Here is a 144,179-nt window from a genome sequence, read left to right as displayed (position 1 = left end):
GTGTGTGTGTGTGTGTGTGTGTGTGTGTGTGTGTGTGTGTGTGTGTGTGTGCGCGCGTGAGAGAGAGAGAGAGAGTGTGTGTGAGAGTGTGTGTGCGATCGAGCGTTGCGGCGGCACGACGGCGGCGAGGCGGTTGAGCGCGGCGTAGTGGCGTCTCCCTCTTCTTCGCGGCACGGGAATCCTTCATTCGCAACTACGCAAGAGGGTGAGTGACACACCATTCTTCCTTGTGAGCTTGTCTGTTGTATGACTGTGTGTTAGGAGCCTTTGTGGCTCGCACACGGCGCGTAGCAAGTCCCTAGCCGTGACAGTCCAATACTAGATGTGTGGCACAAAAGAAAAAATATAGGACAAGGTTATGTTGATGATGAAACCCAAATATGTGTCATCGCACACTCATGCATTGAGAAGATGGGTCTTACAGTGACTGGGGTGTCAGGTTTTCAGATCAGATTGGCAAACCATCAAAAAGTAAAATGTTTGGGTGTTGTAAATAGCTTAGAAGTGGAGGCGTATGGTGCAAAGGTGGTGGTTGATTTTCATGTGATGCCAGCGGGGTTGGGAGCATATCCTATTATATTGGGCAAACCATGGTTATGTGCAGTGGGAGCTGTTCAAGATTGGCGACGTGGTACGATTAGTCTCTATGGAAAGACAGGTGCCAAGAAGCTATATAATATGGACACAAGGAAAGTATTGGAAGAGCTTTATGAAGATGAAGATGAGTCTAGTGATGAAGACTATTCCACAGTGACTAATGAGGACAATGATAGTACTACCAACAGTGATAAGGATGTTGATGTTGCATTTCTTCTGATGGACAAAGAAATCCAAGAGTCTGGTTTAGTTGCATTTGCAAATGAGATTGAAGATGAAAGTGAAGGGCCTTATGAAGTGATTGAAGGGCTGATGCAAATCAAGGTTGAATTGTCAAAGAAGCAAAAATTGATGACACAAATGATCAGTGGTGGAGACCTCTCAACTACGGAGAAGGAGATATATTTGCACATGCTGGCTAGTTTTCCTGATTTGTTCATTACTTCATATGAAGAGATTAGAGGGTTCAAAGGAGAAGAGATGCATATAGAGCTGAAAGAAGGTGCTAAGCTAGTGGGACAAAGGCTAAGAAGGATGGATCAAGAGCAAATGGAAGCCTTGCGGGAAGAGGTGGACAAGTTATTGAAGGCAGGGTTCATAGTCCCAGTGGAGACCACAGAATGGGTGAGTCCAGTAGTAGTCAGTCCAAAAAAGGATGGAAAGTGGAGGATTTGTGTAGATTTTAAGCCCTTAAATGCAACCACTAAGAAGAACCCATACCCTCTTCCATTCATCGATCAGATCTTGGATTCAGTGGGTAGGTTATGAGAGGTACAATGTGTGTGATGGTTTTTTAGGCTATTTTCAATTGAAAATTGCTCTTAAAGACCGAACAAAGACAACTTTCATTACGCCATGGGGTTGTTATTGCTACATGGTATTTCCATTTGGGTTGTCAAATGGACCATCTTTCTATCAAGAGAGAGCAAATTGGGTATTGGAACCATTCATTGGTAGTTGTGTTAAAGCTTTTATGGACGACTTCTGTGTCTACAGCAGTAGGGCTGAACACCATGAGAAGGTGCAAATGGTATTGGCTCGATATGATGAATGTGGAGGACAACTAAATCCAAATAAATATCATCTAGCACAACCAAGGGTGAAGTTATTGGGCCATATGGTGTCAGAAAATGGCATTGAGACTGATCAGACAAGGTTAAGTCTATTATTCTTCTTCCATGACCTACGAGTATAAAGCAATTGACAACCTTTATACACAAAGTGAAGTACATGGCACGGTTTATTCCATTGTCATCACAGCTCCTTTATCCATTACAACAAGTGGCAAAGCATGATCCATTGCAATGGGATGACAAGTGTGAAGCAGTGTTTCAAGAGGTGAAAGAGGTGTTAGGGGGGTTGTCAGCTATGCAGGTTCCTGATTGGGAGCAAGTGTTTTATGTAAATCCATCCGTAGGGGATGATGCCATTGGAGCCATGCTATTGCAAAAGGGGAAGGGAAGTCATTATATGAGGCCAGTGTATTGTGCAAGCCGAGTGAAGTTGGTAGCAGAGAGAAAATTCTCGAAAGTAGAGCTAGTGATGGCCAGTGTAATATTTTCATGTCGATGATTTCGTCATTACTTGCTACATGACCTTTTGTTTTCTTAACGAGTTACACCTTTTTGCCACAATTAATTAATGGCACTAACATGTCAAATGTGGTCAAGAAATGGGTAATTGAACTGCAAGAGTTTGAGTTCTCTTTTTTAGTGGAAGACAGTACAAGAGCTACCCTAGCTGATTTGTTGACTTACAAGGAGAATCCCCTTCTTGTTAAGGAAGAGGTGGTGATAAGGGTAGTTGAAGAAGTGCCACAGATCAACAATGCACATGTGTTGTTCTTTGATGGCTCATACAAGAAGAGCCATGATGCGGCTTCAGGGGGTATAGCACTTTATGATCCAGAGGGGAAGCTAGTATGCAAGAGGGGGTTCAAATTGGATGCACATAGTAACAATGAGGCTGAATATGCTACTTTGGAAGCCGAATTACACATTTATTTGAAGCATGGGATTAGAAGGTTGAGCATAAAAGGTGATGCCTTGTTGGTTGTGAAGCAAGTGTTGGGTGTGTGGAAGAGCAAGAACACCTCATTGAAGGAAATGTGTTTCAGAATTAAAGGCCTGTTAAAAAAGTTCAAAGCATGGAGCATCAAACACATTGAACATGCTCTAAATGGAGAGGCACATGAAGCAGCTAAAAGCATGATTGGGAGCTATTTGTGTTGAGGACCAATTTACCTCTTTATCATGGCCGGTAAAGTTTGGCTCAAGAAGAGGAGTTTTTGCTAGCAGGAATCATTCCAAAGGACATTCAGAAGTCTAAGAAGTATGGTTTTGTGTGTAGAGCATACATGTACAAATTGATTGGTGATGTCTTATACATGGAAGGGGTTGATCTCGTGTTGAGACATGTACCTTGGCGGTAGGAGCTTTATAGAGTGTTGGAAGAGAATCATGAAGGCGCATGTGGCGGACATTTTGCTCTTAAAATCACCTTGCATAAGATCTTGGAAGAGGGGTATGTATGGCCTAGTTTGCACAAGGATGTTCACCACTAGTGTAGGTCTTGCAATAGCTGGTGTCAAGCATTTGGGAAGAGAGTGTTGAAGCCAGAGCTATGAAAAACCATTATGGCGTTTGATGTGTTTGAAAAGTGGGGGATTGATGCAATAGGCCCGTTACCTATCACAAGCAGGGGCAAAAGCTATACTTTTTGACTGTTGTGGACTATCTCTCTAGATGGGCAGAGGCTATAGTAGTAAAACAAATCAATGCAAAGGATGTGACAAAATTTGTGTACGATGAGATATGTTTCAAGTTTGGGGTGCCACTGGAGCTACTTTCGGATAAGGGGCCAGGATTTAGAGCTAAACTGCTAGACTTTTTATGTGCGAAGATGAAGATTAGGCCCCATCATACCACTTCTTATTATCCACAATGTAATGGCTTAAATAAAAGATTCAATGGTGAGTTGGTACAAATTCTTTCGAAAGTGACAGAGCACCAAGGAAAGAATTGGGATTTGGAATTGCCTAGTGCATTATGGGCTTATCATACTTCGGTGAAGACAGGAACATGATTTACTCCATTTCATTTGGTATATGGAAAGAAAGCACTATTGCCTGTGGAAGTAGAGTTGCCTGCGGTCAAGATGTTAGAAAAGTTGCTTGGGCAGTCCAGTGATGCATTCAAAGAGAGGCTCTTACAATTACAAGAGGTTCAGTTGGATAGGATGAGCGCATTGGAACATTATGGACAGATGCAAGATAAAGCTTTAGCAAAGATAAATGAAAAGGTCAAAAGTAAGGGTATCAAGAAACATGACTTGGTTTTGTGCTACAACAGTAAGCTGGACAAGACATTCCAAAAGAAGTTTCAAATAAAGTGGGAAGGCCCTTTCAAGGTAGTGGAGTGTTTTCCGAATGGTACATATCAGCTGGCTAACTTGGATGGGATTCTACATAAGTCAAGGGTAAATGGATTGCGTCTTAAATTGTATCATGCTAGATTGATGATGGTGGAGCAAGATGAGCTATCTGCAGAACAAGTAATGTATGTGAGGGATGAGGAGACCTGTGACGCGGCGAGTCTCATATCTCTTTTTGTTGCTACTGATCATGAATGATCTAGCAGGCTAGGGGATGGGCAAATTATGTTAGGAGTTTTTTGGAAGAAGTGATTGCACATATGTACATACACATGCATAGTGCATCAAATAAAGGATTGCCCATTTTCCAGAGCCAGGTGGTTACGTGGGGCCCACATGTGTACAAGTAGGACAACATGTACATAGTGCATCGATTTTCAATATCACTAGTACCAATGTGTTTTTTCTATAATAATGAGGAGTTGGTAGCACATAAAACTTATTGAGAAATCTATCCGCGGGCCGATGATATGAGGTAGGCAGGTGCGTCAGATGGCATCTAGTGGCGTCAAGAGGTCGAATGGGGTCAATACTTGCAGTGGGTAAGCGAGGATACAACGTGGGTGTTTTCTTGTGATGATTATGCAGAAAGGTCATCATGAGGACTATATTTGGGAGCCACTTCACATGGTTTCAAGATGCATTATTAAAAAAAAGTTGAGTGCCAGGTGAGCGGATGGATGTAGAAGGGTGACAAAAATGCACTGTGTGGCCAGTTTTTGACATGTTCGGGGTCCGTTTGAGGTCAACTAAAAGGCCAAAGGTGCCCAAGGGATAAAGTGAAGTGTGGACACTGAAAAACCTGAGAAAAATACCAGAAAAACTTGGAGAGAAGAGGAGGAACAACTGCAACTCAATTTTTGTTGTTTTTGGAGTCTGTTTTGGCCATAAACTGCTCATCCGAGGTCAGATTTGAGCACTTTGATATTGTTGACTGGGGTTTTTGGCCACTCCGGACGCAATGGTGTTGTCCATTTTGCCAAATTTCTCACTTTTTTCTACGAATTTGGTTGTGTAAGTTTCTCTTGTGAGCGAAGTCTCTGCTCCAATTTGTGATTGTATTTGGCATATTTCATCCATATTGTGTGAACTATTTGCCCCATTGGTGTTGGCACAAGCTCAATTGTATCTAATCATAAAAAATCTTCCTCTTTTGAGCTGAGGTTTTTAAGTATGTGTGTGTGCCTCTGTGTTGAGTGGGCAAATGAATAGTCTCTCTCCTCTCACTCCATCGGTGTGTTCCCTGTTGTAGACATGTAGTAGTGTTAGTGTGTATACGCGCTTCACCAGGGGCACTTTTCTCCCACTGGGTTTTTCCCCCTGGACATCTGGTGTGAAAGGACACCTTATCTCTTAGGGTTTCATATAAGCTTTGTAGCTCTGAGTTTGTACACACAATTATTATTCCAATACAGAGAGAGAGAGACTACAGAGATCTCGTACACAAGCTCTGTGTCTTCTCCTTCTCCATCTTCTTCCTACTCTGAGTTGCTGTCTTCCTTCTGTTTCCTGTTTCATCATCTTCAACAATTGGTATCAGAGCAAGGTGATTTCCAGAGCCTCTACTTGCGTTTTCGCGTCCGCGCGCGCAATCGCAGTTTTCAGGCAGTTTTCGGAAAATTTGTTCGTGGGAGCATCCTCGACGTTCCGGGAGTATTCTGACCAGGCGACCTGGGGTTTTACCCCCCTTTCGAAGCCGTTCGAGCCCTCAGAATTTCGTTCTGAGCAGCGTAGCAGAAGTTACTTTTCCGAGGCGTTTAGATCAAGAGGGTGTGCTTTTTGACAGATTTTCTTCAGGTAAACAGTTCTTTTGGGAAGCAGCTTGTCTTAGCTTTGTGCTGAGATTTTGTGTAGAGTTTTGCTTGGATTGGAGAAGAGATTTGTGAATCTCTTGGAGGTTCTTTTGCTCTCTTGTGTGCATCTACAGTATGGCTCAATCTACGGAGAAAGAGATTTTTGGTGCGTTTACATCCGAAGACAAATTGGATGGTACCAACTATTCTCTTTGGTCTTTTATGGCCAAAAATGTTTTGGTTGGTAAAGGATTGTGGGATTATGTATCTGGAGATGAAGTTCGTCCAGGTAGCATTGCACCTGCCACGCCTGGTCGTGGTGCAGCTGTTGGTGCAGGACCCTCACAAGTCACTCCAGAGCAAAAGAGATGGGATACTAAAGATGCACAGGCTATGGCTGTGATTGCCTTAACCATAAAGAGGACAATCACACCACATATCAGATCTTGCAGAACTTCTGAGGATGCTTGGAACACTCTGCAAGCTATGTTTGGAGGAAGAAACGCTGCCAGAATAGAGTTTTTGAAGAAACAACTTGACAAAATACAGATGGACGAAGGTGACGATATTGTCGAGCATCTTACAAAAATCAGGGATCTTAAAGAGCAATTGCTTAGCATTGATGAAGTGATTCCAGAGAAGGACTTGGTTTCCAAAACACTCAATTCACTACCACCATCTTATTTGACTTTTCAGACTTCTTTGACTCTGTCTTTGCGAGCTAATCCTGACCCTCTTCATTTTGAAGAGTTAGTGGCTTTGCTATTGCAGGAGGATCAATCACGTAAGAACAAGTCTTTACAGGTGGATGGTATGGATCATGCTCTTGTTGTACAGAACAAAAACAGGGGTAAAGAGAGTGCTCATCACTCCAAGTCTAGTGCAGGACAATCTTCAGAGAAGTCTAAAGGTGATTCCGACAAGTCCAAGAAGAAAGGTAAATGTCACTACTGCAAGAAACCTGGTCACTACATTAGTGAGTGTAAAAAGCGAATTGCTAAAGAAAAGAAGAAAGAGTCAAGTTTGGTTGTTTCAGCTTCTGGTGATTCTTCTACAGCTAAAGAAGAGTCTGCAAACTTTGTGCAGGATTCTTATGCTTTTGTAGTATGTTCAAATTTTTCTGCTTACAGTATTGACAAGACACAAATGATTTGGTACTTTGATAGTGGTGCATCCAGGCATATTACTTCAAGGAAGGATTTGTTTTGTTCATTGGATGCAACTCCAGCAGGAAAGAAGGTGACATGTGCAAATAATGCTTCTTATCCAATCAAAGGCGTTGGTAAGATTTTGATTACCATTTCAGATGGTTCAGATTTATGCTTGCCAGATGTCTTATATGTTCCAGGGATCAAGAAGAATTTGTTGTATGTATCCTCTCTTGCAAAAAATGGTCTTCGGGTCATTTTTGAGGATGACAGATGTGTTGTACGAGATCGAGAGAATGGTTATTCTCTTATCACTACAGGTACGCTGGAAAATGGACTATTTGTGCTAGATCGTTATGAAAAGCAGATTCAGGTATGTATTGCAGAAACAAAGACTCAGGCCATGCAGGATGCTGAGTTGTGGCATGCTAGATTTGGGCATGTTAGTTATGGCAGTTTGATGACTTTACAACGTCATAATATGGTGCATGATTTGTCCTTATTGGAGATGCCACCAAGACATGTATGTGAAGGTTGCGTTCTTGGAAAGATGCACAGATTTGCATTTTCGCAGGATGGTTCAGTTAGAGCGACACGAAAGTTGCAGCTTGTACACAGTGATGTATGTGGTCCTATGAGGACGCCATCTATAGGAAACAGCCTTTATTTTGTGACCTTCATTGATGACTTTTCCAGGTTTTGTTGGGTGTATCCACTCAAAGCAAAGTCAGATGTGTTTGCAGTTTTTCAACATTATGTCGCCATGGTTGAAAATGAAACAGGTTGCAAAGTACAGACTCTTCGTACCGATCGAGGAGGTGAATACATGTCAGGTGCATTTAAGGATTTTTTGGGAAAGAAAGGCATTAAACACCAATGCACTATGCCATACACACCACAACAGAATGGTGTTGCAGAAAGGAAGAACAGGTCTTTAATGGAGACAGCTAGATGTATGCTCAAGGCTAAGAGTTTGCCTCATAAGCTATGGATGGAGGCAATTGCTTGTGCAGCACATGTTTTGAACAGGTGTCCTACTCGTGCCTTGAAGACCATTACTGCATATGAAGCTTGGTATGACAAAAAACCTTCAGTCAGTTATCTTCGTGTTTTTGGTTGTCTTGCTTATGCTCACATCCCTCAGCAGTTACGTGGGAAGCTTGATGATAAGGCAATCAAATGTATATTTGTGGGGTACAGTAGTGGAAGTAAAGGTTATAGACTTTACAATCCTGCTACAAACAAGATTTTTGAAAGTCGTGATGTAATTTTTGCAGAAACTACTGCTCAACCTATGGTTGCTTTTGATGTACCTCATATGCAGACACATGATGTATTTGAAGGTTTGCTTCCTTCTTTTGTGGAGAATCAAGAATCACAACAGGTTGATAATCTTGATCAATCTTTTGATCAGCATGTGACACCTCATGATGTAGAGGAAATTGTGCGTGAAGAGCAAGAAGTTCTCAGGGAAGAAAGAACCTTGCCTAAATGGGTTCAGAAAACTTTGCAGGATAGCAAGTTGGATGCACCGTTGCCACGAAAAACACGTGTTGGTACTACTTTTGGCAGAGAGCAAGTAGATTTGGCTTGCTTTAGTACTCTTTGTGATGCAGATGAGCCTGATTCATTTGAACAAGCTTTAGAGTGTGTTCAGTGGAAAGATGCTATGCAGCAAGAAATTGATTCTATTCATAAGAATCATACATGGGATCTAGTGGACTTGCCTACAGGTAAAAAGCCTATTGGTACAAAGTGGGTTTTTAAGGTAAAAAGGAAACAAGATGGTACTGTTGACAGGTACAAAGCAAGGCTTGTGGCAAAAGGCTATGCGCAACAGAAAGGCATAGATTATGATGAAACCTTTGCTCCTACTTCTCGTGCGTCCACAGTTAGATCACTAGTTGCAATTGCTGCTCATCATGGTTGGAAAGTGCATCAGTTGGATATCAAAACTGCTTTTTTGAATGGTGATTTGCAGGAAGAAGTTTATGTAAGTCAACCAAGTGGTTTTGTTGTAAAAGGTCAAGAGCAAACGGTATGTAGATTGCGTAAAGCTTTGTATGGTCTCAAACAGGCTCCAAGAGCATGGTATGAGAAGATACATACTTATTTGATTGGCCAGGGATTTCAGAATAGTCCAACAGAAAGTACTTTGTATGTCAAAAAGAGAGATGGAGTTCTCATTATGCTAACACTTTATGTGGATGATATGCTTCTTACAGGCAATACTGCAGATGAAATTGAAGCGTTTAAAGATGCTTTGAGAAAAACCTTTGAGATGTCTGATCTTGGTTTGCTACATTATTACTTGGGTATTCAGTTTGTGCAATCAGAGGATGGCATATACATGTTGCAGGAAAAATATTTGCATAAAATTTTGGACAAGTTTGGTATGCAAAATTGTAAGCCAATCTCTACACCCGTAGAAACTGGATCAAAGTTGAGCATGCATGATGCTGGAGAAACTTTTGATGTACATACTTATGCAGCAGCGGTTGGTTGCTTGATATATTTGGTAGGCAACACTCGTCCAGACATTCAATTTGGGGTTTCACAAGCAAGCAGATTTATGCACAGCCCAGGTATGCATCATTGGCAGGCTGTGAAGCGCATACTTCGTTACCTTTCAGGTACCCCTAATCTTGCCATGTTCTTTCCAAGGGGGGATATGTATGGAAAGCACAGTTCTATGCAGCTTCTTGGTTACAGCGATTCAGATTGGGCTGGTGATTTTGACACACGACATTCCACAAGTGGCAATTGTTTTTTCTTGGGAAATGCATGTATATCTTGGCTAAGCAAGAAGCAACCCACAGTGGCTACATCAACTTGTGAAGCTGAGTACAGGGCAGCTTTCACGGCAACAGTTGATTGTGTATGGATACGCAGGTTATTGGCAGGTCTTTGTGAGTGTCAACAGGCACCCACTACCATTTTCACTGACAGTCAGAGTGCTATTGCAGTTGCAAGGAATCCAGTATTTCATGCAAGAACAAAGCACATAGAGGTTCACTACCACTATGTCAGGGAAAGGCTACATGCAGGGGAGATCACACTAACTTACTGTCCTACACAGGATAACATTGCAGATCTATTTACGAAGGCGTTATCACGAGAAAAGTTTGAAGCTTTCCGAAAAGCTTTGGGCTTACTCTCATACACATGATGATCTGCTACCTTGTACGGATTCACACTATCACTACAGGGGGGATTTGTAGACATGTAGTAGTGTTAGTGTGTATACGCGCTTCACCAGGGGCACTTTTCTCCCACTGGGTTTTTCCCCCTGGACATCTGGTGTGAAAGGACACCTTATCTCTTAGGGTTTCATATAAGCTTTGTAGCTCTGAGTTTGTACACACAATTATTATTCCAATACAGAGAGAGAGAGACTACAGAGATCTCGTACACAAGCTCTGTGTCTTCTCCTTCTCCATCTTCTTCCTACTCTGAGTTGCTGTCTTCCTTCTGTTTCCTGTTTCATCATCTTCAACACCTGTCTCGGCCAGGTGGGTTGAGTAAGCCGAGTGGTGCCCTATAGTGTGTGTGTGTATCATCCCACGAGTGTGTGTCAAGTGATTATAGAGGCGTTGTGTGTGTTTTCATCCCGCTCACACCATTCTTCTTAGTTAAGTCATGTAGTGGTCCTGCTATTTGAGAGAATTTTGCTATGAAGCGTCTATAGTATGCGCACATACCAATAAAGCTTCTTAGCTCATGTAGATTCCTTGGATTAGGCCATGCTTTTATTACCTTTGACTTTGATGGATCCATACGAATACCATCTTGAGAGATAATGTGACCTAAGTATTGAATCTCTTGGAGGAAAAATTCGCTTTTCTTTTGGTTGAGAAAAAGCTTGTTCTCCCTCAATGCTTGAAAAATCATTGGAGATGTTGCTTGTGTTCCTCCAAAGACTTGGAGTAGATGATGATATCATCAAAGAACACTCTAGTGAATTTGCGGTAAGGTCTAAAATTTTTCTCCATTAGACGAACGTAGCTGGTGCATTAGTCAAGCCAGAAGGCATGACTAGATATTCATAAATACAAAATGTTGTGTGAAACACGATCTTTAGGATATCTGCATCCACTATCCTTATTTGATGGTAGCCACTTTTAAGGTCAATCCTATTGAAGTAGATAGAGCCTTGTAGCTTATCAAAAAGATCTTCTACCCGAGGCAGGGGAAATCTGTTTTTGATAGTGATATGGTTTAGTGCTCGATAGTCCACACATATACGGTATGTACCATCTTCCTTTGGCACTAAAAGGACCGGAGAACAAAAGGGAGAGGAACTAGGCCTCACCATCCCTTTGTCTACCAATTCTTGTACTTGCCTCATGATCTCCTCTTGTAGAGCTTGAGAGACTCGATAAGGAGGCTTGTTAGGCGGTGAGCTTCCTGGAAGGAGCTCAATGTGATGGTCATCATCCCCTCATTTTGGAGGTAAGTGCATAGGGATACCATCAATAAACACATCTTGGAATCCTTTTTGAAAATTAGACAAGTCTAACTCTTCTTGATTCCTATTATTTACATTTGATGAAACATTAGGATCTTTTAGAGACTCTTTGACAAAAATCATGTACGCAGAAACTAAGCTCTTCATTGATTTATCAAAAGCAGAAGGATTTACAAGTGGAATAGAGCGACCATGCTCACTAGCATCTATATACATGTTCTTTCCCCTGTAGGTGAAGTAGATTCTCATTTCAGGGAACTTCATATTGGCAGCCATGCGATCAAACCATGGCGCCCCTAGGATAGCATCCTCATGTTGGAGGGGAGAGATGAAAATGTCTTCTTTGTTGACATAGCTTTGGATATGAAGCCTCAACTTCCCAATCAAGGGAGTAACGGAGGCTTGCTGTCCCTTGAAAGCTGTGTCAGCCATTACCATATTTCCCATCTCAAAAGCTTGAATGCCCAACTTGGTGGCCAACTCCGTTGATATGAAGTTGTGAGTAGAGCCAGGGTCAAACAAGATGAAGGCATCATGCTCTCTTACCTTTCCCCAAGCATAGGAAAGTGATGATCCTTTGCAATGAACATCCTCTTTTGGAGCTTTGATGGTGGAAGCCCTAGGAGTCTCATTGCGAGCATTCTTCTTGGGGCAAGAACGATAGCCATGTCCTTGCTCCCCACAATTGAAACACTTATGATCCTTGTGAAAAGCTTCAAGCTCTTCAGGAGAGAGTTTATTTTTGCCTTTGTAAACTCCCTTCTCCTCGAACCGATTGTTGTTGTTGTTGTTGGTAGTGCCTTGGGAGGAATTTTGAGCATTGGTTTTCCCCTTTGCATCATTTTTGTCTTTGTTTTCCATGGGCTTGACATTCCGTCTAGCCCCTTGATGGAAATTGATGCGTGAAGAAACCATGGTGTGATGGATTACTTTGGTGATAGAGCCAGGCCATTGAGAGTTGATGTATTCGGCCATCTCTTCAGGTAATCCCGCATAGAATTGCTGCTTTTTCTCAACAAAGTCTATCTTTTGAAAGACAGTAGCCTTGAGATGTAAATCCCAAAACTTGTCTACATACTTGTGGATAGACTCATGAGAGAGAAGCTTCAAGCTGCGCCATTCGGTAAGCACGTTGTCCTTTGCATCACTTGTAAGGAATTGCTTCATGATGGAAACTCGTAGAGTTTTCCATGTCTTTGGGGCTTCACCGTTGCCACGAAGGCTAGCCCACCATTGATGAGCTGATTTTTGGAAGTGCATAGCTACATGGCGTAGCTTGGAGGACTTCGTGAAGCCCTTGTATCCAAAGGCCGCATCAAATTGTTGGATGAAGGCCAACACTTTGTCGGTAGCACCAAAGGTGCCATCATAGATGAGAAAAGAGATACTCTTTCCTCCCTCTTTGAACTCCTTTAGCTTTTGTGACCTTAACCATGTAGGGTATGATTTACGATGTCCTCCCCTCTTGTATTCTCTAGAAGAATAGCCATAGCTTTCATCGGAAGAGGAAGAAGGTGAAGAAGAAGGAGAAGAGGGTGGCCTCTTTTTAGGCCTTTTTTTTCCTTTGTTTCCTCTCTTCCCTTTTGGAATGACGAGGAGAAGGACTATGTGTTCATCTTTTCCTCTTGGGAGGAGTGGGCGATCGTCTAGACCGCCGTCTTCGTGGAGCCACATCTTCAGAGGAACTTAAAGTTTCATTGCTTTCTTGCTCTTTAAATTCGTCCTATCGTAATAGAGAGAGTCTTCTTTTGGGGGTCTTTTCAAGAGGCCTTCTAAGCTCTCTCTCCTCTTGGAGAGGAAGGGAAATCCCATAAGCGCAAAGTTGTTGTGTACTTCAGCTTGCAAAGCAGGGTTGCCCATAGCAAGCTGTAACCTAGTAACGAGATAATTGACAAACATGGGGGCATCATCATTAGCACCTTCATTTGCAAAATCAAAGCTATCAAACGGTTCATTCTACTCTCTTGGTTATTGTCATCCATGTTAACAAAATTTGTGTACGTACTTAGTGTATGCTTTGGCAATTCAAAACCTTAGTTGCCACTCCTCTTAGCCTTTGCAAATTAGCTCTTAAGTATCTACACCCACAGCTCGAAGTGGTTAGCTATAGAGAGTAGTGGAGTAGGTCTAACATAGCAGAGCTGCCGAGGGTTAGCTCCTTTCGGACTTCTTATGGCTCAATAATGGTAAAGCCGTAGGCAAGTCTAAAAAGACTCCATTACTAAGTCCAAAGCTCCCGAGGTGTGCACCATATCCCACATAGTGGGCTCAACAAAACCGATAATAGATCCGAGCTCCACTTATACTACTAAAATTAACAAAATCAACCATTTATAGGCTACTTAAGGACCTCTCTTCTTAAGCAAGAAAAGAGAAACCAAATGCTCTGTTACCAATGTAATGGAATTGGCCTATTAACTTGAGAGTAGCGGAAATTAATGAGAGTACTTTTGAGAAATTACTTTGTGAGCATAGCGGGTGAACATAGTGGAAGATAACAACATAGGCATAGAAATTAGTTAACTTGGCATGAACAATACTTTTGCAAGAGAGAGAATTTAGAGAACGTGACAACAATTGAGGAATGGATTTATGTGGAGCCGATCCCCCCTCCAATAGGCATTTGTATTATGATTTCTCCCATTAAGAGAGTCTTGTTACAATACAATCTTTGTGTTCCTTGTGACCTAAGTGATGCAATGAAGATGGAAAGATTCATGCATCACAAGCATAACATAAACTTTGTGGAAAACTTTAACTATCCCAAGCCTCAGTCCCAAGACCTCAAACACCTTCGAAGGTGGAGAGAGCTAGCAGGGAATTAGGGTAGGGAAGAGGAAGAAGAAACATTTTAGAGGAGAGAGATTTTATAAGTATGTCAATGAGATTTTATCTTTGTGATATACGAATTAGCTCCCATTGAAATCCCTCTATTATCGACCTAGCCTGTGGTGTATGAACCTTATGTCCACGATCACGTTGGATCGAGGAATTCCTCTCTTCAGTTGCTTATATCTCGTCTTCATGGAAACGGAGTAGGGTGTCGTCAACGAAACTTGAGAATAAAGGAAGGCCATCTATCAAGTCTCCCCAATCTTTCGGGGTTGGGGATCTCACAGAAGGTAAAGCCTATAAATGGTGGATGGTGCTCAAGGAGAATGGCATCATATTGCAAACATGGGCTACCTTTGAGGAGGTGTTTAGAAAAGATTTTTTTCCTATTAATGAAAAGGACAAATTTGAACTTCTTAGGATAAGTGTTTTATGCGTTAGCATAAGACACTGCTCGAATATGTCTCGCATTATAGAGATGTTAGCCTCAAGCTAGAGGGTATAGATGCCTTCTAGCGGATATGTGGGTCCATCACTGGGTTAACTCCTGAGCTTAAGAAGCATGTTAAGACCATGGATCCTAAGATGCTCGAGGAAGCCATAGCACTAGCTCATATTCATGATAATCCTGATGAAAAATCACATATATGCCGGACACTTTGAATGCAAATGCATCTCATAGCCAATGAGAGAAAATCTATGGTAGCGTCATCTGATGTGTCCAAGAAGCCCAAGGAGCCTAGAGACCATTTGTCAAGTGAGGAATTTAAAAAGGCAAAGAAGGTAAGCTATGTTTTAATTTCTTGGAAAATGGACATGGAAAAAAGTATTGTCCTAAGGAGAAATCTACTACACAAAGAGTAAGGAAAAAGTTGTGAACATCATGCAATTGCTTCCTATGGAGTCCTCTTTTCATTATTCCATGATGGAAATAACACATATCAAAGTGATTTATGAGTGATGTATTACAACATCTATGTGGCAATCAACTTTTGGCCCACACAAGCTTGTGCAAGAGTGCATGGTTCTATCCAAGGTCATAAAATAAGAATCCTGGTGGATGATGGATCCTTTTAACATCCTGCCAATGCTTAGACCCTTGTCTACGCATAAATTTGTTTACCTTGAGATGGAAAATTGAATATCCAGCTTCATATTGTATATATAAATTAGGCATCCACAATATCAGTCTAATAGAGAGTGATATCCGTAGGATCTCTAGCATTATGAAGACTCAATTTCAAACCTATTTCTATTGGAGTAGCAATAGGTTTGCATTCCTCAAGTCCAAACTTACATGGTAATGTCTCTATGTATCTTGCATGACACAAAGAAATATCTCCATCACATTGCTTACACGGTATGCCCAAGTGATAATGCAAAAACTCCAAAACTTTCACCTTGAAAGTGGCATTCTATTCTTGAATTCAACAATGTGTATCTTGTTCATATCAATAATGAGCAAATCATATGCATATAAAAGGACGATGAGATATACATCACCCTCGCTTTTGGCATACAAAGTGCTTTCAGCTGGACTATTATAATAGCTTTGTTTAACCACATGAGTGTTAGCTTACTCATACTGAACACAAGAAGATTACTTCAACCCATATAAAGGTTTCTTACTTCTGCACACTTTCTTTTCTTGTTCTTTTGTGACAAAATCGTGAGGCTCCATTACATATGCTTCCTCAAATATGTCACCATTCAAGGAAGCAGTAATAATGTTTGATTGATGTACATTCCATCCAAAGTGAGATGCAAATGCACATAGAAAATGAACAATAGTCATTTGACAAGTGGGAGAAAAAGTCTCTTCATAGTCAATGCCTTTTTTTATGCATAACCTTTTGCAACAATTCTAGCCTTTTAGCGATCAACTTCACCATTCGTATTATATTTCAACTTGTAAACGTAATTCGTACCAATGGGTTTTTTCCCAGAGGAAAATCACATAAATTCTAAGTTTTATTTTCTATAAATGCATCATATTCAAATTGCATTGCAGCCATCCAATTTTTTGAATTATGTGATTCATCAAAAAAAGAGGTTTCTCTTCATCACATGAACTAGAAACACACAAAGCATAACAATCTGATGTATATGATGCATAGTACGACTTGACATATGTGCCTCCAATTTACTGTCATGTAAAGTATATGCACCAGTGATTTTGGCATACCCCTAGCCTCTCCATTCTTGGCTCTTTCCAGATCAAGTACATGTAGATCAACATTAGTAATAAGCTGATATGTAACATTTTCAAAACCCCCATAGACTTTATATCTTGTAGGGATCTTTGTTGACTTTGAGGAACACCTCAACCTCAAGCACCTTAGTCAGCAAGCATGACAAAGGACCTCAAGCTTGGGTAGTGTTCCCACAAGCACCTCAAGCTCCCTAGTCAGCAAGCACGACAAGCACCTTAGTCATCAAGTACGACAATCACCTCAAGCTCAACCCTAGCTTACCTAAGGTCAAAGGACTTTTAACACTAACTTTTGGAGGTCTTTAATAAAGCTACCCTAAGGTATTTTAAGCTCCATTGGCTAGCCTTGCTCTTTGACAGACCATCTCTCATTTGGACCCCTTTACCATTGGCCCCGTGTTGTAAATAGATCTATAAGCACATGTCTATATTCCAACCCTTGTTCCCGTCTATTCTCCCACATTAAATGATCAATTTAATATAAGAAAATCATTTGGGTTGGTTAGATATTAGATTTTTATGACACTATCTGCATACACTGTCTCATCAAGACTACTCATCATGTACAGATGTGTCATCGTCAACACTCGGATGGCTACATCCCTCTCATCCATAGGTGGAACTGTGTGTCTTGGCATAAACTCATCAACCTCTAGCATGAGTGTATCAAAGAACTCCATGTCCTCATCTCTGCACGTGTCTCTAGGGGAGTAGACTCACTATACCTCTATCTGCACAAACTTTGATGACACATGTTGTGTCTCACTGGAGCAATCCCGCTACACCTCTACCTCTGCAAAGTCCACTGGCATATCTTGCACAGCTACATGCTCTGTCTCACAAACATACTGGAGCTCACTCGTGAATGAAACACATCTTGTCTCTCACATACCACATGTCAATGATGCAATCAAGACCAAACCGTATGAAACCTCATATACGTCTAATGGAGCGGAGAAGCCATATCTAGCTCCTCTTGCAATTATAAGTGATTCACAACACATTTGAAAAGAATGCTCTAGAATGGAGAGGATAAGTTGGTGTATCTTACTATGCATGGCCTTGGGTATATGTCTATGTCACCCAACCATTTTGCGGGATGCTTTGGTACCTTTGCTAGATAGCCGAGTGGAGCTTTTTAGTCCACTCTAGAGGTAGCACTTGGTGGAATTGAGGTCACAGGGAGTGTTGACAAGAGATCCAGAGGGACCCTTCGAGTCCAAAGAGCGTGATGGGGAAGACATCCCAGGTATTGAAGTGGGGGATGATGACAAGAGAGGGAGCTTAGGAACCGTGATGGGGCATCCCTTCCTACGCCCTAAGAACGAGCTAGTCCTTTACAATCTTTACATTTAATGTAAAATGTATAATTAGGGTACAATGTAACTCTCACAGTGTTTTGTAAGAGTTTCTTTACCTAGCATTTTTCCTTAGAAAATTGACTTGAAAAGTTGATCCTACAATGAAATAGGCCTTGAGGCTTGCACGACCCAGAGATGAGGGGCTTGCCAACGGGCAATGGGTGTAAACAGCCTCAAAGGCCCAAAGACTTTGAGATCTGGCAGCGCGTTGGAACGTTAGCACAGCCTTGGGAACTTCAAAGTCGGGAAAAGCGAGGAACGCGCGTGGGGGCCGGAAGTCCGAAGTGGGGAGAAGAAAAGGACCGTTTAAGGGTGTCAGCGGCGCCGCGTAAGAGTAGCTGGCATCCAAAGGTGGCTTGGCTTGCGCTTCCCTCCACGGAGGCCAATAAATAATACACATGACAAGCAGCTAATGTACGCCCCGGCCGGCCCTCAGCATCGCCCTACACTGTAATACTGTATGTGTGTTGTTGTTGGCTGGCAGTTTGTAGACCCTCCAGTCCGTCCCCCTCTCCCTCTCTTCAGCGCGCATTTGTGAGCACATCCGTGACCAGTCCCCCGTCTTCGTCGCTCGCTCTATTTCTGCATCAGGCCTAGATATTTGCCCCTCTCCTTTATATTTTTGTTTGCAGGCCTTCCTCCTCTGAGGCTCTGATCCCCTCTCAGGCTCAGCTCTCTCTCCTCCTTCCTAGCCTGCATTCTGCTCTTCGTCTCCCTGCAGAACATCGCCATGGCGGGGCGCTTGTCTCTGTGGGCTCTCGTCTCTGCTTTGATCGTCGCCTCTTCATCGCTTAGAGCGTCACCACAGCCTGCTGCAGCGCCCTCGGCTGGAGGCGGCGCCGGCCCCATCTTCGTGCCTCCGGCAGCTCCCTCTCCTGGTGCGTCCTCCTCTACTCCTCCTCCCGTCTCCGCCACGATCCCTCCCGTCGTCTCCACGCCCCCACCCACCACCTCTACCGTGCCGCCAACCACCTCTACCCCTCCCACAGCCGTGTCGGTTCCGCCTTCTGTGGCTCCCACAACCTCGGTGATACCGTCTCCACCAATTTCAGCGCCCGCGACCTCGGTGACGCCGCCTCCATCAGCCTCTACCCCGACAACCCCGGTGATACCGCCTCCGCCAACCTCTGGCCCTGTAACAATGGTGATGCCGCCTCCGCCAGCCTCTGCCCCTGTAACAATGGTGACGCCGCCTCCACCAGCCTCTACCCCGATAATCCCGGTGATACTGCCTCCGCCAACCTCTGCCCCCACAACAACAGTGACGCCGCCTCCGCCTTCGTTTGCTCCCACAATTACGGCTGCGCCTCCCACTGCCGTCACCCCGCCTGCTTTCAGCGTGACGCCACCCGCAGCGACTCCTACTGCTGTCTTCACTCCTACCTCAGCACCTCCGGCCGTGCCCACCATAGCTCCTGTTGCCTCCCCGCCCGCCTCCGTCGCAGCGCCAGCTACGCCCCCTTCTACTCCTCCAGTAGCTGCTCCGACGCCCGTGGTAAGCACACCGCCCCCTTCAGCTACGCCTGCGCCGATTGTGGCTCCCGTTAGCCCCCCGTCCGCGACTCCTGCTCCTTCTACACCCCCAGTTGCCACTCCTACTCCCTCGACGCCACCATCCCCTACTCCTGCTCCCTCGACGCCACCATTCCCTACTCCTGCGCCCGTCCCCGCTCCCTTTGCATCGCCCATCAGCAGCCCGCCAGCACCTCCCTTCGCTACTCCACTGTCTGGTCCTGCCGTTCCTCCCTTGGATGACGTAACTCTCTCTCTCTCTCTCTCTCTCCCTCTCTCTCTTTAAGTCATGTTTAAATATTAAATATTTTTATGTTTTATTTCGGAATTATGCAGAGTGCGGGGGCTCGATCAGTCCCAACTGCAGTGGCGAAATTGGTTCCTTCCTTCATGCTCGTCGCGCTGGTGGCCCTTCCTCTCTTGAAGTTCTGAAGAGAATGTGTATCCCATTCTTTCATTTATGGTTACGCGATTATTCTTTGATATCCATCCGACCTATCAGTGTCTCCATTCTTGCGCTCTGCGAGCCCGGAGAGAGAGAGAGAGAGAGAGAGAGAGAGAGAGAGAGCGCTTTGTAAATGATTTGTATTTATCCTGTTAGAACTTTGGAATAAATAAAATCACATTTTAATTTGCATGGCGAAATAAATTATGTACAGTGGTTGTGTTTAAAGTGAGGTCTCGACTGTCAACTCTAAAGAGAAAAGTGTCGGTGGCTGCCCAGCCTTTTGTTAAAACGTAGGGCATGGTCACATGGTGCATAATAGTTAGATCTATCATCAAGTAGAAAATGCCCACGTTCAAATATATAAGTGGGTCAAGCATTAAATTTTCAGATGCCACGTAGGCTCTATTCTTTTTATAATCATAATGACACACCTCAGAGCACGCGAACAGTATGTCTCAAATCCTGAATGCACGCAGTAACGCATTGCCACTTTTTCCGAACCCTTTAAAGGTTAAAAGGCTGCAGTTAGCTACCCTGCAACTGTACAAGCCGCAAGCGTCTCTGATCAAAAGTGCGTGTGAACCAATAATTCTATCCTCTTTTGAGAAAATTCCATTGTGCTTGAGTGAATTGGAAATTGTACCTCTTTAGAGACGAGTTCACTTGTTTCAGGTCTCCATGTATGTTCTCGCTTGTGGATTGGTGTTACCAAGTTTGTATGAGTCTGTCTAATATCATTCCGTTAGTTTTTAAAAACTCTTTATAAACCGGATGCTCAGTGAAGTGCCCTTGCATCACATGACGATTGCTATGATGGTAGCCTTTCTTGTAGGGAATAGTCAATGTAAGACTTGTCACGAGGAGTTTAATTATGAGAGAAAATAATGTGTTGATTGTCAGAATTATGCGTTTCCTACATTCAGGTGGCGTTGATTGATAGGTTGTAGCTTGTGAAGTGGGTTTTGACATTGCCTACGTTGGGCGTAGGTTGAGTTGAGCGAGGATGGCTAGCACTTCCAAGAGTTTACTAATCGGAAGCCCCCAATTTCTGTTCCATCACCATGAGCTCCACACCCTTGCAGCAATAGCTATTGAAGCCATATGAGCCCACTCTTGTTTTTGGTTTGTCAAAAAAACGAGTTTGGCACACAGCTTTTGCATGCACCAATGAGTCAATAATCTCAATTTCTACCCGACTCTTAGGTCTTGCTACCCATTCCCATCTTTCCCATTGGTAAGGGGTTGTGTCTTTCATGTTGCTTTTCCATAAAACCGGCTTGATAGGCTTCAAAAATGATATCCAATTAAATTTGGTCATTTTTAGCAATGACGATACAAATGAAATGTACAATATCATGAAAGTATTGATCTTCATGACTCTAATATGGAAGGGGAGGAGCACAAAATTCCATCTTCTCAGCCCCAACTTTTTGGACAGGAGAGACCGAGCGAAGCTCTACTTTGAAAGGGGGGGAGGGGGGGTGGATAGGGATTGAAGTTCGTGACAAACTACTTGCCCCTCAGTTGACTACCTTGAAGATGAACGAAACGACGGGAGAGCTATTGCACAAGCCTAAAACATGGCAACATAGGTTTTGGAGTGGGAGGAGATTACCATATACTTTCAGAACTGTATATAATTATGGTCCCCTTGGCTCTCTCAAGCAGTTGGGCTACTTTTGAACCCTTACTAAATGGAGATTGCTAGAAAGGTGAACAACAAAGGACTTCAGTGTCTTATCCACTTATGGAACAACATCAACCTGAAGTAACGAGAGTCATACGTGGTGGCTACCCAGTTTCACCTTAATGGGACAGAGAGACTCTTGATTAACGGGCGGGGCGGGGGGGGGGGGGGGGGGGGGGGGGGATTGAAGTTCATGACAAACTGCTTGTCCCTTAGTGGACTAGCTTGAAGATGAACGACACAACGGGAGAGCTGTTGCACAAGCTTGTAACACGGAAACATAGGATTTGGAGAGTGGGGGCAGATTACCAGATACTTCAGAACTCTATATCATTATGGTCCCCTTGGATCTCTCGGGAAGTTGGGCTACTTTTGAACCCTTACTAGAGGCAGATTGCTAGAAAGGTGAACAACAAAGGACTTCAGTGTCTTATCCACTTATGAAGCGACGTCAACCTGAACTGGAGAGAGGCAAACGTGGTGGCTACCCAGTTTCACCTTAATGGAATAGAGAGGCTCATGATTAATAGAGTATTGAATAGCTTGGAAATTCTATTAATTCCCATTAGCGCTCCTAACTTTGACCATTCAGAAGGGTCAAAGGAGTCTTTTTCAAATAGAGAAATCAAGATTGCACTTAGAACCAGATGGTGTGGTGAACATTTATACGACCTCCAAAGCCTTCCTCAACACCTTAAGAATGGACTTTAAGAACAATAGTGAGCCATCATCAAATAGTTTTGCCAAGAGTAGGCAGAGCCAGCCCTTGAATTTCCCCACTTGCAACACTTATCTCCAGCATGGTGACTAGGGGATGTGAACCGGTAGCTAGCAAACAATCATGGGGATATGCAACCTTGCTTGATTGATCTTTTAACCTCAAAGGCACCCACAATTTTGTTATTGAACATAAACTCTGAGTGCGTATTAGCTAACAGAGCCAAGACCAAAGACCAACATTTTCATGAGATCTTCAATGTATGACCAAACAATCAACTCGTACGCTTTGTTTGGGTCAAGCTGTGTACTCAATGTTGATCATTGCTACCATAATGTTATCATAAATTGACCTTCCTTTGTTAAAGCACTGTTGGTGGGAGGCAATAGCTTTGGCAATGATTTTTTATGTTATTCTCATCATAGTGATAGGGCACCAGTGTTCCACATGAGAGCAACAAGCGAACTTTGGGATATGTTTGATGAGACCTCTTTACACGCTTTTATCTAGCACCCCTCTTGCAAGAGCTTTGCTAGCCAATCATGTGAGGGGGGTCTTCAATCCCCCCCAGAATTCCTTGAAGAACTTGGTTCTCATGCCCTCCTAGTTTGTAGACTTCTCCTTGCCAATTGAATGCAACACAAGCGAGTAAAGGCCTTCTCCAGTAGGTTGGCTTCTAAGGGTGTCACATGTTAACAATGTTGAGAAGTGCAACTTTTGCATCATCCACTTCTTTGGATCGCACTTTTGGTTGTCCAACAATTTGCCTTAAGTATTTGAGCATTAGCTTAGCCATACCATCTGGATCTTTCACCACCTTCCCTTGATCGTCTATGGGTGTGATGATGGTTCCTTGACGTCTTTTAACTTTGAGTGCTCTGAAGAAATGTGCATGATTGACACCCTCAAGTTGAAGGTAGGTCTCTCTTGATAGTAATCTGATCTACCTCTTCCACAAGAGTTGATTTTGCTTTGCACCACCACATGGAGGCCGTCCCTCCACTTTTTTTTATGTTCAACATTTCTACTTCCTCTTTAGCTTGCTTATTGTTATCCTCACAAACCTTCTTCAGCCTTGGGCCATCTCTTTTAGACATTGTTTGTATGCTCTGAGCAAAGGCATCCCAAGCTTGAGGATTCTCCAATTCTATGTCTTTATCCAGCTTGTTCAATGCTTTTTCTGCTAGACTTTGGAAAAGTGGGTCGTTGGTATTCTGTGGTGATGAGGTTCCTCTTTGATGCTATGGGGAGGGGGGTGTCCCCCTTGGCTTTTCTATCTTAAATGGATAGAGGTAAGTGGTCTAAGAAGCTCTGTGATAACCTAGAGACAACAAGCACACTAGTGTTCTAAAACAAGGGTTAAGGCTTAAGCGGAGACCCAATGCCATGAGTCCTAGATCAAGGTTCCTCCATCATTGGATCCCCCTGCCGATAAACGAGCAATGAATTCAAGGTAAACTAGGGTTGTTCTATTTATCCTTAATTTAAACTAGGATCTAATGGCAAAGAGTCCTTGGGATCGGAGATGCCTAATCTCAATCATGGATCACCCCTCCAAGATCCTATAATAAACCCTCCCCTCCTCTTCTGTACCTTTTGCTCTCTATTACAATGTCATATGCCATTGTATTTGTGGCAAAATGAAGACCAAAAAAATAGATGTAAAAATAGCAAAATTTTTACATAGGGAGTAGGGAGATGACGAATGGAATAGGACTAACAAGAATAGGAGTTGCCATCTTGAAATTGAAAAGGACGTGCATGTTTCACTCGGGAAACTTGTAATTACTTTTGCTTTTTGTGACGGATGTGTCAATGACTGTCCTTTTTGTCTTTTTTTTTTTTTTAATAATAGCAATGATTCTTCAAGGTGTTAAATTGTTGGAAAATTCGAGCTTTTCCCACATTTGCTATAGTATTTCTACTTGCTATGGCCATTGGCATGTGGGCGGATGCTAGAGAGACAAAGAGAAGTTAGAAAAGGTGCATCTGTCAAGTATGCCAAGTGAAAGGTTCATTTGAGAATGATAGTTTCACTAAAGCAAAAGTAGTGTCACTGCCCTTTCATGTAATTGAAGTATTAGTCCTTTTCCTACTACTTTACTTCTTTCAAAATCAGACAGATTTACTTTGAATGCTATAGTCCCTAAGGCTTCTTATAAGTCTCTATCCACTAGGCAATTTGCCTTTGTAATTTAGGCCATCTTTCCCTTTATTAAATAGATTTGAAGGAGTAGGGAATGGGCTCCGGGAGGCTCATTCCACAGGTCACGTGACCGGCGGGAGTCGGGAGCGTGCTGTGGAATGGGCTGACCAGAGTCCATTCACGGCCATCACGCGTCGCAGCCCTATTGACACGTCAGCAGCGAGAATTAGGACAGCTTGTAATTGATGGCACGTCAACAGCGGAAAATTCCAAGCCGTGGCAGACTTGCAGCAGCCGGTGGCTGAGGTGAAATCAGTGCCCCAACGACCGTGATGGAGTAGATCCAATCACCCTTAAAAGGATTTTGCTGTGTGCTTGGTTGGTGTGGCCATTGTGCCAAAGAGAGCTACGGGGACGCTCATGCCAGGAGAAGAAAGAAGGGGAAAGGGTGGGCGGGCGGGGGGCGGGCGGTGTTGTATCTTACCTCTCTCCCCCCTCCATTAACACACAGACACAAAAAAAAAAACCCATTTTGTGCGTTTGTGTGAGATTTGTGCTATCAAGTGTCGTGTATCCTTTCTTTTGCAGTTAGCCACAAGAAGATTTAGAAATATTCTCATGTAGGAAAACGGATTCTTTTTCATTGTATTTCATACAATGCATAACATCACGAGCTTCTGCTCGAGAGGCACCACATACCTAGCTAGGTACGATTGGGGGCAAGGGAGCCTCCCTCACAGAAACTCATGATGTTGAGGTAAGTCACAATGTGGGAATTATTGTGAGAATTTGTCCAAAACTTCTTGTGAGCCCCTCGAGTGTGGGGGACTTGGAAGCTTATTGTCAACTAGACCGGAGCAGTCGTCACTTTTGGGCTGTAGTTGTTTGCCTAGATGGGTTTTGGAAAAAATGCTTTGGTTGAAAGTACTTTCTAGGGACTTTTTGTGTACATAAGCAAGGGCCCCTCATGTGGTTGATCAAAATTTTTATCCCTCCAAAATATTGGACAATTTATCTTTGTAGGCCGTAGACATGCCAATGTACCAGCAAGCACGATATTCACATCTAGGCAACGGCCATGACCACCATGGTGATGGCATCATGTTAGGACGCATCTCAAAGAGGACAAGGCAAGGCCCCATCCTCACCTCACTTGAGTCTTGTGGATTCAAGTCTAAGAGCAAGAGGCCTAGGCTAAAGACACAAAGTGAGCACAGGTGTCCCTTTCTTCATGAGAGAGACATCAAGGCTACGATGACACGACCAAATTGTTTCACACTTTCTTTTTGGTACTAGCCTATTTGGGTTTGTTTATTTTCACCTCTCTCTCTCTCTCTCTCTCTCTCTCCCTCCCTTCCATCAGTTTAAACTTTATGTAACTCTTAGGTAGAGAGTCTGCCATTCGAAAATTTATTATTTTCATGAGAGATTGGTCCTACCTTTTCATGTGAATGGCTGATTTTTTATTTTTTATTTTAGTTTGTCAATCAACGAATCTTTTCATTTCATGTGTACATGACATGACTTTTTTTTTCATATTATTTTTTACCATGTCAATATCAATTGATGCATTCAAGGATCTATGTCCAGTTTGGATGGAGTTCTTCAACCTTCCGTTGTGCCTCACGAACAAGCTAGCAGACTTGGTAGCATCACTCAACACCCCGTTGTTTGTGCCATTTAATAGAGCAGCAAGTATTGCAGCAAATAACATGTGCATATGGTGGGATCTTTGAAAACCCCAGCCCAAGAATCTTGTAGTGAATGTAGGGGCCAGTGTGAAGGTCATTCCACTAAACTTTGGCACCTTCTTTGGTGCATGCTTTAAGTGCAACAAATTCGAGCACTTTGTAAGTTCTTGTCTAGCTGCCTTGGTCATGGCAGTAGGCCCTATTGATGGGGAAAAAGACAAGCCATCGGCACCTTAGACGGCTACTGAAATAGAGACTCCACCTCTATACATAGCCTTCACTAGTCCGCTCCTCAAGTTAGCCAAATGCAAATGGAAAGAATTCTTGAAACCAATGAAAAGATTTTTATGGAAATATAACACCAAAGATTTAATGCCCTAGTAGTAGGCCAAATGGGAATTTGTCACTACACCAATGGAGCAAGGTGGTATCACTATTCTCAACCCAACTATCCATGCAGAGGCCCTGTATGCCAAATTTGTGGCCTCAATCACAAAGCAAGACTAGGCATGGGCTATTTTGACAAAGGACATGATTGACAAGGCGAAACTCTTCTCTCAAGGTGGCCAGTGGAAAGAGCTAGAGGTGCACAATAAACTACTAGCCCGTTGGTCGTCCAACCTCAAACTAAGTGGCACAATGGGCGAGCTAGTACGAAAGTATACTAGAGCAACGAAGACTTTGGAGTGCAAAGAGCTAAGGTATTTTAGAAACTCCACAACCCACTCATCCCCTTGGCTCTCTAAAGCATGAAGCATCTTATTGAACCCATTCTAGAGAGAAATTGCCAAAAAGGTCAATAACAAAGGACGCCGACAACTAGCCCTTTTTTGGGATAGCAACAACAGGAACTAGAAAGGAGTAGACCAACTGGCTACCGAGTTCCACCTCAAAAGTACTAAAAGACTACTGATTAATAGAGCTATAGGAATTGACAACCACTTGTTGCTTATGTGAGTCCCCAGTTCGAGTGGAAAGCCTGGCGGTGGCCCAAGAGTAGACATTTCTTTAAACTGCAAACCAAGGATTTCTACCACACTCTAATGAGCATGACTGATTGGTTATCCCCCCTCAACAAGAAGTGGGGAAAGCAATGGCCAAATCAAGATGGGTGTCAATAACAAATAACATATGGATTCCACAATGGCTACTTTCGATGATGAAGATGTATTTGTGGAAGGTACTTTGGGGTCTTTGCCTATAGATGTAAAGATACTAGCCAGAGGTGTTGGTTCATATAGATGTTCGGGGTGCAAAATGGCAAGTGAGGACCTCCCTCACTTATTCAAGGAGTGCTCAATGATATGTGGCTTGGCAAGAAAGATCTACAATGGATTCAAAAGATCTAGAAGATAGGGTTCTTCAAGAACGATCTATTCTTAGGAGGGAAGGTGATGAAAAGACAAGCGCTTCTAATATGTACTCAAAGTGTTAGCTTCACAGAGATTATTAAAGAAAGCAAGGAATTGATTATTGACATTGGTGAAAGAAAGAACTCGGACGAGTGGTTTAGGGTAGCTAGCACCGTATTGACTGCAACTCTCTAACGATGTGTATAGAATTATGGATAGTGGTTCGCCTCGGTCTTGGGCCTTGTAGCTTATCGATGTATCACATGATACCTCAAGGCTTGACACAAGCTTGAGGTTTCTCTGTACATTTCTTTTGGAGAATTTAAAACATCCACTCACAATTGTGCGTTTGGCAAAAAAATAAATCCCTTCTATAGAGTATGGGACAAAATACGCTACTAGTCGCTGTCACTAGAAAGGCAATACATTGAGATATAATAGAGATGGAGGAGTTTGTATCCCTCTTCCAATGATCGAAGACATCTCTATCCTATTTTAGAAAATGAAGGGTGTTAGAATTTGCAAGAAAGATGTTTTTTTGGAATAAGATAACGCCAAGGAAGCTACCTACTGGGTTATCCAAGAGCATCACCTAAATGTTACCAAATATGTGGAAGCATCATGATTTCTGAACCCCAATTCTGTAACGAAGCATCATAGCACGATTGTAATCGTTATTCACATGCGTATGAAATACAAATTTTCTTGCAAAAAAGGTATGAGCACAAATGTTTTTTTGAGTCCGACTCTACTTACCTTTACATTTATACACTAAATTGTCCAATTCAATACATCTGATTTGTAACTCTCATTTACAATAGTGGAGGAGATCCTTGCATGCTTGATTATCATGAATAGAATGTAAAGGCTTGCTCTAGGAAGGAATAGATTGAGAGTTAGCAGGGATAGAAGGTGAGTGACCAAGTGAATGAAAAGCCTCGGTAGCATGAGGGCCTGCAGATACCGGGTCATGCTCAGGGGACGGTGGAGAGGGGAAATGGGGGAACACACCCAGCAAACAACACACGGCCAATCGATATCTTAGGCCATTCGTAGCACCCATGTACTCTTGAAGAACACCTTCAAAATTTCACACTTCTATTGGCAGACCACCGTCCACACACACACTAGTGCACATACACGCTCGTCACTAGCAAATCACCCCACACTCACACTTGCCAAGATTAGATACCCACACACATTTCACAGTTCATTTCAAAACACACACCACTGCCGCACACAACACCTCTCTCTCACTTCCATTCCGCACACAAAATGGCTTTTGGAGCACACCTAATCACACACACCGGCACCACGACACAAAAGCTAAAGAAGTAGAGAAGGGGGCAAGGGAGAATGACACTCGAGAAATGGCTATGGAAGCTCGATCACACTAAACAAACACCATACATAGATCCTCTTACAACCAACGGTACCACCACATGGTTGCCGGACAAAAACCACACTCCTCAAGCTCTACGGGCACACACCTCTGTGCAAAAAGCCCCACAAAAAACACACTCCTACTCACTTGGCTCTCTGCAACATCAAATGGCTCAAAGACCTGGCAAAAAGCATTCAAAATTGATTAAAAACCTCTTTTATAAGGGTGCCCTGTTCATCTTTGGAATCCGCCTTTTGAAGCCCTTGGATCTCTCCTCTCTCAGCATTGTCTTTAAGCATGGTAACCAAAGGATGTGAGCCAATGGCAAAAGGCAATGGGGCTAGCGAGCAGCCTTGTTTGATTGATATTTTGTCTTCCTCCTTAGTAAAAGCCTTCTCAAGTAGATTAGATTCTGTTTGCAAGATCATCTTCTTGACACTCTTCAGAAGTCTCTCCCTTGCATCATCCACTTCAAGACAGTGGGCCTCTAGGTGGGCTATGATCTGGCATAAGTGATCAAGCATAAGTTTAGCCATTTCATCCTAGTCCCTCATTTCATGCCTTTCCCCATCTATGAGCGAGTGGATCTACCCTTGATCTCTCTTGATTTTTAAGGCTCTGTAGAAGTGCACATGATTCGTCGCCTCTGATTGCAGGAACGTTGCCTTGGATAGTAATCTAGCCTTCCTAACTATTCGAGTTGTTCGGTTGGGTCAGCTTTTTGCTTCTAGCCATCTTTTGTGCTCAGCTTCGAAGGAAGTCCCTTCATGCTTTTTGGTGATGAGCCGCTCTACTTCATCTTCTAGCTACTTTGGGTGCTCCTCCCGGGACTTCTTAAATCTAGGGCCTTTGGTTTTGATTGACTGCTTTTTGAATGCTCCTATGGCAAATGCATCCTTAGCTTTAGGCTGTTCTACATCAACATCTTTACAGAGTTTTCTCATAGATTTTTTGGCCAGGCTAATGAAAAGTGGGTCTTTAAATAAGTGAGTTGCAGTAGTGAGTAGGTTCTTAGACCCTTTAGGGTGTTGTTCTTCTCCTTTGTCTTTTCTAAGCTTGATGTAGAGTGGCAAGTGATTTGACATAGACTATGAGGTAACCACTTTCATTTCAAACAGTGATAGAATCCAATTGCTTCATGAGATCAATAGCACTTGTCAAGCCGGGAATCCGTCTGGACATACCGCAGGCTGGTGTTTGTGAAGCCAGGCATGCTGCTCCAGGGACCAATCTCCCATATGTCTACTAACGGCCACTTCTCACAAAGGCTTAGCCACATTTGGTTTTTTTAGAACCGGCTAGCATACTTGAAGATCTTGTTCCGTCCTTTCTCTTCTCCACCATATTAAAGTCTCCAACAAGGATCCATTCCCCTTCAATAGGGATGTCTTTCAGGTGTTCCCACATCTTGGTACGTTCGTTTGCAGAGCAGGATCCATACATGTTGATAATGGTAACATGCTGATAAAGCTCTCCTAGATAGATGATTGGACACCACCTTCGTTGGCTCTAGGTCCCTGTCCACATCAACGCCTTCTCCGTAGAAGATAAGATTCTTCCCCCCATTACTTGATTTCTTTTGCTAGCAGCATCTAGATGATGCTCTTGGATGGCCCAAAAGATGGAGCTCTTCTTTTGGGTTTTGAGCCCCTTCACGTTCCATGATTGGATAGCAATATCTTCCATTATTGAGAGAGAGGTACAAATTCCTCAACCTCAAGGAACTCTTCCTCCATGCGCTCTTTCCTATTGTCCTCCTCCATTGGTCCTTTCCCTTTTCCCATTGTCATGAGATTTTCAAGGTTGGCAAACTAAAGAACCTCAAAGAGAACCCTTTTGAGAAAAATTCAATGGGTAACACCTCTATGATCGTAGTTGAAGAATTGAAACAAGTTCTAAAGGGCTCTTTAAAATATCCCATGTCAACACATGCTACTATGGGGTGCCTTTTGAAGGAATATTTATTAGGTACCAAATTTTACCCTCACAAAACTTACTGTAGAATTGAGAATAAAATGGCTTTCAAGGGCTCTCTAAAGTGACTAGTGTTAACACGGCTACTTAATAGAGAACTCGCATAGTGTTATGCCCTTAAAGATTTCAACATAGGAATTCCAAGTAGCCTGTGCTAACACTAGCTATCACTAGCTTGTACTTTGGAAAGGTTTTCTTCAACAATAACTAGCTATCAGATCGGTGCCCCCTAAAAGGTCTCAAAATAGGACTTCCAAGCTCTTGTCAAGTTTTGCCCTAGAAGCTTGCATAAATAGTTTTTGAGCCAAATGGTATTTCCTCTTGCTCGTTTTTCTCATGTCTTGTTCACACTTGCTCATTTTTTGGGATACCTTTAGGGACAAAATGCATGCAATGAGGGCATTAGCACATCAAGTTCCTCTTAAAGTTGAGAAAGAAGACAAAGAGCCAAGGAATAAGAAGACCAAGCAGACTTTCCAAGAGCAGATCAAAGAGAAATTGGAGGTATGTAGAAAGAAAGTAGGACATGAAAGACAAGAGGAGAAAGTGAACAAAGCTATTGAAAAATATGTGCAAAGTGAAAGAGGAGGAAGAAGCAAAGCAAAAATACGAGGAAGCCTCAAGAGAGGAAACTCAATAGGAAGAATTGACAAGAATGCAGAGTGGATATACCCACTACTTTCTAACCCCAAGAAATGGTTTGAACATCTCAAAAAGAAAGAGAAAAGAAGAATCAAGGCTACACTAGAGCTATCAACTCAAGAAGAAAGGTACATAGCAACCTCACTGACATAAAGAGAGCATCCTTTCCTCGAATTTGGAGAACCTTGAAAGATTGAAATTTGGCTTAAAACTAGCAAAGCCCATTGCAATTTTTGGGACCCTTCAAACCACAAATCCTCTTCAAATGCTTTCACTTCAAATCTTTCATTGAGGTATTTGACACATCCCAACCTTTTGAGCTATTTAGATCACAAAAAGCTAGCGACACTAAGGGTTTGATCCCCATTTGACTTTTGACATCGAAGATGAATTTTGGACAGGTTTTGTTCATTTCATGTTGGAAGTGTGATTGTGCATTTGTTTACCTTGCATAATCACTTTAATATAATTTGGACTTTGAAACAAATAAACTTTGGGAGTGTTGTGGGCTCAAATAGGACATGTACGTGAGCCTTGATCTTGACTAGACACATTACTTGAAGATTGTGGGCAAAATTGCACACAATTGAAAGCTTAGAAATCACCCCAACATAGCATCAAACTAGGTGAAATTGCTTAAGGAAATTGGCTACAATCTATTTACACCCATTATTAAATTTTTAAAAAAATCATATAGTGGGTAAGGAGAACAATTATTTGTCTTTATAGCCCCAAACTTTATGATTTTCAGGTTTCTTCGTAGTGATATCTATAAGTCAAAGAAAATGTAAGAAATTACAAAGTTACACCATGAATTGATTACACTCCCTCTCTATTGACATAAAAGTGGTCCACAAGGGTTGAGAAAGCAAAGGGCAATGACATTTAAAAAATAGGGTCAACAAGTGCCCCAATCGTGACTTTTGGGCTCCTTCATAAGCAGGGTATTTTACCTTCCAGAGATCTAGTGCAAGGTTTGCACATATTGGTTTCAAATCGATTAGTAACATAAAAAAGTAATTTAAAATTACTTTCGATGGAATCCTTGTCTGTTGAGATAGCAGTTGTGAATTAGAGTCTTCAATTGAGATGGATGCCCAAGTAGCCACTTTATATTAGATTGTGAGGTTTAATAACTACTCAAGTGTGCTCTTGCTAGAGTCAAGCTGGACCTGTTTCGTAATAACTATGTTGAGGATTAACAACCTATCTAAGTAAAAGGTTCGGTTGTTTTAAAAGAAATTTTACAAATCAATGAACCTGAGGTCTAGTCAAGTAGTCAAGAAATTGGCTGCTCGTGTCAGAGAATCTATAAATAAGGCTTCATTGACTGATCAATGGGTTAATTAAGGCCCACAACTAGAGACAATCTATAAGAAAGTCTTTTGACTCTTATTCAGAGTCTTCCTAAGTATTGCTTCGAAAAGGACCAGGTTCTTAAGGAGAGGGATCTCTAGCATGAGGTTCAGCTATATCATAGAACATTTTACACAGAATGTGTCCATTCAACTAACCTTATTTGCGACTTTATCAGTTCTAGTGTTGGTGGTGTGCCTGGAATGTCTTAAGGATTCATCATCTTCGCCTACATATCTTAAGTGGAATTAACTAGATATTAGCTACCTTGATACAATGGCCTTCTCCATAGTCTTTGAACATTCCAAGCATACATAAAATGTGAACCATAAAAAAAGCTACACCATTAAAGTTGAGGGTATGCCAATTGAGGCTTCTCAGGTTTGATATCGCTTCCAACGCAAAGCCTTAGCAAACAAAAATTCTATGATCATAATGGACCTATAAAATTCTTTCTTGTTAATGTCTATCCACCTTTTAATCTAACCATACGAAATCAAAATCCAACTGATTTGATCCTCAGCATGAAAATCTGTTCCATCACTTTCAACTAGCACAATAGGCACACGATAAGAGGTCTTACTGAGATTATTTTAACCCAATCCAATTGAGAAAGTGCACACAATGATTCTTGAAACAACTCTTTCAAAGTAGGAAAATACTAGCTAAGTTAAGGGGTTTGAACACACTTACAAAATAAGTTTGTGCAATACATGATTGTTATTAAATGAAATGATGGTAACAAGGCAAAACAAAAGCACCTGACTTTTGGCAGGCTCCATATGAGAAAACTGTGTTCACATATTCCATGGTTGTGCTCACAAAGAACTGTGTTCTACAGAGAGCTAATCAACCTTGCATCTTCAAGTTTCTTCAATTTCAAAGTGATTACATGCCCTCTCCAGAGATTGTCACATTAGGAAGTAGCGCACACAAATAGCCCTGAATAAACTCACGCGTTGAATGCAATCAAAACTTTGCAAGTCTAAAAGCTTTTGCACGAAAGTCCCTTAATTCTGTGATGCGAGAATTTCTTATCCGAACCTTCATAACTGATATCTCTAGAGAAGGAAAAGAGATACAACCAACATAATTTTTAAAAATATATATATATTGGTCATTGAACTTGATAATAAAGAAAATCAATATATGTATCAGGCGAACTGACAATCCCTGCAAGAAAACTTGGGTCACTTGAAGAATTCATATTCTACACCACTGATGTCAATTGCTTTTTTGAAATTCAGAGGTGAATGTCATCCTCAAAACACTTCTTGATAAATGTGCTTATTTTCAAAGCTTGGAATTTCCTTAGATGTACATTGAGAACATCTGCAGGCACCAGCCGCAGGATTGGATGAGTTAAAGTACACTGATAGGCTTCAATCTACCAGGAAAGTGGTCACAACCCTCCCCAAAGAGACCATTGAACAGCAGCTCGAAGAGCCTGCAAAAGGAGAAAGGAACCAGCCTGTTCCAATGTAAAGGACCCACCTTCAGACACGTCGATCATTGTACAAGCCAACCTAAAGCATCATATGGCCAAGGTGGAAAGAAGATTTAGGAATGATCATCTCAGTGTGTTGGAGTAATTCTCTCTCGCTCTGAGATGAACCTAGGAGACCCTGTGCCTGAAGGACGTTTACTACATTTCACGCAATTGATCACAAATGCTTGCAACGGTCACATATGTACTAAAACCATCATACAAGACTACATTATAAAGCTCAACAACTTCAAACATGCACAGAATGCATGCACAAGCGTCAGTTTACTTGTCTGTGTACTTTTGAAGAAACAATTTGAAGCTTACCGAGGTTCGCTAGTACACATCATTTTTGTGTTGCAATAGTCTCACCACATGCTGTAAGTCCCCCACAACGATTTGCAACTGTATGCCCTTCTTGGCTGAAGAAATCAACTCATAATTGACCTCAGCTCTTCTGTTGCAGATAGCAGCTCTTGAGTAATGCCCTTCTCATACATGGAATGCCCTGCATCCATTACTAGAGCCAACCAACATCCAAAACAAAAAAGCTCAACCCAAGCAAACAGGGAAATCAACAAGGCACATTTTTTTTTTGAGGAAGTTTGAAAAAATACCAATACACAGCTTTGCTTCCGGCCAGGCCTGGTGAAGGTCAAAAGCATTCTGCACGGAATAGCATGGAACCAGTCAGTAAACAAGATAGTGAATAAAGCTTCTGAACCACCATGAGACTACCTTGACAGGGCAAACGAAATCATAGCGTCCATGAACTATCACGCACGGAATGTGGCGAATATTTGAAACACCCTTCAGAAGCTGACTCTCTTTGAGAAAACCTGCATTAAGCTGAAAGGTAAAAGTCTAAGGTAAATCACCATGCCAGAAATCTGCAAAACAATTGATAATTAGACAGATGGCGAGCAAGCATACAAAATAATGGCATTCTAAACGAGCCTGTGCAACAAGTGGCGTCATCTTTAAGACTGCCATATCATGGGCTGTGCCTGATTTAACACCTGTCAGCTTGAACAAGTAATAGCTGTTAGAAGAGAGCTTTGAAACGATTACAGCCAAAGCTTGTAAGAAAGTTCATGGTCTAACCATGAGTGCTGTCAGTCTTAGTCTCCTCCAGAGCCAAATCAACCGGTTTGCTGCTGTGTTCCTGAAGAAGAAATAGTAGACAACGATTAGAAGCATTACAATTTCACAGAAACTACCAGAGTATGGTAGGATGGCAAAGTGATCAACTAGAAAAAAGTGTCAATATTGCAGGCAGTGAAAGTAACCTGGGCATGAGACACATGCACCGAACAGCTTGTGTGGCCTTCTAACCAGTACACCATAGGATAAGTTCTGTGCTGGCTGCTGCTACTGCAAAGGACTGAAAGGGGGGGGGGGGGGGGGGGGGGGGGGGGGCGAGCTTGTGCTTTCAGTGCCCCCAGACTTCGCTATTGCTGTCCTTCACTATCATCAGCTTTTGGTTTCTTCAAAGTTTTGGCATGTTAATGAAGCAGGGGGCTTGCCTGGTTAAAACGGGCGTCTTGGTTTAATAAGCAAGGGGCCTGCTTAAATTGAGGCATGGAGCTCTCCCGTTCTCACTTTGCTCCTCATCCCGCTCGCCTTCCTCAGCTTGCCCTCCATGCCCAGGAGTGGCCTTGGACCTTGGTGCTACCATTCAGCTCCACTCAATGAAATCTCCGCATCCACACCATTTCAGTTATCTATAAGATCATTGGCACCGGAGGTTCGCAACCTCCTAGAGGCACACCTTTGCGAGGAGGTGAGGTAGATGGTTGATGTTCAGATTTTGGGATGTGGCTGCTATAAGCTCGAGTTTGAATCTCTCAAAATGGTTGGACAGCGCTTTACATGACTCCTAGTGCCCTACACACTGCTCATGCGTACCTTTGATGTCACAAACTGATGACATGGCGGGCTCCCCTGAAATGCGCCGACACCATGTGACTGCCTTTCAGACACTGAAAGAGAAATTGACTACTGGACCACTCTTGGCTTTGCCGGACTTGCAAAAGCCATTGAAGTATATTATAATCCTTGTGGTTGTAGTCTGGGAACGGTCTTAATGCAAGAAGGCCATGTGATTGTGTCACAAACTGCTGACGTGTCAAAGCCCTAGAGAATGGAGCCAACTTACAGAAGCCGGCCGAGGGGCCTAAACCCTAAGAGAACAAGTAATAGAAGAAGAAGTCCTACCAACTTATGGGGACCCCGTCCAATGGGGCCCCAATGACAAAGGATTAAAATAAAGCAGGACCCACACACACACAATAAAGGAAATTGCGTGAAACTGATGACGTGGCAGGTTTTTCTGAAAATTACGTTGATTGATGACGTGGCAGGCTGTACAGATTTCTGCATTTTATGAGAGAGAGCTTTTGGCGGTTATCCATGCTCTTACTCAGTGGCGACATTACCTACTCGGAGCCGATTTTACGGTCTTCATCAGAGTTTACACTACTGCTTCTCACAGAAGCAGCTTTCGGAAAAGCAGACGCGGTGGGCTAACATCTTGTCATAGTTTCACTTCCAGATTGTCCATGTTCAGGGACAAAAGAACTTGGTGGCAGATGCTTTGTCCTGGAAGCCGTTAGTCTTGGCTATTTCCGCGATTCATCATAGAAGCTTGGAGAACATGGGTGATCAGTACGCTGTGCACAGATCTAGATTTTTCTGATGTATTCACTCGAATACAGAATGGGGAGGTCGTAGCGGGATATTCCATACGGGATGGCTACCTGATGAAGAAAACGATGTTGTGCGTTACACAGCCGTTGAAGGTTTTGACTAAGTGCCATTGTCCACCTTTTACGGGTCACCGCGGCATCAACACCACCTTGAAAGGTGTGGAGCGTTATTTCTTTTGGCCGAGACTCAAGAAGGGTGTGAACGACTTTGTTCGCAATTGTTTAGTATGCTAGAAGGTCAAGTTTGACAGGCATAAGGCACAGGGATTACTCCAACCTTTACCCATTCCCACCCGCCCCTGGGAAAGTATTGCAATGGATTTCATTTTTATCTCCCGAAGACACATTGGGCATGATGGCCTTTCAACGGTCATCAACAGATTCAATAAAGAAGACAGTTAGGCCCGATCCTTTGGAAAAACTGTTTGAATATATTGCATGTCTAAGTCCATTGTTTTGGACAAAGATTCCCGATCTACTAGTTGTTTTGAACGGCAATCTGGGAGAACATTGGCACATGGTTGCAGTTCTTGTCCTCGTTCCACCCGCAGACAGATAGGCAATTTGGAAATAGCCAATTCAATGGTTTTGAATTTGTTGAAGTCTTCTTCTTTGGATCAGAAGACTAGATGGGAAAAGTATTTGCCCTTGGTGGAGTTTGCCTACAACGACACACGGGAAAGATGCCATTTGAAGTGTTCGAGGGTGCTAAGAAGCTTCTTAAATTTCTAAGCACCTAAGACAAGATTCTTTTGAAGAAGATTTTTGAAACAAAGTCTAGAAGGCATGGAAGGCAATCTAGCCGTTTAAAGGAGAAGAGGTCATCCTCTAAATTTGACAATGACCAGATCAACAAGAAAACCAAGGAGTTCAAGGAAGGGAGTCGGGCCAGGACACCCATCGAGCCCTTGAGTTGAACAACAGTTTGACGTCGCCTTCTCTGGAGCGTGGTTCTCAGAACATTCCAGGGAGCGAAAGGCGGTATCTTACTTGAAAAGAACAATGAATATGCAAGAGATGTTTATGCCCTAGCATCACTTGAAAATGACTGAGAAAGATACATTGGATGACTATTGCCAGAGATTTTGGGATACTTGTCGAAGATTCTTTTGAAAGACCAGATTGAGCGGTTTTGCTATGATTCGCTAAAGAGATTCAAGAATATGCTTTAAATCAGAAGTTTGACTCCATGGGTGGCTAAGCAACGATTGGAATGCATGCCGACTCATTGACTTATGCGACGGGCAGGAAAGTATAAAAAAGGCAAGAGTCTTCCAGTGAAGAGAATGAATCAAGGGAACTAGATGATAGCTCATCACAGGATTCTAGTGAATCAGAGGGTTCCGACGAACTAAAGAAACCAGATGCAAGTTCATCAAAGGATTCCAGAGATAGAGGAATCAGATGATAGTGCGTCTTAGGGTTTCGATGATTGACTCTGACGTGCCAATGGACAGGGAAGCGAAAGACGCTACCCGCAGGTCCCAAGGCACAAGGAAAGAAAAGAAAAGATAAAGAGAATCAACTGGTAGATCAAAACATTCCCCAGACCCAGGCTAAGATTTTTGAAGCCGACCAGTACACGAGGGACTTGGACACTGCTTTTGCCAAGGTCCGGGAGGCTTTAGAGAAATGTCAAGAAAGACATAAGAAGGCAGCAAATCGACATCGTCGCGATTTGAATGAAAGGAGCAGCTTTTTCCAAAGCTTGGCATGAGGTATTGTCACAAAGTGATGACGTGGTGGACAGCAGAAAATCTAATTTCTGCCAGAAACCCTAATTTTCGAAAATCGCGGAGGCTGAAAAAAATAAAAATAAAAATGATGAGCGACGCAAATTTTGCTTTTTCTCTACAATATGAGAAAGAGAGAGAGAATGCTTTTGCTTTCAAGTTTTGACTCTCTGTGAGAGAGAGAGAGAGAGAGAGAGAGAGAGAGAGAGAGAGAGAGAGAGAGAGAGAGAGAGAGAGAGAGAGAGCAATTGCTTTTGATTTGAAGCTTTTGGGGCTCTGCTTTTTGGGCATCCCTTGTAACCTTTAAATTAGTGGTGAGGGCCTTACTTCTCAGAGCATATGGACGCAGAGTCTGAGAGTGAAACCCTAGCCACTCTCCTCTACTTTGATCTGATTAATATAAAAAGAAATACCGAAAGGGGCGCCAGTCTTTGGGGCCAATATCTCTAGGCACGGAACTCCGTCGGGCCAATGCAAATCTATTGTGATCTGTGAATTGTTTTGAAGTGGTTATTTGGTGCTGTCGCGGTTGATTCTTGACTTGGAGTGTCCAAGTCTGTTACAATGGTATCAAAGCACGGACGATTTCTCTTCTACGGGAAATCCGATCCCCTTTTTTTTTTTCCGCGGCACCTATGGCTTTAGGCAATGATCAGTCGACTCCCTCTGCATCTAGAGATGCGGGCTGGGATCACAACGAAGATTCAGACAGAGAGTATGGCCCGCCTCGGCCTACTCAGGCGGAGCAACGACAGATGGAGCGTCGTCAATTGATTGGCGATGCAACAAAGATGATGCTCAATTTTGCCAAGGACCCGAAGATGGAAAAATATATGAACCAAACCTCTTTGGAAGAGGTATAGATGGAGTGGCAGAGAACCACAACACGGCTCCCGAAAACCGCTCTCAAGAAACCTTCTGCCTCCAAGAAAATATACGGAGAAGGAACTGGAGAACGTGGTTGATGCACGGATTGCTCAACTTTTTGACATGCAAAAGAAAGCCAAAAAGCACGGCAAAAAGCAGAAGAAAAGCATTGACTTTCCAGGTTATTTGGGTCATCAATCGACTTTTGACAAGGCAAAGAAACAGAAGAAGCGTGTTCGATTTGAAGGAATATCCAGTTCTTCTTTTTCTTCTTCTTTTGATAGTTCTTCTAGCTCCTCGGATTCGAGCGAAGAAGACAGAAAAGGTAAAAAGCGAAGCAAGAAACAAAGCTTCGGAAAGGGCAAGAAAAAGGCAAAGAAGGCTACATCTCGCCCAGAGACTAACAGTTCTACTGAGAACTCGTCTACAGACAGCTCAGATTCCGATGACGGAAAGTTTTATGCGAACAAGAATAATTTTTACAAAGCTAACCAGTATGACTTTCTCGATAAAAGCAAGAAAATCCGAGAGTTTAAGGAAGGTGGCCACTCGATCAAGTTTGATACTTTTCAGGATACTCGCATGCTTCGAAGGCTTTGTCTTTTATACAGCAGTTTGACATCGCTTTCGCGGGAGGACGCTATTCAGAGCACTCCAAGATTCGGAGAGGTGCCTCTTACTTTAAGAGGAATGCTCGTACTTGGTGGTCCACACTTCTTTTAAACAAGACTGCGCCAGTTAAATGGCTGAAATTTAAGAAGCTTTTTATTCTTCTTGGTTGATGCAAGAATATGAACGAGATGTACGAGCTGCTTGGAACCATCTTCGGATGACCAAGAAAGATACAATCAATGCTTATTGTGAAAGATTCTGGAGCTCTTTTCTACCCGCCTCTTCATTCACGAAGATCTCGTTCAAAGAACAAATTGAGTGGTTTACCTTGGGTCTACCTACCGATCCGAGATCACTGCTTGGAACAGAAGTCAGCTTCTATTCAGGAGTTGATGAGTCATGCGAAGCGGGGCTTTGCTATTCACTTTGGCAGTCTGACCTACCCCACAAATGAGGCCATGACACAACGAGCCGAACAGACTTCTGGGAATGAAAGTAGAAAGACAAAGAGCAACCCAAAGAAAAAGGATGCACGACCCAAGCTTACTCCTGAGGAGAAAGCTCGCTTCATCAGAGAGGGGAAGTGCTTTGGATGTGGGGAACATGGACATATCTCTACGAAGTGCCCTAAAAAGGCACAGAAAGAACAGAATGATAAAGACGACGACAGGCCTGAGAGTTCGAGAGCAGCTGAGGAATGTGGCAGAAAAGGCAGATAGAAAAGCAGAACTGGTACCACATGGCGTGGGACCTGCACCGAATCTAATGAATGAAAGTACACACTTTACCGCTTTTGGGGCAAAGTGAAGGATCAGGAAGCTCTTTTGAAGGAGCCAAGGCCAACTTCTTTTCACTTGGAATTGGCGGCTCGATTTGGAATTACGCACGACAGACTGACGCCACAAGCGGAGGTAGTTCGACTGGCACCCGGATGGGATGTTGCCATTACACAGAGCATTGGCAAACTTCCTAGTACGTAGGTACTAACAGTCAGTGTCTGCTAAGACGGTTTATGGCTTTTGTCGGTTTTGCAGGCGTAATCGCGGTCGATTACAATGCTTTCAAGAGGGGGATATGTCACAAAGTGATGACATGGTGGACAACAGATTTTCTCTACAATATGAGAAAGAGAGAGAGAATGCTTTTGCTTTCAAGTTTTGACTCTCTGTGAGAGAGAGAGAGAGAGAGAGAGAGAGAGAGAGAGAGCAATTGCTTTTGATTTGAAGCTTTTGTGGCTCTGCTTTTTGGGCATCCCTTGTAACCTTTAAATTAGTGGTGAGGGCCTCACTTCTCAGAGCATCTGGACACAGAGTCTGAGAGTGAAACCCTAGCCACTCTCTTGTACGTTGATCTGATTAATATAAAAAGAAATACCGAAAGGGGCACCAATCTTTGGGGCCAATATCTCTAGGCACGGAACTCCGCCGAGCCAGTGCAAATCTATTGTGATCTGTGAATTGTTTTGAAGTGGTTATTTGGTGTTGTCGCGGTTGATTCTTGACTTGGAGTGTCCAAGTCTGTTACAGGTATTATGGCCCTTTCTAGATAAAAGAAAAGATAAATGATGTCTCCTTTAGACTAAAGCTGCACGTTACTCGGAAGATTCACAATGCTTTTCATGTGAGTCTCTTGAAGCCTTTTAAAGGCGATGTGTCCAATGATGGGGAGCCAGATGAGCAACCCGAAGTGGAGGAAAGCGAGGAGATACTTGTTCTAGAACAGATATTGGCACACAAGGACAGAAAGATTAAAGGTAAAGCGATTAGGCGGTTCTTTGTTAAATTCAATGCATTGGATGCGAAGTGGATAAAGGCAGGGGGCCTAGCAGATACTCCCCAAATTTTGGAACTTCACCTTGAAGCATTCGGTTTAAAATAGTCTACTCCGATAGAACCCCGATTTCAGCATGGGTGAATCTAGTGCAACGGGCTTGCACAACAGGGGAGTCACTCCGCTCCTTTGTCAACGGATTACCCTGATTTTGATATAGAGTCACTGATGTCCCTTTGGGTTCCAGGGATACTGTTGGGCTGACAGTATTTTGTTGTATGACTTTATGAACTGAAATTCCCAAAAATGAAACTGATTGATTTGTACTTGACTTGTTTGAGTGCAGGAATTGAAAGACGAAATGACTGGAGTATTTCGGTCTCATAAATCTCTATAGACATGATTGCAATAAGGATTAATTAATCGGGAATCTGTGAGGTCTCGACTGGATCTAGATGCGATTACTAAATACGTTGCCAATTAATCATGGTCTGAGATTTGGGATGAATTTGAATGTAATTTGTCATGTGATGTCCTGTGATGTCTGGTGATGTGACTGTCGATTTGTACAAGTGCTAGATGTGTTGTGTCTAGTGCGTCGGTACTAACAGTCAGTGTCTACTAAGACAGTTTATGGCCTCTGTCTGCTTTGCAAACGTAATCAAGGGCGATTACAATTCTTTCAAGAGGGGGGTATGTCACAAACTAATGACGTGGCGGGCTCCCCTGAAATGCGCTGACAGGCTGATGTGGCAGCCAGTGGAAAATCCATCGCAAAACGCACTGACATGCTGACGTGGCAGGCTGTACAAACAACTGTACGGACATTCTGTTTTTCACACTGACAGCCATGCGGATTTCTAGAAATTGCGCTGAGATGCTTTTTGGGCCCTATGCTTTAATTTGTGAGAAATTTCTAAAGTTTCCAAAGCTTTTGATTTTTAGATTTTTGGGGCTTTGCTTTTGGGCATCCCTTGTAACAGTAAATAAGTTGGCTGGGCCTCATTACTCAGAGGATCTGGACGCAAAGTCTGAATGTGAGTCCACGCCGACTCCCTTGTTCTTTGCACCAAGATTAATATAAAAAGAAATACCGAAAGGGGTGCCAGTCTTTGGGGCCAATACCTCTGGGCACGGAACTACGTCGGGCCGTGTCGTCTTTGTGAACTTTTTTGAAGTGAATCTCTGTTGTGTCGCGGTAGAATCTTGACTTGGGGTGTCCAAGTTTGTTACATTGATGCTGGCAACAGGTTTTGCTCTAACGTCAAATCAATCTAGCTCACACAATCTGTAACTACAATTGGCACCTTGGCCTCTGATTTATAAGCCCCTGGCCCCAAAGCACTCAATATTTACAGTAAAGCCCAAAGCAAGAAAGAAAACATCTGCAAATTTCAAACTGGCGCCCAAAATCAGCTTCAACGTTAAAATTTCCACGTCAATTAGTGCCTCATTGTCTGCCAAATCAACAGCCATATTGAGCTGTACGGACAACCCACGATTCCTGCCAGAATTCGCGCCCTGCATTTCATGGGCTTGCTCTACTCCAATCGGGCTCTCCTCCAATCGGGTCCTTCTCTGCTCCTCCAATATGGTCATGCCAGGTCATCATTTTGTGACTCTCTCTCTCTCTCTCTCTCTCTCTCTCTCTCTCTCTCTGATTGAGCAGCAGCTAAGTAGATCCGGAAGTTCTCGCTTCAGCCATTACACCACACACGTTGCCCCAAACTACAAATCTCTCTTCTTCTCCAAACGAGGTAATCGAACCCATCCCTACATCCTTGAGCCCATCCCGTTGAGTGCGATCCGCACCATTGCCTCCATTCGTCTTAGCTCCCATTCTCTACGCTACCAGACAGGACGTTGGGGCACTGGCGAGGAGTCTCATCGACTTTGCACCTTATGCCCTCGTCAAGTGCGAGAGTGAGTACCACACACTACTTGAGTACTCAGCTTTTGACCACATTAGGTCCTCTTTTCCCCATATATTCAGCCATGAGCTCTCCCTACATACCTTCCTCTCCCAACCAGGATGTGGACTCTCTATTGCGACGCTCATTTCAACCATTTTTGAGCATCGAGTCACTTATGACCTCCACTCACACCACGTGACATGTTCATTTCATAGGTCATATTTGACCTCCGAGGACGATAATAGAACTCTCTCTCTCTCTCTCTCTCTCTCTCTCTCTCTCTCTCTCTCTTTTCTTGAGCAGCAGCTGAGTAGATGGGCAAAGAGGGGGGGTATACGCGCAGTCGGGCAGGTAGGATTCAGGAGAGGTTTTTCTACGCTTCACCACATTCTGACACTCATAACCATTATTGAGGAGAGCACATCACATGGGAGACGGATCTATTGTAGCTTTGTGGACTTCCGCAAAGCATTTGACACAGTGCCCAGAGCTAGATTGATGCGCAGACTACATGAGATGGGAGTACCCACAAAGCTAATATGGGGGATCATGGCATTAGGATACAATGTGCCATTGGCCAGATACGCACATCTTCACACCAGCTTCGGATTGAGACTAGTAGACACAGCGGAGTACCAGCAGAGGCCAAGACATGTCCCCTATGTCACATGGAGCCTGACACAGAGCTTCACTACACATGCCACTGCCTAGTTTACTATGAGATACGAGGCCGCTTTCACTGCATGCTCAGAGAGGGCTTTGGACCACTCTCTAGAGTCATGGGATGTGAGGACCAAAGATGTCTGGGACTATTTTTGCTCGAGCTGCGTAGACACAGAGAGAGCCTGATGAGAGGAGAGGCTAGCCGGTCTCTGAGACAGATCACAAACGTCTTCAGAGCGGACACTGGGCAACCAGAGGAGCAACTACCACAACAGAGTTTACATTCTCCTCACACTAGAGGCACGTAGCTAGGGAGATCCCAACGCTCACGATCGGAGGACTACACAACATCAATAAAGGTTGCATCAAAGGATTCGGATCAATTTGACCCGACATGCTGTTGCTAAATTGGCTTTATCTTACAGAAAAATAATTCTAAATGAATTATTGGAATTTTAAGTGAGAGGGCTTTTCTCACTGGAGACATCCGAGTACAGAGTATCCCTAGTGCGTCATTCAAAGTAATGACGAGAGCACTGAGAACGGGAATATCTGTAAGGCCACCAGGAACGGGTACTTCTGATGCGTCACATCGGATGGGTGACACGGAGCATCGGAAAGAAGTATCCGACCATCCGGGAACGGACATCTCTGATGCGTCCTAGGATGGGTGACATAGAGCATCGTGAAGGAGATTGTACCATAAGTTCGGTAGGAAAGGACTAGGTGATGGGTATTCCTGATGCGTCACAAGGTGGGTGACGGGTGCATCGGAAAGGGAATATCCATAGTCGGGAGGAAATTCCGAACTGTGTTAGAATTGTGCACAAGGAAAAACCAAGCACTTGAATGAAGATGGGTTCACAGGAAACTTTGAGGAAAAAACAGATGCTTTCTGAGAAAGCGGATTGCTTTTCGGGAAAGCAAATGCTTTCCCGCGAGGAAGTTTATGTTTGCATTGCAATTGTGCGTGTGATTGCATCCAGGGACACCAACACGCTGCTAGATTGCACCTGTATGAGTAGACCGACACCAGATTGGCCCCTAACTTAGGCGCCCCTTGCGGTATTTCTTTATTGTTTAAAAGAGGGAATAAACGATGTGGTTCCTTACAAGCTGCCCCGCACAAGCTTGGCTGAATTTCAACTGTTCCGGCCCGATTTCGGCAACATAACTGTACTAGGAACCTTCACAGTCAATATTCCCACGCATTGAATGACTTTCCCGATGCATACGGGCACTTTGCAAAACCTGGCGAGAAACTGCAGCACGCTGACTTCTCTGTTTTCAGGCTAGAAAATGCGTCAGATCACCTGTACAGCGGTCCCCTCGCGTCCCCGAACCTCCTGGGGGTATTAGGGACCGCGTTTAGGGCCAAAACCCTAAACCTACAAAAATACACAGCAGGCTGTAATTTACTGTTTCGGGCTCCATTTCGCGTGCCGATCGCATCCGTAGCAAGCCCTCGAGCTCCCGCACCTGTAGGGATACTTGCCCTTTGAATCGAACGAGATTTCTGGCGTGAAACCTCTCCGAATTCACCTGTACCTGCAGGGGGATTAGCCGTTAGCTAATCCAGTACCTGTGCAAGAGGCTCTTGCCTCGGCAATCGCGCATGAACCCACACAACTGCACATTGGTCAATTGAAAAGCCCACTAGAGGGGCATAACATACTGCCATATGGGAGAGAGAGGGCAGTGCGTAGCGTGCAGGGCATCACTCCGATCACCGCACTGTACATAGGAGGGAAAGCAAGCACTCCATAGCTCTTAATCTGTGAGACAGGAAACTTGAAAATGAGCTCACGGCTGAAAATCACGTTTTTGCCTTCTCTATAAGTAGTAAACTGGCCTCAGAGTGCCAAGTGTCACTCATTTGTGCATTTTCCTGCTTTAGACCCTCGGGTCTAAAAATATCTCACCTGCAGCCTCTGTTGACTTGGCCACAGAGTAACAAAATGATCCCCATGTCAAACTGCACGTAATGACGCGAAGACATTTTCAGGTCCCAAAATAGCAGTTCCCTAAATTTTAGGAGATGCTGCCATTGCATCTTTCTAGGTTATCTGACCCCCTTTGTACACTGCAACCACACCCATAACTAAAATGTAGCCTCTGTAGCAAAGGATTCCACTTTGGCTAGTCAATGACCCCAGTTTGGCTAACCATAGTCCTTGTCCAACCTTAGTGCTCTCTTGCTCTCAGGCCTGGACTCCCTCTGGACAGTTCCACACTAGGTATGCAATGCAGGGCAATTAGATTTCCCGAGGGGTGTTTCCAAAAAGTGAGAAAATAAATAATAAGAAAGAAATCAACAAAAAGGATAGATAGTAGTCACACGCTGGTGACATACCCCCCTCTTGAAATCTCAAACGTCCTCGTTTGCATCTATGTCGTACATGCTCACAGTCAACACTGATGTATTCAACACCTGTCGACACATGTACGACACATACATGCTCATTGTCAACCCTAGTGTATTCAACACCTCGTCGACACATGTATTGCCTGCGTGTGAACCCTATCCCAATGACATAGTGGTAGCTTCGCACTCTGCCACTGCTTTGAGTCACTAACTTTCCAATGACAAAATGGTAGCCACACATTTTGCCATTGTCTAATAGTACACGTTGGATCCCGTAACACTTTCAAGCATACCCAAACTGACAGTTTAAGAATGCAGTTACACATGTACCCTTTAATAGAAGCAATTATTGTATCCTTGACAAACTAACAAGAAATACTCACTTCTATAGCACTAACCATACTTTTGGACATTCCATAAGAGCTATTGCCAAACCGACAATCTGTACAGCTCTAACATTCATGTAACAGGTATTTCATTTGAGCTCACTTTAAAATACCATGTACACAGTGTGACATAAAAACGCGTTTCATAGGTATGAAACCTCGAAACCCCGAAACGGATGAAACGTTTCGGCGAAACTCACGAAACGGGAAACTGTCCGAAAAAAAAAAGTCAATTTTTTGAAAAAATTTAGCGATTTTTTAAAAATTTCAGTAGTTTAAAAAGATTTTTTTGTACTCTCTTTGCACTATTGCCTCTCTCTAATGCACATTGTACATACATATACATACGTACATATATGTATATATGTACACACGTATATGTATGTATGTATGTCTATTATACACGTGTGCTTATACATATGCATATGTATGTGTATAAACACTAATAAGAGTACATAATAAAACCAATTTACTAGTTCGTATGTACACACACACACATGAATCTTTAATCTATCCATCCATCCATACATAGATACATACATACATCCATACGTGCATACATGCATATATAAATAAATATATATTTTTATATCTTTATTTAAATGTATTTCTATGAAACCTGTTTCATAATTTTTGTGCCCTGAAACGAAACTTTTCAAAACCTCAAAACCCCGAAATGGGCGAAACCACGAAATGTTTCATGTCACACTGCATGTACATCATTTGTTCCAGAAGCCATTGTCACACTGACAATCCATGTAGCTTTGAAACTCAAGGGGTCAAGGTAGGTTGCAAATCGAAGGCTTCAAGGTAAAGTGATAACACAGTTGGTGACTCTGCAAGTTCACCTTCTTCCATCCACTTAGCATCCATTGGTGGATAGTTTCTGAACTTTACCAAGTAACGCCTAGCAACCTTGCCTTTCACTTTTCTTTCTTTGTGTGCCAAAATCTGTTCCGGGACCAAGATCTTGTCAAGTTCCTCCACTTCCGGCTGATCTTCAGCTGGCATATCTTCTGGCACATCACCCACATAGGGTCTGAGAAGACTCACATGAAACGCATTGTGAATCTTCCAACTGTCAGGCAATTGCAGCCTATATGCAACATCACTGATTATGTCGCACACTTGAAAAGGCCCATAGTAACGCATGTTGAGCTTTGGAAACAATCTTTCCTTGCCCTTCATCTTCTTTAACCTTGCCTTTTCAAAGCGTAAAAGCACCCAATCACCAAGTGAATATACCACTTCACGACGGTGATAATCAGTTGCTTTCTTTTGCTTTCCCTGAGTCTTTTCTAAGGCCACTTTGACCTTCTTGTACATTTCATCCATGTCCTGAACATATTTATCTGCTTCAAATATCTTGTACTTTGTATGCAGTATGGGAGGAACTTTCTTTCCACCTTCAACTATCTCAAAAGGTGCCTTGCCAGTTGATGAATGCACTGTATTATTGTATGCATACTCCACCAATGGCAAATACTGCTCCCACTTTCCTTTATGCTCTGACACATAGCACTTCAGCAGATCTAGGACAGTAGAATTTGCCTCTTCTGACTGCCCGTTTGTTTGAGGATGAAATAACGAAGAGAATTTGAGCGTTGTGCCCATATTCTCAAACAAGCCTCTCCAGAACAAACTTGTCATGCGTGGATCACGGTCGCTAACAATCGACTGTGGCATGCCATGATACTTGAAAATATTGCTCATAAAGAAGCGTGCCATCTGATCTGGCTTTATCTTCTTCCTGACAGGAATAAAATGAGCCTGTTTGCTGAATCTGCAAATAATGTTCCAAATACCATCGTTTCCTCTCTGCGTTCTCAGAAGATCAAGGATAAAATCCATAGCAATATTTTCCCATGGTTTATCTGGAATAGGTAGTGGTTGCAATAACCCTGGTGCCTTTTGCCAATCAAACTTGACCTTCTAGCATGTTAGGCATTCTCGCACAAAGGCATCCACATCTCTTCTCAATGTAGGCCAGTAGAAGAATGTCTCAACCGCTTTAACTGTAGCATCGATACCACGATGCCTTGCATACGGTGGGACATGACTCTCTTCCATAACTTTGCGTCGCAATGGCTTTGTGACACACAATCTGCCATGCATCATCATGAACCCGTCTTTAAGAAGATAGTGTTCATGACGTTGTCCATCCATTAGTTGCTCGAAGACCCTTGCAAAATCTTCATCATTTGGATACTGTTCTCTCATATCATCAAGTTCATGATGATAAGGAATTGACACAGCTGAAATTTGTGGCTTCCTTGACAAGGCATCAGCCACAAAGTTCTTCTTGCCTTCCACATGCACAATCTGAAAATGGAACATGGACAAGATATTTGCCCATCGCATATGCTTCTCAGATAACTTTGTCTGTGTCAAGAAGTATCGCAAGGTCTGATGGTCCGTTTGGACAACGAAATCTGCACCTAGCAGGTAGTGTTTCCAACTTAAGAGCGCATGAATCACAGCCAGTAACTCTTTCTCATAGACCTGCATGGTCATCTCTGGCCCTTGCAAAATTTTGCTCTCATAGGCTACTACCCTGCCATCTTGCATTAGCACTGCACCAATGCTACTACCACAGGCGTCACACTGGACCACAAATGACTTCCTAAGATCAGGCAACACAATGACTGGATCTGAAGTCATCTTTTCCTTTAAGAGATTAAAAGCTGAAATCTCTTTCTGTGTCCATCTAAAGGTGACTGCCTTCTTTTGAAGAGCATGTAAAGGTGAAGCAATCTCAGCGAAATTTCGGATAAACCTTCTATAATAGGAGCATAGTCCCAAGAAACTTCGGACATCGTGCACCGTCTTCAAATCTGGCCATGACTCGATCGCTTCAACTTTTGCAGGATCCATTCTGACACCATCCTTTGAGACAATGTGTCCCAGAAAGTGGATCTCTTCCGGAAAAAATTCACTTTTCTTTGCATTGATGAGCAACCTGTGACTGCGTAGCTCTTTGAACACAATAGCCAAGTGATGCCTATGCTCCTCTTCATTCTTTGAGTAGACTATCATGTCATCAAAGAATGTACCAACAAACTGCTGGTGTGGACAGAAAATTCTGTCCATCATCCTATTGAACGTAGCAGGAGCATTTGTGAGACCAAAGGGCATCACTAGAAATTCGTAAAGGCCAAACGTTGTTCTAAAAGCAGTCTTGTGCACATCCTCTGATCTAATGCGGATCTGATGGTACCCACTCTTTAGATCTATCCTACTAAACATAGCTGCTCCTTCTAATTTGTCCAGAATGTCATCAATTTTAGGTATAGGGAACCTATTCTTGATGGTATTTACTTGTTCAGTGCACGGTAGTCGATGCACATACGCCATGAGCCATCCTTTTTCTGCACCAACAACACTGGAGAACAGAATGGAGATGAACTGGGCTGAATCAGCCCCTTTTCTAACAGCTCCTGTACTTGACTCATTATCTCTTTCTGCTGAGCCGCACTAACCCTGTACGGAGGCTTATTTGGTGGGCTACTGCCTGGTACCAAATCTATCGCATGGTCCTCGGGTCTCTCTGGCGGTAATTGAGGCGGTAATGAATCGGAGAAACAGTCACTATACTGTTGTAAAAACATTGACCTTTCTTTATCTAACACAGATAAATTTGATTCATCACAATCTGATACTTCATGTGCAAAAACCAATTACGCAGAAAGATGCTTTCTCATTACAAAAGTAATAGCAGAAGCTGATACAGTGGGAATAGACTCCCCTTTAAGCTTTACATCCAGAATGTGAGTCTTTCCCCTGCTCTGTACAGTGATCTTTTTGTTGTAGGCATCCATGATTCCCTGTACACGAAACAACCAAGGAATACCTAGCAACACATCACATCCGTCCAATGGCATGATGTAAAATTCTTCAGCATCTACATAGGACTAGATATGTAGGCGCAACTTTCCGATGATGGGTGTCACAGCCTCTGTATGGCCAGGACATGCCAAACCTGCCTCTGCTGTATACCCCATCTCTTCACGTCTGATTCCCAACTTTGAAGCCAATTCTGGGGAAATGAAGTTGGCTTTGGCACCTGGATCAAAGAAGATAAGCATTGTTTGATCCCTGACCTTTCCCCATGCTCTGCAAAGCTCACTTGCATCTGAATTTGGCTTATCGCCCACCATATCCGGCACTAGACCAACCATGGGCTTCTTTCCTTTCATGTCCTCCTTGTCTTCAGAATCAGCTGGCCTTTTCTTGCAGAACAATTGTACTTGATATTAAACTGAAGGGCGAGTCTGTCCCTATTGTATCGGCTTCGGCCATTTCAAAATTAATGATATCCAGTCTATTTGTTTACTCGATCTTTATGAAAGAGTTGAGTGGTGATGATAGGACAAATGTGTCTAAACTTGATAAAGAACGCCAAGATTTTCTACACTCTCACGCCGATTGCTTCTCAGAAGGCCTGCCAAGAGAGTTACCACCTGCTCGTCCTGAAGATCATACCATTGATCTGATACCTGGTAGTACACCACCGAACCGGCCACCCTACCGTGTCAGCCGAGCACAGAATGAAGAGATTATGAACCAAGTGAAAGACGTCTTGGAAAAGGGTCTTGTCCAGCCTAGTACTTCACCGTATTGCTCTCCAGTGTTGTTGGTTTTCAAGAAAGACGGATCTTGGAGAATGTGCATCGATTATAGAGCTCTCAACAAAATCACCATCAAGAACAGATTTCCGATTCCTAGGATCGATGATATACTCGACAGGTTACAGGGATCCTCGTGCTTTAGCAGGATTGACTTGAAGAGTGGATATCATCAGATCAGAATAGCGCCGAGAGACGTCTACAAGACAGCTTTTCGGACGACTTTTGGGTTATTTGAGTTTTTGGTGATGCCTTTTGGCTTAACCAATGCTCCTGCGACATTTAACCGGATGATGGATAGGATTTTTCGAGAGTACAGGCTATTTGTTGGCACTTTCTTTGACGACATCATTGTTTTCTCCAAGAATGAGGCAGAACACAGAGATCATCTGCTTCAAGTCTTTCAGGCATTACGAGATCACAAGTTAGTGATTAATGCAAAGAAAAGTGAATTTTTCCTACCAGAGATACACTTTTTGGGACACATTGTGTCAGCAGCAGGAGTGCAAATGGATCCGGCCAAGATAGAGACTATCCGTGATTGGCCCGACTTGAGGAATGTCCATGAAGTTAGAAGCTTCTTAGGACTATGTTCGTACTACAGGCGGTTCATACGAAAGTTTGCAGAGGTTGCTTCCCCTTTGCATATCTTGACACAGAAAGGAATACCTTTTTCGTGGGGACCCACAGAGGTGACTGCCTTTCAGACATTGAAAGAGAAATTGACTACGGGACCTATTTTGACTTTGCTGGACTTGCAGAAGTCATTCGAAGTATATTGTGATGCTTGTGGTCGTAGTCTGTGTGCGGTCTTGATGCAAGAAGGCCATGTCATAGCTTACGAGAGCCGTTTGTTCTCTAGGCCGGAGATGACAGCACAGATTTATGAGAAAGAGCTTTTGGCGGTTATCCATGCTCTTACTCAGTGGCGGCATTACCTACTCGGAGCGGATTTTACTGTCTTTACAGACCATCAGAGTTTGCGCTACTTCTTGTCACAGAAGCAGCTTTCGGAAAAGCAGATGCGGTGGGCGAACATCTTGTCACAGTTTCACTTCCAGATTGTCCATGTGCAGGGACAGAAGAATGTGGTGGCAGATGCTTTGTCTCGGAAACCGTTGGTTCTGGCTATTTCCACGATACATCATAGGAGCTTCGAGGATATGGTCGATCAGTATGCCACAGATACAGATTTTGCAGATATTTTTACACAGATATGGGATGGGGAGACAGTAGCGGGATACTCCCTTCGGGAAGGCTACTTGATGAAAAAGACTATGTTGTGCGTTACACAGCCGTTGAGGGAAAAGGTTATGACTGAATGCCACTGTCCACCTTTTACGGGTCACCGCGGCATTGTTACCACCATGAAAGGGGTAGAGAGATATTTCTTTTGGCCGAGACTCAAGAAAGATGTGGAAGAGTTTGTGCGCAGTTGCTTGGTATGCCAGAAGGTCAAGTTTGACAGGCATAAAGCGCAGGGATTGTTACAGCCTTTACCCATACCCACCCGCCCCTGGGAAAGTATAGCGATGGATTTCATTTTTGATCTCCCGAGAACACAGAGTGGTCGTAATGGTATCTGGACTGTTATTGACAGATTTAGCAAACAGGCTCATTTCATTCCAGTGAAGAAAACAGTCAGGCCGGATCACTTAGCGAGACTGTTTGTGGCCCAGATTTTCAGATTACATGGCATGCCTGAGACAATTGTCTCCGACAGAGACCCCAGATTTACGAGTTTGTTTTGGAAGGCAATTTGGGAGAACATTGGCACGCGGTTGCAGTTCTCGTCATCGTTCCACCCGCACACTCATGGGCAATCCGAGATTGCCAATTCAGTGGTTCTAGATTTATTGAAGTCTTATATCTCAGATCAGAAGACTCAATGGGAAAGATATTTACCTTTGGTGGAATTTGCCTACAATAACACGATACACTCGTCGACAGGGAAGGCGCCATTTGAGATTGTTGAAGGTGCTGCAAAGGTTCCACCCTTCCTGAGCACGAAAGATAAGATCTTTGAAGCGGATGAATATACGCGAGATCTGGATACGGCTTTTGCCAAGGTTCGCGAGACTTTGCAGAAGTCTCAAGAACGACAGAAAAAGGCAGCGGATCGCCATCGTCGCGACATGAAATTGAAGGAGGATGATTGGGTGCTCTTACGTTTTGAGAAGGCACGCCTACGAAAGAACAAGGGAAAGGAGAGGCTTTTTCCAAAGCTTAGTATGCGATACTATGGCCCTTTCCAGATTACTAAAAAGATAAATGAAGTCTCCTTCCGACTGAAACTGCCAGATACTTGGAGGATTCACAATGCATTTCATGTGAATCTCTTGAAACCTTTTAAAGGTGATGTGCCTGATGATGGGGAGCCTGATGAGCAACCCGAAGTGGAAGAAAACGAGGAGATCCTTGTTCCTGAACAGATTTTGGCACATAAGGATACGAAGAATAAGGGTAAAGTCCGACGGCGGTTCTTGGTTACGTTCAAGAATTATCATGCACTTGATGCGAAGTGGATGGAGGAGGAGGACCTAGCAGATACTCCTCAGATTGTGAAACTTTACCTCGATGCTTTTGGTTTAGCATAGTCTACTCCAAATGGAACCCAGAATTCAGCTTGGCCGAAGATCTGGTGCAGTGGGATGCACAAGAGGGGAGTTACTCCACTCCTTTGTCAACAGATGCCTCGATTTTGATACTAAAGTCACTGATGTCTCTTTGAGCTTCAGGGATACTGAGAGCTGACAGTATTTTGCTGAATGACTTTATGAAATGGAATTCCTGATTATGATACTGATTTGTTCTTGACTTCTTGTGAGTGCAGGAACTGATAGACGAAATGACTGCAGCATTTTGGTCTACTTGATCTCGAATGGACATGGTTGCAATAGGGGTTAGTCAATCGGACATCGATGAGGTCCCGATTGGACCTAGATGTGATTGCTAGCTACATTGCCGATAAATCATGGTCTAAGATCTGAATGAATGTTGAATGTCATGTGATGTCCTGTGATGTCGTGTGATGTGACTGTCGATTTTGTACATGTGCTAGATGTGTGTTCCTAGTACGTAGGTACTAACAGTCAGTGTCTGCTAAGACGGTTTATGGCTTTTGTCGGTTTTGCAGGCGTAATCGCGGTCGATTACAATGCTTTCAAGAGGGGGGTATGTCACAAAGTGATGACATACCCTAATTTCTGCCAGAAACCGTAAAATTCCTGCAAACCCTAATTTTTGCCAAAAACCCTAAATTCCGGAAATCGCGGAGACGGATTATTTATTTTTTTTTATTTTTTATTTTTTATTTTTTGGAAAATGATGAGCGACGCGAATTTTGCTTTTGCTTTTTTTTTATAAAAAAAAGAGAAAAGACTCTCTAAGAGAGAGAGAGAACTGATGCTTTTGATTTTAAAAGCTTTTGGGGCTCTGCTTTTGGGCATCCCTTGTAACCTTTAAATTAGTGGTGAGGGCCTCACTTCTCAGAGCATCTGGACGCAGAGTCTGAGAGTGAAACCCTAACCGCTCTCTTGTACTTTGATGATTGATTAATACAAAAAGAAATACCGAAAGGGGCGCCAGTCTTTGGGGCCAATATCTCTAGGCACGGAACTCCGCCGGGCCAGTGAAAATCTATTGTGATCTGTGAATTGTTTTGAAGTGGTTATTTGGTGCTGTCGCGGTTGATTCTTGACTTGGAGTGTCCAAGTTTGTTACAACCGATGCTAGATCTCCTGTGATCTAGCTATCCCAGCTAGCTCTTTAGCTGCTTAGTTCACACCTAGTAGTTCAAGATTCCATAGTATTTTATTTTTTCATTTTGTCATTTTGTCATCTTGTTCCTCTGACTTTGTATCACATCCACCACATTGTAACTTTTTGGTCTCATAGGTCACTCTGGCCTTTTGAAGACGTTAACATCTCATTTTATTTTATCATCTCTCTCTCTCTCTCTCTCTCTCTCTCTCTCTCTCTCTCTCTCTCTCTCTCTCTCTCTCTCTCTTTTTGGAAAAAGTCAGGGCTGTATATTACTAAGTACAATATAATCCCCAGCGGATGCCAAAATAGCCTATCACGTGGGGTGTACAAGCTGAATGTAAGGAGGAGAGCCACTATAGTGACAACTCGACTAGAACAATCTCATGGTGGTCGGTGTGATGAGTGGAGGAGAAACCACCGAGGAGGGGCATAATGCCACGTAATCTGGCCACCTGTAAGTGTGAAGAAGAGTGGGGATCGAGCCCAACTACGAAGGAAGGCAAATCAGCGAGCCTCGGCTGCTCGAGATGTACCTGAGGAAGAATCCCACTGCCAAATTAGGGTATGAATGATGTCCAGCCAAATGGCAGTGAGGGTAGCCTGAAGGAGCTGTGGAGCCGCACTTAGAATGTGGAGACAACGAGCTCTCTAAACATTCCATAGTGTGATACTAGTGATGACTGAAAAAACTTCATCGCGTGTCTGAGAATCCCCCTGCCAAGCAATCTATGGTAGCATAGCCAAAGTACCTCGCCGATAACCAGCCGATGTGAGCATAAAGGCTGGATCTGTGTCTGAGCCCTCGTACAAAAGATGGGGGCCGGGCATCGCCATCAACCATGAGACAGATCCCCAAGTAAGACATCCATGATGAACACCTGCTCTGCTAAGTAGAAAGCAAACTGCAAGCCACACTACATGGGAAGCTGAGCATGACCAAAGACAATGTGCAAGTGACTCAAGTAGTCGCAAAGGACAGTGAGTACATAACGGATCATGACCCATAGTAGCTAGCCAAGTCCCAACTGGAAGTCCCGCATGTGCAATCATCCACATGAAAAAAGAAATACAACGAGCCGCATGTAAATCCCAGATGGCGGACCAAAACTGTTGCAGATAGGTATGGGAGAGGCCTGAATGTAACCAGAAACGCATACGAGTGGGCTGTTCTGGCTGCTGTCTCATCAATGCTAACCGTCCAATCCTGACAGTGTACTCAAAGAAGGATATTGGTGCACCGGTGGGGTCAGAGTGAGACCAATGCCACTCGCCTGGGTCCCAATAAAGCTGAGATAGGGCACAACCCTCCCACACCCAAAGCCTCCAAAGTGCAGCATCAGCGGAAGCGAAACGAGGGTCAACACGACGACGCTTCCCGCAGGAGCCAACTACTCTGATGGCCTCCCATCGAGCTCCGGGAAGGGCAAGGTGCGGAGAGGTGGCATCATATGTCAATCTAGCATGAATCCCCTGAGACTGGTCAGTATCAACTGTGAATAGCATGGTGTCTAAACGAGCTAATAAGAGAGTGCTCTGAGCAAAGAGGCCTTCCCAGCCACAATGGGGAGGCATCTGAACTGTGCCTCTCATGCCTGCATCCCACTGTGAAGGAACGGCGGAATCAATCTCAAGCAGTCTGTCTGTCACCCCGCGACCAATGTCATAATGTTCTGCCACAAAATCAGCATCCAGCATACGTGTCTCATGAAACAACCGCATAGAGGCAGCACGGCTAGTGTCCCAGGCAGCCCAATCAATGTGAGTCCTCTCTCCAAGCTGACGGGGTGGATAAACCGAAGAATCAAGAACTGCAGCATTCCAAATGAGAGGCTGGCGCTCAATCTCCTCACGACATGAGGGAGGTGAGCGTATGATAGCCCGTCGCATGGAAACCCAAATCTGAAGGAGCAATCGGATGAAGGGTGAGAGGGAGGCGGTGGACAAGGGGGCATCAGTAAAGAGAAAACGATACCCTGTCTGCCAAGTATGACCATCTCTCTCTCTCTCTCTCTCTCTCTCTCTCTCTCTCTCTCTCTCTCTCTCTCTCTCTCTCTCTCTCTCTCAACTCCCCCTTTGCTATTTTGGATAATGACATATGGGAGTTTTCCAAGGATGGTGATATTATCATACTAGGGGACTTCAATGCTAGGACTGCCCATCACCAGACAATATTTTATGATACTTCCGAGGAGATGCTTAGCGAGTTGGACGTTACGGAGATGGGCCTATCCAGACTATCACAGGATGAGTACACTGAGTATGGCAGATACTTGATAGATATGGGAATTGCACATAGATTGGGTATTCTGAATGGCCTACAAAGATTTTCTACAGCTAGAGGTTTTACATGCTTTCCACATCGACATGGTGCTAGTACAATGGATTATGTTATGGCCCAGCCAGATCTCATTCCATTCTTTCAGGATTTACCGCCATCAGTGGCCAGCAGAGGTAGTACAATGGATTACATCATCGGCTTCAGGGAGGCAACCCACCTACTCACATCCTTCACCATCCCACCATTACCTACTGGAGCTGACCACGCATCTCGCCCTCTCTTTCACTGGCTCACCTATCTCACACACACCGCCTCCACCCACAGCACACACCACTATACACTTCACACATGAGCTAGCCAAAGTTTACTCATCACATGTATATGAGGGGATCTACACTCTCGACCCAGACACACCACTCTCTACACTCACTGGCCACCTCTTTGCGGTTTTACACACCTCAGCCCTCAACTGCTTTCCACACACTACCCATAGTGGTCGACCCCCACCCTCTAGGACAATGCCTCAAAACCGATGGTACGACGGGGAGTGCAGAGATCTTTACAGACAGTTACGGGCTCGACGAACCTTGGAATAGATCACCGAGAGTGAGGTCAGGCGACAGATGAAGGCCATCACACGTCGTAAACATCCAAGTTTTTGCAAATCCAGCCGCCATCTTACACAGATTGTTCACACCCTACCCACCCATGCATTATGTATTACACCCTGATTATGGTATTGGATGAAGCTAGAGATAGGATAACATTTCTTCTCATGATTGTATCTACCCCAACATATAGGATTGCATCTTTTTCCTCAGTTTTGGAGCTTCACCCCCACCCTTTGTACCACCTCCCTCCTCCCCCAGCCATTATACAGGATAGTCACTTTTACTTTTGTACCGTTTATTCTTTACAGATACACAGAGGACACCCACCTCATGTACTTTGATTTGTCCCATAGGCCGATTTCGGCCTTTTATGGACGTTAAAAACTCTCTCTCTCTCTCTCTCTCTCTCTCTCTCTCTCTCTCTCTCTCTCTCTCTCTCTCTCTCTCTCTCTCTCTCTCTCTCTCTCTCTCTCTCTCTCTCTCTCGCGTGCATTCTCTCCTAGGTTCGGGCGCTTCCGCATCATCAAATTTGACATGGTATCAGAGCCTCAAGTTCGTTGATAGCGGGAAGATCATCACGAAGAAGAGGAAAGGAAGGAAGTCTCGCACGTTTTGTGCTCTCTAGATGTGTGTTTTAAAATGCTGCTAGATTGCCCTAGATTCTCTCCCCTACACTTGCGTTTTGGGATAGGCCCCCGACAGCCCTACGTTTAAGCCCGTCACTTTAGCGTTTTAAAACGCTGCCTCGTTAGCGCTTGTGAGACGCGCCGGAATTGGGCATTGTTGTTGCACTTGGAGAGCGATTGTTTTGACAGCTTCTTGAGACGCCTAGTGGAGAAGGTCCACCTGCTGCGGCAGGGAGGACTAGTACACATACGAAGAAGAAGGAAAGGGACACAACATGAGGAAGGCCTTTAGCAACCAGTGCAATGGGCAAGCTTCATCGACATTTTCTTGCTGCTTTTTGAAACCATAGTTACCCGGAACAGGAACGGGAGGGTCAGGAACAGGACGGGAAAGGGGAGGAGGAGGGGGGGCCGGAACGGTCCACTAAAGTAAGGTTTGAATTACCTCCATTCAGCTTAGTCCCAAATAAACTCCTAAACAACCCCAAAACTGGCCCCAAATCTGCCCCCACTTTGCCCTCAAACTGCACCAAATATGTTCCCCAAACAGTCCCAAATCTGCCCCCCAAAAGCCCACTTTTTCCCCCCCAAATGCCTACTTTTGTCCGTTCCGCCTCATGTTCCGCCTCGTTCCCCCCATTCCGGAACACTGTTCCGGTTACACCCCGTTCTGGAACAGTGTTCCGTTCCCATCGCCGTTTCGGGAACGGGACTTGTGCGGAACGCCGTTTCAGAACATTTGGGCTGTGTTCCCCCCATTCCCTGTTACACTGTTTGAAACACTCTAGGCTGGCTACAATTGCATTTTTCTACCTCAAGATGGCATTGTTATGAAAAATTGCCAAGAAGGGGGTCAGAGATGGCGCATGAGATGCTTGCTTTGGAAAGCATTTTTAAACGGAGGGAAAAGTGAACCAAAGTCAACCATCGGCTATGGAAAGTGGATCAGTCAGCACTCACTTAGCTGCCTGTGCTCAATTGAAGTTCTTAAGGAAGCCATCAATTTGTTTGGCTCGTGATTGTGAAGCCAAATACAAATGCACGAGCTCGCTAGAGGACAGTGGCAAAGGCAAGCTTGACAAGGATGGCAAAACCAATGCTTAGTTAGGTGCCTTGGTACCCACGAGGTCCGAGATCCGTTGTTATAAATGCGAGAAGACTGTTTTTTGGCTTAGGAATGCGAAGCCAGAGGATCGGTATGGCGTACGTGGTGGTGACCACAATGGCTATGACACCACATTTCTAGTCACGAGGAAGTTGCCGGCACTTGCTTTAGCCAGGGAGAGGGTCAATGGCCACGACACTAGATTTCTAGTCACGCGGAAGTTTCTACCACTAGCTTTAGCCAGGGAGAGGCTTGTCAGTGGCAAAGAGGGGCAAACAGAGCTCCCTACAAATGATTTGGACCCTTATGTTGGAGTTCAAGTTATCTGGGTTTGAATCAGTGCGTCGGAGTTCAAGGCATATGCATCTGGCAAGGAACCAATTAGACGCATCTAAAACATTATGGATGTGTGCACCAATTCTTGTTGTTGGTCAGATTATCAACAGGATGTGTTTCAAAGTTCATTCTCTAGGAAGTTTGGACGTGATGTGTTCACAATTCACGAATGGGGATTCTTGGTCATAGTGTGGTCTACATTTCAATTTTCTATGAGGAAAACGGTGCTCAAGATGGCATTCTTCTACAATAAAAAGTTGGAGGGTCCATAACCGAGGTGTATCCAGTAGTAGTGTAAGGTGCAGCGGAAGTGAATGTTGAACTTTGCTCAAGATGAGTGCTCCGAACTGTGCTCAGGGGTTCCTTTTACGGAAGGGAGAGTGTCACAAAGTGATGACGTGGCTACCCGACTGCTAAAACCCTAAATTCTGAAAACCCTAATTTATACCAGAAACCCTAATTCTGGAAAAAATAACCCTAAAAACCTGCAAACCCTAATTCAGAGAATGCTGACGTGGCAATCTTGCAATTTGCGGTGCCACTCACGGAGATCCGTACATGCTGACGTGGCAGTCCCCGCGTTTTGCGGGAGCTTTTGCGTGAGAAAAATTAAGCAGCTTTTGAGGCATTGCTTTTATCTACGCATGTGAAGAGAAAGAGAGAACTGCTTTGCTTTATTTTCCCCTCTAAAGAGAGAGAGATGATGAGAGACAGAGAAAGCTTTTGAGCTTTTGATTTTTAAGCTTTTGGGGCTCTGCTTTTGGCATCCCTTGTAAATAAATAAATAAGTGGTTTGGTCTCCCACTCGGCAGAGCACGCAGAGTCTGAGAGTGAGACCCAACCACTTGTACTTTGAACTCAGATTAATACAAACGAAAGGAGCGCAAGTCTTTGGGGCCAATATCTCTAGGCACGGAACTCCGCCGTGCCAGTGTAAATCAATTGTGAACTGTAAACTGTTTTGAAGTGGTATTTGGTGCTGTCGCAGTCGATTCTTGACTTGAAGTGTCCAAGTCTGTTTCAGTGGTATCAGAGCACAGACGATTTCTCTTCTACGGGAAATCCGATCCCAAATTTTTTTTTCGCGGCACCTATGGCTTTAGGCAAGGATCAGTCGACTCCCTCTGCATCCGGAGATGCGGGAAGGGATCACAATGAAGATTCCGGCAAAGAATATGGCCCGCCTCGGCCTACTCTGGCGGAGCGACGAGAGATGGAGCGTCGTCAATTGATCGGCGATGCAACAAAGATGATGCTCAATTTTGCGAAGGACCCAAAATTTGCAAAATATATGAGCGAGACTTCTTTTCACGAAGTACACGAGCAGTGGCAAAAAACCACACCACCACCCCCGAAACCTGCTCTTAAGAAACCTTCTGCTCACATGGAATACTCAGAGAAGGAATTAGAAGAGGTGGTTGATGCACGGATTGCTTAGCTCTTTGACGCGCAGAACAAAGCTAAAAAGCACCGCAAAAAGCAGAAGAAAGGCACTGACTTCCCGGGATACTTGGGTCGTTAGTCGACATTTGATAAGGCAAAGAAACAGAAGAAGCGTGTTGGATTTGAAGAAGTACCCAGTTCTTCTTATGACAGTTCTTCTAGCTCTTCTGACTCGAGCGAAGAAGACCACAAAGGCAAAAAGCCAAGCAAGAAACATCGCTTCGGGAAGGGCAAGAAAAAGGCAAAGAAGTCTAAATCTCGCCCAGTGAGTGACAGTTCTACAGAGGACTCGTCTACAGATAGTTCAGACTCTGACGACGGCAACTTTTATGCAAAGAAGAAGAATTTTTAGAAAGCCAACCAATGACTTTCTGGAAGATAAAAGCAAGAGGGTCCGAGAGTTTAAGGAAGGTGGACAGTCAATTAAATTTGACACGTTTTCGGGATATAGAGATGCTTCGAAGGCTTTGTCTTTTATACAACAGTTTGACATCGCTTTCGCGGGAGGACGCTACTCAGAGCACACTAAGATTCGGAGAGCCGCCTCTTACTTTAAGGGGAATGCTCGAACTTGGTGGTCCACGCTTCTTTTAAACAAGACTGCGCCAGTTAAATGGCTGAAATTTAAGAAGCTTTTTATTTCTTCTTGGCTGACTCAAGAGTATGAACGCAATATACGAGCTGCTTGGAACCATCTTCGGATGACCAAGAAAGATACAGTGGACGCTTATTGCGAGAGATTCTGGAGCTCTTTTCTACCCGCCTCTTCATTCAAGAAGATCTCGTTAAGAGAACACATTGAGCGGTTTACCTTGGGTCTACCTACAGAGATCCGAGATCACTGCTTGGAACAGAAGTCAACTTCTATTCAGGAGTTAATGAGTCATGCGAAACGGGGTTTTGCCATTCACTCTGGTAGTCTGACCTACCCCACCGATGAGGTCATGAATCAACGAGCCGAACAGACTTCAGTGAATGAAAGTAGAAAGAGAAAGAGCATCCCAGAAAAGAAGGATGCACGACCCAAGCTTACTCCTCAGGAGAGAGCTTGCTTCATCAGGGAGGGGAAGTGCTTTGGATGCGGGGAACATGGACATATCTCCGCGAAGTGCCCTAAAAAGGATCAGAAAGAACAGAATGACAAGGACGACGAAAGGCCTGAGAGTTCGAGAGCAAACGTGGAAGAAAAGGCAAGATGAAAACAGGATTGGTTCCAAATTGTGTGGCTACCGATCCCGACACCATGGACGAGAGTACAGAACTTTGCCGAGCTTGGGGCAAAGTGAAAGACCAAGAGGCCCTGATCTTCTTTGATGGAGGAGCCAAGGCCAACTTCATTTCACCAGAATTGGCGGCGCGGCTCGAGATCACTCCCGATCGGATGGGACCACTTGCCGAGGCTGTTCTAGCGGCACCCGGCAGGGACGTAGACATTACACCTGTCATTGGCAAACTTCGGTTGCACTGTCGGGGGTATTTGGGGCATGAGGACTTTTACATAATGCCTTTGGAAGGTTGTGATGTTCTCTTGGGAATTCCCTGGTACCACAAGAACAACGTCGTGGTCGATTATTGGGCGAGGAAAGTGACATTGACTACATAGAAGGGCAGATCCATTGTACTTGACTTTAAACTGAAGGGCAAGTCTGTCCCTATTGTATCGGCTTCGGCCATTTCTAAATTAATAAAATCCAGTCTGTTTGTTTACTCAATCTTTATGAAAGAGTTGAGTGATGAGGATATGACAAATATGTCTAAACTTGATAAAGAATGCCAAGATTTTCTCCACTCTCATGCCGACTGCTTCTCAGAGGGCCTACCACGAGAGTTTCCACTTGCTCGTCCTGAAGATCATACCATTGATCTGGTACCTGGAAGCACACCACCGAACCGGCCACCTTACCGTGTGAGCCGAGCACAGAATGAAGAGATTATGAACGAAGTGAAAGACCTCTCGGAAAAGGGTCTTGTCCAGCCTAGTACTTCACCGTATTGCTCTCCAATGTTGTTGGTTTTGAAGAAAGACGGATTTTGGAGAATGTGCATCGATTATAGAGCTCTCAACAAAATCACCATCAAGAGCAGATTTCCGATTCCTAGGATCGATGATATACTCGACAGATTACAGGGATCCTCGTGCTTTAGCAGGATTGATTTGAAGAGTGGATATCATCATATTAGAATTGCGCCGGGAGACGCCTACAAGACAGCTTTTCGGACTACTTTTGGGTTATTTGAGTTTTTGGTGATGCCTTTTGGCTTAACTAATGCTCCTGCGACATTTAACCGGATGATGGACAGGATTTTTCGAGAGTACAGGCTATTTGTTGCCACGTTCTTTGACGATATCATTGTTTTCTCCAAGAATGAGGCAGAACATAGAGATCATCTGCTTCAGGTCTTTCAAGCATTACGAGATCACAAGTTAGTGATTAATGCAAAGAAAAGTGAATTTTTCCTACCAAAGATACACTTTTTGGGACACATTGTGTCAGCAGAGCAGGAGTGCAAATGGATCCGGCCAAGATAGAGACTATCCGTGACTAGCCCAATTCGAAGAATGTCCATGAAGTTAGAAGCTTCTTGGGACTGTGTCCGTACTACAGGCGGTTCATTCGAAAGTTTCCAGAGGTTGCTTCCCCTTTGGATATCTTGACACAGAAAGGAGTCCCTTTCTCGTGGGGATCCACAGAGGTGACTGCCTTTCAGACATTGAAAGAGAGCTTGACTACGGGACTAGTTTTGACTCTGCCGGACTTGCAGAAGTCTTTTGAAGTATATTGTGATGCTTGTGGTCGTAGTCTGGGTGCGGTCTTAATGCAAGAAGGCCATGTCATTGCTTACGAGAGCCGATTGTTCTCAAGGCCGGAAATGATAGCACAGATTTTTAGAAAAAGAGCTTTTGGCGGTTATCCATGCTCTTACTCACTGGCGGCATTACCTACTCGGAGCGGATTTTACTGTCTTTACAGACCATCAAAGTTTGCGCTACTTCTTGTCACAGAAGCAGCTATCGAAAAAGCAGATGCAGTGGGCGAACATCACAGTTTCACTTCCAGATTGTCCATGTTCAGGGACAGAAGAATGTGGTGGCAGATGCTTTGTCTCGGAAGCCGTTGGTTCTGGCTATTTCCACGATACATCATAGGAGCTTCGAGGATATGGTCGACCAGTATGCCACAGATTCGGATTTTGCAGACGTTTTCACACGGATACGGGATGGGGAGACAATAGCGGGAAATTCCATTCGAGATGGCTACTTGATGAGAAAAACCATGTTGTGTGTTACACAGCCGTTGAGGGAAAAGGTTATGACTAAATGCCACTTTCCACCTTTTACGGGTCACCGCGGCATTGCTACCACCATGAAAGGGGTAGAGAGATACTTCTTTTGGCCAAGACTCAAGAAGGATGTGGAAGAGTTTGTGCGCAGTTGCTTGGTATGCCAGAAGGTCAAGTTTGACAGGCATAAAGCACAGGGATTATTACAGCCTTTGCCCATACCCACCCGCCCCTGGGAAAGTATTGCAATGGATTTCATTTTTTATCTCCCGAGAACATAGAGTGGTCACGATGGTATCTGGATTGTTATTGACAGATTTAGCAAGCAGGCTCATTTCATTCTAGTGAAGAAAACAGTCAAGCCGGATCACTTAGCGAAATAGTTTGTGGCCCAGATCTTCAGATTACATGGCATGCCTGAGACGATTGTCTTTAACAGGGACCCCAGATTTACGAGTTTGTTTTGGAAGGCAATTTGGGAGAACATTGGCACGCGGTTGCAGTTCTCGTCATCGTTCCACCTGCAGACTGACGGGCAATCTGAGATTGCCAATTCAGTGGTTTTAGATTTATTGAAGTCTTATCTCGGATCAGAAGACTCATCAGATTGGGTGCTCTTACACTTTGAGAAGGCACGCCTGAGAAAGAAGAAAGGAAAGGAGAGTCTTTTTCCAAAGCTTAGTATGAGATACTACGGACCTTTCGAGATCTCTGAAAAGATCAATTATGTCTCCTTCCGACTGAAACTGCTTGATACTTGGAGGATTCACAATGCATTCCATGTGAGTCTCTTGAAACCTTTTAAAGGTGATGTGCTTGATGATGGGGAGTCTGATGAGCAACCCAAAGTGGAAGAAAACGAGGAGATCCTTGTTCCTGAACAGATTTTGGCACATAAGGATACAAAGAATAAAGGTAAAGTCCGAAGGCGGTTCTTCGTTAAGTTCAAGAACTATCCTGCATTGGATGCGAAGTGGATGGAGGAGAAGGACCTAGCAGATACTCCTCAAATTGTGAAACTTTACCTCGAAGCTTTTGGTTTAGCATAGTCTACTCCAAATGGAACCCAGAATTCAGCTTGGCCAAAGATCTGGTGCAGTGGGATGCACAAGAGCGGAGGTACTCCGCTCCTTTATCAACAAATGCCTCGATTTTGATACTAGAGTCACTGATGTCTCTTTGAGCTTCAGGGATACTGAGAGCTGACAGTATTCTACTGTAGGACTTTATGAAATGGAATTCCTGAATATGAAACTGATTTGTTCTTGACTTGTTTTTAAGTGCACGAACTGATAAACGAAATGATTGCAGCATTTTGGTCTACTTGATCTCGAATAGACATGGTTGCAATAGGGGTTAGTCAATCGGACATCGATGAGGTCCCGATTGGATCTAGATGAGATTGCTAGCTACATTGCCGATAAATCATGGTCTAAGATCCGAATGAATGTTGAATGTCATGTGATGTCTAGTGATGTCCTATGATGTGACTGTCGATTGGTACATGTGCTAGATGTGTGTTCCTAGTACATAGGTGCTAACAGTCAGTGTCTGCTAAGACGGTTTATGGCCTCTGTCTGTTTTGCAGGCGTAATCGAGGGCGATTACAATGCTTTCAAGAGGGGGGTATGTCACAAAGTGATCACGTGGCTACCCGACTGCTGAAACCCTAAATTCTGAAAACCCTAATTTCTGCCAGAAACCCTAATCTGCAGAAACCCTAATTCTGGAAACCCTAACCCTAAAAACCTGCAAATCCTGATTCAGAGAATGCTGACGTGGCAGTCTCCGCAATTTGCGGCGCCACTCACGGAAATCCGTACATGCTGACGTGGCAGTCCCCGCGTTTTGCGGCAACTTTTGCGTGCGAAAAATTAAGCAGCTTTTGGGGCATTGCTTTTATCTACGCATGTGAAGAGAAAGAGAGAACTGCTTTGCTTTATTTTTCCTCTAAAGAGAGAGAGATGATGAGAGGCAGAGAAAGATTTTGAGCTTTTGATTTTTAAGCTTTTGGTGCTTTGCTTTTGGCATTCCTTGTAAATAAATGAATAAGTGGTTTGGGTCCCACTCAGCAGAGCATCTGGAGGCAAAGTCTTAGAGTGAGACCCAACCCCCCTTGTACTTTGAACTCAGATTAATACAAAAAGAAATACCGAAAGGGGCGTGTCACAAAGTGATGACGTGGCGGATAGCAGAAACCCTAATTTCTGCCAAAAACCCTAAAATTCTTGCAAACCCTAATTTCCGGAAATCGTGGAGGCTGGGAAATTTTTTTTTTTGAAAAATGATGAGCGACGCGAATTTTGCTTTTTTTTATTAAAAAAAAGAGAAAAGACTCTCTAAGAGAGAGAGAACTGATGCTTTTTTATTTTAAAAGCTTTTGGGGCTCTGCTTTTGGGCATCCCTTGTAACCTTTAAATAAGTGGTGAGGGTCTCACTTCTCAGAGCATCTGGACGCAGAGTCTGAGAGTGAAACCCTAACCGCTCTCTTGTACTTTGATAATTGATTAATACAAAAAGAAACACCGAAAGGGGCGCCAGTCTTTGGCGCCAATATCTCTAGGCACGGAACTCCGCCGGGCCAGTGCAAATCTATTGTGATCTGTGAATTGTTTTGAAGTGGTTATTTGGTGCTGTCGCGGTTGATTCTTGACTTGGAGTGTCCAAGTCTGTTACAGTGGTATCAGAGCACGGCCGGTTTCTCTTCTACGGAAAATCCGATCCCCGAATTTTTTTTCCGCGGCACCTATGGCTTCAAGCAATGATCAGTCGACTCCCTCTGCATCTGGAGATGCGGGCAAGGATCACAACGAAGATTCCGGCAGAGAGTATGGCCCGCCTTGGCCTACTTAGGCGGAGCGGCGAGAGATGGAGCGTCGCCAGTTGATCGGCGATGCAACAAAGATGATGCTCAATTTTGCCAAGGACCCGAAGATGGCAAAATATATGAACCAGACCTCTTTGGAAGAGGTACAGATGGAGAGGCAGAGAACCACAACACCACTCCCGAAACCCGCTCTCAAGAAACCTTTTGCCTCCAAGAAAATATATGGAGAAGGAACTGGAGAACGTGGTTGATGCACGGATTGCTCAGCTTTTTGACGCACAAAAGAAAGCCAAAAAGCACGGAAAAAAGCAGAAGAAAAGCATTGACTTTCCACGTTATTTGGGTCGTCAGTCGACTTTTGACAAGGCAAAGAAACGGAAGAAGCGTGTTCGATTTGAAGGAGTAGCCAGTTCTTCTTCTTCTTCTTCTGACAGTTCTTCTAGCTCCTCGGATTAGAGCGAAGAAGACAGAAAAAGCAAAAAGCGAAGCAAGACACAAAGCTTCGGAAAGGGCAAGAAAAAGGTAAAGAAGGCTACATCTCGCCCAGAGACTGACAGTTCTACTGAGGACTCGACTACAAACAGCTCAGATTTCGATGACGGAAAGTTTTATGCGAACAAGAAGAATTTTTACAAAGCCAACCAATATGACTTTCTCGAAGATAAAAGCAAGAAAGTCCGAGAGTTTAAGGAAGGTGGCCACTCGATCAAGTTTGCTTCGAAGGCTTTGACTTTTATATAGCAGTTTGACATCGCTTTCGCGGGAGGACGCTATTTAGAGCACTCCAAGATTCAGAGAGCTACCACTTACCTTAAGGGGACTGCTCGTACTTGGTGGTCCACGCTTCTTTTAACAAGAGTGCGCCAGTTAAATGGCTGAAATTTAAGAAGCTTTTTATTTCTTCTTGGTTGACGCAAGAATATGAACGAGATGTACGAGCTGCTTGGAACCATCTGCGGATGACCAAGAAAGATACAATCAATGCTTATTGTGAAAGATTCTGGGGCTCTTTTCTACCTGCCTCTTCATTCAAGAAGATCTCGTTCAGAGAACAAATTCAGCGGTTTACCTTGGGTCTACCTACAGAGATCCGAGATCACTGCTTGGAACAGAAGTCAGCTTCTATTCAGGAGTTGATGAGTCATGCGAAGCGGGGCTTTGCCATTCACTGTGGCAGTCTGACCTACCCCACAGATGAGGCCATGACACAACGAGCCGAACAGACTTCTGGGAATGAAAGTAGAAAGAAAAAAGAGCAACCAAGAGAAAAATGATGCACGACCCAAGCTTACTCCTGAGGAGAGAGCTCGCTTCATCAGAGAGGGGAAGTGCTTTGGATGCGGGGAACAGGGACATATCTCCGCGAAGTGCCCTAATAAGGCACAGAAAGAACAGAATGATAAAGACGACGACAGGCCTGAGAGTTCAAGAGCAGCTGAGGAATGTGGCAGAAAAGGCAGATAGAAAAGCAAAACCGGTACCACATGGCGTGGGACCTGTACCGAATCTAATGAATGAAAGTACAAACTTTGCCGCTTTTGGGGCAAAGTGAAGGATCAGGAAGCTCTTTTGAAGGATCCAAGGCCAACTTCTTTTCACTTGGAATTGGCGGCTCGATTTGGAATTACGCCCGACAGACTGACGCCACAGGCAGAGGTAGTTTGACTGGCACCCGGATGGGATGTTTCCATTACACCGAGCATTGGCAAACTTTGTTTGCAATGACAGGGCTGTTCAGGGCACACGAGTGACGTTCTACTCAGGATCCCTTGGTACCACAAGAACTACGCCGTGGTTGACTACTGGGCCGAGAAAGCGACTTTGATAAATGAAGGGCTTAGAGATTGTACTTGATGAACTTCAGTTTCTTACTCATTCTTTTGGGAGAGAACTGAACGCTGGATAAAGGTTGAATATGTTTCGACCTGATCAAAAGAACGCCAAGATTTTTCTCCACACTCATGCCGATTGCTTTTCAGAGGTCCTGAAGATCAATGGTTCAAACCATTGATCTGATACCTGGAAGCACGCCACCGAATCGGCCACCTTATCGTGTGAGCCGAGTACAGAATGAAAAGATTATGAACCCAGTGAAAGACCTCTTGGAAAAGGGTCTTGTCCAGCCTAGTACTTCACCGTATTGCTCTCCAGTGTTGTTGGTTTTGAAGAAAGACGGATCTTGGAGAATGTGCATCGATTATAGCACTCTCAACGGAATCACCATCAAGAACAGATTTCTGATTCCTAGGATCGATGATATACTCGACAGGTTACAGGGATCCTCGTGCTTTAGGAGGATTGAGTTAAAGAGTGGATATCATCAGATCAGGATAGCGCCAAGAGATGTCTACAAGACAGCTTTTCGGACGACTTTTGGGTATTTGAGTTTTTGGTGATGCCTTTTGGCTTAACCAATGCTCCTGCGACATTTAACCGGATGATGGACAGGATTTTTCGAGAGTACAGGCTATTTGTTGGCACTTTCTTTGACGACATCATTGTTTTCTCCAAGAATGAGGCAGAACACAGAGATCATCTGCTTCAAGTCTTTCACGCATTACGAGATCACAAGTTAGTGATTAATGCAAAGAAAAGTGAATTTTTCCTACCAGAGATACACTTTTTGGGACACATTGTGTCAGCAATAGGAGTGCAAATGGACCCGGCCAAGATAGAGACTATTCGTGATTGGCCCGATTTGAGGAATGTCCATGAAGTTAGAAGCTTCTTGGGACTGTGTTCGTACTACAGGCGGTTCATACGAAAGTTTGCAGAGGTTGCTTCCCCTTTGCATACCTTGACACAGAAAGGAGTACCTTTTTCGTGGGGACCCACAGAGGTGACTGCCTTTCGGACATTGAAAGAGAAATTGACTACGAGACCTATTTTGACTTTGCCGGACTTGCAAAAGTCATTTGAAGTATATTGTGATGCTTGTGGTCGTAGTCTGGGTGTGGTCTTGATGCAAGAAGGCCGTGTCATAGCGTACGAGAGCCGTTTGTTCTCCAGGCCGGAGATGACAGCACAGATCTATGAGAAGAGCTTTTGGCGGTTGTCCATGCTCTTACAATGCTCATGATGGGTACTGACTGTCATGTTGATGATCATGATGTGTGCAACTACTCTCAAGTGCCTGGACATGCACGGCCTGCGCACAAGCTCACAAAGGTGCCAGAACACTTCCTAAGCTGACCTGAACCCTGGACCTGAAGTAGCTTGTCCACATGCACATAGGGTTAGATGTGCACGTGACAAGTAGACGTCACTATTGGGGTGTCCATGGTAGCTTCTTCATCAACTTGGTCTTCCTACATATGTCCACCATGAGATGCAAACAAGGTGTTAAAGTTATAGCATCTCAAGTGAATAGCCCAATGTGATCCCAATGTTTATTTTGGCTTTAGGTATTTATTTTACTTATATGTCAAAGTCTGGGTAGTGCAATTTGATAAGGTGGGTATATAAGCACCACTTTGCCCCCATTGTAAATCATCAATTCATTGCCAAGGTTGCTTGGTTCAGCAATATCTCTCATAGGCCAACTTCAGCCTCATATAGACATTAACAAATCTTTCTTTCTTTCTTTCTCATGCATTCTCCCCATTGCTCTACGCTTCCGCATCATCGACTTTGACAGGTCACACACTTTCCTTTTACAGAGAAGATGGCTCTTGTGTCTTGCCTCCTTTATAATGCTTATTAGCGTGAAGAAAGCAGTAAAGTGGAGTGGATGTGCGAAAGCCATGGGGCCCTAACCCTAGGTCTTTCCAATAAATCATTGAGTTTTTTTATCAAGCACTGATCCCAATAAAATGGCAAGAAGAAGTGTGAAATAAGAATAATTAGCTTGTATAGCCACTCCTAAAATGAGTGACGAAGCGCTCTTGACACGCAGAATTTACCTCTCTAGAAATCTGTCCAAAAAATAGGCAACCAAAATACTCCTACATAACAAGGCCCTAAAATTATCTGATGCCTAAAATGAAGGTAGCAAGCCCAAAAGGCAAACTAGCCATAAAAAACAAAGAATACCCTACTTCTCCTAACTACAATCACACTAGACAGTCAAAATGCTCCAGTTGGAGCTTTAGTATCTTCACACAAATTGCCCACACACATTCTGGTAATGTAGTAAGGTTCGGTTCCTTAATCAGTACAATGTGTTGAAATTTAAGTGACACAACATAGATAGAAATGATGCAGTAACCGTACTTGTTGCAAAGAGCGCATCGCATACTCTTTTCCGTCCCAATATTTAGATGTGTGGGAAACTTGAAAGAAACTTAAGCCCATCTCCCATTTCAGCCACGCTTTAGCCTGCCAGCCACAATAACAATGTGAATCAAAAGATTGTCGGCTGAATCATTCATATTCTGACTTTCTTTCTCACTGTATCGAAAAACGTCTTGTACCGCCTGACTGCAAGACTCTGCATTATCTGACGTTAGTCTTTTGTAGAAGGCTGGAATAACATTTGTTCGTTCTACAGGTTCAAGGATAGACAGAAGCTCATCCCATGCAAACGGGAAAAGAGAGTTTGCCCCCTGCAGGTACAAGTTGCAAAAACTGAAACAACAAGAAGAAGCCAGAGGATGACCAGAAAGGATCTGGCTGGAGAAATAATCAAAACCTGCTTGTAAAACCAATCAATTTCCTCCTGTCGCAGCATACACACTCCACGAAGAATTAAACCAGATACAGCACCAGGATGAGCTTGACCATATGCCAGAGCTAAAGTGACTCCCCATGAACCACCCATCACTAACCATCTACAACAACAAACAGATCGTTTAAAAACAACTGCTTCCAAAACTTTCACGTTATGCCTGTCCCACGAAACGAAACAGACTCGATCCAATCTCTCTCAACAAAATACTAACTTGACTCATCATTAAAAGACTAGAAAAGGTGAGAGTTAAAACTTGTTTACTCGCAGATGTTTCCTCAGCTTTTCAAGGTCATCCACAAGATCCCAGGTTGTGTTCTCTTCCAAGCAGCCACAAGGAGTGGATTTTCCGCAACCCCTTTGATCAAAGAGAACCACTTTGTAATGTGTTGGATCAAAAAAACGAGCATGCCGTGGGACGCAGCCAGCTCCAGGACCTCCATGTAAAACTGAACATGAGTACTTCATAATGTTACCCTCCACCATCCCAAAGAATTTAAACCAGATTAAAAACATAAAACAAGGAAATTACTTACAGACTGCTGCTTTTCCAAGAGGATTCCCAAAGATTTCATAGTAAAGTGTGTGTATTTCAGAAACTTTCAAATGGCCACAATCAATAGATGGCACATGCTCATGCATGTTCTTTAAGGTTTGACCAACATACTTGCATGGCTTTCCTGTTACAAAGAGCTAGACACATCAAAGAATTACAGAAAGAATGAACAAGAAGCATGCAGAAAGCCGAACTACAGAAAGCACCTTTAAATCTGAATAGAGCTAGTTTAATTCATCAAAGCACAAGATCCGCAAAAACTACACAACACAAGAAAGAAAATCCACTCAATAACAATTCCCATCCATAAGCACACTTAAGCCTGAGCATTCAAACTTGTGCACACAAAGGATTAGCATATCAGTAGTGGACCAACACGTTGGGCAGAGATGCCGACAGGTAATAAACACAGAAGATAGCATATTAACAAAAGGCTAGCACCACAAGCTGGGTAGCAGTCACTAGAGAGAAAGAAGATATTTCCGATGGTCATTTGATCTTCCATCATAGTCGCTCTCTCTCAGTACAGATGAATCCAGCAGTCAACAAGGTCACAAAATGTAGAGTTTGAAGAGTTTGATGGAGAGAATAGACCTCCAGGACCCAGGGTGCTCTTTCTGACAATTTGATGGTAGACATGAGATGACTACACCCAAACATTTGCAATGGGTGAAGTATCTTAAAGAAATAATTCTTATTTGGTAGATGATCATGGTTGAACATCACAAAAACCAAGCACCTGAGCAACCTTCCGAATGCAATTCTATGAGCGTTTCCTTCCCAGTGTAGCCTGAAGATGTGAGAAATATATGAAATTGGTTATCACAAGGAGAAGGTGACTCTCTACAAGCTTATGTTGAGAGGTATTGGAACGACAAGTTAACAAGAGACCCCAAAACTTAATCCTTGCTGTGTGCAATGAATTCAGGATTGCATGCTGAAAATTTGATTTACAACATAAATCGCCAATATACACAAAGTGCTGGATCACTTTCAAAGACATGTAATCAAATCAGCCTGAGGCTAAAAATCTGCCCTTTTATGTATGACGATTTTAAAATTGCCAATGGTTAATTGCTAGTCTGAGGTCTCTCTCAAAGTTGGAGTCTCAGAATCAAGATAGCTGCCTCAACTGTGGACAGATTGGTCATTTGAAGACGGATTATGTTCACCTATTACGGGAAGATTTAGAGTCTCTTCTTCAGCAGGACAACCTTGACCATTCAAGCATGGCTTTGCGCACACATCTTCTCTACTTGTTTAAAGCCTACTGCATGTACAAGAGCAACTAAGTAAAAAAAAAAAAAATAGTCAACGGGTGCTAGCTCAGGTGGTAGTCATAGCCTATGTGCCTAAGGTCTTGGGTTCAATCCCCCCTTGGCGACCTCAAGACATGTTCTCAGTCCTTAGGGACTGTTCCCATATGCCTCCACCATTGGGGTTTGGTGTGTGCGTGTGATGGGATGCCTCTCTCCCTACCTGTGAGGCCGTTGTACATAGGGTGTGTGCGTGTGTTTCAAAGTTCCTGTACTCTCTAAAAAAAATTAAGTAAATGTTTTAGTTTGCCTCATCTTCTATAGAGAATTACTTTCCCGTTGAGCTAAGCCAAAACCTGGAAGTCTCTCGATAGGTACCTCATGTAACCATGCATACAGGTTGAATCTATGTTGGCATAGGTGGCACTAAAATCTAGCGATCAAGCTACTGCTGTTTCAGATTGCAAACTAAGAATATCATGAAGACTTGCTAGGCCTTATACAAGAATGGTATTTCATCCTTGGAATCAGTTAGAATTGGCACATACTTTTTTTTTTTTGTAAATCTGATTTGATTAATTTACAGACGGGAAACCTCAAACTGAGAAAAACCCACGTAAAAGAAGAAATACAAAAAGCGGAGCACTACAGTCTATGAGACTCCAAGGGCTAGAAACAGTCAAAGTAAACCCTGTATGCATCAAGAGTAATCTTCTCCTCTCAGGTCGGGAGGAAAGCTGAAAGGACATACAAATGCAGAAGAGCTGGACAGAATTCTGAACCAAAGGACCACCAAAAGACAAGCCAGGGAATTCCAAAGCAGCCAAAGAGCGTGGAAGAAAAGGAAAGACGAAAGGTTCATTCGAAAATTTGCAAAGATAGCTTCTCCTTTGCATGCGTTGATTCAGAAAGGGTTCCTTTTACTTGGAGACCGTCAAAGATTGCAGCCTTTCAGACTCTCAAGGAAAAGTTGACAATTGGACTAGTATTGGCTTTACCAGACTTGCAAAAGCCCTTTGACATTTATGGCGATGCATGCGGTCGCAGTTTGGGAGCAGTCTTGACACAAGAAGGCCATGTCATAGCTTACGAGAGCAGGATGTTTTCATGTCCTGAAAGGGTTGCACAGATTTATGAGAAAGAGCTTTTGACAATTATCCATGCTCTTACTCAATGGCGACATTTTCTACTCCAAGCCAACTTTACCGTCTTCACAGACCATCAAAGTTTACGCTAGCTTTTGGAAAAGCAGATGAGGTGGGCTAACTGTGAGAGTGAGCAGCGGAAAGAGTGTGAGCCATGCGCGCCGAAAACGCTAGAGGGAGAGAGAGGCTGCTGAAGCTGCTGATAACATAGATGTCCAAATCGTGCATGCCATAGAGAAGAAGACTCCATGGTCCTAGACAGAAGAGCAATGAGGCGGTGTAGGGAACCATAGCGCTCACCGCGTGCAAGGATAGTACCTGTCGTAGAATAAGAAATGGTGACTGTGCCACTCCCAAAGTGTATGTCAGCTCCCTGAGAGTCCACACTCGACACAGAGAGGAGGTTGAAGGCCATGTCCGGAACGTAAAGTGCCTCCACTGAACTGAACTTCGGATCTGAGGTAGAACGAAAGAGGGTAATCTGGCCAGTGCCAGACACTGGAATCTCATGGTTGTCACCCATAGTGACTTTCTGCCCGTGAGTTTCCCTAAGATAGCTAAACCATGAATGTTGGGGAGTCATGTGAGGTGGCTCCACTGTCAACAACCCAAGTACCTGACTGCGATGTAGCAAGATCGTGGTCCATCGTCGTGACAAGAGCGGTCCCCACTGTCTCGTGACAGGCTACTACTGCAGTCGAGGCTGTCTGTTTCTCCCTGTTGGCATCGTCTCGCTTCTTCTTTTTGCATTCTGATTCTCTGTGCCCTTTCTTGTGGCAATGGTAACATTCAATGTCCTTGTTCTTCTTCTTCTTCTTACCTTTACCTTTCTTGTTACCTCCTTGAGCTATCAAAGCTCCTTCTGCATCAACAGCACCTCCGGTTCGGAATGCAGAGTGCCCCTCAATCTGTCTAAGGGAAGGGAGAATCTCGTCCCAAGTGGGAAAAGAGGTACGTCCAGATGTGAGCAAACTCTGAAAATAGGGATCAAAGCGTGGGGGAAGCTTGAATAGTAAGAGGCCAACCATGTGTGCCGAGGTGATGTCGCCTGCGGCAGAGACAAGGTCGTCCCAGAGTTCTCGCATGCGGTGGGTCAACCCATCAAGTGAGTTGAAATCCTTGAACTGGAGGTTGTACAACTCCCATTCAAGTGTGTCAAACTGGTCAAGAATCCGTCTCCACAATGGATGTGCATGCTCCTCTTTTGAAACTTCCTTCGTGATGCGGTCCGAGAGGTTCATCATAAGAAAGGTGAAGACTCGTATGTCTCGATCCACCCACTCGTCGATCTGGGCCTGAGTGGCGGTGGGAAGGGAAGGCTGAGTAGACGAATGAGTGAAATCATTCAACCATTCCCAGAGTCGATGGTAGGCAATAATTGTGCGGACTCGTGTCCTCCACACAAGATAGTTGTGTAAATCCAACTTCTTCTCCTCAGCAAACTGGGTGAGGGCATAATTGTGGGATGTAGCGTTGGCAGATGCCAACGTAGTCGTAGAAGTGGAGGTGGCCGTAGTCACAGAAGACGTAGTGGCCCCTACTACTGGGACTGTTGTTGTTGTCCCTTCTGCTTTGGAGTCGACATGTCGCGTGCTCAGAGAGAAGTCCCAAAGGTAGATTGACAAGTCATTGTTCCGATGATTGAGACTGACGTGCCAATGGACCGAGGAACCTAGCGAAGCTACCCACACGTCTCAGGGCACAAGGAAAGAAAGGAAAGGGAATCGGCTGGTAGATCAAAGAATTCCCCAGACCTAGGATAAGATTTTTGAAGCGGATCAGTATACGAGAGATTTGAACACTGTGAATGCCACGGTTCGCGAGGCTCTTGAGAAGTCTCAAGCACAGCATAAGAAGGCATCCGACAAGAATCAACGCGACTTGCAGCTGAAGGAAGATGATTGAGTGCTCTTACGGTTTGAGAAGGCGCGCCTAAGGAAATGAAAGGGAAAGGAGCGGCTTTTTCCAAAGCTAAGAATGCGGTACTATGGCCCTTTCTAGATTCGAGCAAAGATAAATGATGTATCCTTCAAGCTGAAGTTTCTAGATACTTAGAAGATTCACAATGCTTTTCAAGTGAGTCTATTGAAACCTTTCAAGGGTGAGGTGCCAATTGACAAGGAGCCTGAGGAGCAACCTGAAGTGGAAGAGAGCGAGAAGACTCTCGTTCTAGAACATATACTGGCTCACCAGGAAAGGAAAGAGAAAGGTAAAGTGAACGGCAGTTCTTAGTTAAGAACTATCCGGCATTGGATGCAAAGTGTGAAAGCGCGAAGCAAAGGGTACCGGTAGGTGCACATCGCGATGTAGTGCAGGATTGGGGCAAGAAGCAGGAGGTAAGAGTGCATAGAGAGCTAACGCTAGAGATCGAAAGCAGAGAGCGAGAGAGCTCGTACGACTTGGGGAAAACTCAATTAGTGAGTTTTTTGACTTTCCCACTTTTATTATAAGTGACTTTAAAAAATGTGTTTAGGTTCAATGTGAACCTGGACAAAGTATAAAAATGTACAAAGAGAGGTTATTTAGGCCTTTAACCAAACAACCTCCCACTTAAAGGCATAAATGACGCCTTTAAGTTAACCAACTTCCACCAATTGTATGCAATGCTCATGTTAAGCCTTAGCAAGACTCTTGATGAGAACATCTGCAGGGTTATCCTGTGTATGGATCTTAGTCATAGTGACTAGACCATCCTTCAATACCTGTCGTATGAAGTGGTACCGCACATCTATGTGTTTGGTACGTGCATGAAACATGGCATTTTTGGCTAAGTAGACAGCACTCTGTCTATCACAACCCAACACTCGAGTATGAGCAGGCATGCCAAGTTCTTTTGCAAGTCTGCCCAACCAAATGGCCTTTGAAGCCGCTGTGGCTAAAATATAATCAGCCTCAGTAGTACTCAATGCCACAATTTTCTGCAACGTAGAACACTAAGAGACTGCACTACCAACAATAGCAAATACATATCCAATGGTACATTTCCTGGTATCCATCTCACCTGCCATGTCTGCATCACAATATCCCTACAACTTTAAGTCACTTTTGCCATAACAAATACACTTAGATTGTGTACCTTTCAAATATCTCAGAATGCATTTGACAGCTTCCCAATGCGCTTTGCCAACATTCGACATGTGTTGCTAATTGGACTATTTTATTATTTTTAATGATTAAATCTCTTTTTTAGGATATTTTATTATGTGCACTAAGAACTGTTAAAAAGATTGTAGCTACAGGAACTGCCATCAGGAACGGACAACTCTGATGTGTCATTTGATGGGTGACGGTAAACATCGCGAAGGAGTTTCCGTAAGTTCGGTGGAAAGGGCCGGGTTACGAGTGCCTCTGATGCGTCACATGATGGGTGACGGGTGCATCAGTAAGGGGGCATCCCGTAGGCTAAGGAGGAAATCCGAACTGAGTAAGAAAATACGCGTAAGAACGCAAGCACAAGAATGAGCGGGAGGACAGATGTTTTCCCGCGAGGAGTCTGTGTCTGCATTGCATCTGTGTCGTGTCCTGCACCCGGGGACGCCTGGAATGTGTCCGTGTAGCATTGTTTTCACTAACTGAGTGAGTTTTTAAAGTTTGAACAGGTTCACACTTTATTTTATTAAAGTGGCCGGCCACTTTTAAGTGACCAGGCCTTTATTAATAAAATAAAGCAAGCAGGGCTCTTATAAAAAAAAGCCAGCACTAATAGCTATGCACGGGGCTGAATTGCGATCTCTCTCTCTCCTCTATCTAAAAAACGCGATTTTCTCTCTTCTCTCTCTAGGAGCGCCAAGTTCTGCTTTTGGACCCCTATTCCTGCCGGGTGTCGGACCCTATAAAAGGGTAGCCAGCGTTTCAATTTGGGAGAGCCGGAAGCAGCAGAAAAGCACCAACGCTAGGGTTTTGGAGCAGAGTCTGGCGACGGAAACTGCAAGTATTCACGTGACCACTGAGTACGGAGGTCGATTCTCCGAGCAAGAAGCGACAGGTATAAAGTGTTGATACGCTTTGAGAATTGTTGCTTTGTGTGGTTTGTTTTGCAGGAATCTCCCGTTTTACGGAAAGGCCCTTTACAGGAAGTATGGCTTCACGCCTAAGTCCCTTACGGGAAAGTACGGCTTCACGCCTAAGTCCCTTACGGGAAAGCACGGCTTCGTGCCTAAGTCCCTTATGAGAAGGAACGGCCTTGTGCCCAAGCCCTTTACGGGAAAGCACGACCTTCGGGTCTAAGATTACAGAACGGAGGGGTTTCCTCGGGTTCTCGTGCTTGTATAAGAATTCTCCCTGAATAAAAGAATACTCTTTACGGGGGGGGACCAGCCCATCTTCTGGTCCCCAATACTGTGTCGATCTTCTCCCTTCTCTCATGTTTGCAAAGAATTATAATTTTCAGATTTTTCAAGTGCTCGTGTACGCTCCCGTTTTGTGACAGTGGTATCAGAGCTCGGACTCCTCTCTTTCTCTGCAAAGGACGGTTCCGGGAAGAACGGGAAGAACCATGTCGAGCCAAGGGAGAAGCGCTGAAGAGGAGCTTCAACAAGTGCAAGCTCAGCTTGCAGAGTTGCAACAAATCTTACTGTTGCCAGACGTCCAAAAGCTTTTGGGCGGAATGAAGAAAACGAATGGAACTGATGCAACCAAGCATCCAGACAACACTGTTGGCGTGAGACCACAGGAGGCAAGAGAAGAAGAACGTGCCGAGGTGCACAAAGGATCTTCGGATCGGAATGAACGGCCTACTTCAAGGAAAGGCCAGGAAAAAGCGCTCTCTTTGCTAGACGAGAGCAAGGACATCTCTATCTCATCTCCATCTTACTCTCCTGATTATACTTCTACTTCTCGATCATCGCGTCAGAAGAAGGAAGCTGCTACTACTACTACCCTACATCAACCTAAAGATAAGCCTCCATTCAAGAAGCAAGGTCGCAAGTCTCAACATCGCATGAGAGTCTTCAAATCAGGCGACAACGACATCAAGTTCGAAACCTACAACGGACGAAGAGACATCTCCAAAGCACTGTCCTTCATCAGACAGTTTGAAGTCGCCTTTACCAATGGGCACTTCACAGAAAAATCCAAATTACGCCATGTGGGGATGCACCTCAAGGAAACGGCAAGTAATTGGTGGTTAGCCAAGATTCTGGAAGGTTCTCAAGCCAGAATTTGGGAGAGCTTCAAATCTGAATTTTATGAACAATTTCTTCCGCCTGACTTTGAGCAGGACATACGGAAGGAATGGGACTGGCTTGCCCAGAAGGAACATGAAAGAGTCACGACTTAGGTGGACAAGTATTGGTCGGTTCTTCTGAAGGTCACTCCCTTCATGAAGATTGCCGACGAGGAAAAGAAAAGAAAGTTCGAAGCGGGTCTCCAACCGCAGCTTCGAAAGAGTATGAAGGTGTATCCGCATGATACTCTTCAAAGGATGATGGAGTCAGCAATCATTGCTGAGGATTTGCACTCAACTGGGACGCCCAGAAAGATGGAGCATAGCACTTACCGTGCAAGGCAAAGAGGGGTCTATGATGACCATGGGGGCCCGGGAAGAAAACGTCCTCCATCTAGAGACGATGATCATTCTAAGAAGCCAGAGGGCACTGGCAAGCAAACTAAGCACCTTTCTCCTACTCAACTTCAAACTTTCAGAGAGGAAGAAAGATGCTTCTACTGTGGCGAGAAAGGACATATGAAACCGGACTGCCCGCTAAAGCAGCAACGGCAAGAGCAAGCCTCTATGAGGCAAGAGAAAGCAAGGAAGGAACCCGCACCACCAAGTTCGAACTCAATTCCAGATGTTCAAGGAAACACAGAAACAGAGAAAGGGGAAGCGCCAACTTCTGAAGCGCTGGGGTCGTTGATCAACCAGCGAGTATTGATTCTTTATGATCCAGGATCCACGGATAGCTTCATCTCCCTGGATACTGCAGAACGTTTGTGCCTTACACCGGCTCAACTTGGCACACCGGTTACATCCGGATTGGCATTCGAGGGGTTGACAACCAATGCAACTCCCGTGCAAGGACAACTCAATCTTCGGATTGGCGAGTACAAGGACCGCGAATCATTTTTGATGGCACCTATCGAGGGATGTGATATCATCTTGGGTATGCCATGGCACTTTCACATGACACCTATTCCCGATTATGTGGAAAAGACCCTCACTTTTGATCATGGGGGTAAGAAAATAAAGATTCAAGCTGATGCAGGAGATTGGCAGTTCCCAATTGTAAGCCATATCTCCATTAAGAAAGAAATGAAGAAGTGTGTTTCTGCTTACTTGATTTTTGCAAAGGATAAAACTACTAAGGACTCTCTCTCTAGTCTGGAAATTAAGCGTCTTCAATTTATTGAAAAGTACAAGGATTGTTTCACGGAAACACTTCTTGATGAACTCCCTCCGGTACGCCCGGAAGATCACCACATAGATCTCATACCGGGTAGCTCGCCTCCCAATCAACCCCCTTATCGGGTAAGTCTTGCTCAGCAAGAGGAAATTTTGAAGCAAGTCAACGAGCTTCTAGAGAAAGGGTTAGTACGGCCAAGTGCTTCACCCTACTGCTCTCCAGTTCTACTGGTGCAGAAGAAAGATGGCACGTTTCGAATGTGCATAGACTACCGGTCTTTAAACAAGATCACAATCAAGAATCGCTTTCCGATCCCTCGGATTGATGATATACTTGATAAGTTACATGGTGCAAGTGTCTTTAGTCGCATAGACTTAAAGAGTGGGTATCATCAAATACGGATCGCCCCTGAGGATGTCCATAAGACTGCTTTCCGCACAACCTTTGGACTATATGAATTTTTGGTAATGCCTTTCGGTTTGACCAATGCTCCTGCGACGTTCAATCGCATGATGGACATTTTCAGCCCGTATCGAGCTTTTACGGGAGTAAGAATGTAGTCGCAGACGCATTGTCTAGGCGGCCAAGGGTGAACGCTATCACTTCAGTGTATCACCACGAATTAGAAGCACTACCGGATCTGTATCTGAATGATCCAAACTTCTCCACCATCTGGGGAAAGCTACATCGTGGAGAGAATGAGTTTCCCTATTCCATTCGGGACGGTTATCTCTACCACCATCAGGCCATATGTGTGGCGGAACCATTAAGAAAGAAGATCATGGATGAAGCGCACGCTTCGCCTTATGCGGGTCATCGGGGTATTCTCCCTACAACCTTAGCAATGGAAAGATATTTCTTTTGGCCTAGCCTTAAAGCAGACATTGATAAGTATGTCAGGGAATGTTTGGTTTGCCAAAAAGTGAAGTATGATCGGCATAAGACGCCTGGGTTGCTACAACCTTTGCCTGTGCCTAATGAACCTTGGGAAAGTATTGCCATGGACTTCATCATGGACCTCCCTAGAACTCAGACTGGAAATGACGCGATCTGGACCATTGTGGACAGGTTTAGCAAGCAAGCACACTTTATACCAGTGAAGAAAACGATCAAAGCAGATCATATGGCTAGGGTCTTTCTAGCACAGATCTTTAAGCATCATGGAATGCCTAAGTCTATTGTGAGTGATCGAGATCCTCGCATGACAGGAAATTTTTGGCGTGCCTTGATGGATAATCTTGGTACGAAGCTGAATTTTTCATCTGCCTACCATCCTCAAACGGACGGGCAAAGTGAGATAGCCAATTCCACAGTATTGGATATATTAAAAGCTTATGTGTCAGACCGGCAATCTGACTGGGTGAAATATTTGCCTCTTGTCGAGTATGCGTATAACAATACCATACACTCATCGACGGGGAAAGCACCTTTTGAGATTCTTTATGGTAAGCCTTTGCTTCCACCCATCCTTTTAACTAAGGATAAGATCTTTGCAGCAGATGAATTTGTCCGGGATTTGGACACCGCCTACGGGCAAGTTAGGAGAGCTATTCTACGCTCTCAGGAAAAGCATAAGAAAGCTGCAGACAAGCACAGAAGGAATCTAGACTTAACAGTCAGACAGTTAGTCTTACTCAAGTTTGAGAAGGCAAGACTTAAGAAACAAGCGTCTCATAAGGGGAAAGTGGTAAAACTTTCTACCGGTTACTATGGGCCGTTTAAGATCACTGAGCGAGTGAATGATGTCGCTTTCCGATTAGAGCTACCGCCTAATTGGAAGATCCATAATGCTTTCCATGTCAGTTTACTCCGGCCGTATGTAGGACCGCCTCCGAGCCAGCCTAGCGCTCAGGAACCTCCTGAGGTTGAGGAAACAGAAGAAATACTCCAACCGGAGCAGATAGTAAGTCATCAGGAGCATTCTCTCAAATCCGGAAAGATAACATGGAAGTATTTGGTTAAGTTTAAGAACTATTCGAATCTAGATGCTCAGTGGATGACGCAGGAGGAATTAGCAGCTTATCCCGAGATACTGGAGGTATATGTCCAAGCACTACAGTTGAGGTCAACTGTTTAGAAGCCAGAGGGATGTTGCTAATTGGACTATTTTCTTATTTTTAATGATTAAATCTCTTTTTTAGGATATTTTATTATGTGCACTAAAAACTGTTAAAAAGATTGTAGCTACAGGAACTGCCATCAGGAATGGACAACTCTGATGTGTCATTTGATGGGTGACGGTAAACATCGCGAAGGAGTTTCCGTAAGTTCGGTGGAAAGGGCCGGGTTACGAGTGCCTCTGATACGTCACATGATGGGTGACGGGTGCATCAGTAAGGGGGCATCCCATAGGCTAAGGAGGAAATCCGAACTGAGTAAGAAAATACGCGTAAGAACGCAAGCACAAGAATAAAGATGGGTTCAATGAAGCTTTTTACGAAAAGCAGGAACAGTCGCGGGAGGACAGATGTTTTCCCACGAGGAGTCTGTGTCTGCATTGCATCTGTGTCGTGTCCTGCACCCGGGGACGCCTGGAATGTGTCCGTGTAGCATTGTTTTCACTAACTGAGTGAGTTTTTAAAGTTTGAACAGGTTCACACTTTATTTTATTAAAGTGGCCGGCCACTTTTAAGTGACCAGGCCTTTATTAATAAAATAAAGCAAGCAGGGCTCTTATAAAAAAAAGCCAGCACTAATAGCTATGCAGGGGGCTGAATTGCGATCTCTCTCTCTCTCCTCTCTCTAAAAAACGCGATTTTCTCTCTTCTCTCTCTAGAAAATGCAATTTTCTCTCTCCTCTCTCTAGGAGCGCCAAGTGCTGCTTTTGGACCCCTATTCCTGCCGGGTGTCGGCGGACCCTATAAAAGGGTAGCTAGCGTTTCAATTTGGGAGAGCCGGAAGCAGCAGAAAAGCACCAACGCTAGGGTTTTGGAGCAGAGTCTGGCGACGGAAACTGCAAGTATTCGCGTGACGACTGAGTACGGAGGTCGATTCTCCGAGCAAGAAGCGACAGGTATAAAGTGTTGATACGCTTTGAGAATTGTTGCTTTGTGTGGTTTGTTTTGCAGGAATCTCCCGTTTTACGAGAAGGCCCTTTACGGGAAGTACGGCTTCACGCCTAAGTCCCTTACGAGAAAGTACGGCTTCACGCCTAAGTCCCTTACGGGAAAGCACGGCTTCGCACCTAAGTCCCTTACAGGAAGGAACGGCCTTGTGCCCAAGCCCTTTACAGGAAAGCACGACCTTCGGGTCTAAGATTACAGAACGCAGGGGTTTCCTCGGGTTCTCGTGCTTGTATAAGAATTCTCCCTGAATAAAAGAATACTCTTTACGGGGGGGGACCAGCCCATCTTCTGGTCCCCAATACTGTGTCGATCTTCTCCCTTCTCTCATGTTTGCAAAGAATTATAATTTTCAGATTTTTTAAGTGCTTGTGTACGCTCCCGTTTTGTGACAACATGTATTGACTAACAACTCCCACTACATAAGCAATGTCAAGACGAGTGGCAACCAAAGCATACATAAGAGAACCACAAGCTGATGCATAAGAGATTCCTTTCATTGCTTTCAATGCCACCTCATCCTTTGGGCAATTTGCTTTGCTAAGCTTAGTGTATGGAGGTAAAGGTACTCCAAGTGGCTTAGCATCAGCCATATTAAATCTATCTAGTACTTTTGCAATGTAACTTTCTTGAGATTAAAACAGCAATTTCAGCTTTCTCTCTCTTTTAATACGCATGCCCAAAATATGCTCTGCATCACCAATATTCTTTATAGCAAATGCTGAATTTAGCTTACGTTTCAGAGCATCAAGACTAGTCTTATGTTTCCCGGAAAGCAGCATGTCATCAACATAGAGAACAAGTATGATGGGACTACCATCTTCATCCCTTTTCGTATACAAACAATGATCTGCATGGCTACGTTTAAAGCCTTGAGACAGCATAAAAGTGTCAAACTTTTTATACCACTGTCATGATGATTGTCTCAAACCATACAGAGCCCTTTTCAGTTTGCATACAAGTTCCTCACGTGTAGGAACTACAAAACCTTCAGGTTGTTTCATGTATGTCCTCTTCAATGTCACCATGCAAAAACGCTATCTATATATCCATTTGATTCAATTCTAAATCAAGGACCGCAATGAGAGCAAAAAGAACACATAAAGTTGTAAGCTTTACAATAGGAGAAAAAATTTCTTGAAAATCAATTCCTTCTTTCTGTGCATATCCTTTTGCAACCAATCTTACCTTGTACTTGGGTTTTTCATCCACAATCTTAATCTTGTATACCCATTTGTTAGGAAGAGCCTTTCTCCCTTTAGGCAATGGCACAAGATCCCAAGTATCATTTGCATAGAAGGATTTCATTTCCTCTTGCATGGCAAGCTCCCACTTACTGCTTGACTCACATGACTTAGCCTCTTTATATGGAAGAGGTTCACCCTCATCTGTCAACATTACATGATCCAAAGAGGGGTTAAATCTCTGCGGTTGCCTTCTCAAACGAGTTGACCTGCATACCCAATGATCTACATTCTCACGCAACGGTTCTACATCATAAATCAACTCATTTTCAGCTCTATCATGCTGTTGAAAATCATTTTCAGCCAATTCAAGTGGTTGTCCATCCTCATTAGGAGCATCAATATCATGTCCTCCCACTTCTACCTCAAGATTAACCGGCTGATTATCAATTTCAGCTTGCGGTAATGCATCATGAGGCTCTTTTTCAACATCAATGGGTGGCATAGAAGGCTGAAATCTAATTGTTTTCTTGTCAGTATCAGGTTTTGTAGCATTCTTAAGCAATTTTGCCTCATTGAACACTACATCTCGGCTACGAATTACCTTCTAAACTGTGGTAACCACACTCTATAGCCCATTTCACCTTCTTCCCCATGACCTAGGAAGACTCCCTTATTGGACTTCATATCAAGCTTTGTTCTCAAGTCATTGCGTACATGAAAACTTCGCAGCAAGAGAGCGATTGCAAATATGAATTGCAATTTTGAATGCCTCTCCCCAAAACTCTTGGGAAAGATTAGCGGTGGACAACATGCAACGCACTCTCTCACATAAAGTACAATTATACCTCTCAGCCACACAATTAGAAGACGGATTATAAGGGGCTGTCAACTCCCTTTTAATTCCATTATCATCACAAAAACGCTAAAATTCAGCAGATACATATTCTTCTCCATTATCAGACTGAGACATTTAAGCTTAGTACTCTTTTGCGCAGTGACAAAAGCATGAAACTTCTTAAAAGCATTAAAAGTCTTGCTCTTGCTTTTCAACAAATGCACCCATCCTTTCCTAGTACAATCATCAATGAATGTAACAAAATACAATGCACCACCAAAAGACTTAACAGCCATAGTGCATACATCGGAGTGAATAAGATCTTGAGGATTAGCTTTGCGAGAGACACCAGAGTAATAAGAAGATTTCTTTTGCTTTCCATAAAGATAATCGTTACAGAAATCAAGATTTTTGCATTTTACATCAACCCTCTTCAAAGAGGAAAGCACAAAAATACCCCTTCGGCTCATATGGCCAAGTCTCTTATGCCACATTCCGTGTGTGAAGAAACTTCAGCAACAGCAAGAAACTTGTCAGGCAAAGCTTTGCATCAAAGATAGTACAAAGTACCTCTTTTAAGCCCTTTTGCAACAAGCATAGATCCTTTAAACAACTTCCATGAACCCCCAGCAAAGATGGAAGTATAACCATGTGCATCTAACTGGCCAACAGATAGCAAACTTTTCTTAATGCCTGATACAAACCTAACATCATTCAACACAAGCTCTTGACCATTGTTAAGAGCCCAACGCATGCGACCCATTCCCTCAATATTGCAAGCAAAATTATCATCAAGGTACACATTGCCATAATTGCCTGCAGCATATGTCGCAAAACACTCTAAAGATGGAGTCACATGGAAAGAGGCACAGGAATCTACTATCCAAGACTGAGATAGGCCATCATTAGCACTAAGCAATGCATCAATGACATCTTTCTTCGAGATAAGCATGTCTTCTGCATTAGCTATCACCAAATCTGAAGGACATGAAGCCACAACCAAGATTTCCTCAACGTCTGACAACTCCTCAATGACCATACTAGAGGATGCATTTGCATTCTCAGCATCCTTGGAGGAATCACCGATTTTTTCCCTTTCTTCTCATCCTTCTCTTGCGCTTCCTTCTTCCTATACTGCACTTTCTTGAAATACCTGCAGTCGGGTTTCTTGTGACCCTTTCTGCCACATTGATAGCAAGTGACATCCTTATCATTTGTCTTGCTCTTAATTCTATTTTGAGTCATGTTGCTCGCATCAAGCTTTTGATTCTTGCATTGTAGCCAGAACTGCCACCTCCTAAAGGTACAGCGGAACTGAATGTTGAACTTTACTCGAGATGAGTGCTCCGAACTGTGCTCAAGGTTCCTTTTTACTTAGGGAAGGAAGAGCCTTCTATTCTTTAATGAGAGTGTGCAATGGACACAAACGAAGTGAATGGACACCGTGAGTGAAGGTGCTGAGACTGAGAGACAGAGAGAGAAGAATACGACACCAGAATGTTGTCAAAACCCTCCTCCAAAGGCCCCACTCTATGGTGAGAGTGGTCTACTATTAATTGCACAAATCTCTACAATGCTTGGACTTGCCGACGATAAGGACGACGACGAGACGGGCTGAAATCTGAAAATGCTAAGGGCTGAAATCTGCAAATCTTTATCTGCTGAATTCTGACTCTATGTCGGTGACGATGTCGATGACGACGGTACGATGACGATGCGTTGAAAACGCAAATGCTGAAATCTGCGTTTTCCGGGCTAAAACTTAAACTTCACTAGATCTGACCGTGCGGCGACGATCTGCTGCGGGATGGTGAGATCTGCGAGGTTCGGGAATTCTACTGCGGGTACTGATTGCTGAAAACTGAAAACACTGATGCTTGTGGAGGTTCCGTTGCGAAGATCTGCAAAACGTTGAAGTGCCTTGCAGATGCAAAAAGGCTAGGGCTGAAAATGGTCAGGCTGTGGAGAATCTGCTAACGCTAGGGTTTCTGCTTGGTCTGCTATCGCCAGGAATCTGCAAGAGCAAAAACGCTGGCTGATATGGGCCAAAAACGCTAGCCTTCTGCTGTGATGCAAAAACGCTAGGCCTCTTGGGGGTTCTGGTGAGAACTTGCCTGTTGAGCGAGTGCTCCTGCTGCCTCTTCTGCTAGAAAGTACTAGCTCTAGTTTGCTTATGTATTATCTTAGCAAAATTACCCTACCTAGTTTCCAACAAAAGTCACTTAATAAGTAAGTGAAAAATGTCAAAAATAGGGAAAATAGGTTTAATGCACTAGAAAATTCCCCTTATGGATTCTGATGGATTCTGATGGGAATGCTGATGATCATGTTGTGTGCAACCGGAGGATATGCATCTAATCTAAGTGACTGGTCATGCACGGTCTGCGAACAGACTCACAAAAGTGCCAGATCGCTTCCTATCCTAGACTGACTTGACTAACTGAACCCTGGTCATGCTGTAGCTTGTCCACGGACACAGGGTTGGATGTGTCACGTGACATCCCCTCCTTTTCAAAGTGAGGTATTGGTACCGAACTGTATGGCGTCAAGGGAGATCGCCAACAACATCCTCGAAAGGAGTCTTCGCCGACCGAAAGCGACACAAAATCATGTGTAGCTCCTTCAATGCTTCAACTTTGTCTATGGACGTAGGTCCAGCTTCTTCAAGAATCTCCATGGCTGAAAATTCCTGAAACCATTTCCAACACAAAACCATGAACATACCCATTCCATGTAAAGTGAGTGGAAAAAATCTTGTCGTCCTAATAGACTGTGCATGCAATGTAGATGAACAAAGAGACGGAGTGTCAAACCGTTCACCACACACACGCAAACAATGAGATCGAATCTTGTCGTGCTGATCTAAATCAATCAACTGTGGCAAAACACAATGGAAATGCCCATGCTTGGTGCGCATACTTTCTTGTGCTCTTTCTACACTATGTCGTCCCAAGGAAGAGACATGGAATGTGACTTCCTTAAATGCATATTTTTCAGCTTCTCATGAATAATCCGCATACATCCGTGCTCATTCATGAGTGAAACGTGCTCAACGTACAATATGTCATGCCTAGAAAAGGGATCACATAGAGTCGTTGACTAAAATACAAGAAACGATCACGAATGAAACACTCGACCAATGCGTGCTAACGAATCATTCGAACACATAGTACTTCCTGTAAGGGTTCTTTGGACCTATGCTCGAGAGCCAAGATCGGTTCTTCCTGAGGGGGTTCTTTGGACCTAGGCTCGAGAGCCAAGATCGGTTCGTCCTGAGGGGGTTCTTTGGACCTAGGCTCGAGAGCCAAGATCGGTTCTTCGTGATTGATCGAATCTGCAAGGAGGTTAGCTTCACTAGAGAAAGTATCAACTAACACATCATCCTTGTGAACAATCACATCATCTTCATGCAAATCATCATGCTTGTGAGAAATCACATCTTGATCATGCAAATCATCATGCTTGTCATTGTCATACAAATCATCATTATCAATCAATTCATCATGCTTATCATCATGCAAATCCTGCAAAGAAGAGATTGAGAGAGTCTCCTTCTCCTGAATCCTTTCAATCTTCGCCTACACATTAGAAATGAGAGATGGAGAATGAACAACTTGCTCTCCACGAATGACAAGGGGAGAGTCACTTTTGGCATTAAAAGTGCTTGATGGCGAAGGTGTTGTCGTCAAGATAGGGATCTGCGATGACGATGGCGATAGTGTCGTCGTCAAGATAGGGACTTCGACGACGATGACAATGGAAACGACAACGATGGTGTCGACGACAACGGCCTCAAGGCTGAAAACTGAAAACGCTGGGCTGTCTACTGAAATCTGAAAACGCCAGGCTGATCTGGGTCTTCTTCTTCTTGAGAAAACGCTAGGGCTCCTGCTGAGGTGCTGCCTGCCTGCTAGGTGCCTGCCTCCTTGTGTCCCTGCTTCTTCAGCTTCTACTAAGTGCCCAATGGGATTCTTTTATAGATCTTTAGCAATTTGTCCTACCTACTTTTCCAACAAACTTACAAAAAGAATTCCAAGAGTCACTTTCAATAAAAGACTTATAAAAGGTGGTTCACATGGTAAAATGTCAGCATGATGAAATGAATGTTCTTGTGCAAGAGAGGGTATGCAAGTGTGGTTGGCTTGGACATGCACGTCCTACTAGAGGCTCACAAAGGTGTCAGGCTCAGTCCTAAGCTAAAACTCATGCTAGACTATGGCAGAAGCGTGTCCACGTGGCGCAAGTGAAGTGTGCACGTGACATCCCCCTCTGTTAAAAGTGAGGCACAGTTGCCGAACTTCTATATATACTTCTGATGTTGACTGTTGAATGCTTCTGATGCTGTGGATGCACAAACCAATGCAAATTCCTCAGAAACCACGAACTCATGGTACTGCAGGTGCTGTGGGTGATGTGGGTATAGCTGGCACAAACACCGTGTAAGGGTCACTGTCCAGCCTTACTACGATTGTCGAATATCAACCTGGGCTCTATACCAGATAGTGCTGACTCTGCCTGCTATAGCAAGAGTTGTTCCCCAAACACTGATTCTGGTGAAAACATTACCGGTGCTGATGGACTGAGGTTTGGTTCCGGAGTCCTTTCCAAAGGTTCAATGACGAGGGGATGCATGCTATATGCGAATGGTCCCCTTGGCTGTCTAAAGCAGATAACATTCCTATGAACCCGTTCTGGAGGAACACAACTAGAATGCAGAAGAGGCTAGGGATCCTTTCTCCAATTCCTTCCATATCCGCATACAAAGCTAGGAGATCTTGGTACTCAAGACCTGGGTTTTCGTGTATCCAATGTCGATCTTCCTATAAATGCATGGCAATGAAGAGGGGATCTAGTAAGTCCATGGTCGGGACTCAAGGATTCTTCAAGAAAAAAAAACTGAGCGAGGTTCCTTGGATTCTTGATGGTTCTTTGGTACTTGGGTTCTTGGGTTCTTGAATCTTGAGGTTCTTGGTTCTTGTGAGGTTCTTCTTAAAGTTCTTGATTCTTCTGGGGTTCTTCTTTAGGTTCCTCCCTTGAGTTCGCGAAGTTGAAGTACGCACAGAACTCTGATACCAATGTAAGGTGCAACGGAAGTGAATGTTGAACTTTGCTCAAGATGAGTGCTCCGAACTGTGCTCAAGGTTCCTTTTACTTAGGGAAGGGAGAGCCTTCCATTCTTTAATGAGAGAGTGCAATGGACACAAACGAAGTGAATGGACACTGTGAGTGAAGGTGCTGAGACTAAGAGATAGAGAGAGAAGAATACGACACCAGAATGTCGTCAAAACCCTCCTCCGAAGGCCCCACTCTCTATGGCGAGAGTGGTCTACTATTGATTGCACAAATCTCTACAATGCTTGAACTTGCCGACGATGCCGACGACAATGAGGACAACAACGAGACGGGCTGAAATCTGAAAATGCTAAGGGCTGAAATCTGCAAATCTTTATTTGCTGAATTCTAACTCTATGTCGGTGACGATGTCGATGTCGATGACGATGGTACAATGACGACGTGTTGAAAACGCAGATGCTGAAATCTGTGTTTTCCGGGCTGAAACTGTAAACTTCGCTGGATTTGACCGTGCGATGAGGATCTGCTGCGGGATGGTGAGATCTGCGAGGTTCGGGGGTTCTACTGCGGGTACTGATTGCTGAAAACTGAAAACGTTGATGCTTGTGGGGGTTTCGTCGCGAAGATCTGCAAAAACACTGAAGTGCCTTGCAGATGCAAAAAGGCTAGGGCTGAAAATGGTCAGGCTGTGGAGAATCTGCTATCGCTAGGAATCTGCAAGAGCAAAAATGCTGGCTGATCTGGGCCAAAAACGCTAGGCCTCTTGGGGGTTTTGGTGAGAACTTGCCTGTTGAGCGAATGCTCCTGCTGCCTCTTCTGCCAGAAAGTACTAGCTCTAGTTTGCTTATGTATTATCTTAGCAAAATTACCCTACCTAGTTTCCAGCAAAAGTCACTTAATAAATAAGTGAAAAATGTCAAAAATAGGGAAAATAGGTTTAATGCACTAGAAAATTCCCCTTATGGATTCTGATGGATTCTGATGGGAATGCTGATGATCATGCTGTGTGCAACCAGAGGATATGCATCTAATCTAAGTGACTGGTCATGCACGTTCTGCGAACAGACTCACAAAGTGCCAGATCACTTCCTAACCTAGACTAACTTGACTAAACTGACCATGGTAATGTTGTAGCTTGTCCACGGACACATAGGGTTGGATGTGTCACGTGACACCTCCCCCACTAGAGTTGCGTCTAATCTCTTCATTGAGATAGACCTTCTCACACCATCATACGTGAGGGTGAGACTGTTACTCAAGAGAACCAATGTTTCCCATGTATTTGGCAATGTCATAAGCAAGAAAATAGCTTTCAGCTTATCATCAAATTGTTGAAGCCCACTGTCCTACAATTGACTCAACACACCTATAAAAGCACTCAAACGCTCAGAAGCTGACTTCGAGTCATCAAGCTGCATATTCATCAACTATCGTATCAAATGTACCTGGTTCACAGGCGTGGTGTTTTCATAATTTGACTTTAGCTTTTGCCATGTCACATAAGCAGAGTCCAAACGCTTGATGTCCGTCAAAATGTCATCATTGATAGCCATCTTGATGTAAGCCATAGTCTTCTTATTTAACCTGGACGACTCTTCGTCAAACAAACCTGGTGGCTTATTCTGTTCCAATGCATCTTCACAATCCTTTAAGGAAAGGATACCTTACATGCCTTCTTGCCAAAGATCGAAGCCTTGATCATCGAACCATTTGATTTCCATCAAAGTTTTAGTGTCAGATGCGGAAGAGGAAGAAGCCATCTTAATTCAACCACAAGTGTGTATACAAGAGCGATGCAATAGGCTGGAAATTTCAACAAATAGTGGCAACCACAAGACTTTATATACAAAGAGCCACAGTTTCTTTGCATGAAACAGTCCAAATCTAAAATTTCAGCTGAAATGTGCAATTTCAAGCACCTGTACTCAGCTTTTCACTCAATTTGTCGCGACAAACATCAATACATGTGATCCCACAACTTTGATACACCTGCGTATTGCTGTTTTGACCTGTAATATGCTTTGACCTTAAAACAGTCTGTTTGGGCTATTTGGGCAGTTTTGGTGACCTTTTCGACCCTGGAAGCAAAGGGCTTCGCGATGGAAGCGAAATTGATCGCGGGAGGCAAATTTAACTTGTTGCCCAGCAGACTGCGCAGGGCTGTTTTGAAACCCTAGGGCTCTCATATCAATTGAAAGCGCAAAGCAAAGGGTACCGATAGGTGCACATCGCAATGTAGTGCAGAATTGGGACAAGAAGCAAGAGGCAAGAGTGCACAGAGAGCTAGCACTAGAGATCGAAAGCACAAAGAGAGAGAGAGAGAGAGAGAGAGAGAGAGAGAGAGAGAGAAAACTCAATTAGTGATTCTAGGCTTTCCCACTTTTATTATAAGTGACTTTAAAAAATGTGTCCAGGTTCACAACATTGAACAACCTGGACAAAGTATAAAAATGTACAAAGAGGAGTTATTTAGGCCTTACACCCAACAAAGTGGATGGAGGAAAAGGACCTAGCAAATACTCCTTAAATATTGGAACTTTACCTTGAAGTTTTCGGTCTAGCTTCGACTATTCGGAGAGATCCCGTGGATCAACAGGGTTGAATCTGGTGCAGACGAGACTACACAAGAGGGAAGTCACTCCGATCCTTTGTCACATGTTACCCAGATAGAATAAAGTCATTAATTTTCCTTTGGATTTCAAGGATACTGACGGCATGATAGTAATCTGTTGTATGACTTTATGAAAGAAGTACTTCAAACTAGTAATTCCTGACATGAATCTGATTTACGTGTGCTCTCTCATGTATGAGTGCATGTTAGAAAGAAGAAATAACTGCAGCATTTCGGTCTTGAGATTTTATATGAGATGGACATGATATCAATAAGAATTAGTCAATCCGACATCAATGAGATCAAGTATAGATCTAAATGCAATTGCTAAACACGTTGCCGAGAGATCATGGTCCAAGATCTCCATGGACTTTATGTGATTTGATTTGAATGTGATTCAATGACTGTCGTCTTTGTGCAAGTGCTAGATTTGTGTCGTCTAGTGCGTCAGTGCTTAGAGTCAGTGTCCATTGAACTGATTTATGGCTTATGTTTGATCTTGCAGGCGTAATCGAGGGCGTCTACAATTCTTTCAACAGAGGGTATGGGGTATGTCACAAAATGATGACGTGGCATCCCGAAAATAGAAACTGACAAAGTATAAGTTGTTCCCAACTTATGGGATCCCGTCCGATGCGGCCCACGGGACATTTAAATAAAGAAAAAAAGAATCGCGTAGAGCTGCTGATGTGGCAGGCTATATGGCATGCCCGAAAATTGCGTTGATTGGCTAACGTGGCAGACTGTACGAAAATTCCACGTTTTGCGCTTGTTGTGCCACGTAGCAGGCTGTACAAATTTCCGCGATTCATGCTAGAAGCTTTTGGGATTAACTACTTTTAAATTGATTGCTTTTGGGGCATCCCTTGTAAGACTAAAAGAGCCCTTGGGGCCTCACTCTGCAGAGCACCTGGACGAAGAGTCTAAGAGCAGAGGTCCCTCGGGAGTTTTACTTTGCAAAAATTAATGATAAAGAAATACCGAAAGGGACGCCAGACTTTGGGGCCAGTACCTCTAGGCAGGAAACTATCGGGCTTGTCGAGTCTCCCCCCTCTCTCTCTCTCTCTCTCTCTCTCTCTCTCTCTCTCTCTCTCTCTCTCTCTCTCTCTCTCTCTCTCTCTCTCTCTCTCTCTCTCTCTCTCTCTCTCTCTCTATCTATATTAAAGTTCAGTGATTTTGAAGTTTCTGTTAGGTGCAGCGGAATGAATGTTTATACTTTGCTCAAGATGAGTGCTCCGAACTGTGCTCAAGGTTCCTTTTGTTCTTATGGAAGGGAGAGCCTTCCGTTCTTAATGAGAGAGTGCTATGATCTCAGACAAAGTGAATGGACACTGTGCGTGCAAGTGTCTAAGACTGAGAGATAAAGAGAGAAGAGAAATACGACACCAGAGACGTTGTAAAACCCTCCCCCGAAGGCCCCGCTCTCTATGGCGAGAGCAGTCTACTTATGATTGCACAAATCTCTACAATGCTTGGACTTGCCGACGATGTCGACGACGATGAGGACGACGACGAGACGGGCTGAAATCTCAAAACGCTAAGGGCTGAAATCTGCAAATCTTTATCTGCTGAATTCTGACTCTATGTCGATGACGACAAGGATGACGACGACGCGCTGAAAACGCAGATGCTGAAATCTGCGTTTCCCGGGCTGAAACTGTAAACCTTGCGGAAACTGGCCGTGCGGCGAGGAACTGCTGCGGGAAGGTGAGATCTGCGAGGTTCGGGACTTGATCTGCGGTGTCTAAGGGCCGAAAACTGAAAACGCTGATCCTATGGCTGATTCTATCGCGATGATCTGCAAAAACACTGAGGTTGATCTGCAAACCAAAAACGCTCGAGCTGAAAACTAACCTTGCGGGGAAATCTGCTGTGTTGCTGTGGGAATCTGCTAACGCTAGGGCTGATCTGCTGTCTACTGTCGCCGGGAATCTGCAATTGCAAAAACGCTGGCTGATCTGGTGCAAAAACGCTAGGCCTTCTGTTGAGAGAAAACGCCAGAGTTGTCGCGGGGGTTGGTCTTGCTGAGAAGTTGCCTGTTGAGCAACGTGCTCCTGCTGCCTCTTCTGCCAAAAAGTGCTAGCTCTAGTTTGCTTATATACAAACTTAGCAAAATTGCCCTACCTACTTTCCAACAAAAATCATTTAAAAATAATAAGTGAAAAATGTCAAAAATAGGCAAAATAGGCTAAATGCACTGGAAAATTCCCTTGAAGGATTCTGATGGATTCTGATGGGAATGCTTATGATCATACCGTGTGCAACCAAAGGATATGCATCTATACTAAGTGTCTGGGCATGCACGGCCTACGAATAGACTCACAAAAGTGCTAGAGCACTTCTAATCTAGACTGACTGGACTGACTGAACCCTTGTCGTGTTGTAGCTTGTCCACGGACACATAGGATTGGATGTGTCAAGTGACATCCCCTCCTTTTCAAAGTGAGGTGTTGGTACCGAACTGTATGGCGTCAAGGGAGATCGTGAACAATATCCAGAATCCTGGAAGGGACTCTTCGCTAGCCCACTCTGATGTGTGGGTCGTGCAATACTTGAACTTCATAAAGGTCTGCAAAGCTTGCATCTTCGGACCACGCCTGTTAGGTGCAACAGAAGCAAGCGGGGGTTGGTCTTGCTGAGAAGTTGCTTGTTGAGCAAGGTGCTCCTGCTGCCTCTTCTGCCAGAAAGTGCTAGCTCTAGTTTGCTTATATACAAACTTAGAAAAATTGCCCTACCTACTTTCCAACAAAAATCACTTAAAAATAATAAGTGAAAAATGTCAAAAATAGGTAAAAGAGGCTAAATGCACTGGAAAATTCCCCTGAAGGATTCTGATGGGAATGCTTATGATCATGTTGTGTGCAACCAGAGGATATACATTCATACTAAGTGTCTGGGCATGCACGGTCTACGAATAAATTCACAAAAGTGTCAGATCACTTCTAATCTAGACTGACTGGACTGACTGAACCCTTGTCGTGTCATAGCTTGTCCACGGACACATAGGGTTGGATGTATCATGTGACATCCAATCTTCGTGTGTTGCTATTGATTTCTCGCTTGGAGTGTCCAAGTCTGTTACAACTGGAAACAAGTCCAAGGGAGCTCGCATAACAGAATAATGTCGCCTTTGGAAGAGGTTTGGTGAAGATATCAGCAAGGTTGTCTGACATCGGAATATGCTCTTGTCGAATAGAGCCATCCTTGGTCTTCTCACGAACAAAATGGTACTGTATCCTTATATGCTTGGTCCGGGCATGAAACACCGGTTTCCTCGCAATGGCTATACAACTCTAGTTGTCAGAGTACATCAAGACAAAATCCTAGCTTCAGAGCATAAAGTACCGTGGAGGTATGCATAGCCCCTCTGCCATCTGGAATCAACTCCAAAAATCCCTTGCTGTAAACAAGAATTTCAGATTTTTCGCCAATGAAAATAGTACCTGTCACAACTCAGTGACGTGGCTGCCCAGTACACACACACACCCCCTCTGGCAAGGACTCCCCAACTGGCGGACATTCCCGGAAAATCCACTAAATGATGACGTGGCTGCATCGTAAGGACAAGCCCGCAATGATGAACGCGCGACGGTGTGTGCAAGTGAAAGAGCACGCGAGGAGGTGCGGTGTGTGTGCAGAGAGGGGAGGCGAAGGCCAGCAGGAGAGGAAGCGCTAGCAGAAGAGAGGGCTCACGTTTGTGGGAAAAACTCAATAAGTGAGTTTTGGGTTTTCCCACTTTTATTATAAGTGACCTTTAAAAAATGTGTCCGGTTCAATATGAACCTGGACAAAGTATAAAAATGTACAAAAAAGGGGTTATTTAGGCCTTCAACCCAACAACCTCCCACTTAAAGGCATAAATGGCGCCTTTAAGCTACGTGACTCCCACCATCTCTATGCATAGATGATGTTGTACTTTGGGTAAGCACTTAGTGAGAGCATCGGCTGGATTTTGTGATGTATGGACCTTAACCAATGTAATAAGGGCATCCTCAAGCACTTCTCGTATGAAGTGATACCGCACATCAATATGTTGTGCGTGCATAAATGCGTTCTTTGCCAGACATATAGCACTCTGGCTATTACAACCAAGCATAGGTGCCTTGGCAGGCAAGCCAAACTCACTGCATAGGCGTGCTAACCAAATAGCTTCTTTGGAAGCCTCAGTGGCTGAACTATATTCAGCCTCTGTAGTAGACAATGCAACAATCTTTTGCAATATAGAACACCGTGAAACAGCACCTCCCGCAAGAGTAAATACATAGCCACTTGTGGATTTCCGTGTATCCACATCACCAGCCATGTCAGAGTCACAAAATCCCTTCAACTCCATTGGTCCTTTACCATAGCAGAGGCATTTGTTTTTAGTTCCTTTCAAGTACCTCATAATGGACTTCACTGCATCCCAATGGAACCTACCTGGATTAGCCATAAACTGGCTCACAACTCCCACTACATGGGCTATGTCAGGCCTAGTAGCAACCATAGCATACATAAGTGAATCACAAGCTGAAGCATAAGGCACACTTTGCATGTCATTGGCTTCTTCCTTTGACTTGGGACAATCAGCCTTGGAGATTTTGACATATGGCTGTAATGGCACACCAAGAGGCTTTGCTTCAGCCATGTTAAATCTGTCCACCACCTTTTCAATGTACTTTTCTTGCGACAAATACAATAGGCGCTTGTCTCTTTGCCGTGTAACACGCACTCCAAGTATATGTTCAGCTGCCCCAAGATCTTTCATTGAAAACGCAAATTTCAGCTGCCCTTTAAGAGCATCTACAGTGCCTCTTTTCTTTGTAGCTATCAGCATATCGTCTACATAGAGCACAAGAATGATAGGGCTACCATCCTCATCACGTTTGGTATACAAACAATGGTCTGCATGGCTTCTTTTGTAACCATGTTTAAGCATGAAGCGATCAAACTTCTTGTACCACTATCTACATGATTGTTTCAGCCCACACAAGCTTCTATTGAGCATACATACCAAATGTTCCTTGCCAGGGATAACAAAACCCTCGAGTTGCTTCATATAAAGCTCTTCTTCCACATCACCATGCAAGAAAGCGGTATGTACATCCATTTGGTCCATTTCCAAATCAAGAGCAGCCACAATGGCAAACAATACACGCAAAGTGGTCATCTTCACAACAGGAGAGAACACTTCCTGAAAGTCTATGCCCTTGGTTTGAACATATCCCTTTGCCACAAGCCTTGCCTTATACTTGGGTTTTGCATCAACAGTTTTAATTTTATACACCCATCTGTTAGGAATAGCGTTCCTTCCTTTGGGCAATTCAACCAAATCCCAAGTTTTAATTTTATACACCCATTTGTTAGGAATAGCCTTCCTTCCTTTGGGCAATTCAACCAAATCCCAAGTATGATTAGCATGCAAAGCTTTAATCTCTTCCTGCATAGCAAGCTCCCACTTGTCACTGTGCTCACATGTCTTTGCCTCTTTATACGTAAAAGGCTCTCCCTCATCTGTCAACATAATGTAATGTAAAGAGGGGTCATATCGACTCACAGGCCGTCTTTGACGAGTAGACCGCCTCACCCAATGATCCACATTATACGGCAATGGGTTTACATCAGGTGGCACGACAAAATCATCAACAATGGGCTGTTGTACATCATTTTCAGCACCATTTTCAGCATTGTTTCTTGGCTGCAAATGCCCTTCAGGAGCCTCAATTTGTTGTCCAACATCATCTGGCTCAAACACCACTAGATCATCTACATTTTCAGCCATTTGTGATGCATCCTGAGGGTCAAAAATAGGCCTAACAGGTGGCTGGTCATGCTGAAATTTCACCCTTTTATGGTCATGCTTTGAGGCACAATTGTTTTGAAGCAGCCTTGCCTCATTAAAAACAACATCCCGACTGCGTCGTACAACCCTTTTGAGCTGAGGTAACCAAATCCTGTAACCCATTTCGCCTTCTTCACCATATCCCATGAAGAGGCCTTTAATGGATTTCGCATCTAGTTTACTCCTCAACTCACGTCTAACATGCACAAAAGCTTCGCAACCAAAAATGCGTAAGTGATCATATTAAGCAGGCTTGCCAGACCAAACCTCTTCAGGGATGTCACCTTTCAAAGACATGTAAGGGGATCGATTGCATATATGTACTGCAGTTTTCAAAGATTCTCCCCAAAATTCATGAGAGAGATTAGTTGTGGACAGCATACATCTCACCCTCTCACAAAGTGTCCTATTGAATCTTTCAGCCACACCATTAGAAGAGGGGCTGTATGGTACAGTAAGCTCCCTCTTAATGCCCAAATTTTCACAAAACTTGTTAAATTCAGCACTTGTGTACTCCCCTCCATTGTCTGTACGCAAGCATTTTAGCTTTCTACCTGTTTGGGCGGTCACAAATGCATGAAATCTCTTAAACGCAGCAAAGGCTTCATCCTTAGACTTAAGCAAATAAACCCAAATTTTCCTAGAATGATCATCAACAAAGGAGACAAAATAACATGCACCTCCCATAGAATTAGCAAGCATGCTACATACATCAGAATGTACAAGATCAAGCACACAAGATTTACGAGAGACACCAGAGTAATAAGAACGCTTTACTTGCTTGCCATATTGACATTCATTACAAAAATCAAGCTTTGAGCCTTTAGCATCAAGCTTGTTCAAAGTACAAAGCTTAGAAAGGCCCTTTTGGCTCGTATGGCCAAGCCTCTTGTGCCACAACTCCATGTGAGAATTAATTTCAACCAATGCAATAAACTTGCCCAACACGGCCTTTCCATGCATGCAGTAAAGTGTCCCTTTCTTTGTGCCCTTTACAATCAGCCTTGAGCCTTTGGTCATTTTCCATGATCCTCTCTCAAACAAGATGCTGTAACCATGCATATCCATCTGACCAACAGAAAGCAGACTCTTCTTGATTCCCGGCACATATCGAACATCATGCAAGACAAGCTCATTTGTGCCATCTATGGAGAGATGCACAGTGCCAATACCCTCAATGGAACATGCATTATTGTTTCCTAGGTATACATAGCCACGCTTGCCCGCATCAAAAGTAGAGAAACACTCCTTGATAGGGGTCACATGAAATGAAGCACCGGAATCAACAATCCAAGTCTGGGACAATGCATCATTGACAGTCAACAAAGCATCAATAAGATCACTCTTGGTGATCTGCATGTCCTGTGAATGAACATTGAGAGAGGCATCATAGTCATAAGCGTCATCATCTGACAAAGTGGCACACAAGATGTCCTCTACATCTGACAGCTCCTCAATCACGACACTAGAAGCCACATTGGCCTTCTCTTTGTCCTTTAAGCTATCATGTGCATCTGCCTTGACTTCCTTCTTCTCTTTCTTTTTGTCTCCGCCATTCTTTTTTCTTTCTAACTAAGCTTTATAGTACCTGCAACAATCGGGTTTCTTGTGACCTTTCCTGCCACATTGATAGCAAGTCACATCACCCTTGCCTTTGCTTGCATTTCCCCTTTCTTTACTCTTACTCTTACTCCTTTGTGCATAAGCATTCTTCTTTTCTGTCCTGCCTCTAACCATGTTGGCAGAGCTGCCTCCCTCTCCACTTGCTTTCCTCCTGATTTCTTCATTCAAGATGGAACCCCTAACACCATCAAAGGTCAAATTGAGGTTATTGGACAACGAAACCACCAAATTTCCCATGACTCAAGTAAGGTCATAAGCAAGAAGATAGCTTTCAGCTTATCATCAAAAGGGGGCAAGCTAGAATCCTGTAACTGCGACAAAGTACCTGCGAATAATGGCAGGTGCTCTGCCGCGCTCTTGGACTCATCTAGTTGCATGCCAACAAGTTTTCGCATCAAGTGCACCTGGTTGACAGGCGTTGTATTTTCATACATTCCCTTCAACTTCTCCCACACATCAAAAGCAATCGTGAGACCTTTCACATCAATGACGATCTCATCGGTCATTGCCATTTTAATGTACGTAACGGCCTTCCTGTTCATGCTAACCCATGCTTCATCCGTCATATTCTGTGGCTTCACCTGTTCAAGTGCCCCTTCGCAATCCTTAAGAAATAGGATTCCTTGAATCTTGTCTTTCCAAAGATCAAAACCTGTACCATCGAACCTCATAATCTCGAAGAGGTTCTTCACATCCGAAGTAGATGAGGCCATAGTTGCATGAAATAAGAGGGATAATACGCTGAATTTTTGGGCAAAATGTGTAAAAATCGGAGTATAGCCTCACAGAGATGTACACTACAGCTCCAAATCGTCACAGGAGCAATTTGGGGGCAAAATAGGCCGATTTGGGCACAAAATTCAATTTCTGAAATTTATGCACAGGAAATTTCAGCGAGTGAATTTGTGCTCGAAAACAACAAATTTAGTTGTTTTTAGCCTCAGAAGACATACATAAGGCTAATACACAGCCTTTAGAAGCATGTAAGCACAAACGCCCCAATTTGTAGCATCAAAATTGCATGAAATTGAGCCACAGATGGTCATACATCGACAAAATTTGTCAAATGTGCGTGGATTGCATCTATTTACACTTTCCCCAATGTAATCGCACCATAAAAACACTTGCAAAAACCTGCATAAATCTGAAATTTGCTTAAAACACCTGTTTTAGGGCTTGTTTTCGGCAATTTCAGGGTTTTCGGGTAGCGGAGACTTAGCAAAAGTATTCCCACACCTTAATACATCATTTGCAAAACCTGTATTTTCGCTGTCATAACCTGTAATTTCCTGTTTTTGACCTAATTTCAGCCTGTTTTAGGTCAATTTGGGTTGCCGGGAGCTCTCTAGTGTCCGAGGACGAGTCCTTTGGCGACGAAATTGCAAAACCTCGCGAGGAAGTTGACCTTCTTGGCTGAAATTCAGCATTTGCAGGTTTGGGGCAAACCTTAATCGAGGCTCTGATACCAGTTGATGAGCGCGCAACGGTGTGTGCAAGTGAAAGAGCACGCGAGGAAGTGCGGTGTGTGTGTAGAGAGGGGAGACGAAGGCCAGCAGGAGAGAAAGCGCTAGCAGAAGAGAGAGCTCACCTTTTTGGGAAAAACTCAATAAGTGAGTTTTGGGTTTTCCCACCTTTATTATAAGTGACCTTTAAAAAATGTGTCCAGGTTCAATATGAACCAGGACAAAGTATAAAAATGTACAAAAAAGGGATTATTTAGGCCTTTAACCCAACACGCAAAATGCGAAGCTGACACGTGACAACAACTGTATGGAAATACATAATTTACGATAGTTTTTGGCTGTTGTTGAGGCTACGCAAATCTGGCCTGCTGTTCTACGCAAAAGAGAGAGAGAGAGAGAGAGAGAGAGAGAGAGAGAGAGAGAGAGAGAGAGAGAGAGAGAGAGAGAGCTAAAAGATCTGCTTTATTTAGTCAAAAGAGAGAGCTTGTGAGAGACAGAGCTTTTGCTTTATTTGGCAAGGCTTTTGATTTTTGAAGCTTTTGGGCTCTGCTTTTAGCATCCCTTGTAAACCTTTATAAGAGTTATTGGGCTCTCACTTCTCAGAGCATCTGGACGCACAGTCTGAGAGTGAGTCCCGACCACTCGCTTGTACTTTGAGTTGTAGATTAATAAAAAAGAAATACCGAAAGGGGCGCCAGACTCTGGGGCCAATATCTCTAGACACAGAACTCCGCCGGGCGAGTGTCGATCAATTGTGAACTGTGAACTGTTTTGAAGTGAATTCTTGTGGTGTCGCGGTAGAATCTCGACTTGGAGTGTCCAAGTCTGTTACAATCGTATCAGAGCACGGCTGATTTCTCTTCTACGAGAAATCCGATCCTTTCACGCGTCACTTATGGCTTCAGCCCGAGATCAGTCGACTTCCTCTGTATCCGGAGATGGGAAAGAGATCACAACGAAGATTCACGCGAGGAGTATGGCCCCTCTCGGCCTACTCAGGCGGAGACTGAAGAGATGGAGCGTCGACGATTGATCGGCGATGCAACAAAGATGATGCTAAATTTTGCGAAGCACCCGAAATTTACAAATTTATGAGCCAGACCTCCTTCGACGAAGTGCATTCACAGTGGCGGTAGACCACAGAACCACCCCTCAAACCGGCCCTGAAGAAACCTCCTACTCCAAGGATGTATACAGAGCAAGAATTAGAAGAGGTGGTTGATGCACGAACTGCTAAGCTTTTTGACGCGCATAACAAAGAAAAAAGCATGACAAAAAGCAGAAGAAAGGAACTGACTTCCCGGGTTATTTGGGTCGTCAGTCTACATTTGCATCGGCAAGAAAGCAGAAGCAGCGTATTCGATTTGAAGGAATACCCAGTTCTTCTTCTTCTTCTTCTTCTCCTGAGAGTTCTTCTAGCTCCTCTGACTCAAGCGAAGAAGACAGAAAAGGCAAAAAGCCAAAAATCAAAGCAAAAAGCAAAGCTTCGGAAAGGGCAAGGAAAAGGCAAAGAAGCCTTAAATCTCGCCCAGTTGTTGAGAGTTCTACAGAGGACTCGTCTTCAGATAGTTCGGACTCTGACGACAACAGCTTTTATACAAAGAACAAGAATTTTTATAAAGCCAACCCATATGACTTTCTAGAAGATAAAAGCAAGAAAGTCCAAGAGTTTAAAGAAGGTGGACAGTCAATTAAATTTGACACATTTTCTGGATATCGAGATGCTTCGAAGGCTTTGGCCTTCATACAGCAGATTGACATAGCTTTCTCTGGAGGGCGTTACTCAGAGCACTCCAAGATTCGGAGGGCTGCTTCTTACTTCAAAGGACATGCTCGCACTTGGTGGTCCACGCTTCTATTGAATAAGACAGTGCCAGTAAAATGGCTTAAATTTAAAAGGCTTTTTATTTCTTCTTGGCTGACTCGAGAGTACGAACGCGACATCCAAACTGCTTGGACCATCTTCGGATGACCAAAAAGGATACTTTGGATGCATATTGCGAGAGATTCTAGAGCTCTTTTCTACCCACCTCTTCATTTAAGAAGATCTCATTCAAAGAACAGATTGAGCGGTTTACCTTGGGACTTCCTATAGAGATCCGAGATCACAGCTTAGAGCAAAAGTCAGATTCCATTCAGGAATTGATGAGTCATGCGAAACGGGGTTTTGTCATTCATTCACGCAATTTGACTTACCCCACAGATGAGATCATGATGCGGAGAACCGAACAGACTTCAGAAAATGAACGTAGAAAGAAGAAGAGCACCCCATAGACGAAAGAAAAGGATGCACAACCCCAGCTCACTTGTCAAGAGAGGATGTCACATGACACATCCAACCCTATGTGTCCGTGGACAAGCTACAACATGATCAGGGTTCAGTCAGTCCAGTCAGTTTAGATTTGAAGTGATCTGGCACTTTTGTGAGTATTCGTAGACCGTGCATGCCCAGTCACTTAGTATAGATGCATATCCTCTGGTTGCACACAGCAAATCAGTATTTCCATCAGAATCTATTAGAATAAGTTAGGGGAATTTTTCAATGCATTTAGCCTATTTTACCTATTTTTGGCATTTTCACTTATTAATTTAAGTGACTTTCCAACAAAACTAGGTAGGGCAATTTTGCTAAGTTTGTATATAAGCAAACTAGAGCTAGCACTATTTGGCAGAAGAGACAGCAGGAGCTCCACGCTCAACAGGCAACTTCTCAGGCAGACCCCCCCCCCCAGGAGACCTAGCGTTTTACAGATCCAGCATCACCTAGCGTTTTCATCACAAGATGAGCCAACGTTTTGCCTTTGCAGATCTTGGCGACAGCAGCACCTCAGATCAGCCTAGCGTTTTTGCATTTGCAGAGCCATGGCGACAGAAACACAGATTTTCAGCCCTAGCATTTTTGCATTCACTGCAACGGAAAGTCAAGGAACATCAGCGTTTTCAGTTTTCAGCAGTTAGTACCCGCAGATCAAGTCCCGAACCTCGCAGACCTCACCTTCTCGCAGCAGTTCCTCGCCGCACGGTCAGTTTCCGCAAGGTTTACAGTTTCAGCCCGGAAAATGCAGATTTTAGCATCTGCATTTTCAACGCGTCGTCGTCGCATCGTCGTCATCGACATCGTCACCGACATAGAGTCAGAATTCAGCAAATAGAAGATTAGCAAATTTCGGCCCATAGCGATTTTGGACAGCAGTAGAAAGATTTGCAGATTTCAGCCCGTAGGTCGACTTCGTCATCACCGTCGACATAGCCTAGACTTGCATGAGTCCCATACATTCCATTTGTACCAGATTGTGCAATCATAAGTAGACCACTCTCGCCGACGAGACTGGGGCCTTCGGAGGAGGGTTTTACAACATCTCTCGTGTCGTATCTCTCTTCTCTCTCTATCTCTCAGTCTCATACACTTGCACGCACAGTATCCACTCACTTTGTTCGTGATCATAGCATTCTCTCATTAAGAACGGAAGGCTCTACCTTCCATAAGAACAAAAGGAACCTTGAGCACAGTTCGGAGCACTCATCTTGAGCAAAGCGCAAACATTCATTCCATTGCACTTAACGTTGGTATCAGTGCTTTGGCAGTGTTCTGTATCACTCAAGGAAAGAACCACGGAATGTTTTTTGCTTGTTGAGGTCGCACGAACCCAAGTTCGCTTGGGCATGTCGATTCCTAATCGTGTTTTTGAAGAGTGACAGGAATCCCAAGAAAGAAGGGCTTGTTCAGCCTCCCCTTGTGTCTCTTTTCACTCATTGAGAGCGGACTGTGCACTTAGCGGCCGGCCAATCGACGTGAGGTGGAAAAAAGCAACCTTGGTGTGAGCGCAAGGCCGCCAAGGGGTGCGCCCGTAGAAAGGAGTAGAACTCGGGTGAAGAGAAAATCCTTCTCAAACGCGGTTTGCAAGCGAAAGAAAACCTCAAGAACCCCAAGACCCTCAAGCACCCAAGTTCCTCGTGAACTTAAGAACCCAAGACCACAAGAACCCACAAGAATCCACCTTCAGAGTATGGTCATCACTCGAAGCGGAATGGATACTTCGCTTGGAGGTGATGAGCATGAGAGAGGCGACGAAGAGTTCTCCCCACAAAGAGATTTTTCCGAACCTCCCCCTTCACCATCTACATCAAGGATTGCACTAATTCCTATGGAGGCTTTGAACCAGATGTTTATGGAAAGGAAGTTAGAACGCGAAGCAAGAAATGCAGAAAGAATGGCAGAATTTGATCGTGAATGCAAAGAAAGAAAAGCAGAAATGAAACGCAGACACACAGAAAGAAGAGCAGAAAGAGAAACAGAACGAGAAGCAGCAAGGAAGGAAGCTAAAGCAATACAAGAACAGAGCGACCAACAAAACAAAGAGTTCTGGCGACTCTATTCTCAAGTTCAGGCACAGATGGAAGAGATTTGGGGAAAGGAGACTCTTTCAGTCTCTTCTTCTCCAAAGCATGACACACAGGATTTACATAATTGTGAGCAGCATGATGATTTGAATGACAATGATTTGCATGATGATGATTTGATTGACAATGATCAGCATGATGATTTAAATGATAATGATGAGCAGGATGATTTGCATGATCAAGATGTGATTTCTCATGAGCATGATGATTTGCATGAAGATGATGTGATTGTTCACAAGGATGATGTGTTAGTGGATGCTTTTTCTAGCGAAACTAACCTCGTTGTAGATTCGATCAATCACGAAGAACCGATCTTGGCTTTCGAGTCGAGGTCCAAGGAACCCCCACGTCTGATTCGATCATTCAGGAAGGATCGATTTTGGCTCTCGCGTCTCGGTCCAAAGAACCCTCACAGGAAGTATTACGTGCTCGTATGATTGATACGCACGCATTGTTCAAGTGTTTCATTCGTGATCGTTTCTTGTATTTTAGTAAGCGTCTTTATGTGATCCCTTTTCCTAGACATGCAATATTGTACGTTGAGCACGTTTCACTCATGGATGAGCACGGATGTATGCGGATTTTTCATGAAAAGCTGAAAAGTATGTATGTAAGGAAGTCACATTCCATGTCTCTTCCTTGGCATGACACATTTGTAGAAAGAGCACATGATAGTAGGAGCAACAAGCATGCGCATTTCCGTTGTGAATTGCCATAGTTGATTGCTCTAGATCAAAAGACAAAGATTCGATCTCATTGTTTGCGTGTATGTGGTGAACGGTTTGGCACTCCGTATCTTTATTCATCTACATTGCATGCACAGTCTTTGAGAAAGACAAGATTTTTTCCACTCGCTTTACATGGAATGGGTATATTCATGTTTTTGTGTTGGAAATGGGTTCAAGGATTTTCAACCATGGAGATTCTTGAAGAAGAAAGAAGCATGACTGTCGACAAAGTTGAAGCATCAAAGGAGCCACAGAAGACTTTGTGTCGCTTTCAGCACGGCCCAAAGAAGCAAGCGTTGCAGACCTTTATGACATTCAAGTACCGCACGACCCACACATCAGAGTGGGCCGGCGAAGAGTCACTTCCAGGATTCCGGATGCTATTAGCGATCTCCCTCGACGCCATACAGTTCAGTACCAGTACCTCACTTTGAAAAGGAGGGGATGTCACGTGACACATCCAACCCTATGTGTCCGTGGACAAGCTACAGCATGATCAGGGTTCAGTCAGTCCAGTCAGTTTAGATTTGAAGTGATCTGGCACTTTTGTGAGTATTCGTAGACCGTGCATGCCCAGTCACTTAGCATAGATGCATATCCTCTGGTTGCACAAAGCAAATCAGTATTTCCATCAGAATCTATTAGAATCAGTTAGGGGAATTTTCCAGTGAATTTAGCCTATTTTACCTATTTTTGGCATTTTCACTTATTAATTTAAGTGACTTTCCAACAAAAGTAGGTAGGCACAATTTTGCTAAGTTTGTATATAAGCAAACTAGAGCTAGCACTATTTGACAGAAGAGACAGCAGGAGCTCTACGCTCAACAGGCAACTTCTCAGCAAACCCCCCCCCCCCCCCCCCCCCCCAGGAGACCTAGCGTTTTGCATATCCAGCATCACCTAGCGTTTTCATCACAAGATCAGCCAGCGTTTTGCCTTTGCAGATTCCGGCGATAGAAGCACCTCAGATTAGCCTAGCGTTTTTGCATTTGCAGAGCCACGACGACAGAAGCACAGATTTTCAGCCCTAGCATTTTTGCATCTGCTACACACCCTAGTGTTTTGCAAATTCACCGCGACAGAAAGTCAAGGAACATCAGCGTTTTCAGTTTTCAACAGTTAGTACTCGCAGATCAAGTCCCGAACCTCGCAGACCTCACCTTCCCGCAGTAGTTCCTCGCCGCACAGTCAGTTTCCGCAAGGTTTACAGTTTCAGCCCGGAAAATGCAGATTTTAGCATCTGCATTTTCAGCGCGTCGTCGTTGCATCGTCGTCATCGACATCGTCACCGACATAGAGTTAGAATTCAACAAATAGAAGATTAGCAGATTTCAGCCCATAGAGATTTTGGACAGCAATAGAAAGATTTGCAGATTTCAGCCCGTAGGTCGACTTCGTCATCACCATCGTCATCGTCGACATAGCCTAGACTTGCATCAGTCCCATACGTTCCATTTGTACCAGATTGTGCAATCATAAGTAGACCACTCTCATCGACGAGAGTGGGGCCTTCGGAGGAGGGTTTTACAACGTCTCTGGTGTCGTATCTCTATTCTCTCTCTATCTCTCAGTCTCATACACTTGCACGTACAGTATCCACTCACTTTGTTCGTGATCATAGCATTCTCTCATTAAGAACAGAAGGCTCTACCTTCCATAAGAACAAAAGGAACCTTGAGCACAGTTCGGAGCACTCATCTTGAGCAAAGCGCAAACATTCATTCCGCTGCACCTAACAAAGGATCAGCTATATGAGAGAGGGGAAGTGTTTTGAATGCGGGGAAACTAGGCATATATCCACGAAGTGCCCTAACAAGGCACCAAATGAACAGGATGAAGAAAGGCCAGAAAGTTCCAAAGCAGCTGAGGGACGTGGCAGAAAAGGCAAATAACAGAACTGGTACCACATTGTGTGGGACCCGAACCGAATCAAATGAATGAAAGTACAATTTTTGTCGTTTTTAGGGCAAAGGAAAAAAATCGGGAAGCTCTTTTGAAGAAGCCAAGGCCAACTTCTTTTCACTTGAATTGGCGGCTCGATTTGGAATTACGCCCGACAGGCTGAGGCCACAAGCGGAGGTAGTTCTAGCGACACCCGGACGGGATGTTGCCATTACACCAATCATTGGCAAACTTCGTTTGTAATGACAGGGGTGTTTAGGGCACGAGGATTTCTGCGTAATTCCTTTGGGAGGTTGTGACGTCCTACTTGAAATCCCTTGGTACCACAAGAACAACGCCATGGTTGACTACCGGGCCGAGAAAGCGACTTTGACAAATGAAGGGCTCAGAGATTGTACTAGATGCTTCAGTTTCTTTACTCACTTTTTTTGGGAGAGAACTGAACGATGAATGAAGGTCGAATATGTTTTGACCTGAACAAAGAACGCCAAGATTTTCTCCACACTCATGCCAATTGCTTTTCAAAGGGCCTGCAAGGCGAGTTGCCACCAGCTCGTCCTAAGGATCATACCATTGATCTGATACTTGGAATCAAACCACAGAACCGGCCACCTTACCGTGTGAGCCGAGCCCAGAGATACACCTATTCGGGACACATTGTCTCAGCAGCAAGAGTGCAGATGGACCCGGCCAAGATAGAGACTATCCATGATTGGCCCGAATTGAAGAATGTCCATGAAATTGAAAGCTTCTTGGGCTTATGTTCTTACTACCGGCGGTTCATCAGAGAGCCGACTGTTCTCAAGGCCGGAATTGACAGCACAGATTTATGAGAGAGAGCTTTTGGCGATTATCCATGCTCTTACTCAGTGGCGACATTACCTACTCGGAGCGGATTTTACTGTCTTCACAGATCATCAGAGTTTACGCTACTTCTTGTCACAGAAGCAGCTATCGGAAAAGCAGATGCGGTGGACAAACACTTGACACAGTTTTACTTCCGGACTTTGTCCATGTGCAGCGACAGAAGAAATTGGTGGCAGATACGTTGTCTCGGAGGAGTAGGTTCTTGCTATTTCCGCGATACATCATAGAAGCTTCAAGGATATGCCGGTCAATTACGCCACAGACACAGATTTTGCGGATGTATTCAGTTGAGTACAAAAAGGGGAGATAGTAGCGGAATATTCTATTCGGGATGGCTACTTGATGAAGAAAACGATGTTGTGCGTTACACGGCCGTTGAGGGAAAAGGTTCTAACCGAACGCCACTGTCCGCCTTTTATGGGTTACCGTGGCATTGCTACCACCTTGAAAGGGGTAGAGAGATACTTCTTTTGGCCGAGACTCAAGAAGGATGTGGACGAGTTTGTGCACAGTTGCTTGGTATGCCATAAGGTCAAGTTTGATAGGCATAAAGCATAGGGATTGTTACAGCCTTTACCCATACCCACCCACCCCTGGGAAAGTATTGCAATGGATTTCATTTTTGATCTCCAGAGAACACAGCGTGGGCACGATTGTTTATTGCCCAGATCTTCAGATTACATGGCATGCCTGAGACGATTGTCTCCGACAGGGACCCCAGGTTCACGAGTTTGTTTTGGACGGCTATTTGGGAGAACATAGGCACGCGGTTGCACTTCTCGTCATCATTCCACCCGACGGGCAATCACAGATTGCTAATTCAGTGGTACTGGATTTGTTGAATTCTTCTTTGTTGGATCAGAAGACTACATGGGAAAGGTTTTTACCTTTGGTGGAATATGCCTACAGAAACACGATTAACTCCTTGAGGGGGAAGGTGCCATTTGAGATTATTGAATTTGCTACGAAGGTTCCACCCTTCCTTAGCACGACAGATATAATGTTTCTTTGAAGCCAACCAGTTCATGAGGGACTTGGACTTGGTCCGGAAGGCTTTCGAGAAATCTCAGAAAAAGGCAGCAAATCGACTTCGTCGTGATTTGAAATTGAAGGAGAACGATTGGGTGCTCTTACATTTTGAGAAGGCATGCCTGAGAAATAAAAAGAGAAAAGAGCGGCTTTCTTGAAAGCTTAGCATGAGATAGTGTGGACTTCTCCAGATTTTCCGAAAAGATAAATGATGTCTCCTTTGGATTGAAGCTACCCGATACTTGAAGAATTCACAATGTTTTTCATGTGAGTCTCTTGAAGCCTTTTGAAGGCAATGTGCCCGATGATGGGAAGCCAGATGAGCAACCCGAAATGGACGAAAACAAGCAGATACTCGTTCCAAAACAAAAATTGTCATGGAAAGAATGAAGGTAAAGCGAAATGACGGTTCTTGGTTAAATTCAAGACCTACTCCGCATTGGATGCAAAGTGAATGGAGAAGGACCTGGCAAATACTCCTCGAAAAGTGAATCTTTACCTTGAAGCTTTTGGTTTAGCATAGTATATTCCAAATGGAATCCCGAACTCTGCTTTGGCCGGAGATCTGGTGCAGTGGGTATGCACAAGAGGGGAATTACTCCGCTCCTTTGTCAACAGATGCCTCGATTTTTGATACTAAAGTCACTGATGTCTCTTTTGAGCTTCGGGGATATTGTGAGCTGACAGTATTCTGTTGTATGACTTTATGAACTGGAATTCCCGAACATGATACTGACTTGTTCTCGACTTGTTTAAGTGCAGGAATTGATAGACGAAATGAATGCAGCATTTCGGTCTGAATGATCTTGATAGACATGGTTGCAATAGGGATTAGTCAATCGGGCATCTATGAGGTCCTGAGTGGATCTAGATGTGATTGCTAAATGCATTGCCGATAAATCATGGTCTCAGATCCGAATGAATGTTGAATGTGATTTGTCATGTGATGTCGTGTGATGTGACTCTTGATTGGTACATGTGCTAAATGTGTGTTCCTAGTGCGTCGATACTAACAGTCAGTGTCTGCTAAGACAATTTATGGCTTCTGTCTGTTTTGCACCCGTAATCGAGGGCGATTACAATGTTCAAGATGTGTTTATGTCACAACTCAGTGACGTGGCTGCCCAGTACACACACACACACACCCTCTGGCAAGGACTACCCGGCTGGCGGACATTCTTGGAAAATCCGTTGGATGATGACGTGGCTGCACCAAACGGACATGCCCCAAAACGCGGAGCTAACACGTGGCAGCAGCTGTACGGAAATGCGTAATTTACGACTATCTTTGGCTGTTTTTGGGGCTACACAAATCTAGCTTGCTTTTCTACGCAAAAGAGGAGAGAGAGAGAGAGAGAGAGAGAGAGAGAGAGAGAGAGAGAGAGAGAGAGAGAGAGAGAGAGAGCTAAAAGCTCTGCTTTATTTACTCAAAAGAGAGAGCTTGTGAGAGACAGAGAGCTTTTGCTTTATTTGGCAAGGCTTTTGATTTTTGAAGCTTTTGGGCTTTGCTTTTAGCATCCCTTGTAAACCTTTATAAGAGTTGTTGGGGCCTCACTTCTCAGAGCATCTGGACGCAAAGTTTGAGAGTGAGTCCCGACCACTCGCTTGTACTTTGAGTTGCAGATTAATATAAAAAGAAATACCGAAATGGGCGTCAATCTTTGGGGCCAATATCTCTAGGCATGGAACTCCGTCGGGCCAGTGTCAAATCAATTGTGAACTGTGAACTGTTTTGAAGTGAATTCTTGTGGTATCGCAGTATAATCTCGACTTGGAGTGTCCAAGTCTATTACAGTACCACGGTGTCACCGCATGTTAAACAAAAAATCCTTCGAAGGTGTCATGTGTACTATTTAAAATCCAATCACGACCATCTCCGACCACAAGAGCCGTCTCAACCTCTGATGTCCTTGGAGAGACGACCTCTGAGGGTAGAATCTCCAAATGAGCTAAGGTTGGTGACTACACCACCATCACCGAAGAAGTAGAAGCATCTCCAACTCGCTTTAGACACTTCCGCCAATAATGGATTACAATGCCGATCCGCCTTCAGACTTCCTTTTCAGCAACACTGTCACAAACTGCGGACGTGTCAAAGCCCTGAAGAAGGGAGCCAACTTGCAGATGCCGGTTGAGGGACCTAAACCCTAAGAAGAAGAAGTCCTACCAATTTATGGGGACCTCGTCCGATGGGGCAAGGTTGGTGACTACACCACCATCGCCGAAGAAGTAGAAGCATCTCCAACTCGCTTTAGACACTTCCGCCAATAATGGATTACAATGCCGATCCGCCTTCAGACTTCCTTTTCAGCAACACTGTCACAAACTGCGGACGTGTCAAAGCCCTGAAGAAGGGAGCCAACTTGCAGATGCCGGTTGAGGGACCTAAACCCTAAGAAGAAGAAGTCCTACCAATTTATGGGGACCCCGTCCGATGGGGCCCCAAGTGACATAAAGGATTAAAATAAAGCAGGACCCACACACACACACAAAGAAAGACTTGCGTCAATACTGATGGCGTGGCAATTGTACGGTCAAATTCCGAAAATTGCGTTGACATGATGACGTGGCAGGCTGTACGGATTTTCGCGTTTACGTTAACTGCTATACGAAATTCCGTGATTTACGCTGGCAGCTTTTTGGCATTGCTTTTCGACTAGAAGCTTTTGAGTTTGAAGGCTTTTCATGTAAAACTGCTTTTGGGACCTAGGGCCTTTAAATATGAGGCAAGGGCTCATTCTCTGGCATGCTTTCTGGAGAAGGTGCAGAGTCTGGAGTACCGGCTTGTACTATGTTGATGCAATATAAAGAAATACCGAAAGGGGCACCAAGGTTTGGGACCAATACTCTCTGGGGTGGAATTCCGCCACTCCGTGTCGCGTGTCATGTCTCTCTTTCAGTTCAGTTGTTATTGAAGTGCTAAAAGTCTATTCAGTCTATTCTTTCCTATTGGCACGTGGTGCCCGTCTTGTGACAAACGCTCTTCTTTTCTTTTTTGTTGCTTTTCTTCTTACCCTTTTGCTTCTTCTTCTTGTTGTTATTGGAAGAGCCAGTCAAAAGCTTCAGAGCTTGACTTCTTCCCCGTATTGAATCGCTCCTCTTGCTCCAACACCATTGGAACAATCTCGTCCCAAGAAATAGTATTCAATTGTCCACCACTAATCAGCAAAGAATAGAAATTGGTATACCGAGGAGGTAATCGGGCCAAAAGCTGGATGGCCATGTCCTCTAAACTGATAAGCTTTCCCATATGAAGTATCTCCTATTGCAGCTCCTGCATCTTGTTGATGTGATCCCTCATGGATGAGTTCTTCACATCCAAGGTCCTCAACTACACCTCTAAGGCTATTCGCTTCATTGGAGAGACTCGATCATATAGCGAAGAAAGCCAATCCCAAATCAACTTCGCGTCCTTCATCAATCGAATGTGACTGATGACTGATGGTGTGCTATTGAGGATTATAAAAGACTAGATCCGAGCATTGACACGCTCCCATAACTTCACTCCCGCATGGGTCCTTTGGCTTTTAAAAGTTGCTCATAACAAAGCCCCCAAGCTCATAAGAGTCGAAGACCGCCATCATGGTCGCTTTCCAATGGCATCCGAGGAAAAGGTAGGAAGGGTAGGTATCTTGATTGGTTGATCACCTATGCGGAGTAGAACTGGAACCAATCTCCCCACTCCTCGTTGACAGGTGGCTCACCACCACCAGCGGTAGCTACCTCGGGATGTACTTGTTCATCACAAACCGAATTCATGTCAGAATCATCACTCCTCTCCGTCATGTGAGAGAACTTGGGCATGTAACAAGGCTAGGTCGAGATAGAAGAAAGAAAATCTTCAAATCTGCCCATTGCAGCCAAAATCTGCCCCAAATGAGTGAAAAACAGCACATTGTCTCTTTTCATCGGGGAAATTTAGCACCAAAAACTCACACAAATCACCAATCCGATTCTAGAGCATGCCATGGCTTTGATACCATGTCAAAGGTGCAGCTGAAAAGGTGAATGGGGTGATGATCTTGTCAACAACTGCGAGCAAACCGGTCAGCAAGTAGATCTCAGATCTATCACGATAGATCTCCTCATACACAAGCTCTAGCCCGAATTGCCCACCGTAAGAGGACGGCAATCCGACTGGTGTAGGGTGTCAACATGGCAAGGAGAGGGAGCACTAGAGAGAGGAAGAGAGATCGTTGTCCAAAAACACTAGAGGGAGAGAGATCATTGATGATGAAAAACGAGAGAGAGAGAGAGAGAGAGAGAGAGAGAGGCCACGCACACAGAAAACGATAGCAAGTGGAAAACGCTAGAGAGAGAGTGTGTGACCAAACATTGGAACTCTGCATTGAACCACATGCCAAAAAGTACAAGGGGGAGGGTTGCAAATATAGGCAATTACCAGAATTGCCCTACCTAGTCAGAAACCCCACGATCCTGATAAATGGCCTATGTAAACTTACTAAAAGTGACCTCGGACACATATTTAGTAGCAAAACTACAAAAGACTCAAGACTCTTAACCCCGGGAAACCCTAGGAAAGGGGATCCCACCTCATGCCAACCTACCGGATGGGCAACATCGTGGAGTGCATCGCTGAGAAAAGGTTAGTCACCTCGAATACGTACCGGGCACAGCCACAAAACAACCCTCACTCCATAATCTGCTCTTGGGAAATATTGGAGCCACCACCGGACAGGAATGTAGCCTCTAACAAGATGTTGATGGGACCTTGCGGTAGATACTTGGATCTACGAGGCTAAGAGCTAAAAACTGAAAACGTTGGCTAATCCGTTGTGCTAAGGCCGATGCTAAGGCCGAATCTAGAAATGCTAGATCTGTAGGGCTGAAGAATGGATGGCTGAAAACGCTGGTTGTACTGGATGAAAATGTCAAGGATCCAATGATGTTGGAGGTGTTGGGAAAACGTAAGCGCTGGGTACTGCTCTCAAGGCTGTATGCCCATGGGGGTATTGACTGATGATCAAAGAGGTGACCCCTAGGGCCACTTACATAGGTAAAATAATGTTGGATCGGGCAAAGCTCCTTCAAACCCCATGACTTGTCTAAATTGATAATGCTAAGGACACTTATTGATAAATTGACCCTTGCTAATAAGAGGTGCTTCATTGCGTTTTGAAACGCGAGAGTAATTGGGTGACGATGCTCCTCGTTAGCCTAGATCCAAGAGCGCCACACGCTCCTAATGCTTTGAGTGTTTCAAAACGCCAATGACAACGCTACCACAAGCAAATCCCCAAAACGCAATCAATTTCCAAGCTTTTCAAAATGCTGAGCAACGGGGGCTTCTAGTTCGCCAATGGAGCAAAAATGCTACGATGGACGCCTCTTCTCCTCGCCGTGCTCTCCTTCATGATCCACAAGCCAATAACTTTGATACCATGTCAAAGTCGATGATGCGGAAGCACGGAGCCGAGAGAGAATGCACGAGAGAGAGAGAGAGAGAGAGAGAGAGAGAGAGAGAGAGAGAGAGAGTGTTGTTGAACTAATCAACTGGGCAATGAATTAGTCTATAATACAATAGGGACTAGGTGCTTCTTACATACTACCTTGGGGTCCCCAAGTACCCCCCTCAAGGAATTGCCCTACCTAGACTCTTGCCAGATAAATAAAGTACATACCTAAATAAAAAATAAATACTAGGAACACATTGGGCTATTCACTTGAAATGCTAAAACTTCAACAATTACATCAACTCTCTCATGGGTCACTCCATCATTGAATCAATCTCCTCCTTTGTCAAGAACCTCATAGGAGTTGCTTTATGCCTCTCAATGATGGCCTCGATGTGACAATGGTAAACATGTCGATGACATGATTTGCAGGACATACGAGGGCATGGAGATCTATCTAATCATCTCCATAGCCCTGTATAGGAGAGTCGCACGAGCTAAAAACTCACGTGTCCTCAGATCCTGCTGAGACTTGCTACTCTAGAAGAAATATGTCAAGTGCCTCTAAATGGATCCTCCGCTTGAGTGCGTAGAACTCCCTGATAAAGCATGTTTGTGTCTACATATCTCCAGCAAGAAAAGTCCAAGGCATCTCTAATCAATGTAATCCATCACTTTGGAGTCTAGTGTCACGTGACACATCCAACCCTATGTGTCCGTGGACAAGCTACAGCATGACCAAGGTTCAGTTTAGTCAAATCAGTCTAGGATAGGAAGTGTTCTGGCACTTTTGTGAGTCTATTCGCAGACCGTGCATGACCAGACACTTAGATTAGATGCATATCCTCCAGTTGCACACAGCATGATCATCAGATTTCCATCAAAACCCATCAGGAGCATTTTTAAGTGCATAGACCTACTTTCCCTATTTTTGACATTTTTCACTTACTATTTTTAAGTGACTTTTGTTGGGAACTAGGTAGGGCAATTTTGCTAAGTTGTATATAAAGAAACCTAGTGCTAGCACTTTCTGGCAGAAGAGGCAGCAGGAACCACTGTGTTCAACAGGCACCTTGTTAGGTGCAGCGGAATGAATGTTTGCGCTTTGCTCAAGATGAGTGCTCCAAACTGTGCTCAAGGTTCCTTTTCTTCTTATGGAAGGGAGAGCCTTCCGTTCTTAATGAGAGAATGCTATGATCACAAACAAAGTGAATGGACACTGTGTGTGCAAGTGTATGAGACTGAGAGATAGAGAGAAGAGAGCTACGACACCAGAGACGTTGTAAAACCCTCCTCCGAAGGCCCCACTCTCGTCGGCGAGAGTGGTCTACTTATGATTGCACAAAGTGGTACAAGGACGACGCAATGGACTGATGCAACCTGGGACTATGCCAGTGACGACGACGATGATGACGACGACAACTTTAGGGCTGAAATCTGTGGTCTTCTATCTGCTGAATTTCAGGGCTGTTTCGGTGGCTGAAAATGACTGTTTTGGCTGCGTTTTTATGGGCTGAAAATGGGGGTCTTCTGCAACCAACTAGGGCTGAATCTGCTGTCGTGTTTGACTGCTGAAAACACTGCCTCTTCTGCTGCGGAATGGGCTGAAAACCAAAACGCTGGGCTGCCTGCTACCGCTAGCAAAAACGCTAGGGCTGAGGAAAAGCTGGCGATGATGGGGATCTGAAAACGCTAGGCTTGGGGAGGGAGGTCGCCAAGGCTCGCGGGTGCTGAGGGTACTGCGGGTTCTTGCTGAGAAGATGCTTGTTGAGCATGTGCCCCTGCTGCCTCTTCTGCCATTGAGTGCTAGCTTTGGTTTGCTTATATATTTTCTTAGCAAAATTGCCCTACCTACTTTTGTTGGGAAGTCACTTAAAAATAATAAGTGAAAAATGTCAAAAATAGGGAAAATAGGCTAAATGCACTGGAAAATTCCCCTGACTGAATCTGATGGATTCTAAAGGGAATATTGATAATCATGCTATGTGCAACCAGAGGATATACATCTATGCTAAGTGACTGGGCATGCACGGTCTACGAATAGACTCACAAAAGTGCCAGATCACTTCTAAATCTAGATTGACTGGACTGACTGAACCCTTGTCGTGGTGTAGATTGTCCACGGACACATAGGGCTAGATGTGTCACGTGACACACCTTCTCAGCAAGACCCCCCACATCAGCAAGGCTAGCGTTTTTGCATCTGCAAGGACCTAGCGTTTTCATCCACAGGCAGCCTGGCGTTTTCTGCACAGCAGATCAGCCCTAGCAGCAGGAAGACAGAACAAGAAGCCTAGCGTTTTGCAATTGCAGGACATCCGACAGCAGTGGGAGGATTTTCAGCCCTAGCGTTTTTGCATCTGCAAGGCCCTTCAACGTTTTTGCAGATCTTCGCAACGGAATCTCCACAAGCACCAGAGTTTTCAGTTTTCAACAGTCAGACTCCGCAGTAGAAGTCCCGAACCTCGCAAACCTCAACTTCCCGCAGCAGATCCTCGCCGCACGGTCAGATCAAGCGTAGTTTGCAGATTCAGCCCGAAAAACGCAAATTTCAGTATCTACGTTTTTAGCACATCGTCGTCGCATCGTCATCGTCGATATCGTCATCGACATAGAGTCAGAATTCAGCAGATAAAGATTTGCAGATTTCAGCCCTTAGCGTTTTCAGATTTCAGCCGTCTCGTCGTCCTCCTCGTCGTCGTCGACATCGTCGGCAAGTCTAAGCATTGTAGAGATTGTGCAATCAATAGTAGACCACTCTCGCCATCAAGAGTGGGGCCCTTGAAGGAGGGTTTTACAATGTCTCTGGTGTCATATTCTCTTCTCTATCTCTCAGTCTCATGCACTTCCATTCACTTTGTTTGTGTCCATTGCACTCTCTCACTAAAGGAACGGAAGGCTCTCCCTTCCGTAAGTAAAAGGAACCCTTGAGCACAGTTCGGAGCAATCATCTTGAGCAAAGTTCAACATTCACTTCCGCTGCACCTTACATTGGTATCAGAGCTTTGGCAATGTTCTGTATCACTCAAGGAAAGAACCACAAGAACCATAGAATTTTTTTTTTGCTTGTTGAGGTTGCACGAACCCAAGTTCGCTTGGGCGTGTCGATTCCTAATCGTGTTTTTGAAGAGTGACAGGAAACCCAAGAAAGAAGGGCTTGTCCAGCCTCCCCTTGTGCCTCTTTTCACTCATTGAGAGCGGACCGTGCACTTAACAGCCGGCCAATCGACCTGAGGTGGGAAAAAGCAACCTTAGAGTGAGCGCAAGGCCGCCAAGGCGTGCGCCCGCAAAAAAGAGTAAAACTCGGGTGAAGAGAAGATCCTTCTCTAATACAGATTGCAAGCGAAAGAAGAACCTCAAGACTCCCAAGAACCTCAAGAACCCAAGACCCTCAAGAACCGAAGACTCTCAAGAACCCAAGTTCCTCGTGAATTTAAGAACCCAAGACTTCAGTGGATGGTCATCACTGGAAGCGAAATGGATACTTCGCTTGGAGGTGGTGAGCATGGAGAGTGGCGAAGAAGAATTTTCCTCACCAGGAGGTTTTTCCGACCCTTCCCCATCTACGCCAAAGATTGCACCAGATCCTACGGAGAGGTTGAGGCAGTTGTTTATGAAAAGGAAATTAGAATGCGAAGCAACAAAAGCAAAAAGAAAGGCCTACGAAGAAAGCATGGCAGCCATAGATCGTGACTACGAAGAAAGCGTGGCAGCCATAGAGCGTAAGTACGACTTGGAAGCCAAAGAAAGTCAAGCCAAATTGAATCACAAGAACAACGAAAGAGAAGCAGAATTTGATCGCGAGAACAAAGCAAGACAAGAACAGAGCAACCAACACATGAAAGAGTTCTTGCGACTCTTTTCTATTGTACAGGTGCAGTTTGCACAAAATCAGGAAAAAAAGATTCTCTCAGTCTCTTCTTCTCCCAAGCATGACACACATGATTTGCATGATGATGATTTGAATGACAATGATAAGCATGATGATTTGGATGACAATGAAGGGCATGCTGATTTGCATGATGATCAAGATGTGATTTCCCACAAGCATGATGATTTGCATAAAGAGGATGTGATTGTTCACAAGGATGATGTGTTAATTCATACTTTCTCTAGTACAGCTAACCTCATTGGAGAGACAGTCAATCACGAAGCACCGATCTTGGCTCTCGAGCCTAGGTCCAAAGAACCCCCACGGGAAGATTCGACCAATCACAAAGAACCGATCTTTGCTCTCGAGCCTAGGTCCACAGAACCCTTACACGAAGTATTACGTGTTCGCATGATTAGTCAACATACATTATACGAGTGTTTCATTCGTTATCGTTTCCTGTATTTTCGTCGTCTTTATGTGATCCCTTGTCCTAGGCATGACATATTGTACGTTGCATATGTTTCACTCATGAATGAGCACGAATGTATGCAAATTGTTCATGAAAAGCTGAACAGTATGTATGTAAGGAAGTCACATTCCATGTCTCTTCCTTGGCATGACACATTCGTAGAAAGAGCACATGAAAGTATGTGTTACGTGCAGCGGAATGATTGTTTGAGCTTTGCTCAAGATGAGTGCTCCGAACTGTGTTTCAAGGTTCCTTGTAGTTCTTATGGAAGAGAGCCTTCCGTTCTTAATGGAAAGTCCTATGATCACAAACAAAGTGAATGGACACTGTGCGTGCAAGTGTATGAGACTGAGAGATAGAGAGATACTACACCAGAGACATTGTAAAAACCCTCCTCCGAAGGCCCCACTCTCGTCGGCGAGAGTGGTCTACTTATGATTCCATAATCTGGTACAAATGAATGCAAGTCTAGGCTATGTCGACGATGACGACGGGGATGACGAAGTCGACCTAAGGGCTGAAATCTGCAATCTTTCTACTGCTATCCAAAAACGCTATGGGCTGAAATCTGCAAATCTTCTATCTGCTGACTTCTGACTCTATGTCGATGACGACGATGCGACGACGACGACGCGCTGAAAACGCAGATGCTGAAATGCGGCGAGGAACTGCTGCGGGAAGGTGAGATCTGCGAGGTTCGGGACTTGATCTGCGAAGTCTAACTGCTGAAAACTGAAAACGCTGGTCCTAGGGCTGATTCTGTCGCGATAGATCTGCAAAACGCTGAGGTTGCTGGTAGATGCAAAAACGCTAGGGCTGAAAATGGTGTTTCTGTCGCCGAGGTTTTGCAAATGCAAAAACGCTAAGCTAATCTGTTGTGGTCTTGTAGCCAGGGATTTGCAAGGGCAAAACGTTGGCTGATCTGCTGTGTCTTGTCCAAAAACGCTAGCCAAGCTGCTGTGGAGCAAAAACGCTAGAAGCCTTTGGGGTCCTGCTGAGAAGGTGCCTGTTGAGCATTACTCCTGCTGCCTCTTTTGCCATTTAGTGCTAACTTAGGTTTGCTTATATACAAACTTAGCAAAATTGTCTTACCTACTTTTGTTGGAAAGTCACTTAAAAATAATAAGTGAAAAATGTCAAAAATAGAGAAAATAGGCTAAAATCGCTGGAAAAATCCCCTAACTAATTCTAATGGATTCTGATGGAAATACTGATGATCATGCTGTGTGCAACCAGAGGATATGCATCTATGCTAAGTGACTGGGCATACACGGTCTACAAATAGACTCACAAAAAGTGCCAGATCACTTCTAAATCTAGACTGACTGAACTGACTGAACCCTGATCATGCTGTAGCTTGTCCACGAACACATAGAGTTGGATGTGTCACATGACATCCCCTCCTTTTCAAAGTGAGGTACTGGTACCGAACTGTATGGCGTCGAGGGAGATCGCCAATAGCATCTGGAATCCTCGAAGGGACTCTGTGTCGGCCCACTCTGATGTGTGGGTCGTGCGATACTTGAACTTCACAAAGGTCTGCAACGCTTGCTTCTTTGGGCCGCGCCGAAAGCGACACAAAGTCTTCTGTGGCTCCTTCGATGCTTCAACTTCATCGAGTGTCATGCTTCTTTCTTCTTCAAGAATCTCCATGGCTGAAAATTCATGAAACCGTTTCCAACACAAAACCATGAACATACCCATTCCATGTAAAGTGAAGGGAAAAAATCTTGTCTTCTCTAAAGACTGTGTATGCCACGTAGATGAACATATAGACAGAGTGACAAACCGTTCATCAAACACGTGCAAACAATGAGATCGAATCTTTCTCTTATGATCTAGGGCAATCAACTGTGGCAAAACACAATGGAAATGCCCACGCTTGGTGCTCATACTGTCATGTGCTCGTTCGGAAACTGTGTCATGCCAAGGAAGAGACATGGAATGTGACTTCCTTACATTCATACTTTTCAGCTTTTCATGAAAAATCCGCATACATTCGTGCTCATCCATGAGAGAAACGTGCTCAACATACAATAAGTCATGCCTAGGAAAAGAGATCACATAACGATGCTGACTAAAATACAGGAAACGATCACAAATGAAACATTTGAACAATGCGTGCGTATCAATCATGCGAACACATAATACTTCATGTGAGGGTTCTTTGGACCTAGGCTCGAGAGCCAAGATCAGTTCTTCCTGAATGATCGAATCGTCCTGTGGGGGTTCTTTGGACCTCGACTCGAAAGCCAAGATCGTTCCTTCGAGATTGATCGAATCTGCAACGAGGTTAGCTTCACTAGAAAAAGCATCCACTAACTCATCATCCTTGTGAACAATCACATCATCTTCATGCAACTCATCATGCTTGTGAGAAATCGCATCTTGATCATGCAAATCATCATGCTTGTCATCGGCATCCAAATCATCATGCTTATCTTTGTCATCCAAATCATCATGCTTGTTATTCAAATCATCATGCTTATCATCATCATTCAAATCATCATGCTTCTCACAATCATGCGAATCTTGTGTATCATGCTTTGGGGAAGAAGAGCCTGAGAGAGTCTCCTTTTCCCGAATCTCTTGCATCGGTGCCGGTACGTGAGACAAGAGTCACAAGAACTCTTGCATGTGTCGGTCGCGCCTTTCTTGTATTGCCTTTCTTTCTGCTTCTCTTTCTGCTTTGTCTTCTGCGTGTTTGCGTTTCATTTCTACCATTCTTTCTGCATTTCTTGCTTCGCGTTCTAAATTCTGTTTAAGAAACAATTGCTTCAAAGCCTCTATAGGAGTTAGTGCAATCCTTGATGTAGATGGGGAAGGGGGAGGGTCGGAAAAACCTCCTGTTGGGGAAAATTCTTCTTCGCCTCTCTCATGCTCATCACCTCCAAGCAAAGTATCCATTCCGCTTCGAGTGATGACCATTCTGCAATCGTGGGTTCTTGTGGGTTCTTGTGGGTCTTGGGTTCTTAAGTTCACGAGGAACTTGGGTTCTTGGGGGTCTTGGGTTCTTAAGTTCACGAGGAACTTGGGTTCTTGCGGGTCTTGAGTTCTTGAGGTTCTTGAGGTTCTTGAGGTTTTCTTTCGCTTGCAAACCGCGTTTGAGAAGGATCTTCTCTTCACCCGAGTTCTACTCCTTTCCGTGGGCGCTCCCCTTGGCAGCCTTGCGCTCACACCAAGGTTGCTTTTTCCCACCTCACGTCGATTGGCCGGCCGCTAAGTGCACGGTCAATGAGTGAAAAGAGACACAAGGGAAGGCTGGACAAGCCCTTCTTTCCTGAGATTCCTGTCACTCTTCAACAAACACGATTAGGAATCGACACGCCCAAGCGAACTTGGGTTCGTGCGACCTCAACAAGCAAAAACAAATTCTTGTGATTCTTGTGGTTCTTTCCTTGAGTGATACAGAACACTGCCAAAGCTCTGATACCAATGTTAGGTGCAAGGGAATGATTGTTTGCGCTTTGCTCAAGATGAGTGCTCCGAACTGTGCTCAAGGTTCCTTTTAGTTCTTATGGAAGGGAGACTCTTATGTTCTTAATGGAAAGTCCTATGATCACAAACAAAGTGAATGGACACTGCGCGTGCAAGTATATGAGACTGAGAGATAGAGAGATACGACACCAGAGACGTAAAAACCCTCCTCCGAAGGCCCCACTCTCGTCGGCGAGAGTGGTCTACTTATGATTGCACAATCTGGTACAAATGAATGCAAGTGACTGATGCAAGTCTAGGCTATGTGGACGATGATTACGGGGATGACGAAATCGACCTAAGGGCTGAAATCTGCAATCTTTCTACTGCTGTCCAAAAACGCTATGGGCTGAAATCTGCAAATCTTCTATCTGTTCACTTCTAACTCTATGTCGGTGACGATGTCGATGACGACGACGCACTGAAAACGCAAATGCTGAAATCTGCGTTTTCCGGGTGAACCGTAAACCTTGCGGAAACTGACCGTGCGGTGACGAACTGCTGCAGGAAGGTGAGATCTGCGAGGTTCGGGACTTGATCTGCGAAGTTTAAGTGCTGAAAACTGAAAACGCTGGTCCTAGGGCTGATTCTGTCGCGATAGATCTGCAAAACGCTGAGATTGCTGGTAGATGCAAAAACGCTAGGGCTGAAAATGGTGTTTCTGTCGCCCAGGTTCTGCAAATGCAAAAACCCTATGCTGATCTGCTGTGATCTTGTCGCCAGGGATCTCCAAGGGCAAAACGCTGGCTGATCTGCCGTGTCTTGTCCAAAAACGCTAGCCAAGCTGCTGTGGATCAAAAACGCTAGAAGCCTTTTGGGTCCTGCTGAGAAGGTGCCTGTTGAGCAATGCTCCTGCTGTCTCTTCTGCCCACTCCGTCTCTTTGTTCATCTACAGTGCATGCACAGTCTTTTAGGAAGACAAGATTTTTTCCACTCACTTTACTTGGAATAGGTATGTTCATGGTTTTGTGTTGAAAGTGGTTTTAGGAATTTTCAACCATGGAGATTCTTGAAGGAGAAAGAAGCGTAACTCGACGAAGTTGAAGCATTGAAGGAGCCATAGAAGACTTTTTGTGTCGCTTTCGGCGCGGCCCAAAGAAGCAAGCGTTGCAAACTTTTATGAAGTTCAAGTACCGCACGACCCACACATGAGAGTGGGCCGGCGAAGAGTCCCTTCCAGGATTCCGCCAGTTGTTGGCGATCTCCCTCGACGCCATACAGTTCGGTACCAGTACCTCACTTTGAAAAAGAGGGGATGTCATGTGACACATCCAACCCTATGTGTCCGAGGACAAGCTACAACATGACCAGGGTTCAGTTCAGTCAAGTCAGTCTAGGATAGGAAGTGTTATGGCACTTTTGTGAGTGTTCGTAGACCGTGCATGACCAGACACTTAGATTAGATGCATATCCTCCGGTTGCACACAGCATGATCATCAGATTTCCATCAAAACCCATCAGGAGCATGTTTACAGTGCATAGACCTATTTTCCCTATTTTTGACATTTTTCACTTATTATTTTTAAGTGACTTTTGTTAGGAACTAGGTAGGGCAATTTTGCTAAGTTGTATATAAAGAAACCTAGTGCTAGCACTTTTTGGCATAAGAGGCAGCAGGAACCAGTGTGTTCAATAGGCACCTTCTCAGCAAGACCCCCCACATCAGCAAGGCTAGCATTGTTGTATCTGCAAGGACCTAGCGTTTTCATCCACACGCAACCTGGCGTTTTGTGCACAACAGATCAGTCCCGACAACAGCAAGACAGAACAAGAAGCCTAGCGTTTTGCATTGCAGGACATCCGGCAGCAGTGGGAGGATTTTCAGCCTCTAGCGTTTTTGCATCTGCAAGGCCCTTCAACGTTTTTGCAGATCTTCGCGACGAAATCTCCACAAGCACCAACGTTTTTTCAGCAGTCAAACTCCGCAGTAAAAGTCCCGAACTTCGCAAATCTCACCTTCCCGCAGCAGATCCTCGCCGCACCGTCAGATCGAGCGTAGTTTGCAGATTCAGCCCGAAAAACGCAGATTTCAGCATCTGCGTTTTCGGCGCGTCGTCGTCGCATCGTCATCGACATAGAGTCAGAATTCAGTAGATAAAGATTTGCAGATTTCAGCCCTTAGCGTTTTCAGATTTCAGCAGTCTCGTCGTCGTCCTCATCGTCGGCAAGTCCAAGCATTGTAGAGATTGTGCAATCAATAGTAGACCACTCTCGCCATCGAGAGTGGGGCCCTTGGAGGAGGGTTTTACAACGTCTCTGGTGTCGTATTCTCTTCTCTATCTCTCAGTCTCATGCACTCCATTCACTGTGTCCATTCACTTTGTTTGTGTCCATTGCACTCTCTCACTAAGGGAACGGAAGGCTCTCCCTTCCGTAAGTAAAAGGAACCCTTGAGCACAGTTCGGAGCACTCATCTTGAGCAAAGTTCAACATTCACTTCCGCTGCACCTTACATCTAGACAAAGGCCTGGATCCCTCACTAAAGAGACAATGAAATCGTCCCCCATATCTCATTATATACAGGTTAGTGACATATGTAATGCTTCTCTATCTCTGGCTCACAGGGTAGCATCACATGAACTCCCTCACGAGCCGATGTATCATGCCATCAACTCCTTCTCTACAAAGAACCTCGTAGGAGTTTCTCTATGCCTCTCAATAATGGCCTAGATGCAACCATTATAAATATGTCAAGTGACATGATCTGCGAGAGGTACAAGGCCATTGAGATCGACTAATCTTTGTAAGTTTGTATCTCTATCTAGGAGCATCCTGGGCTGAAAACTGATGTGTCCTACGGTCATGCTGAGAGCTGCTACTATGGAAGAAATTTGTCACCTGCCTAAAAACGACCCCCAGATCTATGTAGGACCATAAGTAAGTATTAGTGCCAAGACCCTCACCCACTGTGTTGAGGTGTTAAATAAGGTTCACATACAAATCTATATTATGTGCATAGCTTAGTATTGCATCCAATTTCTATGTGGCCCCTCTGACAAGTCAGCAATGGGCACTATATCATTCAGGTAAAGTAACAAGGGTATCCAAGTACTTAATAACTGTGCAACTCTATCACCCTCTCTGTCGATATAGTCTGATATCTCATCAATATCAAACCAAAATATTGTGGGAGTGAGCGGACTTCTCTGCTTCCCTCCAGAGTCCAATGGTGGAGTGAACTATCTCCGATAGCCCCTCTGGCGCACCCACTCTACTACCTATCGCTGTAACTGGCAAGTCTTCTCACCATGCGACAAGAAAAAAATGCTACCACAAACTGAACAGCAAATACTTGAACTTGAAAGAGAATTGAACACTAAAGACGAGACACAGTGGGGCGGAATTCCCAACTCAGATGTGCTGGTTCCAAAGATAGGCACCCCATGCGATACTTTCTTTGTTACTTGAAACTCTTCATAGTTTACAAATGCCGATGGGAGCTCACTTTTACTGATGCCAAAACTCTCACTAAGCCGAAAGGGGCTCACTCTTATTGATGCATTGATAACTGCACCGAAAAGCTCCAATGGGGCTGCAGTGTTATGATATCCTATTATCCTCAATCAATTGTTGTCATTTATCGTACCCATTTCACAGCTTCACGACCATAAACCCTGGATGACATGCTAAGAACAAAAAATTTAATATCGTGTTCCCATGGTGCTTAATTCGTGTACGACAGAGCAGCGCGATGAGGGCACTATTTTGTATACTGCAAACCTGCTTTAAAGGTGGGAAAGAGGAGAGCTGGAGGAGCTTTCCTTCTGCCATGGTGGGTCCACATAAAAGCTGAGCCAGAGATGTGGCAACAAGCAGCACCCTCCATTTCAGTGCAACGAGGAATCGCAGCCTCAGCAGGAACTCGCGATGGACGAATGTTGAAGTTTAATCGGAGAGTATAGTGGCACGGGTGGTAGTAGTAGTAGCAGTCGGTAGGACGTACCCAGCTGGAAAAAATAAAAAGGTCAAGGGAATCTAGAGAGATCCCTGTGGTGGGGCGATGCTGCACTGCGTCGGCACTGAAACTACAAAAAAATGAAGAGGAAGGGGGACGAAGCAGGCGACGAAGGCAAGGAAGAAACCGGAGACAGAGGCGAGGACGAAGAAGAAAGTAACAGGAATGAACCAGGAGGAATCAACGGGAGCCCATTGGCCCAACTTCTTTTTTATTTCAATAGCCAAATCCCCTGTAAACTCAGCGACGTCCATGAGTCGCATGGCTACGGAATTCTATTTCGGTTAAATCTTCCGGAGGTTCTCTCTATGCCTTCTAGAGGGCTCCCCCATAGGCCCTTTAAAGGTGCAAATAGGGGGCCCTTTAAGAAAATGTTCCATGCCCATACTCGCTCTATGATTAGCAGCACATCCATAAAACAATAGTTGGAAAGTAGCAGAATCTGTTTAGGAGCAAATTGATGCTCCTTGAAATGGTGCTTTATGAGATGAACGTAAGTTTTGTGTGTGTGTGTGTGAGAGAGAGAGAGAGACAGAGAGACGTGATACAGTGCTTGCACGAGATCCTTCTTCTCAAGAAGTGTGTGTGTGTGTGTGTGTGTGTGAGTGAGAGAGAGAGAGAGAGAGTGAGAGAGAGAGAGGGGTTGACAGTAAACGTACCCAACACAGTGCAAGAGGGAAGAAGGGGTATGGTTATTCGTTGATGGTAGAGCTGGTGTATTTAATTGAAGGCGCTGTATATCTGTATAGGGTGAGGTAATCGAGGCTTTGGCAGGTTTGGCGAGGGAGGTAGGAAGTATGACTGGAGTATAGTAGGCAAGGTAATGGAAGGTAGGCTGAAGGTTGAGCTGCAACAGTTCCACGAGAAATGGTTGGTTCAAGGTGCTGGTGGTTGACTACCGGCTACGCCAACAGTATGGGGCGCTACCTTCCAGCTAAAGGGCCCTCAAATTCCCCAATGGCCATTTAAGTGGACCACCCTTTAAAGGGCCTATGGGGGAGCCCTCTTACAGGTCCTTCACATATAGCAAGGTCTTTAGGAGCAAGACGGGATTCCAAGGAATCTACATGCGAGCCAGTAGGTGGTAGTACATCGGGCACCCAATTTTCTTTGGACATGTCAGTTCCCTTGCATGATGCACATGTCATTTGCAGCTTCAACCTATAGCTAAGGTGGTGGTCATGCGTGGGCTCAGTTATCCGTTTGGGTAACTAAGGCTATTGAGCCAGATTCTTATGGATGTCTTGTTGGTGGGCGGTTTGGAATGTCAACGGCTTCCTCTGGAGGATTTGCAACCAACTTGCCTCTCTTTCTCTTATTATGTGCTCGGTGCATATTGCCACCCCTCTTGCTCATTCCCCCCATAAGTCAACTGATGCCATCCCTCTTGTTCAAGCCACATAGCCTCCCCTTTTAACTTTGTGGCGCAGAAGCAGACAACTCTCTCTCTCTCTCTCTCTCTCTCTCTCTCACACACACACACACACACACACACACACACTCACACACAACCAAAAAGGGTGGTGACAGCGAGGGGATGGGTTGAGGGCGGAGGGTATGGGAGAGGTGCGGTCAATGGGGTGAGGGCAGAGGGTATGGGAGAGACACAGGCGATGGGGAGGAGACCAGGCACACATAGATTTTTTTTCTCTTTTTTCTAGGTGGTTTTTGTTTTGGGGCGTGTGTGTGTGTGTGGAGGAGGGGGGGGGGGGGGGGGGGGGGGGGGGGGGGGGGGGGGGGGGGGGGGGGGGGGGGGGGGGGGGATCTCGAGGAAGATTGAGGGCGGAAAAAAATGGGTGACCATTGCGGGCATGGAGACTTGAACCCTCGCCACCACCATGAGAGCCCAATACACTAACCGCTACGCCCGCGACGGGGAAGTTGACATATGGGCAAACTATATAATGATAAATAAACTTGGACAGGTCGCGCTGCTTGTCCAAGTTTACTTTTCTATGTCCTAGTTTACCCCGACATCCTACGGCTGCGCGCGCCTTGATCTTCGCGTCCGAACTTCGCTGCCGTGGATCCCACCGCCTGGGCTTCATTAAATGGCCCGTGCCCTTTAGTGCGCGACGGGGGGGGGGGAGGGGGATGATCTTAAAAGAGCAAATTTCTTTAAGTAAGAGCAAACATGTAGTAGCATGTAGATTCAATAGATTCTTTGATGATAAACAAACACGTATGTAGATTCATTACATCATTTGACGATAAACAAACACGTGAAACCCATAATTTTGGGGGATAGGTGCCTATTTTGGAGGTGCACCATGGGCGGCCCAAAACATGTCATTTCAAGTGGCAAATGCTATGCACCTATGACAAATGGAAATCTTCCACTCAATAGCTCACTTTACATCTCCAAAATCAACCTCAAGAGGCTAGAAGAGTGTGCTCACATCATTGGAGCACTAACAAGATGAAAGCCTAATAGCACCAAGTAGATAATGGAAGCATAGGGAGACATGTTTCATAATGCAAGGCCTTCTTTTTATATAGGCAACCTATTCAAGTTATATGTGACAACGATAAATACCACATCAACCTAACACAATGAAGCTTGTTTTTTTTTATGCCCCCATCAAAATGATTACTTTGCAATGTGCATCTCCTTCCACTCAGCAATGTCTTTTCGCTAAGATGGATATTTACAACAAAATAACTCTTAATTCCATGCTTCTCCACAAAATATTGAAGTCATTTTCCTATTGATTGGAGGCATTGTACATATTTTTCACTCATAGCCTTGTAGTTCTAGGAAGTAGTAGTAATCATCTTGCTCTTGTCTTTTGTCAAGTATATTATGCCCTCCTTTTGTAATCATAAATGAATTTGTGGTAGAATATGAATCTTTGCATGCAAATCAAATAGCACTAACTTCAATACATTCATGTGTACCTTTTCATCACTGAGAAATGCCCCTTTTGCTTGTTTATTGAACTAGCGAGTTTCACAAGCTTTTTTTGTTTTGCCAACTTTGACGATTGGCTGAAATAAGCTCTTTGCTTTGCATTGTTTTTGGCCTTTGCAAATTTTCATGTCAAATATGTTTATGCTAGATTCCAATGTCTGTGCTCTTTCTTTGTGCAAACACGAAAACCCTTATATATTATTGCAACATCTCTATGGGGGCATGGCCTAAAAGGATGAGCTAGCCAGAAAGAAGTTATATCTACGGAGAGACCTATATAGATTGGGTGGTGATCTCGCATATTATATCTATACACTCTCCATATCATTACCTAAGGGAATTTGTGACTATGGCACCAAAGTTTATTGGTGTCTTCACACTCACACAGTGAAGCAAAAAATCTGATCTAAGAAGATTTGTAATGGCAATGAGGAGTCCTCACCCTTAATTACCTAACTACTTTGCAATCGTTCATTGCAAGATTGTATTTACTAAAAATCATGAGGAACGATCTTAGTTCTTCAGTCACATGCGACATGCATGTGATCACATATCACACCCTCTTAATCATAGAGATCTGTCATGTTTTATTCAAATATCCTTGCTTTTTTTAATTAAAAAAAGAGCTTTGTTATTAATTTTGTTTGATTACCCTTGCAATTTGTTCATACACCAATTAATGTGGTTGCATACCTTTGGTTTACATTGGCCACTTTACTAGAGTGTTTGCATGGCCAGAAAAGATTTTTAAAAATCTTCCAGGATCCCTCCACACCCTTGTTGTTGATGTTGGTATGTGCTATGTCCTATGAGTACCCTACTTTGGAGTACATTTGATGAGTACTTGTATGTATCCTCTCTAATGCAACACTTGGTTATGTGACACCCCATGTGCATCCTAGTTGGGAGTTATGCATTCACCAGAGTCCAAGGAAACCACAGAAAGAGAAGTAAAATTTTCTGACTTGCAAGATGATGTCATTGTATCCACCCGCACCTAATGTCAGTCACCGCAGATGCTTGGCTCCATCTTTAAAAGAAGGCATTTTGTTATGTTTTTGAAGGATGCAAGTTAGGTCTACTTTTTTATCAATTAATTAGGGATCGTTCATTAGTGTTTCCACCTAATCCACCATGTGGTATAAGAGCCGTATGCAAATTAAGGCCCCATAGTCCATTAAGCTCACTAGTTAATTTTGTATATCTAGTCTAATCTCTCTCACTAGTCGTTGATAAATTAATTAAGTGTGGGAAAGTTCTTGGGACACCAAATGAGATAATAACCTCCTTGATAATTAGCATTAATTCGTCAAGATTAGGGTTTTGCATTAAGCATATAGGGCTTTACTAACCCTCCCGTTTCTCCCCAATGTCTCATTAGAATTACCAATACGACCCTAATCCTAATCATCTTCTATTTTTGCGATAAAAATATCATCATGGGCCATTGATTCTAGATGAGTATCTTATTACTATGTATTTTGGTTAAAGCATTGAAATTTGGAAATTAAAAACTATACCCAAGTTCGGTGTGTTTTTCTCCCAGCTTTGCATGATCATTCGCATCTCTAGCTATCATCTTACTATTGTTGGGGTGTTGGCATTGTTGCACCCATCATCACCTATTTGAAACCCCTCTCCATGTCATATACCTATGTGTCAACCATGTCTGTAAAATTCATATGAAAGACATGTGAATCCTAATCAACATCTTATGTGTCTAATAAAAATATTGTGATGTCACTTGTGCTTATGTGGAGATCTTGTCTAGCACTACTTAAGAGCAATCTTTGTACACACTTTTTATCATGCATTGATCGAAATTTACTAAAAGTCCCCTTCGTGCGTCAACACTCTCTCTCTCTTGGTTAAGCTTGTGCTACCCTCAATCACGTGTATTAATCCATGACTGCTTCATTGGCATATCCACCACAACACATATCAATCGGTATCAGAGCCTTAATGGTGATCAGTACCTCTACTTACTCACATTTATTCTTCTACTCTATGTTAAGCCTTGTGTGTTACACACTTGGTTTCTAGTTAAATTTCCTTTCCTCTAATTAGCACTATTCAAATGACACCACCCTCTAATTATTTATTGATTACCAAGCATTGGGCATGTCCTTGGATTAATTCCTTATGCCACTACCCTTCTTGACTAATTCACATTGATTAGTGGGTATGCATCGCTCTAATGAGCTCTCTAATTGAGCATTTCCATGTGTGTGTAATTGCGTGTATATATAGTTTCCTTTTCTTTGCCTTGCATCAATCATTACTTTCACTTGTGATTGCAATCTTCTACTTTTTTGTGTGCATTGTGCTTATCATAGATCCCCTAATTGAGAAATCTTTGAGGGCTATTGAGCCTTAATTTTTTCTATTTTAATCACAATATAACTTTTACAGTATTGCTTAATAGCTTATGTGAAGGGTGTGTGCTCAAGTGCCAGTCAAGTCCTTTCATTAGAGCCCCTAAGAGCTAGATTTGCAAATGATTTAAGCCTTCAAATGAGTGCCCTCAATTCTTAACTTTGTGTAGAGCTCTTAGTCTCTGGTTTGGACTACACTTGCAACCCCTAATCACACTTCAGAAATTGTGTGTGTGTGTGAACTCTTTTGTGAGCCAGCCTTACAAAGACAAAGGATCAATTGTATTTTAAAATATTTTTGGTTTTTCCTGCACATGGCGTGTTACGAGACTGGGCACCCTCCTGTTGTAGTGGTTAGCTGCAATTGGGATAGCTGGCGTGATTGTTAATTATATGCTGTCTATTTATTTTACTAATTGAGTTGATGATGATTTTGTAGAGTGGAATGCGGGGAGTTGATAAAGAGGCGACGGCAATTACTCTTGGCCATTTTATATTTGCACAGTATCTTAGAACATCATTGCAATAAGCCACTATGGCTCTGTAAATAGTTGTAGTGGGAACTCCCCTTATGGGTCATGCAAGAACTAATGAGCTTCACTCATTTACAAAAGTAAAGTGGTTGTAAAAAGAGGGGCCTCAATTTTTGGCACCTTAAACTCAAAATAATATATTAAATACCAACTCCACAAGAGAGGTGCCCGTGGAATTTGGTGCTAGATTTAGGCCTTTCTCTTGCAAATTCTCTTTTCTACTCTCTTAAGCTATGGTTATTTGTTGTGTACTCTTTAATATAGTCTCCATCTCTTACACATCTCTTACACTCTCTTACAAGCATGTCTATGTCAATTCTATGTTTACAGTGTGTGTGTGTGTCATAGTCTAGGTGTGAGTGTGTGTGCTTGAAAATTGGAAGAATAGGGGGAGAGGTTGATGGTGATGTTTGGAAGCTTGTGTTGAATATTTTAAGCGGTCGATCTCCCCCTCTTCTCCCAACAGTGGTATCAGAGCCTCAGGTTCAAGGATAAATCGGCACCAGATTTCAATTTTAAGAAGGAGTTCCTCTAATCGACAAAATCCCAATTGCAATTCATCGACCTTGCAATTCAAGGATTCAAAGACTCGTGGAAATTTGAAGTATAATTGATCGAATTTGCATAAGAAAACTAGACTGTTAATTGGTGGCTATTCAGGAACTGATTTCCAATTCGGCTTCATAACGACCCAAAATATGGTATGTCGAGTGTCCACTTTCAATTCTAATGCATAATCATTGCGGATTGTGAAGGCAAGAAGAAAGAAGAAAAGCTTGGAGAGTCGGAAGATTTTTGACTTTGAAAGAGTCGGTAGATTTTTCTTTGCAAGCGAGCAATTGCCTAGTCATGAAGAACGACATCGGAAAGTTTAATTAGAAAGGAAGACTGCAGGAAAGAAAGAAGGATTAGATTGCAACACCTGACGGCCTTTTGTCACACAAGAGCTTACGGATGTGTAACTACCACATCTTGTAGCCAACAAGAGGTTCGACATAAACAAAGCGTAGCACGGCTGTGGGAATTCACCCTTGCTTGGCAAAAAGCATCACCGTCGACCTCTGCAGAAGCGCACCCAGACATCGAAAGAATCGCCCTGGCACTAGGGTTGTTTTACTGGGCATGCACGCCGACCGAAACGGCCTTTGCGAGTCACCCTCGTCCTTTCCTCTACTCGCGCGGCTGTCGACGCCCTGCTGCACGCCATGCAAGGCTTTTAGTAGCCTTTACACACCTTTTATAAAAACAAAAGATGGCTTAAAAACTTGGCCGGCCGCCCACTGCAAAAATTTACAAGCCTTACCATTTAAACTTGGCCGCCCATTGTTCCTACTCGGCCGCCCACTGCAGTCTACCTTTTACCTTGGCCGCCCCCGGCAATACCCGAATCATTTGGCTTCCCCACTGCAACATACGGTCCTATTTTAAAGTAAACCTTCAAATCCATTTAACTCAAACCTCTAAAGGCTTTCCAATTCCATTATGGCCATTCAACTTAAGTATTAAGTTGGCCCCTTTTATTAAGGACTCGGGTACCCTCCTGTAATCGCTTGGTTGGTCTCCAATTCTAATTCGATTGACTCCTTTGGCCGCACAAGCTTTCTATTTCGTTGTTCAAAGGGGAATATTGGCCGTTCATTCTTCGCCGAACATCTTTGACAACCTTTGGGGTGAAAGTTAAAAATTATCACTATCTTTTGGGATAAGGAGACCGCACGCCACAAAATTCAACCGGCTCGGTGACACATCGTCGGACCGTCTACTTCTTTGGCAATTTCCTAGTGCATCGCCATTCCGGACTGGACGCCATCGTTATTTCTTAGCTAAGTACATTACATTTCTATTATTTATTTTATTTTATTCCGCATATTGCATATGTGAATATCACCAAATAGCCTCTTTAAGCATTACCATTTAAGTACTTACTTAAATAAATATTTTTTTTTTAAAAAAGAGAGGAAAACATAAAAAGCACGCAATCATGGCACACCTTCCCCAGGCACCCACGATTGCGGAACAACTTCAAAATCTGCAACAATCACTCACATATGAACGCATGCGAAGGGAAGAACTTGAAAGATAAATTATTGCATTCTGCACGCACCGAATCTGCACCGGCACCCAAGAAAAACAAAATTAGCAGAAAAGCCTTCACTTTCAAAGATTTTGATGACATTAAAGATACTAGCACGCTTCTAGCATGGGTTAGTCAACTAGATGACTATTTTCATGATGAAGACTTTCCCGAGCGTGAAATGGTAAAGTGTGCATCAAATATCTCACTAGCAGCGCTGCATTGTGGTGGAACGCCACCAAACAACATGGAAGAAGACCACGCACCTGGAATGCATTTAAAAAAGTGTTTTTGCCTCAATTTTTGCCCACACAATACAAAGCTAAAGCACGACGTCAATGGGATTTAATTCGACAGGGTAGAAATAAAGATGTACAGGGCTACACTGACCGTTTTTGGAATTGTCTAATTCAATTGCAAGCTATTGAACATGTTAGTCGCAGGAAATTGAAGCGAAAATATATATCAAGCTTGGCACTACAAATTAGTGCTGAGGTAGATATGTTCGAACCAGATTCTCTGTCAAAGGCCATTAATTTGGCTCTCAACGCGGAAAAGAAGAAAGATGGACATTCCTCTCACACTGATCAACCTGCTAACACTAACCGCAACAAGAGACCTCCTTTCTCTCCTAACTTTGACAGAAGCAACACCAAAGCCGTACTTTTTTCAAAAGACGTAGATTTGACAATCCTCCTACAACTGCTCAACCTCATACGAGCAACAACAACAACAACACCCAGCAACGAGGCAACCAACATCCTTTCAACCAATGTTCTCCTCCAAATTCTAATGGTAACAAAAAGGTGAAGTGTTTTAAATGCTTTCAGTATGGTCACTATGCAGATAAGTGCCCAAATGGTCATGCTAAGGGCAATGGTCAATCAAATGGCCATTCAAATGGAGTCAACAGGAATTCAAGTAAAAAACCCTTCAACAAAAACCGCCCCAATGGAGCTACTCGTAACCTCATCGAAGATGCTACAACCGACGACAATGAAGTGCAAGTTAACTACGGTGAGGGATATGATCCTGATTATGATAACGATGACAACCCATCCTCAGGTACTCCTATATCTCCTCACACTTTGTTTAAAGTGCAAGGCACTATTAAGGGTGAAAATGTCACCATTCTATTAGATGATGGTAGTAGCCATGATTTCATTTCCACACGATTGGCACAACAACTATCACTCTCTGAAATCTCATCACCTCACAAGGTTAAAACTGTTTTTAATAATCAACGTTTTAATTGTAGAACTCAAGTCACTGTTGAAGTTTGCATTGGTGAATTCACACAAGCACGTACATTTTTGGTAGCACCATTGCATGGTCTTGACATGATTTTGGGAATGCCATTTTGTCATGAATCTGACCCGTTGATTAATTATAAAACACGTACAATGTCTCTCACTCATAATAATAAAAATTTCTCCATCCAAGCAACACTGGCACATCAAAAATTTCCACTCCTCTCTCACACTCAAGCCAAATGAGCAATTCGAAAACAGGGAAAAACATATCTAGTTTTGGTAAATCTGCCACCTGGAATTCCACCATCATGCCCAGAAGACCACAAAATTGACATCATACCGGGTAGTGAACCTCCTTGTAGAGCACCTTATCGTGTAAATCCTACCTCACACAGGGAAATACAAACTCAAATCACTGATTTACTTGACCGAGGCCTAATCCGACCTAGTAGTTCACCATACTGAGCTCCAGTACTTCTTGTCAAGAAGAAAAATGGAACCTTTCGTATGTGTATCGACTACAGGGCTTTAAACAAGATCACCATTAAGAATCGGTTTCCTATTCCTAGAGTGGATGATCTACTAGACAAACTGAAAGGAGCAAACATCTTTAGCAAAATTGACCTTAAATCAGGGTATCACCAAGTCAAAATGTTTACATGATGCCTACAAAACTGCTTTCAGAACATAAATTGGACACTATGAATTTCTTGTCATGCCCCAGCTACATTCACATGCATGATGAATCGAATTTTCATTGACCATCAAGATTTTGTGATTGTATTTTTTGATGAAATTTTGGTATTCAGTACATCTGAAGAAGAGCATAAGCAACATTTAACACGTGTATTTGATCTGCTTGCACAAAATCACTTGTATTTGAATCCTGAAAAGAGTTCATTTTTTCAATCTGAAATTGAATATTTGGGACACATTGTATCGGGTAAGGGAATACATGTCGATCTAAAGAAAATTGAAGCCATTCAATCATGGCCTAGACCCAAAAACTTGCATGAGCTACGATCTTTTATTGGTCTTTGTAGCTATTACAGGAAATTTGTTCGTAATTTTGCTTTCAAAGCACATTATTGGACTCTCTTGCTGAAGAAAAACACGCCTTATGAATGGACTGATTTGCAAGAAAGCTCATTTAATGCACTTAAACATGCCTTGACTAATGCACCTGTATTGCAATTGCTTGATTTTGAAAGACCATTCTTTGTGGTAGTCACTAATGCTAGTGGAAAAGGTATCGGTGCAGTCCTCATACAAGATAACCATCCAATTACTTTCGAAAGTCATAAATTCAAACCGTCTGAAACAAAGTTCAGTACTTATGATAAAGAGTTGACTGCTGTGGTACATGCATTGAAAATTTGGAAACACTATGTAATGGGTACTGACTTGATCAGTAAAACTGATCAACCAAGTATCAAATATTTACTTTCTCAGCCCTTACTAGATGATAGACATATATTAAGTGGGCCGTTTTTATTCAAAGTTTTCAGCCCAACATTCAGTACCAACCTGGTAAAGAAAACGTTGTAGCTGATGCATTGAGTAGAAGACCCTCACTTAATCATCTACCAACCATTACGGGAACTTCATTTGACACTATGTCTGACATTTATGCACATGATGATGATTTCAAAACGACATGGTTGCACATGCTTGATAATTCTGTACACACATTTCTCGAATACACTATTCAAGAAAACTTCTTTTATTTTAAACAAAAACTGTGTGTGACTAACCCTTTCCGTACACTAATTATTGAAGAATTGCACAAACCACCTTATGCTGGACATAGAGGATTTGCTGCAACTTTTCAAAATTTATGTCGTGATTTCTATTGGCCTACTATGAGAATGGATGTCAAACAGTATGTTTCAACTTGTCTGATTTGTCAAAAAATCAAAGCAACTACAGGTAAGAAATTGGGACTTTTACACCCTCTCCCCATTCCTGAAAGACCTTGGGAACATATTTCAATGGATTTTGTTACTGGTTCCCACTCACAATGCACAAACATGACATGATATGGACTATTATTGATCGTTTCTCTAAACAAGCGTATTTTGTTCCGTGTAAAAAAACACTCACAGCACATCAAGCTGCACTTTTGTTTCTTAAGACTATTTTCCCACATCATGGTTTGCCTAAAGTGATTATTTCTGATCGAGACTCAAAATTTTGTAGTGCTTTTTGGACTACTATGTTTGAAAATCTTGGCACTACACTTGACTTCACTTCTGCATTTCATCCTGAATCTAATGGTCAAACAGAAGTCACCAACCGCATTATTATTGACTTGTTAAAGGCTTATGTTTCTTCTCAACCTAAGAAATGGGATGATTATTTACATATTTTGAAATTTGCATACAACAACACCACTCACACTGCCACGGGTAGGTCTCCATTTGAAATTATATACGGTCACTCTCTTCCTACTCCCGCTTCACATCTTTCTAATGTTGTGCCTGTCGCTGATGATTTCACTACTGACTTTCATGATATTTATGCAAGTGTGCATTCTGCCATTAAACACTCACAAGAACTTGACACCAAGCATGCTAATAAGCACTGCAAGGCACACCAATTCAAAGAAGGTGATCATGTTTTACTTCACATCGAAAAACGAAGGATCAAAAGTGTTGATACTAATGTCTTCGTTAAGCTTGCTCCTCGTTTTTATGGACCTTTCAAAATTTCAGCTGTCATTAATGATGTTTCTTTTCATTTAGAACTACCTGCACATTGGCACATTCACAATGCCTTTCACATTAGTCTTTTACGCCCATTCCGAGGACCCCTACCTACACACCACATTTATGAAGACCCACCTTCACTTGTAGACCAAGAAGAGAAACTCATCCCTGATAAAATAGTTGACCATGAGACCACCACTACACGCACTGGAATGGTTTATAACCGTTACCTATTGACTTTCAAGGGCTACCCTAGAGAGGATGCCAAATGGATGCCTGAAAAGTTTTTTCGCAACTTTCCCGACCTTCTCCACACTTTCCGTCACTCACGGCCCAGTTCATTTTTCTATTGAGAAATTGAGGACAGTTGCTATCCCTGGTGGGAGGGATGTTATGAGACTGGGCACCCTCCTGTTGTAGTGGTTAGTTGCAATTGGGATAGCTGGCGTAATGATTAATTATGTGCTGTCTATTTATTTTACTAATTGAGTTGATGATGATTTTGTAGAGTGGAATGCGGGGAGTTGATGAAGAGGCGACGACAATTACTCTTGGCCATTTTATATTTGCACAGTATCTTAGAACATCATTGCAATAAGCCACTATGGCTCTGTAAATAGTTGTAGTGGGAACTCCCCTTATGGGTCATGCAAGAACTAATGAGCTTCACTCATTTACAAAAGTAAAGTGGTTGTAAAAAGAGGGGCCTCAATTTTTGGCACTTTAAACTCAAAATAATATATTAAATACCAGCTCCACAAGAGAGGTGCCATGGAGTTTGGTGCTAGATTTAGGCCTTTCTCTTGTTGATTCTCTTCTCTACTCTCTTAATCTATGGTTATTTGTTGTGTACTCTCTAATCTAGATTTAGGCCTTTCTCTTGTTGATTCTCTTCTCTACTCTTTTAATCTAGTTTGGTGCTAGATTTAGGCCTTTCTCTTGTTGATTCTCTTCTCTACTCTCTTAATCTATGGTTATTTGTTGTGTACTCTCTAATCTAGTCTCCATCTCTTACACATCTCTTACACTCTCTTACAAGCATGTCTATGTCAATTCTATGTTTACTATGTGTGTGTGTGTCATAGTTTAGGTGTGAGCGTGTGTGCTTGGAAATTGGAAGAAGAGGTGGACAGGTTGATGGTGATGTTTGGAAGCTTGTGTTGAATATTTTAAGCGGTCGATCTCTCCCTCTTCTCCCAACATGGCGTGACTTCATCTCCTCTAGCCCACCCAACCCATTGCTTCAAATAGCTACATTGCCTTTCTATTTTTAAGAATTGTAACAAAACCCACAAAGGGCAGGTTTGTTGGGGTGCAGAGTTTGTTGCACCCATCATCACCTATGTAAAACCCCTCTCCATGTCATATGCCTATGTGTTAACCATGTGTGCAAAATTGATGTGAAATACATGTGAATCCTAGTGAACATCCTATGTGGTAGATAAGAACATTGTCATGTCCCTTTTGCTTATGTGGAGATCCTATCTAGCTCTACTTAAGAGCATGTTTTGTACACACTTTCTACCATGCAGTAACTCAAATCTAATTTGTGCATCACCACACTCTCTCTTCATTAAGCTTGTGCTAATCTTAATCACATGTATTAATCCATGAATGCTTCATTTGTGTATCCACCATAACACATATCAATTTCACTATTATCATTAGCATGCGTGGTAATAATAACAAAATGTGTGCACAAATCTCTCTCTCTCTCTCTCTCTCTCTCTCTCTCTCTCTCTATATATATATATATATATATATATATATATATATATATATATATATATAGAAGCCTTAATTGGTCAAGATGATCCCACCACACCATTGAATTAGAAGCTCAAAGTTCTACATTGTTTGCATATTGTTCTATTAGATATAATACTCAGACACAAAAGAACACCATGTTCAAAAAACAATTGGCTTTAGACAATAGAAAAGTATTCTCACAAAAACTTTTCTATGATTGAATCATTTTAGTAATTAGTTTCAATGAGGATATATTTCAATTATCGTATACATCATGATAGAAAATGATCTTGCACATGAACTAAGTCTTCATATTCAATGTGGGCTACATCTAAACTAAACCTCTTTAAGCAAGGATAGAATTTTAACATGCATCCATATAAACAAGATAACTCACTCTGTTAGCCTTGGATACAGCTAAAGAACTTATCAATTGTTATCCATGTCATACTTAAGAATTATTAGATTAGCTATAGTCCTAAAAAAAATTTGATAAGAAAGCTAGAGCTTTTTTTTAAAACAAACCATGGAATCTTAAAGAGGCAATGACTTCCTCAGAAGGTCCCAATACAATGTTCTAGACCAGAGAAAGGATCGCAACCCAAAAAAACTCTTAGATATTTGTATTGCAAAGGGGACAAGGTAGAAATTACTAAGACTAAACAAT

The 144,179-nt window shown here is 43.8% G+C and overlaps 2 protein-coding genes across 8 annotated transcripts; both read right to left on the bottom strand.

Moving 5' to 3' along the window:
- Positions 1-18,344: 18,344 nt before the first annotated feature.
- Positions 18,345-19,599, bottom strand: LOC147443408 (uncharacterized). Its single transcript, XM_086529283.1, has one exon. The coding sequence runs from the start codon at positions 19,530-19,532 to the stop codon at positions 18,420-18,422; it is 1,113 nt and encodes a 370-aa protein (XP_086385409.1). The 5' UTR covers positions 19,533-19,599; the 3' UTR covers positions 18,345-18,419.
- A 14,328-nt stretch (positions 19,600-33,927) lies between these two features.
- Positions 33,928-130,131, bottom strand: LOC147443407 (uncharacterized). 7 transcript variants are annotated; one of them, XM_086529281.1, is made up of 13 exons: positions 129,675-130,129; positions 129,400-129,568; positions 73,357-73,500; positions 73,077-73,269; positions 72,785-72,923; positions 72,567-72,698; positions 72,367-72,471; positions 35,344-35,404; positions 35,173-35,258; positions 34,978-35,088; positions 34,857-34,905; positions 34,567-34,759; positions 33,928-34,279 (listed from the first exon to the last, which is right to left on the bottom strand). In XM_086529281.1, the coding sequence occupies exons 3-12, from the start codon at positions 73,460-73,462 to the stop codon at positions 34,671-34,673; spliced, it is 1,071 nt and encodes a 356-aa protein (XP_086385407.1). In that variant the 5' UTR covers positions 73,463-73,500; positions 129,400-129,568; positions 129,675-130,129; the 3' UTR covers positions 33,928-34,279; positions 34,567-34,670. The 7 variants fall into 7 exon arrangements, with proteins under 7 accessions (XP_086385407.1, XP_086385408.1, XP_086385406.1 ...); XM_086529282.1 differs by having other exon boundaries at positions 129,443-129,568; XM_086529280.1 differs by lacking the exon at positions 129,400-129,568 and adding an exon at positions 73,583-73,636.
- Positions 130,132-144,179: the final 14,048 nt, after the last annotated feature.

This window comes from Adiantum capillus-veneris, chromosome 14 (genome assembly GCF_014529385.1).
Source record: "Adiantum capillus-veneris isolate H3 chromosome 14, ASM1452938v2, whole genome shotgun sequence".
In the NCBI taxonomy this organism is placed as follows: domain Eukaryota; kingdom Viridiplantae; phylum Streptophyta; class Polypodiopsida; order Polypodiales; family Pteridaceae; genus Adiantum; species Adiantum capillus-veneris.
The sequence above is the reverse complement of the archived record's forward strand: the minus strand, read 5'-3'. Positions and strand labels throughout refer to the sequence as shown.

Coding starts and splice junctions, on each gene's coding strand:
- LOC147443408 (XM_086529283.1), bottom strand. CDS start 19,532: ATGGGCGATGCAAAGGGAGCGGGGACGGGCGCAGGAGTAGGGAATGGT.
- LOC147443407 (XM_086529277.1), bottom strand. CDS start 129,780: ATGGAGGGTGCTGCTTGTTGCCACATCTCTGGCTCAGCTTTTATGTGG. Junction 72,699..72,784: donor TTGATTGGTTTTACAAGCAG/GTTTTGATTATT, acceptor TTGTACCTGCAG/GGGGCAAACTCTCTTTTCCC. Junction 35,089..35,172: donor GTTTAGAATGCCATTATTTT/GTATGCTTGCTC, acceptor TTTACCTTTCAG/CTTAATGCAGGTTTTCTCAA.